This window comes from Python bivittatus, unplaced genomic scaffold (genome assembly GCF_059951505.1).
Source record: "Python bivittatus isolate LINGU-HERP-01145 unplaced genomic scaffold, Pbiv_v1 ctg000480_np1212, whole genome shotgun sequence".
NCBI lineage: Eukaryota > Metazoa > Chordata > Lepidosauria > Squamata > Pythonidae > Python > Python bivittatus.
In genome coordinates this window covers 63,277,001-63,412,278 of record NW_028277075.1, presented here as the reverse complement: position 1 = coordinate 63,412,278, position 135,278 = coordinate 63,277,001, and the positions used below count along the sequence as shown (strand labels likewise).

Here is a 135,278-nt window from a genome sequence, read left to right as displayed (position 1 = left end):
GGTTGCGACCCGATTTTTGATCGCATCCCGAATCAAATTTCCCCATAAGGTTCAATGTAATTACGGTTAATCCGTTATGAACCGTATGTTTTTTTTTTTTTTAAACCGCAAAAATATGACACAAAGTACAGTACGAAGAGAGAGAAAGCTAACCTTGCTCGACGCGACTTCTGGCGTGGAGGACAGGAAGGCGGGTGGGGAGGCGGTTACTGCTTGGAGGGAGAGTCCCCCTCCCTACAGGAAGCCGCGACCACGTATCATGGGAGGGAAAATGGCCGCAGATCCTGTTTGTCACCTGATGCGGAGTTCGCGAACGGAGGCAAAATTTTGCGACTGGAGCTGTTCGTGAACCGAATTGTTCGTGAACAGAAGTGTTCGTGAACCGAGGTACCACTGTATATGTGAACACAGATTAAAAGGGCTTTGCTGGTTGGTTAGTTACAGCTTCACAGATTTCTCTTTGTATTAACAAGAACACAGAATCCAGAACATGGGAAGACATTTTTGCCCTGGTAAGGCTTCATTTGGAGTACTGTGCCCAGTTATGGGCACCACCATTCAAGGACAGTGACAAATTCAGAGGAGGGCTACTAAGACAATGAAGGGTCTGGAAACCAAATCCCACGAGGAACAGTTAAAGGATAAGGTATGTTTACCTTATACAAAAGATGATTGAGGAGAGAGATGATAGCAGTCTTCAATTAGTTGAAGGGCTGTTACACAGAACAGAGAGTAGACTTATTCTGTATTGCCCAGAGAGCAGTACCAGCACTAATCGGTTAAAACCACAAGGAAGGATGTTCAGGCAAGCGATTGTGAAAAATGTCCTGACTGGATGAGCTGTTAGCCAGTGGAACAGGCTGCCATGAAACATGATGAGTTCTGCTTTTCTGGACATCTTCAAACAGTGGTTGGATGGTCATCTCAGAGAGGTTGAACTAGATGTCCTCTATTGACATTCCAACTCTATCATAGTATGATTCTACACATTAGAGAACTTTTCAAGTATGAGTGATAACTACCTGAACCAATTATATGTTCTATTTGGTGGTGTGGCTAATGAAGACATCCAAACTATTGGGTGTTGTCCAACCCTGGAAGTGCCCAGGAAAACAAATGTCGGGATATGGGAGCAAAAATAAATGTTAATTTTCAGATAGCACCTTCTAAAGTCCCTGCCTGAATACTACAAATCCAAAACATAAAAGCTCTGATATATTCTTCTTAGTCATTTTACTATTTTAACAAAAGTTTCAGCACTCTGGATTAATGATAGATAAGACATCCAATCTTGTTATTTTATAGCAATTTATACTACAGGTTCTTTGGTTTTATAAATCTCTAACCTGCATGGGAATTGGAATAATGATTATTTTGAAAACAATTCTTTGAGACAATGGCCTCATGCCTGACTATGTTGGCTCTGTGCCTGTAATATCTTAGTTTTCATAGGTGTGAGATTTCTGAAGTGGGAACTTTATGTGTTAGCCGCACCTTGTGTTCTCCCACACTCTAAGTAAAGGATATTTGTAGAAGTTGAAATTCCATGGATGGAATGAATAAAGTTCACAGGGGTAAAGAGCATTATACACCAAAGCATTTTTAGAAGACAATTGCTGAAATATTTCCTTCAGCCTTAGGAAGAACACTGATAATCATTTTATATATTTTGTCCATTTCCTCTAAGTTTCAGTCTCTACTTATGCGCTTGTTATATTTTTTAAAAAATACTCTTGAACTCTTGGACCACTGATTCATCTATTATATGCTAGTAAGGCATTTCATCTGTGCTTTCTGAACTTCTATCAACTGGCATATAGTAGAAGAAGAAAAGAAGAGTTTTAAAGCCAGAACTGTACTTTACAATAACTGTCAACTGGAGAAAATGAAAACAATGGATTGGCTACAGAGTAATGTGTTGTGTGGCTTTATTAAAATCATTGGAACCCTTGGTTTAATGAGATACAGCCAATTAATCACTTCTGTTGATGGAGTGGCTTCTGTCAGTAGGATAGGGTGAACGCTGATTTCTCATCTGTAATCTTCCTCTATCCTTACCATCTGTTCTGGAAGGCTAAGAGATTGCAGAAGAAGGAAAAGTCTGCTACAGATGCTGAATGTTGTCCACTCTAAACGTGAGAAAAACTGGATCCACCCCCATGGTTTTAATTTCTACAACTCATCTTGCAACATTTAGAATGCCTTTATAGTATCATAATCTTATATTTCCCTTTGTCACCTCCTATCATTGTCTTTTGCTGCTGGTAGAAATAAGTATGGCAATTTGCCATTGCCTGCTTCCTAGGGCTGAGAGAGAGTGACCGGCCCAAGGTCACCCAGCTGGCTTTGTGCCTAAAGCAGGACTGAAACTCAGAGTCTCCTGGTTTCTAGTCTGGTGCCTTAATCACTACACCAAACTGGCTCTTACAGTAGTTAATTAGTTCTACAAAATTTGTAAGAGTAGGTGTGGTGAATGAAAGACAATTTATGAATGCTTTGATTCAATATTTCTCCTCTTCCTCCTGGAGGTGCCAAGACTGGCTCATAAAAGTACAGTAAAGCCATCTTATATGAAACCATCAATGGTAAAATAAAAAATCCTTAAAAATAACAGTATAGTATAAAACTTAAAACAAGGTTTACTTTAAAAAGAAAAGTAATCAGAAAGGCAATCTAAAAGCAAATCTAATCCTGAAGTAGCTGTCATCTTACAAAAGCCTGGGTAAACTGGTATATCTTCACTTGTCTAGAAGAAGACAGTATGGCAGCTGTATGTCCCTTAGGAGAGAGTTCTGTAACTCCTCTGACAAGGAGGAACACCACACCGTGTGGCTGCCAAACTGAGCCAGACCAGCCTGTCAGATCACAAGCAGGGCCCTCCCAGATGCTCTGTATTTTTTGCATTGTACTTTTGTATCTTTTAAAATAAGTTCAGATTGCTTTGGAATGAAAACGTATGTGAATAAAATGTAAATGTTAAACCAAATTCAAACAGTGATAATTGAACACTAATTATGAATTGCAGTAAATCTGTCCAACTATTTCTAGACGCACAGATGAATGACCAAAGGCTTTTTGGAACTTCCAGATGAACAGAGAAAAAGACATATTTTGAGTACATCCTGTCACCCTGCAAACACCACAAGACAATGGTCCTACTTTCCTTGAGTCTGGAACCAACACAGTTCTTATTATAGATCTTGAAACCATGGAAAGAGGGTTTGGGCAGAATGGTCCTTCTTGACATACTCAGGAAATTGGCTATATAGGGTTTAAAAGGTTAAAATCAGCACATAGCGTAATGATATATGGGAATGACCTTGGGAGACATGTGGAAGAGCTGCAGACTAGACAATGGTCAGATAAGCGGCAGCTGAGTCCGTGGAAGGAATGTGGGCATGGCAAGCATCTCAGAAGGGACCCTCCCTAGTTTCTGGGACTGTAAACATGGGGGAGGGGGAGATGTACTTTCAGATTTGCAAGACTGGTATCAACCTTGCAAGGTAGTCGATACAAAAAGTACACCCAGAAGTACTAGTTCTATCTTTATTGTAAGGTTACATTAACAGAACCTTGCAAGTCTGAAAATACATCTCTCTGCACCTCACCTTTACAGTCTAAGAAACTAGAGAAAGTCCCTTCTGAAACCTTTGCCATGCCCACATTCCTTCTGCGGGCTCAGCTGCTCTTGTCTAACTGCTGTCTAGTCTGCGGTTCTTCCACCTGTCTCCCAAGGTCATTCCCGCACACCATTACACATAGTTGCCTTGGCAGCAGTCATACCATTAATATAATTGTGCATATAATGGAACACGCTTCCAGTGAATGATTTATGGTAGTCTAGTCATCTTTGAAGAGTGGAGACAACACCACAGCTTAAAAAGGGTGCCCGGCAACCAAGACTGGATGCTGAACTTTCTCTGGATACTGGAGGAAGCATGAAATCAACCTTTTTGATGTCTGGATGGCTGTTGCCTCTGAATTAACCACAAAGATGGAAGTTTTTGTGGTCAGCTCATGAGTTGAACGGCTGGGAAGCAAGGGATTCCATCTTCTTTTGCAGCTGTTGTATAGCCTTTAAATAGACACTAGGACCTGCCAATTCTCATTTCTTAATCACATTTGGGTTATATTCTTCAGCTTAAGAGAGACTTTCTTTTTGCAGCAGTAAGTATTTCTCTTGGTGCTTTTTCATTCTTCCTGGAATTATAAATTTAAAAGAAGACATAAAGACTTAAAGTACATTGATTATCTCACAAAAAACTGGATAATAAGAATGATATAAGAAAGCTAGTAATGGAAAAAGGGGAAGATTTATTTTTAAAAGTTTAATCTTTCACAAATCTGCATTGCAAAAATCTCGACTGGAGTTTTGTTTTTTGTTTTTTTTTGGAAAGTTTTTGAATGTTAAGGATTTGGATGAAATTGATTTAAAGTAAGACTTTGGAAGTTCATTAGCCTCCAATAGCCTCTCTTGTGGGAAAAAAATTCCATGTTTATTTTTCACCCTGATAACAAAGCTTTGAAGGTTAATCTCCAGAGACCACCAGATGGCTACTTGAAAGGAAATGATGTATAAACTGGCTCAAGAATTCTGGCTCAAACTCCCTGGAAGATAATTGAAATGGATTTTAAGGTGAACTTAAAAATTATAAGAAGAGATGGAAGTATTGGATTTAGAAATGGAAATGGACGATCATTTGAAAATTAAAAAAGGTATACAAATAATAAAGAGGGATGTGGATTACCCATTTAAATTGGAATATAAGAAACTTACAAGCCACAAGAAGTGGCTACATTAAAATTACATATGGACCTTGAATAAAAATGACAAGGATTTTGAGAGAAGAGACAAGGATAATAGAGAAAGCAGATGTTGAAATTTTATGTGTAGGATTTAAGGATTGATGAGAGGCAGAAGAAAAAATACAAAAATGGTTTATTTGATTATGGTTAAGTAATGGGTTGTTTTTGGTGATGTTTAATGGTTACTTTGACCAGATAACTCTTTTTTGGAAATGTCTAGTTGGGTGTAATGGATTAATTGGTAATATCTATGTTACTATTTTTGGTATACAAATAAGGGATTATTATTTCTGATAATGTTTAATAGTTTTCATTTTTCTGTAATGTTTAATTGTTAATTGGGATTAATAACGGATTGCTATCTCTGGTGGTGATTAATGGTTAATTTAAAATTTTTTTTTACAATGCTTAATTGTTAATTGGTATTAGATTTTGATTATTAAGAAGGGGATTAGGGGTTATGTTTAAATGGAAAGGGGGATTAAATGTTTCAGTTGTTAGTTTTGTTTGTTAATCTTTTTGTTGATTAATAAGGAGAGCTGATAATAAGGAAAGATTTAGCAAAAACTTGTGAGATACAAAAGGGAACAAGACAAGGCTGTCCGTTATCCCACCTTTTGTTTATTTTGGTTCTTGAAGTTTTGAATAGAGGTGCAAGGCAAGATGAGAGGATATTGGTAAAAATTACAAGTTCATCCCGAGCAAATATATACAACTTTAACAACTCATCACTGTTTCTTAAAATGCTACCAAGTACATCTTCATTCCATACTTCACCCCATTTTACATAGACCTATGTCTAAATCCTCAGCTCTCCTTATTAATCAACAAAAGGTGTAAAAATTAATAGACTAACAAACATTTAATCCCCCTTTCCATTTTAGGTAAAAATTAAAAAGGAGACTTATAAGTTGAAAGCTTTTGCAGATGACTTGGTGTTGGTGTTGGAAGATCCCTTAAAGTGGATTGAATTATTAATGAGAAAATTAAAAGAATTTGGTGCATTAGCTGGTTTAAGATTAATAGCCAGAAGACAAAGATGTTGACAAAAAATGTGAAGATACAAGATCAAATGGAATTAATGAACAAAACAGGTTTCAAGATTGAAAAAAAAAGGTAAAATACTTGAATGTTATTCTGACAAATATGAATTGTATGTTGTTTCAAAATAATTATATTAAGACTTGGAATGAAATTAAAAAAAGATATGTTAAGATGGGAAAAACTACAATTGTCATTGGGGAGAATTTCTGTGATTAAGATGAATGTTTTACCTAGAATGTTATTTTTGTTTCAGACAATACCTGTTTTGACAGCTAATGTATCATTTATACAATGGCAGAAAGATATATCTAAATTTGTGTGGCAAAGTTAAACACTGCAAGTTAAGTACAGGGTGCTACAAGATGCTAAAGAAAGAGGAGGTTTAGGTTTTTCTGATTTGAAATTGTACTTTGCAGCTTGTTGTTAAGTTCGGATGAAAGATTGAGTGACACTGAGAAACAGAAGGTTATTGGAATTAGAAGGGCATGATTTCAGATTTGGATGGCATGGCTATTTATGGTATGATAAAGCTAAGGTTAATGTAGATTTTAAAAAATTACACTTGCCATACTGAGAATATGGAATAGATATAAATTAAGGTTGTGTCCAAAAAATACCTTTATGACTGTCACCACAAGAAGCATATTATAAAAGAGAAATGATAACTAAACATAAATGGTTAGCTTACAGTGGTATATTGAAACTCCTTCGGGGAGACTTCAAATAAAATCAAGAGAGGATTTGATATCAGAAGGATATATATGTCCTTCTGTTGGTTAATAAGGAGAGCTGAGGATTTAGACATAGGTCTATGTAAAATGGGGTGAAGTATGGAATGAAGATGTACTTGGTAGCATTTTAAGAAACAGTGATGAGTTGTTAAAGTTGTATATATTTGCTCGGGATGAACTTGTAATTTTTACCAATATCCTCTCATCTTGCCTTGCACCTCTATTCAAAACTTCAAGAACCAAAATAAACAAAAGGTGGGATAACGGACAGCCTTGTCTTGTTCCCTTTTGTATCTCACAAGTTTTTGCTAAATCTTTCCTTATTATCATAGGTTTTCCTATGTACAATTACTAGAAAGATTTAAAATAGATAAAAGGACTTTTGGTTTTGAATATGGTAACTCTGAGTTTGAATAAAATTATGTACAAAAGATGAACATGCTATTGCTAATATGTATAAACTTTTACTGAAATTTGAAATAGAAGATGAACAAGTGAAACAATATATGATAAAATGGGCTAAAACCTTCAGGTATAACATACAAATGGAACAATGGGAGACTATGTAGATGAAAGGACTGAAATTTATATTGTGTTATAACCTTAAAGAGAATTTTTGAAAAATGATGTACCATTGGTATTTGTTACCAGAAAAATAGTCCAAAATGTATAAAGGTACTTTGAATGTATGTTGGAAATGTGAACAAGAGAGGACTTTTTATCATGTTTGGTGGACATGTAAAAAAGCTAAAAATTTTTGGACTCAAATACATATATTAATTCAGGAGATCTTAAAGACTAATATACAATTGAAACCAGAGACATTTCTTTTGGGATTGTTGGATAAACAGTTGGAAAAAACTCATGGAACTTTGTTTTTATATATGATAACAGCAGCGAGACTTCTAAATGCACACTGGCGGAAAGATTTGACATTACGTACAATGGAAGAATGGATGGTGAAATTGATGGAGCTGACTGAGATGGCAAAATTGACAGCTTGGATTAAAGAAAAGACATTGATACATTTTAATGCTGATTGGAAATCCCTTTTAGACTTTTTTCATGAAACAAAAAAAATGAAATCATGATATATAGATTTGACGATTAGAAATAATAGTAGACAATAGAAAAATGAAAGTTATGTTGTATACTTAGAGTAAGAAGTTAAAGCAAGCTTATATGTATATCTGTTGTAAAAGAAAGTCAGAAGTCATTTTTCATTTGAATTTTTTTCTTTCTTTTTCTTTGCACTTTTGACCTTGTGTTCTTTTTCATTCTTTACCTTTTTCTCTTTTCTACTTTCTATCTTAATTATTAGTTCTTTTTAGTTTTATCTCTTTATTTTAAAAATCTATTAAAGTGTGTGTGTGTGTGTATAGGAACACATGCAATATAATATATTTTGAATGTGTAAGTACATGAACTACCTTATCTCAAGAGGCAGGCTATTGTTGTGGCTACTGCATTTTGATAAAAACCTCTAAACCAGGGTTCTCCAAAGTGGTCAATATCAACCCCCAACAGTCCATGGGACTATCCATTATTGTTATTATGGTTGGTTGCACAGCCAGCCAGATGTTTAGACTGGATTTGGCATTTTTATCCACCTATCATGTCCTTCCCAAGGACCTGGGATAAGCAGATGTTGTTTGATGGTGTTAAAGGTATTGTCGCAGGATGTAAGCTGCTGCAAGTAAAGCTGCCTTTTGCAATTGATTGATGGTGATTTTGTCAATACCAATGGTGTTCAAATGGTGCTCCAGATGTATTGGATTTGCACCCAAGGCACCTATAACTATTGATACTGTCTTTGGGTTTTTTTGCCATAGTCATTCTACTTCTATTTGCAGGTCTTTATATTTTGTGATTTTTTCCAGTTCTTTCTCTTTTCTTCTGCTGTCTCCAGTCATTTAGCTTCTTCATTTTCTAGTTGTTGTTGTTTTTTATCCACACTGAATCGTTACCGATTGTGCGGCGACTGCCTGGACGAGTCCCTGCAGTTTTCAAGGCAAGGTGTTTCGGAAGTGGTTTGCCACTGACTCCTTCCTAGAGCAGAGCCCAGCTGGCGAGCGCAGGAGGCGGGGTTTCCATTGCTTCGCGCCTTTTTTGGGGGGGCGTGCACGGCTTCCACGTTACCTGCAACTTGGTCCCATCTCCCATGCAAGCAGCGCCAGCATTTTTCCTCCCACTGGGGTGAGAATCCCCATTTATCTACTCACGTAAGTTTTCGAGCTGCTGGGTTGGCAGGAGCTGGGGAGGAAGCAGGAGCTCACTCTGCTGCACGGAGCTGGGCTCGAACCGCTGAAGTGTCGACCATTTTTGGCAGGCAACTTTCAGCGTCATTAAGCCACTGCACCACCATGTCCCCTTTCATTTTCTATTACTTTGTCTGTTTTGTCACCCCACCAGTTGTTGGCAAATGATGTTTCTTGAAGATATTCCAATGCACCATTGTTGCTACTTTGTCATGCTGTTGTTTGTAGTCAGTCTGTGTGATATTCTTGCAGCAGCTAACTAGGTGGTCCACTGTTTCTTCAGCTTCTTTGCAAAGGCAGCATTTGCTCTTAAGAATCTTAAGATCTTAAGAATCTTCTCAATTCTGGCTCTATATGCATTTGTTCTTAAGGCTTGGTCTTGTGCAGCCAGAATGAGCCCCTTTGTCTCTTTCTTCAATTTTCCCACTCTTAGCCATTGCCTGGTCTTGTTGTTATCTGCTTTGCCTGCTAGTGTTTTTGTGTACTGCTCATGTAATACTTTGCCTTGCCATGTCTCTTTTCTATTCTTCATTTGGTCTTTCTTATAGGCCAGTTTGGTTTCTTCGGTATTCAGTACACCTTCATGGTGTACTAGCTTCAGTGCATCTTCTTCATTGTCCTTCAGATATTCTTCTAATCTCCTTTTTTCTTCTTCAACTGTCTGGTGTACTTGTAACATTTCACACCCACCTATGCTCCTTGGTAAGTAGAGTCTGTCAATGTCACTGTGTGGAGGAAGGGCATGATTTATTGTCATTATTTTTCTGGTCTTCCTATCCAGGGCTTTTAGTTCAGCTTGAGTTCAGCCCACTATTCCAGCTGTATATCTAATGACTGGAATTGCCTAGGTGTTATTATTATTACTATTTGTAGTACTATTAGTTAAAGTAGTAGTTATTAAATTATTTTTCATTGAATAAATGTTTGAAGTCGATGAACAATCTGAAACTTCATGAAGAGGTCAATGAGCTGAAGAGTTTGGGGACCCCTGCCCTAGACTAATACTTCTTCTGTCTCCATACTACTCAGTAACTACAATTTTGCTGCCATTTTGGTTTTCTTACAAGGCACCAAATGTATTGGTTTAACACATTGCAGGCAGGCCAAATGGTGGCCAGCAGAAGAAGAGGAAGAAGAGCCCACTGCTTTTCCAGGTAGAAGGTAAGCTCCCCTCACTTTGGGGCATTAAGAGGTTTAGCCTTAGATGAAGAAACCCACCAAGGGCAATTTGCCAGGTGTCCTGTCAAGCGTGAGATCAGTCTTGTTCAGAGGAGCCCATTCCTTCTGCTTTTCTCTGCGTGTCACTAATCCAGGCAGACCAACAAGAATACAAAGCAAATAGTAAAAGCTAAGTAGCTAAGCTAAGCCATTTCCTTGCGCTCCTGTGCAAGGAAATAACACGGATGTTTACACAACACCTGGAAGCAAGAAAAGCTACTGATTAGGTATCTACAGTATACTTTTATTTGGAGGATAAAAAAAAACAAACAAAAGAAACAGCATCCAATTGCCAAACGGCAATTTACGCACAGCATTTCTTCTACTATGGAACTGAAAAAAATCTCTGATGATGTAAAGGGCATTAGCCTATGTATGTCTGAAGAAAGCACTCACACACACACCCATTTCTGTGTCCATGTGGTGGGGCCTACACACAGAGACAGTTCCTGGGTCCTACCAGGAGCCTCTGATAGGTTCAGAACTTGAAGCCAGAGGTTTGGGAAGAGTCTAAAATGAGGTTCAAGAACTCTAGCAGCATCTATTTCAGAACCAATGTAAAAGTTACCTAATCTTTTTTTAAAAATCACAAAAGAAAAGCATGACATGAAAAGAATGCCCCTCCCTTGCTTTTATGGTAACTGGTCTCAAAACCATTCCCCCCCCCCCCCCGTTTGGTTGGCAACCCTACCAGTGGGCTTAAATGCCTGTGAGTAGTTGAAGATCTTGAAACAATTACTAAGAATCTGAGGGATCACAGAGAATCTGTGAATATTATGGTTAAGGTGTTAGATGGACCAGGGAGATCCATCTCAATGGTGTAGCTCTCAAGATTACACTGTCTTGGGCCAACCCACCTCACAGACTTTTGTTGTGGGTCAAAAAAATCAGACTCCCCTAAAAGCTGCCTTTAGCACTGAGAGAAAAAATGGGCTAAATATTCATTCAACGCCCTTCCTCTATGGGGGCATTGTAAGAGGAGAGCCATATTAGTAGCAAAACTCAGAAGGAGTCTGGTAGCCCCTCTTTCAACTAACAATTTTTATTAAAAAGCGGGATCTTTTGTGAGCTGCATCTCACTTCATCAGATCTATAGCATGCTTATGTCTTTGAAGAAAAGGTGTTAGCTGGAAAAGATGCTACCATACTCCTTCTGATTTCTTGCTCTAAGTAGTCATGTACATCTAGGGAACATTGAAATAAGACCATGTGTTGCATCCAGCTCAATTAGCATGTGCTCCTGGACAGCATATTTGGAGAGGCAGACCCTACATGGGTTTGGGACATAACAGAGACCCAAAGAAAACATATATAAATCATTTGTTTTAACAGCCTCACTTTATCAATTTTATGTAATTAAGGGAGTGTTCTCTCCGGCATTGATTTTTAAGTTCTCTGGAGTCCAGAATTTTGAGTAATATGACTTTACAATCAGGAATACTTCAAGCTATTTACTCTTAGACTGAGTTTCCAGGAACTACATTTGTTAGCTCACAGTTTTTTAAAAAAATTACTTCTGGCAAACGACTCTCCTATATTTATTTTAAGTCAGCTTGTTATCAATATCAAATTGTGCGGTCAGAATCACTACAATAGCTAATTGCTGATACAACGTCAAAGGAAATTTGTTGTACTCATTTCTCTAGGGGAAACTTCTACTACTCTGGAATTTGTATTGTATCTACTGATCAGTTTCCCCACAACACCATTATCTGGATTATTTAATTACTAATGATTTATACCATCTTCTAGTGTCAATGTGTTGATATAAAAATAATGAATTCAGACTTTACATTGCCTGAATAATGGCTTGATGATGCTATGAAAATGCTGTAAGTCCCTAGTGAGGAACAGCACTTGGCCTAATTGTTTACATCTTCATCTTACTTTTTTTGGAGCAGGGGGGAATCTTTGGATGTCTTAATTACATAATTGTATTTTTCACAGATGAAAATATTTATGTTGTGCTCAGAAGTCTATAGCCAAATGCAAATAGGCTTGTACAATGTGGTCCTGAACTATGCAGCCTTGGAATGACCTTTCAGTCCTACCTCCTCTTCACCAGGACTTAAGGGTGGGTTTACTAATTGCATGAAATCATCATGTGCTTTGATTTAGCATGATGTATGAACCTAGTCACTGTGGTTTGTAAACCATGATTCAGCCACAAAGTATAGGACTAAAGAGAATCTGTTGGACAAGTCAGATTTTTGTTTTTTCCTCCTGGCTTGTGGCTTGGAGTTGGCAGGCCATATAAACTCTCCTTCTATCTGGTCAGGCATCTGGGATCTGGGGACTGGGATGTCTACGCAATGCAGTCTTGGATGAATGGCTGAAGGAATGTCAGAGAGGGAAAGGTTTGCCATGCCTTGCCTGGGTGAAGGTGGGTTTGCTCATTCACAACACCAGAAATGTCTTTGAATCCTACAAAGCTCCTATAGTCATTCCAAGAAGACAAAAATGGTGAGTGGCTGCAACCTAGTTTTTTGTTTGGAAATGTGTCAAGCTGTACAAAAAAAGAGATAAGGCTGATGTGGCAGAGAGCATCTTGGGAAGAGATGATTAATGGGAAGCAACTTTCAATTTGCCTCCAGGTGCTGACTAGCCATGCCTACTATGACATCATTTTGTGAATTTGCAAATCCATCCATAACAGCCATTTTGTGAGAGCCCCTACAATGTGCCTAGTGGCAGCCCCAAATTGCATGTTCTGGTTGTGATACTCCGCTGGTATTTGGACATCGACTCTCACCCAGAGTGCTGCTCTGGGCCAAAGGTTTGTCATTTCATTTGGGGCAATGTCCTAAATTTGTATGGCTAAATAAACATATTTTTAACTAATCTAAAAAAAGATGTTTGGAACTGAGGAGTTTACTATGATCGATAAGGAAAAATATATACAGGATTCATCTAAGTATTTCTATTTGAAGCATACATTTGTTCGATTACTATGAATTTTATTTAACAGGGTAACCATTCCTATACCAGAGGAATACCACTGAACTTCAGGTATGTCCATACGGAATTACAACAGAAGCATAAACTGTCTGCTAAAAATGTTTTTAGGCTTTTTGGTCTAGAATAAAATGTGATTTGTGTTATTTTTGTTTTTCATCTTTGCTTTATTTTACTTGACTATTCACAGGGGATGGACTTCCCAAATTCATCTAAACATGCTTTATGTTTGATCTGATTGCTTGCATTTGAGAAGCAAGTTAATGATATTTCATTCATTTTAGTTCCTGCTTATTTAAGCATTTATGAAAAACTGCATGAAGCAAACCAGTTGTATTTTATGAGACACTGGCTTCTCAATGCACAGACTTATATGTCATATACACAGCCCTTGCACATGAGAGGAGTGACAGGATTGAACAGGAACAATAACATACTGAATGGCTCAATAACATGAATAGAGTGCCCACTGCATGCTGTGAATGGTGTGCTGTTGCTGAACAATTGCAGAATCTAAACCTTAATCTAAGCCCTAGTTCCCTGCAATGTGGAGTTCCTCAGAGCATTGGACTCTTATCACTCCTCCTTAACATCTACATAAAACTGCTGGGTGAGGTCATTTGATGGCACAGGATGAGGTATCATCAGTATGTTAATGATACCCAACTATAAATCTCCAATCCAAGCCAGGACTGTGATGCTGTTTAGTGCTGACCGTGTGCTTGGAGGTTGGGAGGGTCTGGATAGAGAGGAACCAATTTTGGCAAGAGGGAGAAGCTTTGGGTTTTTGGTCCCCCATGTCATCTTTGACTCTGGATGGGATTGCACTTCCCTGGACTGAGCTGGCATGCAATTTGGGGGTCCTCCTAGACTCACAGCTCTGCTCGAGGACCAGATGGCAACCATGGCCAGGGAGGCCTTTGCCCAGATTCATCTTGTGTGCCAATTGCGCCCTCTTCTGGACTGGAAGACCCTACTCATGGTCACTCATGCCTTGGTCACTTCTCATCTGGACTACTGCAATCTGCTGTACATGGGGCTGCCCTTGAAGACCACGCACAGTGTTGGGCACCCTTAGGTTTGCCCATGTTACATCCCTATTGAATGGGCAGCACTGGCTCCCAGTTTCTTTCTGGGTGCAATTCAAGGACCTGGTTATTACCTTTAAAGCCCTACATGGCCCAAGACCAGGTTATTTGCAAGACTACTCTTCCTGAGAATATCTGCCCATCCCACCAGATTGAATAGGGTAGGCATGGTCTAGGTTCCTTCCCTGAAATGTTGCCATCTAGTGGGACCTAGGAAGCATGCTTTTTCTGTAGCTGCCCCATCTTGTGGAACACCAGCCCCCTGACGATCCGGCATGCCCCACCCTTTTAGCATTCTGGAAGGCCATCAAGACCTGGTTCTTTACCAAGGCACTGGGGTAGAGCAATGGGACCCTGCGGGTGGCTGTTGGGGAATCCTAGGACATGACTGGGGCACTGGGTTTTTTAGTTATTGGTTTTAGTTTTGTTTTATGGTTTTATGGCTGGTAGTTTTATTACTGTTGTGATCCATCAGAGCTGTACTTTAAGATGGGTGGTCATACAAATCTTATAAATAAATGAGTAAATAAAATATTGAACTCTATGGGTCTAGCTTGTCTTCTACATAACCTGCCATCTACTGAAGCTTCTTACATTTATTCACATGCATAAAAATTGTTGTTGTCATTTTTTTTTACTGATGCTTTAATAATATTGAGCAAGAGAAACAATAATCTAAATGAGACATTCTGTAAAGGGAATTACTCAACTCATTACATATATGCAAAAACACACATGGGCAAATACCATCCAGCACATAAGACTACAATTCATTAACCCTACTGTGTGGAGTGGTAAACAGCAGTTGGTATGACACTCTGATCCTTTGTCTCACCTAGGACATTGTTTCTCAGGAAGCTCCTCCTCAGTATGGGACCGGAAATCCGTTTCATCTCATGGCGAATCCGTGTGCCTTGGCAGATCTTTACTTTAAACATGATTGCCCACCTAGAACTCCCCATTGTAATCCTCGAGGAAACTTGTCTACTTCTGTTTCAATATGGTTGTTAATAATTTATTAATGTGGCTTAATTTATTAAAGCACCGTTGACATAGGTGACATTTCTATGGCTTTATTTGAATTAGACTGGCAGTATGGTGGAGCACATAATGGATGCTGAATTTTATGGTAATATTGCTGCTCTGGTGTATATCAACATGGTGTGTAGTGCTGCATTTATCTTGGCAGCATATTATCCTTTTATGCAATTACAAATCAATTAAACAGTTAAGGGAGTAAGCTCCTTCAAAATTTTCAAATGACTGGAAATACATTATTGCGGAGAATGGTATCAATCACATGAAAATCTGGGAGACTATTGTTCTAGAATACTTTTTCAAGCTTGTAATATTGTAGGTGAAAACAGTAATTATTTGTGGATAAATGCTCATGCATTTTCACATGACATGTTTGCTTTTAATAACTGTTCTTAAGTATTTCAGTTATTAGTCTGAACTAAGTGCATAGTTTGAGAATGGGGTTGAGAATCTTTTATAAGCATCTTGGTAGACTCGATAGTCCATACAGCTACCTTGATGAAACTTCTGGATGTTCATGGCAACTTCCTCCAAATGCTTATGCTGAGGACTCATCTTTCATTGCAATCCCCTGAGCTCCTTGAAAAAAGGGATCTTTTAGAATGAAACCATCTGAAGGAGGTACTGATAGACTGTTGCATTATGCGTGAATGTTACAATAGACAGAGTCTTTTTGATAGTCCAGAGGATATGCAAAAATGCTTGAGTATGCTGATGGAGTTTTTCAGATTCTTAGTTGTATTTCCATTCATTTGAGCTTGAACTTCCTGGAGAAAGCTGTCTAAAAACTATCTAGTACTTATGAAGGAAGTAATATGTCTGATCCAGCAATATTCAGATTTATTTTTATCATTCTCCTCTTACAGAAGTTCTAGCCTACTTTTCTTTTTGGGGCATAACAATACAGAATCTGTCTCCATTTTATCAGTATTAAATAAATTTCCCACCTTCATCTCATCCTAATGTCCACCATAGACTTCCAGATGATTCCTCCTAAATATTGCTCCTCCAGATTACTACTCTACAATGTCACTGGAAGAGGTCAGGTATCATCCTTTGAGAAAGTCTAGGATATAATCTCCACCAATTTGGATCTGCTGAATGATAAGAACCTTCTGAACAACTTACTTCTGATTCTGTTCTCTTTCAGACTCCTCAGCATTAATGAATAGATGTATAATGATTTTTCTGTTTCCTTCTTGTTAATTGCACTGGGCTTGAAACTCTATCTGCTCCTACTCCTACTATATGGGAGCCATATTTTCTAGAATATAATATAGCATTGTGTAGGAATGGTCTATAAAGCTGTTTTCTTATATATGTTTCTGTTTGAGGCTACTTTTACAAGCTAGTTAAACAATCGCAATTTCCTGTTATTTATTTCCTACTGTTTATGTTTAAGCTTCAAATTTCAATACTTTTTTTGGACTTTGTTAAGACTGAATATTGAATCTAACACACAAATAAACAAACTTGTATTTCTAGACATACATTCAACATCACCTGCCAGCAAAAATAAATCGGGTTGGATTTGCATTTTGTCACTGCTCTCCTTGCCGCATTCCAGAAAAAAAGTTTTCATTAGGGGATGAAAAGGAGAGCCAGTTTGGTCTAATAGTTAAGGCTCCAGGCTAGAAAACAGGAGACTGTGAGTTCTAGTCCCGCCTTTGGCATGAAAGCTGGCTGGGTGACTTTGGGTCAGTCACTCTCTCTCAGCCCCTGATGTCAGGCTCGGGCAAAAAGCCAGTCGGTCAATTCCTGTCACATCCAATGGATCAACATTTGGTTGATCCAAAAAAAGTGGACCCTGCACATGTGGGGGAAATGCTAGGAAGAAAAAAAAGATCAAAATATATTATAAAAATTTGGAATGTAGAAATGCCAGAGAGTTCTGAAAACAATTGCAGCTTTTAGTAAGAGTTCTGGCATGGACTTTGAGCAAAGTTCAAATATCTTTTTGGTTGCCTTTAGCAACCACGTAATAAATTTCCTTGTCTTTTATCAGTGTTCAGTTATTGGGAAGTTTAATGTTTCATTAAAGAAACTGTAAACTGCATTAAGAATGTCAACAAATTGGTCTGTATAGATTAATTTTAAGGATATGCCTAATGCTTCATATTTGTGATTTATTTTTATCATTTCAGGATCTCCTTAAGAGCAACAACCTTTAAAAACTGATTATCTGACCGTAATTGAACCTGTTTGCCCCCACATTCTACACTCATGCATTATATATTTTGTATGGTATCTAATCACGATCCAACTTGATATGATTGCTGCTTTTTCCTGGTTTATGTGCAAACAACAACAATAAAAAAAGAGACATGGGTGGGAGATTGACTTAATCCTAATATATGGAAATAATGATTTGACTCCTGCAACAGCTTGAGTAAAATAGAGAAAAGAGAATGAGAATAAGTTGCAAAGGCAACGACTGCAGTCCTGCCTGATTACTCATCTGTCAATTGAATAGGTCAGTTGAAAAACTATCATTAGATTTCTGAAGCCAAGTATGGCAGAATTACTGTTCCTGTTACAAAAAAGTGAAAAGTAATAGACTAGAATCTCAGCCTTTATTGACTCAATTCTCTGCAAGTAAATTAGTGAAATTACTGACCCAGGCATGTTGGAGATCCAGTCAGTATCTCATTGTCTCCAATAAGCAGCCTGCCTCTCTCTCTCTCTCTCTCTCTCTCATTTATACAATTTTTTAACATTTCCGTTAAACCAAATCTGATTATGAGCCATTCTTCCTAGAAAGTGTACTCAGGTCCTGTCTCTGCACCTCATCTTTGGGTAAGTACCAACACTTAAACTCTGACAGGATCCTCTATTGATCCCTGCCCTGAACTATCCATCCATTTTATTTTCTGGCCTAGGATGCTAAGCAGTTCTTGCTGGCTGGCTCTTTCTTGGTTTTGGGGCATCATGAGAAATGAAACGTGTAGCTTGGCACAGCCGCCCAGTGGTCCATGGAGCATTGTAGCTACAGCTGGTTAATATTTGCAAGAATCTGACAGAAGAATCTACTGATCATAGGGCTGTTTGCCCAGGATTCCATAGCAAGGCAATACGAGGCTGTTCCATCAATTGGTCTGAAAAGTGTAATTTGGCTGATTGGACAGCGATGAACAGTATTTTGTGACCTCCTTTTTGCCTCTCTCTTTTCTTTCTCCCCATATGTTTCTAACTTTGGTTTCTCAGGCTATAGCCTCAGAACCAAGAACTCAGGATACCAAAAATAGATTCCTCTTTTGTTGTGAACCTGTTTACATCATTTTTAAGTCCTAAATCTAAATATCAGAATGATAAAGTGGTTTATAAATAATGTTATTTTGAAATAATACACTTTGTTAACATAACCTCTGTGTTTTTCCCTTTGGATAATCAGTAAGCTTGCCATATCTTTTACCAGCTCTTCTCCTATCTTGTTGAGAGCAGAGCAAACATGTTTTAACTTGATTTATTAATTTTACAGGGGTTGGGGCAGCATCATGGATGGGTGAAAGCACTTAGTCAAGTCAGGAAAAGAAGAAACAAGGGACAAAGTAGCACCAGCTGCCTTTCATATTATTTCCTTAGGAGGAAGACATCCTGCCCAGGCATCCTTCAATCTGATGTAGGTCACTCTACCATTCCTGATTAGATTCTCCCACAGCTACTCCACACAGTGTCATAAGAAAAGAAATTTTCCACTACTTATCTGCTGTTATGAACACTATCTGGGCACTGTACTGTGTTGTTGCTTAAGAATATGTTAAATGTGGTATCTCATTCTATTTCTGTCATTGTCAAATGTATGCACTAGAGGCTACGTTTTCACTCTTCAGCCTGTAATAGCTAAGCAAATTATATATGTCCTCTATTTGTTTAAGAATGGAATAGTATAATTCATTGCAGTAGAAATGTTTGATTAGCATCTAGTGCAAAAAAAAATAATAATAATGCAGTACTGATAGGCAGTCTGGTGTCTCTCAATTTTTATTTTCAGTGACAATGCCCAGAAATCCCTCCATACACCATGATGATTGGGCTGATGGGACATTTCGTTTAAAAATCTGGACAACAGCAGGTTACCTATCCTTGATATGTAGTGAAATGTTCACTGTAATATAGCAATCCCATCTAGAGGCTGTACGAAAGAATATTAACCACATGGCTGGAAATTCTAGGAATTGCAGTTGTAATTACTTGGAGGGTGCCAGATTGGCAAGGAATGTCCCAACTGTGTGGAGTTCCCTTCCACCGGCTGCCAAGAATGTGCAGAACTGTCAGAGAGATTAGGTAATCCAATTGGAGAGCAGTTTCTAGTTGTGTAATGCTCTAAGCAGAGGACTCCATGTGGCAGCAACTGGGATTTTTAGGATCTTAGATGTAGCTTGTAGAACCAATAGAAGCAATTAACCATTTTTTCTTATATATTTAAGGAAGTGGGTAGAGGATTACATGTTTGGATGTGACTCTCCTCCTCACAAATATCACCTTCCTTCAGAAAGAATGATGTGTCAAGCAGAATATGCTATAAATATCTTGCCAGTCATCACTGTATTCATCATGTAAAATCCAAAATCAGAACAGCACTGTATTGTAGAGTGAAAACACCCAAAGAGTGTGTGGGGGGAGAAAGAGAGAGCAAGAGAGAAAGTGGGGTGGGAGAGAGAGAGAAAAGGAGAAGGAAGGAAGGAAGGAAGGAAGGAAGGAAGGAAGGAAGGAAGGAAGGAAGGAAGGAAGGAAGGAAGGAAGGAAGGAAGGAAGGTAGGTTACTGAAAATACTTCTACATAATCTATAGTATCTTACCATTTTAAGATTTGCAGTTACAGGAAACAGCAATGAGAACAGACGGAAAATAAATAATTGCTAGTAACTGATAGACTAGAAAACAAATGCAAAACAAAAAAAAAGAAGAAAAGGAAAAAAAAGTAGGAAAGGAAATAAAGAAATGATGACATGAAGAAGGCAATATTAATGTTTAAATCTAATTAAGAACTGGAAAACCTGGCCACTAATCTCAGATATATAAAGGCTGTGTACAGTCACAGTGTCAGAATAAACCCTGATCAAGCTGTACAAAGCTGGGGCTTTTAAAACACTAGGTCTAGGCTCCAATTTTGCTTGGTTATATATGGGTAAGAGTCCACAATCTGGACCATAATCAAAACTTTTGCACAATAGAAGTTTAAATTTAAGCAAGGAGGGTTTCCACACATACATACATACATACATACATACATACATACATTCTTATGTAAACATCATGCAGCATGACAAATATAATCATCCATAGTTTGGCTTTTAAGGGGGCCTAAATGTTGATAAATATTGCAGACTAGCAGATGTATCAGAAGGAGGAAGTTAGAAACTCAACAGCTTTTTTCTTTTTCTTTTCCTTTTTGCTTCTGTTTTTTTGGCCTTTTTTCTTTTTTACTTTTTTAGTATATTGATTTTGTTAAACTTGTTTTATTCATCTATTTTTTCCTTACATTAATATGTGTAAATACACACACACACTTGTGGAATTTCAATATCAAGTAATTTAGCTTAAGACCAAAACCTTATTATACAACAAATATCTTGATGTATGCTCTTCCTTTATCTCTTCATTTCCAATGTTATAATTCATTTTGAATGTAAAAGCCAAATAATCATAATGCTTATAACATTAATATCCTAAACTGTAAATAATATTGATAGAATATGCATTTTTTCCCTTTCCTCTTTCTATATTCAGTACTCTGGTACCTAAATAATTGAATGTTAAGAAATTAAGTATATTGTATAAATATCATTGTACTGAAATAACATATGATATCAAGATTTATATTAACACAATAAAAAGGGGGGAAAAAGGGAAAAAAATCTTTCAATTAATAACACCGTATATGTTCCGAAATAAGGTGTTTCCACTTCATTTCCCTCTTATTTCAATCCCTTCAGGTGAGCCCTCAGGCCTGTTTTTCAGAAGCCTGCCCCCTACGAGGGTCTGTGTGTGACAGGCTTGCTGGCCATGGCCACAGAATTGAACAATGCCAGACTGGTTAATAAATTACAGCGCCCTCAGACTAGTTTATTGTACGTGACCCAGTTCAAGGTGCACACTTTACAATGTAGCAGTTTGTTCTGTCTTTATTTTGAATACTTTGGGATGCATAAAGAGGCCTTAAGCCAGAAACACTTGGGCAGGGTATCAAGAAAATAATGCCAGAGTTTCAGAAGCCATAAAGAACTTGAGCTGGCGTGCCCCACCTCATGTGAGAAGCAGCAGTGCTTTCAGTTTGATGTAAGGTAGCCTAGATGGGACTGGCAATTCTAAGAGCAGCCATTTCCCTCTCTCCACACATCGTCCAGTGTTTCTATTTCCTTGCTCCATCCAAAAGAATGGGCTTTCACCACAGTATGAAAAGTGTCACTCCACTGATGCTGAAAGAGGTGGTGATTCTTCTTTTTAAAGCAACAATGTCTCATGGCTCCTCCACGAAAGGATGATGAAGAGTGCTTGGAGTGTCCTCTCTATCTGAAGACTCACCATGACAAAATCTGGAGCACCCCAAATCACACTTATTGTGTAACACTGAAATGATGTATTTACTGGTCCAGATGTCTGGGAAGAATAAAGCAGGGTATTGCATCTCTCCTACATGATCTCTGCAGAGAAATAAATTTCCTGCCCTCTCAATTAGCTGTCTACCCAAATAATTTTGTTCCCAATAACCAGGCAGACTCAAACTTCTTTTACTTATGTTGCAGCAAAATCATTGTCATTTGTGTGTCCTTATGCTTCTCAGGGGAGGGGGGGTTGATGTCATTTTTGTTATGATTAATTTGGTTGATTTTAACTTCACTATGGATGTTTTAACTTTTGCATATAAAGCCTATAAGCTGCAAGAGTCATTGGATTGAGGTGGAGTAGAAGTATAACAAATGAAGGAACAAATAAAATCAATGTTAAATAGTAATTTTACCAAAAAAACAAAAACAAAACCCTTTTGTAAAATCTGGCTTCAGTGAATAAAAAGGTGAGCACCAGATTTGACAGATTCATTTCTGTAAAAGGAAGTATTCCAGAAGGCATTTGGAGATATGGGGTCATTTCTTGTTAAACTATGAGATAATTCGAATTGTATTATATGTTGTAATCATTATGCCCCTCGCAAGATGACCACAGAGAAGCCTTCTCTTATAAACCACTCAGTAATAGGCATGGACAGGTCTGCTACCCTTGCTGCTCTGCAACTGGTACTCCAATGGATGCAAGGCCAGGGAGAAAGTCCCTCCTGCTGCAAGATTTTAAAGCATATTAGATCAAATAATATGTATCAGTATCAGATGGCAACAAAAGAACAGTAATGATGATCCCAGTGAAGTGAGTCCAGAGCAAAAGACAATATGACAGATAAATATATGGAAGGAAGTTCCAAACTCAATTTTTTTTTTCAAAAGTTACTTTGCAAAGATGAGATTTTGAATAGAGGAATGACGGTAAGAGACAAAGGGATTGCTTCTTCTCTTAGCTGCTATACCTTGGTTATAATTTCCTTCAGAAGCCCTTTCCTGCCCCATGGGCTTCCAGATGAAATGGATGAATATTTATCACAGGTATTAATCTAAATCTCAAAGGAAGATTGAGATTTACTGCCCACTGGAAGGCAGAAGCAACTAAGGGGCAATTTTAGAAATAAGAAAATCTGCCAGGTAAAACATGTTCTTTTTGCCTGATGCTCTTTTGCTTCCTCTTCCAACTGTTTTTTTCCCAGTGAAAAGAAGAGTATTGGATTTTCCTCATATATCCTGCAGATTATATGTACTGTAGCTTGCTGCAATCAGCAAACCTTATTTGTGGTTTTAATATATATTAGTGTGCTTAGCCATGACCTTTGGTAGACCAGGTGAGGTCATATATGTAGGTCTGCTTTCATTTCAGTTTTGAACCCTGTTCCTCTCTAATCAGTTCTAGACAGAAAACTCTTCAAATTAAACTTCCTGGGACCGGCAATTTGTTCTGAGGAGCAGAACTCAAAAATCCAGCCATTTCAGTATACTCCAAGCTTTCTTGATTTATGTTTTCAGCTTCTTAATTCTATCTCCTATGCTGATGTAGAGGCTGTTTCCCATTAATAAATTATTACTTTAGTCTTGTTCATGTAATACAGTGTTACATTGTCATTGCCCATATACATATCAAACCTTTCCTGTGATATATTGCCTTGCAATGATCTTTGAGAAATGAAAGGGAAGATTTTTGACTGATGCCCATTATTAAGTAAGACATTCTGGCTGTATAGCAATCCTGCCTAGTGTCCAGGAGATGGTGATGTCTGTCCAAAGGTCTTATATTAATTCACTGTTGTTACCAAATTGAAAGAGGGCTAGAGAGGGAGAGAGCAGTGTAGTCCTGCTTTTTCTTTTTGAGTGAGTATCTACAAACAGTATACTATTGTAAATTCTGGTTGAACCTATGATTACTTCCCATAATTATCACTTCATTTAGAAAATATACACTTTCTATAGATTAAATAATATTGTTATTGTAAGTTTAAAGCAGGTATGACAAACTGTTATCTTTCCACATGTTGCTGAAGTATAATTATGATCAGCCCTGGCAATAATGCTTGAGATAAAGAGAGCTGAAAGTCCAATCATATCTGAAGAATTACTTGTTTCCCCTAAGTAAGGAGTCTGGTAGCACCTTTTCAGACAAATACATTTTATTAAAAGGCATAAACTTTTGTGAACTGTAGCTCACTCAGTCAGATGTGTTACCAAAAACATTTTTTGTAATTTAATACTGAATATATTTAAGAATAGGCTTTGATTCCTCAGAAGATATTCCCTAATTAGAAGAACTTCTATTACTAGAAGAAGTTACATCAGCAGTCCAGTCAGTAAGCTACAGGAACTAATGGAATACCCACAGAAAAATGGCAAGCAACAGAGAAAGAATCAGTAAAGGTTCTATGCAGCAAATCTGGATAATGACCCAGAGGTCAACAGATTGGAAGAAGTCAATCTACATTCTAATGTGCCCCTCCAAAGGAGACTTAACAGAGTGTCCAAACTATTGTACAATACCCTTAATTCCACATGCTAGTAAAATAATGCTTAGGATCATCCAACACAGGTTAGAGCTCTACATGGAAAAAGAGATGCCAGATGTTCAAGCTGGCTTTAGGAAAGGCCGAGGAACATGAAACATTATTTCCAATGGATGAAGGATAATTGAGACAGCCAAAGAATATAAAAAAGAAGTATGTGTTTCATTGATTATAGAAAGGCCTTTGATTGTGTTGATCATGTCAGGCTGTGGAATGTGCTTAGAAAAATGGGAATCCCAGAACATCTCATTGTCCTCATGTGAAACCTATATACCAGTCAGAAAGCCATAGTACTGGACAGAACATGGTGAAACAGGCTGGTTGCAGAAGTGAAACAGATTGATAAAGGAGTGAAACAAAGCTGTATACTCTCCCCTTATTTATTCAACCTATGCTGAATATATATTAAGGGAAAATGGGTTGGAAGAAGATGAGAGTGGTTTTAAAATTAGAGGAAGAAACATTAATAGCTTGCACTATGTTGATGATGCTACTTTAATAGTCAAAAATGCAAAGGATCTAGATCTACGAGCTGTAGTAATAAAAATCATGAAGCACAGTGGAAAAAAAAGGGACTAAAATTAAATATAAGGAAGACCAAACTAATGACAACAGGTACAACAACCAGCCTTAGACAATGAAGATGTTGAAGTGGTAGATAGAGTCTGCCTTTTAGGATCAGCTATCATCAGTAAAGGAACAAATACTCAAGAAATATGGTACTGGCTAGTACTGGATAACAATGAAGTCCTTGGAAAAGATACTCAGATGCTGTTGTGTATCTAAAGATCAGAATAGTCCAGGCAGTGGTATTCCACTTGACAACTCTGTGAAAGTGAAAGTTGGATTTTGAAGAAGCAGAATAGAACTTTGGCATTGGAGAATATTTTTGAGAATACCATGGATAGTCAAGAAAACAAACAAGTGGATCATCAAATAAATCAACCTAATTCTAATTCAGTTCTAATTCAAGGCCCAGGCTCAAACTACCTTACTTCAGGTACATTATGCAAATACCCAGTTCTCTGGAAAAGGCTGTAATCCTGGGAAAGGTAGAAGAAAAGAGAAGAGAACAACCAGCAGCAAGTTGGATAGACTCAGTTACAGTAGCGATGGGTGTACCACTGGAAGATTTGAAGTTCCATGTTAGGGACAGATCAATCTGGATAAAATCTATGTAGTTGCTAAGAATTGATAGCAACTTGATAGCACATAATTAATCAATCAAACAGTTTGAACCATACTATACTCCATCCTAAATTTCTTCCTTCTCATGCACTGGAGGATCCTGTACGTAAGTAAAGGACTGTAAATATTTGAAACAATCTCATCCTAATCATAAAAGTCCCTAGTTCTACATACGTATATACCTTTCTACTATGCCATGCACACCATGCTATGGCATGTGTGTCTGTTGTATGTACTGCTTTAATTGGAAAAGATCCAATTCAAACTGGCTATAAAAGTGAGGAAGCGGAACACTTCTGTTCGCATTCTTGGCTCCAATTCCAAGTGACCAGATGGATGGCCAAAGTTGAGTCCAAGTTGAGGCATTAGCTGTTTCAGACACCAGTGCAAAAGCATGAAGTAAGATTGCCTCAATGGGAACTGCAGAACTTTGGATGTCGTAGTAATTGAACAGCCATCAGTCAGTAAATCCTGTCTAGATCAGAGACTGCAATTCATGCAGCTTGAAGAAAAAAAGGAAGGGAGTCAGCTCCAGTGGGTGGTGAGAGACAGAAATGGGTGAATTGGTCAAAGTTCATTTCACTTACTTTCTCATTTTTTCTAATTTTCTATCCATTAAAAAGAAATATTGCAGAAAAGTGCACTTGGGCATGCATTTCTTGAATGCATCTTTCCTCACATATGTCTGGAAGTTGTTTTTTCTAAGGTAATATGTTTTCAATACTCTGATAGATGCTCTTGAACACTTTTTTGAGCTGTTTATCATATCATAAAATTTGGAAAACTCTAGATATCATCATACAGCTCAATTCTGATACCAATCTGTTTAGGTGTGGGGAGATTAATTTAGTTAAGTTCACAATAAAATGCAAACTAGCAAGTTTCTCATATATCCCTTTGAGATGGTCTTATAAAGGAATGCCCGAGCTGAGTGACATTAACATGATACTAGGAATATGGAAGGGTGAAGCACTGTTTCATATTATTAAAATGTATTTGTAACAATGTATGTATTTATTTATATATTTTTCATTTGCTTCTTTGTTTATGCTCAGCAGTTTTCATGTATTTGCCTCAGTGCTATATCACTGTGCTCTCCATTTGGGCCACATGAGAGTACCTATCAGGTCCTTTGGCAGCTGCCTGAATGGAAAATGATTCTCACAGAATTCTCTTTAGCAAGATTTACTGATATGAATTGGGTAGGGGTTCAAGTATACCAGCAAATGAACTAACTTTCAATTTAAAACCAATATATCTCAACATACACGAGGGCTTTCTACAGCCTTCTGGTATACCAGAAAGGAGATGACTTTCTAGGGAGAGGTCTGGAGGATCTGAAATTGATGGTTTAGATAAGAGTTGCTTGGAGGGAGGGAGGGAGGGAGGGAAGAATAGAGAGAGATCAATGTAAGAACCAACTCCTAGCCCTGATCTACATATCTTCTTTGCTCCAGTGCCAAGATGACCTGCTGTTTGTGGAGGACTTGTCCTCACAATGAAGTCTCTGAGTGTCAATCAGCCACTGAGGCAGGCTAAAGCCAGATCTAACTGATCCAGCTGAATAATGGTGTTTCCCACTGGAAAATGCAATGCCATTTCCTATGAGACCCTGTTTCACCTGGAGAAGGAGCCTGAGGGATGTTGCTGGCCTTCAAAATGGGAGGAAAGCATATCATTTGAGTAGGGGAACAGCTTTTAAGAATACCATTTATGTGAACTTACACTCCCAAAAGGTGATGTATTTCCAGAAGATGATGATGATGATGATGATGATGATGATGATTCCTTACCCTACAGAATATTGGAAAGAAATTATGCAAAGGGGCTTAGGACTCTATCTAGCTGTCAGCAGGATAACTCTCCAAACACTTAACAGAATAGGGTTGAATTTGAAATGATGGGAGAAGCCAGCAAAAACAACATTGCATTTGAAAATGGAGCAGATCTGGCTGATTGCTGCAGAGAAAAGACATCAAGAAAAAATTCCTGCTGTTGGGAGAGGCAATTGGGCAGTTTCTCAGAATGTTGCTGACTGTTCCATCCTAGGGCCCCCTCTTTCTGATCATGTGACCCAGAGCAGAACATACACAGCCCGCTTCACAGTGCACATATACAAAAATGCACACAGAGATGCAACACAAGGTGGGATCAGAAACACACAAACAATATGTTATTTCATTACACACATATACCAAAAATACAAGCATCTCCTATGCTGCTAAATGGGCTAGAAAGAATTCCAGAAAACATGCTCTGCATGCTTTCCCTATGTGTTATAGTTACATAAGCAACACCTCTACTTCCTCCTTCTGGGCAGTCTTGTGCCCCATTCTGTGTCCTCCTAGGCTGACCGCAAAGGGGTATTATATGTATGAATCAGCCCTACGGTGCAGAATAAAAGTAATAAGTAACATGACACCAACTGCGTAAATGTTCTAGAATTTTAACCAGATGTGGACTAGATGTGGTCTAGTCCTAGCTGGTTGAGCAGGAAATGGCCTAGTCACTTAGGGCCCAGACTCCATTTAAAACAAATGAGGTCTGTAATACTAGTTTTTTGAGATTTGGATTGACCAGGCCTAGTGCACTTGATGAGTATCAAGCCTCAGCTTTCTCAACTTCAGGCTTAATTATACGAATAGTTTGCTATCACTATAATGGATTTATTCTTTAAAAAAAAAAATCCTAAGGTTCAAAGGCCATCAATGATAAAAACCCAGAAAAATCCATGACCTAGTTTAATTTTCAAATTGGAGTTGCAAGGTCATCCATTATATTAATAGCAAGCTATTGAAATAATTATGAATTTGGAATCTTATATAGATACAGTGGAAGCTTTCATGCAGAAGAGGAAGATATTGGCCAATATGAAAGAATACAAAGATTTTGAGAAGTACCAAGAAAGAAAAGAAAGAAAGAAAGAAAGAAAGAAAGAAAGAAAGAAAGAAAGAAAGAAAGGAAAGGAAAGGAAAGGAAAGGAAAGGAAAGGAAAGGAAAGGAAAGGAAAGGAAAGGAAACGAAACGAAAGGAAAGGAAAGGAAACATCATGAAAAGAAACAATTAAGGAGCTGATGGTATGTGAGAAATTCCTTTAAAGTACCACAAAATAGAATGCTGGAAATAAAAAAGAGCTTTCTCTATTCCTGCAGCAAAATGGATTTGTTTTATGAAACCAATAAAAAGAATTCAGTGATAGTTTATTTTTTGCAGTTGCTACATGACACAGAGGTCAACATACAGTAACGTTCACAACTGTATTGCTTGTGTTACTACCTTTGACTGTTTCTTTATACTTTTGTATCTTAAGAAACCAATACTACAACCAAAAAACCCAGTATTCAATGTTTGTGAAGTGAGTAGGTGTTTGGAAGAGAGGCCAACTGTCTCCCAGCAGGCAGCACAGGAAAATGCTGATTGTTGTTGTGGAGAAAGTCCTGCAGTAGCACTCCTTGAATTTGAATGTCGATGGCTCCTCATTGGTAGAAACCTTGCCTCATGCCATCTCCCAGCTCCTCACTTCTTCCACCTCCTTTCTGAAGTTCAGGTACAGTGACATCATGCTACCTTCTCTTCACCCATTTTAAAATGATCTAAGTGAGATCACTTAAACTTGCTTAAACCACTGGGAAACTAAGCAAGCAATACACTACCTGCGAGGATGGAGTTGGGGGTGCTGCCTTGAGGCCAAACTTGTGCTCCCCTACTTGCCACCTGGATGGAACACTTGTTAGTTCAACCACGGATCCCTCAATAATGCTGGCTATTCTCTTTTTGTATGTGTGAGTGTGTGTGCCCTTGGGTCAGCGTTGATTCTGGTGATTGCCTGGACTAGTCCCTGCAGTTTTCTTGGCAAGATTTTGCATGTGGTTTGCCATTGCCTTCTTTCTAGGGCTGAGAGAGCGTGACTGGCCCAAGGTCATCTAATTGGCTTCGTGCCTAAGGTGGGACTAGAACTCACTGCACCAAACTGGCTCTCGTGTATCCTCATAGGTTGCTGTAGGTCTGAGAGGGATAGAATTAATAACTGTGTGAAAATTATGCCTGTGCCCAATTCTTTTAGCTCTAGCTATTCAGCTACATAGTCTTATTCCAGTCTGCCAATTTTCAACAGCAGAAAATATAATAAAATCTTTGGAGCCAGCTTCTAAGCATGCAGATGACTGTACAGTACATAAGATAATATAGAAGTGTTATAATGTGGAATATGCACAGTGATCAGTAAGCCAGTGTGTCCAGTCTCATCTCTACTTCAATCCCTCAAGAAGCCCTTTTCTTTAATAAAAAAGGTTACATTTCTTTGTGTGATTCCAGCTTTAACTACATTGGAAGCATCTTAAAAGTTTAATGTTTAATATCAGTTCTCATCTACTTTAACTTTTTTAAAAATCTCCCCCCCAAAAAGATTATACAGAGTTTATTTGCAAACTGAATACAATATATAAACTATGATTTCATAGAGTTTAATTCAAGAACGCCAACAACTTGACATAATGTAGACCATTGTGCTATAAAATGCTAGATAAAATTAAACTATCCATTTTTAATATAACAATCTGGGTTACCCATCATCCTTGAGATAGCATTTCTTATTTATATTTTTACCTATTCCCCAGTTAAGAGCCATCAATTGGAAAGAGTCAACAGTGGATCTTAAGGTCATATAAAATGTAACTCTGTATCTCTAAAATCAGTTCATTTTCCCATGAAAAGTAGGCAGAGAGTTCTGATTCAGTAATGTGAGGGTAGAGATTACTGTCAGCAAAGATACATTTCAAATCTATTTCCTTCTATGCAAAAATTCAGGCAGCTCAGATAAAGGTCTTCCAGCAGGAGGTTTATTCATCACCAACAGGAACTTGTCATAAATTGAGAAGAAAAAAAAGGGCTGTTGTCCACACCCAGGGCATCTCATAAACATGGTGACCTTTTTCTTAGCTTATAGCTAGCAGCTGTTACAGATTTCATCTGAGTCCTGAACATTTATTGTTTGTTCCTTTAAGACGACTACTAGAAATTGACATAGGATTGCATACCTAACTCCACCTGTTTACCTACTGCCATAAAATTCTTGCAATAAAATGACTTTCTTTACTAACTGGTCAGGAAATCCTCTTGCTTGCTATCCTTCTATGCAAACTGGCAAATAGCAAGATGGTCAGAAGGGTTTTTCAGCCCATGTTTCCTTGCCCTTTCAAAATGTGTCACTCACTGGAGTTATCAGGAGATACTATACTATAAGCATCGTCTCCGTATATGTATTTTGTGGTGCATTATGATTTGACCAAATGAAGTGGCAACTGCTGGTGCTGGGCTGAATCCTTTGTTTGTATATTTTGAGCAGAAAGTTGGATAAAGCTGGATTCCATTTATCCCTTTTTGGACTGGAACTTGTTTATAGAAGTGGAATGTTGCCTGCCTGTCATTCTTGGTCTGAGTGACATATACAGTACCACCCACATCAGTAGGGTCTAATTAAACCACCTGCAAATCCCTGTTAGTGGGAGATATAAAAGTGCAATAATATACAAACACAGTACTGTAGAAAGACTGCTTCCATACAGAGATCTTCCAAGTGTTACCAATCATTGCTTTTTTGGTTTAATCCCCACACCTGCAAAATGAACAGTAATCTGAGTCAACTTTTCAACAATTGTGCTCACAAAGAGGTGTGTAAAAGTGTTGGTCTCTGCTTGGAGCTCAGTAATACTCTACCTGTTTCAAATTATACCTTCTCCTTTTACTGCTTTTCTGCACAGACTGGAATTTTTAGTTGCAGAGGAAGCCACCAAAGGCAGCTGGAAAAACCAGGGTCACCAGCAGTATTACCCACAAATTTTGCAAAAGGGCAAAAAAAGGGGGGGGAGTGGCATTCTTCCTCCCCCATATGTTTGAATTGCTATTCTGGGACCTCTAGAAGGGGTTGGTAATCTGCCTGGGACACCCCTTCTTTTAGGGATGCCACCAACTGTATCACCAACTTTCACCAACCTCAAACTGCTGAGAAACAGTAGTGCAATACCAATTTCATTTTTTTTTTTCAGGAACAAAAATAGCATATAGATCAGTGTTTTTCAACCTTAGCAACTTTAAGATGTGTGCACTTCAACTCCCAAAATTCCTCAGCCAGCCATGCTAGAATGGGATGGAGTTTGCTCTCTGTTTATGTACTGTGGCATACCCTGCCAGTGTTGGGGGGGGGGGTGTTTTGTTTTACTCCCCCTAGTAGCTTCTTGATTGTTTACTGCTTGATTGTATGTCTAGTGATAATCTTGGTGTTAATCTCTGTTTATCTGGGCAATGATTGCTGGTGAGGAGATGTTCTAGTCTTTCTCTGGAAACAGACCACCTATACAACATCTTCCAACAAAATGGATATCCACACAACTTTATCCAAAACTGCCTGACCACTCAACCTACTACAACACAAGCAACACAAGCTATGAAAAAGATAACACTGCCATACATCAGAAATGTCTTAGAAACTACCAACAGACTATTACAACCACATGGCATCTCCATAGCAAACAAACCAACTAAAGCCCTCCAAAACATCTTAAGCAAACCAAAAGACCCAGTAGCCCAAGAAGAAAAAACAGGAGTCATCTACAACATACAGTGTAAGGACTGTAACAACCACTATGTAGGATAGACAGGCAGGAGGCTATCAGAGCGCATCCATGAACACCAACTAGCAGTCAGAAGACATGATGAAAACTCCTTAATCTCACAATACATGGACATACTTAACCATAGTTTCAACTGAGAAACTGTCAGCATCTTAGACCAAGCTAAATCCAAAAATGCAAGGGAATTCCTGGAAGCTTGGTACTCAGACAAGTCAGCCATCAACAGGCACATAGAGATAACAACATCTACACACTATTCAAAAGAAAAAATAAAAAGGAAAACAAAAGACCAGAACATCTCCTCACCAGCAGTCATCACCCAGATAAGCAGAGATTAACACCAGGCACACAATCAAGCAGTAAACAATACCTTAATCAAGGAACTACCAGAGGAAAAAATAAAACAAAACAAAACCCACATCCCCACAGTATATAAACAGAGAGCAAACCCCACTCCATTCTAGCACTGAAGATGTTACCTAGCTGGGTGACGAAACATTTGCAAGAAAAGAACCAAGCTCAGAGAACCCCAAGGACTCCACAGTTCAACCCTGAGCTACACATATTCACTTCTATTGGTACTCCTTTTATCCCAGCTTTCTTTTAGCTGATCAGAGTGATATATTCTCTTATAACATCACCTCATTTTGTTTAATAGCTCACAAAATCCATCAGAACCTAGCTAGGAACAATTCAAATTTATTTATTTAAATTTATTAAAATTTACACTATATTCCTTTTAAACAGTTATTTTATTAATAACTATTTAATTATTTCATTAATCTTATTCTGTTGTGTTATTCCAGTCTGGTCAACAACTGAAATAAAATCCTTTGTTTTTCATAATTTTATGTTATGAAGTCATTATCTCACCTCCTGGGGCTCTGGCCTGGCCTCCTCATATTTTTTATAGTCTGATGAGGAGAAGGAGAAAGAAAACTGTACCCACTTATAAGCACATGGGAGAAGTGTGTCTGAAGGCTTTTCTTTTCTTTCAGTCCAAACAACGCAGCACGTTTATTCAAACCGCTAGATCCAACCCAAAGAATTGGAATTGTCTTAATTCTTTCTGCCACAAGGCAAAGATGTTTTTATTGTTTCAGGCATTGTAATGAATTTATGTGTTGATTTTTAAAAATTGCCATTTAGGGAAAAAAAACCCTCCTTCTACTGTTTTATAGTCACAATCTTGGCTGCTCTCAGAAAAATCTAAGCAGGGTTGTATCCAGTTTGAACTTGAATGGAAACTACTGGGAAATTCCAGGGCTTAGGTTAGGGCCCAGAAGGAAGTGGCAAACTATTTTTGTATTATTGCCAAAAACCTGCTATATGGAGGTGCCCATACAGACACCATGAATTCAGCTTGATTCAATGAAGTTTAGCTGATTGTAATTGATGTTTGATTTGATATTTTAATTGTGTCAGGATTTTATTCAGTGACTTTATTTTGTTATGCCCTGGGAAAACCTTCTTTTAAAAGGTGGCATACCAAATTTTAAAATACAAATGAAATAAAAGGATTTGAATTTACTGAATCTTTGAAACATTTTCTACCCCCTTTAGATCTGAAGTACAGAGTGGGGAAGATCATAAAGGGAAGAATTTGGTTTTAACATGAGTGATGATGGGATTGGACTGCTGTGAAGTTAACATTTTTTGATCTAGAGCTGTTAATGTTACATTTTATGTGCACCGATTATGATTTCTCAAAAGTGAGGATAAGTATTCCTTTTTCACAAATTCAAAGAGTGATATGTAACAGACCCCCTCCCACAGCAGCATCTTATACCATCTCACATCAAATTAGCTCAGAAATACTATCAAAGAAATACAAAAAGCATCTTGAGAAGAAAAAAGAAGCTAGGAACTTCTTTCGTGGGGGAAGAACAAAAATGAGAATCTGGCACCGTATTGCTATGAATACAGATAAAAAAATAGAGCAAATGAAGACGCTAATGCTGCATTCCAAGGCAAAAGTTGAGCTTAAAAACCCATTAGATTCAATTTATGTATGGGCACCTAAGCCAACCCTTCTCTGGGAATTTCCCAGGGCTGTAGTGATGATTGACTCTTACTGAAATTTGAGTGTGTATAAAAAGAGTTTTAATTCAATTGTTGAATATGCTGCATTCACAAGAGAAAAATAATACAGCCTCATTCTTCCTTGAATGAGGCAGCCCTTTGGTTGATTCCTTATACAAGTCTGCATTATTACTACTACTACCTAAGATGCTTCCTTCTTCTTTACTCTTAATCAACGTAATAGGTCATCCACTCAGCTCTAAACAATAGTCACCCTAATTACAAAACTATGATGAGCACATTCTCAAGAATTGGAGGGTGCATTTGTAAATGTATTTGCTAAACAAAGTGTGTTTGTTTAGTTGTCACTCCTTCCCCAGCAAATAAAATAGTATTAAATGTTAACTACCACTGAATCATTTATGTAGAAAAAATACAACGGGTAACATTTCTATTCTCATTTGCCGTAGGGTTGATTTCCTTTAACCAGTCAGTCTTAAAGGAAATCAACCCTGATTGCTCATTGGAAGGATCGATAATGAAGCTCAAGCTGAGATACTTTGGTCACCTAATGCGAAGAGAGATCTCTTTGGAGAAGACCCTGATGCTGGGAAAGATTGAAGGCAAAAGGAGAAAAGGACGGCAGAGGATGAGATGGTTAGATAGCATCACTGAAGCAATGAGCATGAAACTGAGCAAACTCAGGGAGGCAGTGAAGGACAGGAAGGCCTGGCGCAATATGGTTCATGGGGTCATGAAGAGTCGGACACGACTTAACGACTAAACAACAACAACAAAAGAAAAACAAAGGTCTGCAATCTGTGAAAAGTGTTTTTTTTTAAAGATACATTTTTAAAAAATATTTGTTCAATTTACAGTTATACAGGTGACCTATAAGAGGAATTACTACAAGACACTGAATCAACCATCTCATATCAGACTGTCAAAATGAGATTGCACCAAAACATCAACCTTGATGCAGTGGGTGGTACAGCTGATGGTCTCAGTACATTCTTTGGCAATGTATCATGACCCCTCAGTCTGAGACATCACTGGGTAATGGGCTGTTTTCCAACCTTTGCTTCCCTCCTCATTTCTGTAGCTCTCTACACCTTAAAGGATTGGGTGTGATTCCCTATACTCCTGAAGCTCCTTCAGCCTCTCATTTTCCTCTTTCTCACTTCCTTCATTTCCTCACAGTGGGATGGAAATATCTATCAGAGCTTGCAGAAACTGAGTGGGATGTCAGTTTCTGCAAGCTCTGATAGACATTTCTTTCATAACTCCAATAAATTTGCTAAGGAAATTGAATTTCTTAAGAAATTCAATCAGTCGGTCATTCTGGATTGCAAACTATTCATATGCTCAACAAAGGGAATAGTTAACTACCGTAATATTAAACCTAGTTCACAGATGCAACAGTCCTACTGGATTACTAAAATGTTGCTTTGGGTAACTAAAATGTTACCTCATACACACCATCTTTCAGTTATGTTGCTCGTGTGTGCCTTGATGTATGTTAAATAACTCTATGATAAGAAATGAAACCATATACATGTTTGTGTAAATAAGAGCAAAGAATGGCATACTAGCAAAAGTACTCATGATGCAAGCCTGTGTCCCCCCCCCCCCCCAGTCACTTAAAAAGTTGGTATCTACTGCCTGGAAATACTGCAAAGAAGATTTATTCAGTTTTTAAAAAGGGATTCAGGGGAGATTCAGGATATTATAAACCACTTAGATTAGTGCCTGTCCTGAGCAAATTGGTGGAAAGAGTATCTTCACCAACCTGCTTGAGTTTTTAGAGCATGTGGATGGAGATGATCTTGTTGACACAGTTTACTTGGACTTTCAAAAAGTCTGTGATGAAGTTCTTCATCAAAGACTCTTAAGATTGTGGCTATGGGATAAAAGGACCTGTTCTTTTAAGAATTGCTGGAAGGCTATGAATAGAAAGCAAAGAATAGGAATAAACTGACAATTTCCTCAATGGGAACAATTAAGAAGTGAAATCCCCTTCTTAGGGGATCTGTGTTGGCATTTTAGCTTGTTTATTAATTCTTCTGATTTATGGATAAGTAGTGAGCTAGTCAAATTTGCATATGATACCAAATACACATACACACATACTTAGTGGATTATCATGGATTGCTCAAAAAAGATGTTCACTCTGTGTGGCAATTGTGCAAAAGGCAAATTCCATGCTAGGGATTGTTAGGAAAGGGACTGAAAATAAAACTACCAACACTACAGGGTCTTATGCTAAACTATATGTCTACATGTGGAATAATGTGTGTGACTCTGATTACCACATTTAAGAAAGGATCCCATAGAATTGGAATAAGTGTAGAAGACAACAAGCAAAATGATTAAAAGGCTGAAACACCTTCCTTAGGAGAAGAGACTAGAACATTTACTACTTTTTCAGTTGGAAAAAAGCTGGTTGAGGGGATGCATCATGCATGACATGAGAAAGTGGACAGGGAAAATTATTTCTTTCCTGTCTCTCAAAACACTATAATAAGGATCATGTATGGGAGAAGATTTAGAATTAACAAAATGAAATACTTCTGCACAATGAGCATAATTAAATTCTAGAATTAATTCCCACAAGATGTGGCAATGAGCAGTACCTTGAATGAATTTAAAAAGGGATTGGATGAATTCATGGAAGACAAGTCTATCATGGCCTATTAGACATGAAATTACAATGTTACCTCCATGCTGGAGAAAGCAGGATTCCAAATACCAGTTGCAGAGGAACAATGATGGCCGAAGAATATCTTCTGCTGCGAAATCCCCCAAAGACATGTAGTTGTCCATTGTGAAAAATAAAATGATGGACTGAGATGGGCCTTAACCTGACCCAACAGGGCTGTTTCATGTTATTATTTATAAATACAAAAATTGGAAAGGTATGTTTGCCTATAAATTGGAAATCAGAAGAAACTTTGATCAACAGTGTGACATTTTGGCACCAGTCTTATTTCAGCAGCTTTGAGGCCACAGAGGATTCAAAACAGATTTGGGGTGATATAAAAAATTAATATATTTGTAAATAATTAAAAAAAAACTTGCATCAAAGGTAATCCCATAAAGATTTTTTTTTCAATCTCTATATCATTTCCAGGACCAAATGTATGTGTTAATATAGGTCAATGGGCTTTGTTCATTAATCTGACTTTTTTGTTTTTGATCTTAAGAGTGGATACAACTCTTAAGGTGAGAGTACCAAGTGTGGGACCAGCAACAAATCAACCCAGCATCAATTTCTAGGATTACCTTGCCAGGATGGGATTCAGTGGGACTGATGGTGCTCACTCTGTCATCTTTCTTTTCATACTTCTTTAAACTTCTTTAAGAGTCCAAGATCAGCAGATCTGACATGAGCAATGTTTTTTAATAAGAGGATGCTCCTTCCCAACTGCCACTTAACATTGACCAAGAAAGCTGCTTCCCCTCCTCTAAAGGTTATTAAGCTCAATCTAAAATGACAGAGCTCTGCCTCTGTAAAAAGGAACAAGAAAACGTGTAATTATGAACTATGGAAATGCATCAGGTGAACCACTGATACTCTGAGTTTTTTCAAAAGCCCATGTAGATACATTAGTAGCCTTATGTAGGTATACCCTATCACAGTGTTTCTCAACCTTGGCAAATTTAAGATGTGTGGACTTCAGCTTGAAGGTTTCCCCAGCCAGCCATGCTGGCTGGGGAATTCTGGGGGTTGAAGTCCACACCTCTTAAAGTTGAAAGGATTGAGAAACACTGCTCTATCACAAACTGTAAAGGAAAGTGGGATACCCTGAGAAGTTCTGCTCCCTTACTGTGGATCCCCTTCCCTTCAACATTTCATTCAGTAAGATGGTGGGCAAACACTCTTTTGAAACAGAGACTTCTCTATTTGTGGAGGCTCGTGTCATTTTGAACCCTGCTTATACCAGATTCCAAATTGTTCGGGAATGCTCCATGAGTAAAACAGGCTCCCAAACATCTTTCTTTATTAAAAGAGAACATTCAGTCATGTGAACCTCATCTCCTTGAGTCTAAAATGATACAGTCCTGACAGAGATCTATGAGCACAGTAACGCTAGACCTAGTAGTGTAATACTGGAAATGTAGGGCCTTATGGAGGCTCTCCTTGCTTTTCAATTGTTCAAAACATCTAGGAGAACTTGAGATGAATCTCCTGTATACCCTAACAAAGAGAAGAAAGATGTTCTTTTCCCAGTATGAAAGTTGAGAATGTTCTTTCTTAATAACTGCTGGCACAATGTACGTGATATCCCATTTAAAATTAAATCCTATTTTTTTCAGCCCTGCTTCAGCATTCATACAAGAGCAAACCAAAAAATCTGAGTGTGTAGATATCATTTCTTTCTTTGAGGAACACTTTCCATTTGGCAGTGCCACTTTCAAAATTTTTGTGGCTCTCAAGCAAGGCTTTCCCCTAAATTGGAAGAAGAGGGTCGTGCAAAGTGAGAATAATAATCCTATTAGCATGGTGTTTTTATAGTAAGTTAACCTCTTTTTAGATGCATGGTACTAGTATATGTTCTTCGGATCTACCATTGTGCTAATATTACTATCAATGAACAATATCAGTATCTTAATTTTCCAATAACAACAATAAATAATTATGAATCTTATTCCAAAGGCTAAATCTTAGGATTTGAGGAACTTTAAATAGTTCTTATTTGGAAAAAAAGAATCATAGGCTATTCTTAAATAAGATATTCCTGCACTGAGCATCTACTTTGTAGAGTTATGAGACACATTAAATTAAGTTTGGGTGTGATGGAAGAAAGTCTAGCATCCTTTTGAGTAATAAAATGTTAACAAGCCATAAAAAGGACAATTGCGTGATAACTGAACCAATATTATTCTATTTCCTGAATGTTGGATTACAGCTATTACAATGAAAAATTCAGCTCTGTTTACTTTCTGAAGTTAATAAACATTGTACAAACATTTGACCCCTCCTTCTCCTCCCTTGTGGTGGGATGGATCGCATCAATGGACATTATATAAAGAAAGGCTGTAGACTGGCTTCTGCCATTCACTCTTAGCTGCTATGGGGCCAAAGGTAGCCAGCCTGTTGTTGCTATGGCTGGTACTTTGCTATGCAAGTGAAATTAAAAAAGGTAAGATGTTTAACAAATATACTATAGAAATGGTCAATGGGGAAGCCTAAAGAGCACTCACTGCTTGTTGTAATGCACATGAGACAAGTTTCCAAGTGCTCAAATAATTACACAGGGCTTTGAAAATATGGAAAGTAATGGGTGCTCTTCATCTCTGCTTGTAACAGAGGATATTCTGGATGATGTGAATGAATATGTTAGCAGTAGTAACGCATGGCATATCTTGGCTTATGGTATCTGTAGCAGAGTCTATTGAACCCATAGTCCTGTTATATTGCATTTTTATAAGGATGGAGGGTCCACCTTATAATTCCTTATTTAACCAAGTATCCAAGCAAATTTGATTTATTCTACGTACAGTGGCTATTATCTGGCTAGTATGGTTCAGCTTCTATGAATGTGGCCAAAGTCTGCTATAGAATTTGTAAAACCAGATGCACTTTGATTGCATTAATGATCTTGCCATAAACTCTACTGTTTTATTTTGTTTTATTTGCTGTTAACTTGTTGAATTCTGGTCAGTGACCATAACAAAGTTATTATGAAAAATACCAGTAGGGAGGGTATTAGTTTGCTGTAACAACCATTTCAGCACTGGGATACAGATTCTGATTTCTTCATTAATCTTCAAGTGCTGAGGACCTGCAAATACAACAAGACTTATCTAAGTATCCCTATCCTTAATGAATATTACATGAATCTGGAACTTCCACTGGAGTGATTTTTATTAAAAATCATATTATATTTGGTATAAGTGGTAGCAATTTTGTTTTAAATGCTTTAGTATAGCACTACCATCCCAGTGCGTAAGTAAGTGGCATTGACGGGCAATGCTCTCCCCCTGCTTCTCACAGTGCATAGCAAAGATCTTGTTATACAAAGAAAAAAATGAGAATATTGGTGTCTGTTTTTCATGGTGTATGTGTGCCTATTTTCTGAGATGATGCAATCAATAATGGTAATATAAAATGCTAACCTTTCAATCAAACATTTGATGCTAGCAAGCTTTCCCCATTCAGAGGCTGTTTGAATTGCTTATTTTGACTTAATTACTTAAGTGGCATTCATCTGCTTTTTTTTCTTTTTCTTGCTTCATAATGGCCCTTAATGGTTACTTGTCATCACATTTTTGTCTTTTCAGTAAGAAAACCTAACCATGGCCAGTATGTCTGCAGTACCTGGGGGAACAACCACTTCAAAACTTTTGATGGAGATTTTTACCAATTTCCTGGTCCCTGTGATTACAACTTTGTCTCACACTGCCAAGAATCCTATAAAGAGTTCTCTGTTCATATCCAACGTGAGCAGAATGGCCAAGGTCACCCTAATATCCAATATGTTCTTGTTACAGTCAAAGATGTTGCTGTTTACCTCTCTCACAGGATGGTTGTGGTGGATGGACAAATGTAAGTTCCTCTGATATGATTATGTTTCCAAGCATGCAACTTCTAAATTCTGAAAATCTTTCACAAAAAGCTCACTGTAGTCATTATTGCAGAAGCTATAGCCCAAAACTTTAGGAAGCTACATTGTATAGAATCTGAAGTTTCAAAAGAAATGTTGCTTTGAGCAAAGTCTGAAGTAATTTTGGAAGTACAAAATAAGTTTGAATAAGAGTTATGAAATGACTTCAGGGAGTCTATACATTCTATACCAGTTTTCAGCTAAAGCAAAATTTGGATTGAATTTGGACATGATTATTTAGGAAAAACCAGAGGGAACAAGAGTTTTGATCACTACTCCTAAGGTTTGCACATCTCCGTTCCTCTTCCACAGTCAGTACCGAGGTTAATAATAACGAAGCAGACTCTTGGACTGTTGAAAAACAATATGCTTCAATATTATTGTCAGTAATTTCCTTCTCAGTCCAGATGATTGTTATCGCTGGTATTTTTCAAATTTTCATCTGGTTACATTTCACCCAATTACATTCCACACGCAGTGACTTCTTGTTTGTATGCTAGCTTCACCTTGTTGACCTTCAGAACAGGGTTTTTTTAAAAAAAATTAAACATTATAATGTCCCCTTATAAAAACACAGCTGAGGCTGAGAGACAGGGATGCACTGAAAGCTGCCAAGTGAATTTATGTCCATGCTGGTCCATGATGTAGGTCCTCTTTAGATCAAACACTGGACTTCACCAGAGCTCCATTTGTGCCTTAGGGGCAACAGAATGATGGCCTTCTTGTCTATATGCAGTCACTACCCCATCTGACAATATCTACTGAGAACATTTTCATGTATTATTAGTGATTTTGACTTAAAACTGAATGATTACTAGAGACCTATCCTATGAAGCAGGAAGATTAGAAGGATTAGAAGAATATACTAGCAGTTTTCCAACTATGCTAATTTTTATGGGGAAATGTCCTTTTTTGGTCAGTACAGGCACTGATTCTATTTGGTATATAAACTCTAGTTGTTTTTCCCCCTTAGCATAGGTGAGATAAATGATGGTAGCTTTTCTTCTTTAATTAGCATTTTACATTGTGGAAGACATTCCTAACCAGATTATTGAATTTTAAAACCATGGTAAATGTTGGGTAATTCACTTAAGAAAACATATTCCTTTTCCTAATGATTGTTAACATTTTCCTTTTCCTGTAATGTGATCCGTTCCATTATTCTAGTGCTGACTAACCTTTTAATCTGCAGCAAACCTCTCAAAATGAGTAGAAAACTTGTATACAAAATCCTGCCCAACGTAGCATAGGAAAAAAAACACCCCACCAAGTCTAAACAATTCATTACTTTGTATCTCAGGAGAGGTTAAACACACACAAAGCCTATAGTGGGCTTATACTATTGCTGCATCCGTTGAAGTTGTGTTCATTCCAGTGTTTCTCAACCTTAGCAACTTTAAGATGAGTGGACTTCAACTCCCAGAATTGAAGTCCTCTCATCTTAAAGTTGCCAAGGTTGAGAAATACTGGTTTATTCAGATCTGTTCTGTAGCTTTGAAATCAAGTGCTTTCCTCCTGCTTTTTTCCTGAAGTCAGGAGGCCTTTTGATGAATGTCCATATGGATAGGATGCTTCCATCTAACCTGTTGAAAGACAGAATTGAGAGTACAATTATTCTGATAAACAAGAAAACATGTCTTGAAATGCGCTAGCTGTAATAATATATAGTGACCTTGCAGAAAGTTATTACTGGAATTAGTCTGACTGAAATCACCATTCACCATTTAAATTTGGTCCCTTTTAATGTCATTTTTATTCCCTGTTACTAGATTTGCAGAGATTTCTGGAAGAAGCTACTGAAAGCAGCACACTTTTCTTTAAACGCACTAGCTATGCTTGCCAGATATCTTCTAGCACATAAGAGTATATGTTTTACTGAAAAAGGGAACTGCTTCTAGCAATCAGTGTCTTTTTACCTGTTGGCTTGACTGCAGTATTACGTTTGCACAAATATGGAGCCAAATGCAGGTATCATTTGGAGGGAAGTGGGTGGGATCAAATCAGGTAACATTTCAAACATATAAAAATTCTGAAAACCTAGCTGTTTGGATATAAAACAGACTAGAGATAGGATGTAATTCCTCATTAGTTATTGAAATATCTTTGACTTCTAATGCTTGAGCTGTTAACTGCAATGGAAATCAACGCATGTACATTTCTATCATCCTTCTCTACAGTGCAAGGACTCCATACTATAGTTCTGGTGTTCTGATTGAGAAGAACGATGTATACACCAAAGTCTATGCAAAAGTGGGCCTGATTGTGATATGGAACGCAGCAGATGCTTTGATGGTATGGTGTCAACTTCTGGCTGAGACATAAATCACATTGGCAACTGATAATTTCTTTATGGTTTTCTTTCTAGTACTTAAGAGAGGCTTTGGAATGACTCTATCCCTCTGGCTACCTTTAGGCTAGGCTGAATACATCTTAAGCGTAGGAAGTCTGCGTACCTTGAAAGGACTTTTTCATAGATAGGATTATTCAGGTAAAGAGTTTTAGCACTAGAAATGTGTCCTGCAACAATGCAAAACATCATCCTGTTCTGTATCACAGAATTGCTCCAGTTTAGGAAATCAGCATCTGCCTCTCTGAGATGTTTCCTGTATTTCAGTTCCACTTTTTATTTTTTTTAATGTGCTCCTCCCAGTACTGCTTATCATCTTAGTCTTGAAACAGTGGTAAAGCACAGGTGCAGCACGTATCAGGTAATCATACTGTCACAAGTAGAATTCCAGCATGTCTTGTTAAAGGATCTCAGGTAGAAGAGAAGACCTGTACTGAGACACTGAAACACCACCATCAACCAAAGTATCCTGATTTTATTTCTTCAATGTAGATTGAGCTTGACACTAAGTTCATCAATAATACTTGTGGCCTTTGTGGAGATTATAATGGACAGCAGATCTACAATGAATTTATCTCAGATGGTAAGTCGAACAATATTATAGAAAGCAGACTACTACAAACTGGAGGATATGAATGCTTCAGATGCAGAACTGACAATCAAACAATAGTTTAAATCACAGTTATAACACATTAATTTTTTTCTTAGCAAATTAGTTCACAAATGAGAATGTGAAATGACTTACATATTCTGAATTTTAAGTGAATTATGAGGTCAGTAAACTAGGTTCGTTGAAAATGATTTACTGTTTTATATAATATTGTCCACAGTATAATTACATCTCTTTCTTTCTTTCTTTCTTTCTTTCTTTCTTTCTTTCTTTCTTTCTTTCTTTCTTTCTTTCTTTCTTTCTTTCTTTCTTTCTTTCTTATATAGTCAGGGTGACTTAAAGGCAGTATATTTAGAATAATAGAATTCACTTTACCAACGGTACATATCACTTCCACTCAATTCAGGTTAAACCTTGAGGTTCATGCGTTGTTCCATGAAAATGGAATGAAAACTATAGAAAACATTCAAACAAATCTTTAACTATATGAATACTAACAACTAGAATAAAACTTTAAAAGATTTAAATAGTCCAGTCCAAGTGAGTGTACTATACAATAAGAAGTTGTGGTTTGTAAGCAAAACAAGATATAAGCAAAACTAGGATGTTTTGTACCCTTAATATACAGCATTTTTCTCAGCATTTCTGTGGATCATCTGCTTTCCTTCCAGTTCTCAAAATATATTGTGTGGTATCCATAACACAATACATGCAGTCCTCCATATCTAGCTGACTTATCATTTATGGCTCTGTACAGTCCTCAAAATGCCAAGAATCATACGTTAAAAAGGTGGCTATGTGTTTAAATACACGTTTTTTGTTTCTAATAGGATTGAGCTACAACCCGATCACATTTGGTAACCTACAAAAAATTAATAACCCCAAAACAGTATGTGAAGACCCTGATGAGACAAAGCCTATTGCACTGTGCAACCAGCATGTAAGTTCTCAAAACCACATGGAATATCAGAAATACAGCCTCTAATGCTTGCTGTTTTTGCTGCAGCCGTTTTTATCGAGAGCAGTGGCCTATGTTTCATAGCCCCAAAACCTGAATGCACAATTTTGGTCTATAGTTTGAATCAGTTCTTTTTATTACTGGAGGGCAATGCAAGGGAGACACCTATTCCCCTCTGCTTTCTTCTCTTTCAAGCGTGAAGAGTGTGAAAATCTCCTAACTGCGCCAGCATTTGCAGACTGCCAGTCTCGCCTGAATCTAGAACTCTATGTTCGAGCGTGCATGCAGGACAGATGTGCTTGTCAGCATGCTGAGGACTCTTTCTGCCTCTGCAGCACCATCTCTGAGTATTCACGTCAGTGTTCCCATGCTGGTGGCAGACCTCAGAATTGGAGGACCCCTCACTTCTGCCGTAAGTAGCTAACTGGCTTGGACCATATTTATTCATTTGATCCAGTTGATTTATCAACTGGATTTATAAGGTTGCCTAACTCGAACAATGTGAGTCTGGGCAGCATACAAGAACAACATGCCATTGAGAAAGTTTAAGCAGATGCAGACGTGGATACTTTACTTCAGATCAAAATGGCCCTGAAGAACCTCCATCTTTCATCCTGAATGTGTTTCTCCTAAATGTCCTCAATTCTGGATTATTTATTTCAGGCCAAGTTCCATGGAGCGTCAGTGTCTTGGGATCTAAGCTGACCCGCAAAAAGTGTCTATTTGTTAAATAAAATAAGGAGGATTAAATCCCACTGAAACTCAGGAGAATTCAGTCAATCAAATGTGAATTAGTCGACTGACTGTAGAAAGTGTTTACAAATACACATACAAAACAGCCATCAGTAGTCTTATGTTAACAACATTTAAAAACTTGGAAACATTCACAAAAAATCCCAATGGACTATTATTTCATCTGTCTGAGTTTGGATTTGGTTATCCATCCATCCATCCATCCATCCATCCATCCGTCCGTCCGTCCGTCCGTCCGTCATGCTATTCCTGTGCAAGCTTTTTCAAAGCTGAGAAAAGGGAACAAAATAGTAAGCCAAAGAAAGTAATGGCATGAGAAAGGAAAGGAAAGGAAAGGAAAGGAAAGGAAAGGAAAGGAAAGGAAAGGAAAGGAAAGGAAAGGAAAGGAAAGGAAAGGAAAGACAAATGTATATTGATCATTTTTTAATTAAATAATTGGAATTATGTGTTTTGCTAGCCAGAGTCCATTTGGATTGGGGCAGGCTATTAGCATTGTTAAATACAGACATGCATGCATCTAGTTTATACCAATGCCATGTACTATACCACTCAAGAGTTAAATTCTTGCAAACCAGTCTTGCTTCCATCACACCCATAAACCATTAAATTCATTTCCTTTTGTTATATAGATCTTTGTCATCTCTCTTTTTTTCAACTATGCATTTCTTAATCTTCTGTCTTTTCACTGTTCTTCCATGCTTTTGTTTTGCGATTTGATCCTTATACATTCTCTCTATGTGATCGACCACCTTAATGAATTTCTTTCCTACTGGTCACTTACTTTGCATTCAACCCACATTTATTTGTCATCCATTCATCCTTGACCCTGTCTCTTCTTATTTTACCATGCACGCTTAAGTCTCTCATTCCCACTTCATTCAATTTACTTTTATATCTTTCCTTATTTACCCAGCAGACTTTCATATAACTAAGTGGGCAGAAACAGGTTCTTATACACAGCCATTTTTGCTTCTGTCATTCCTCACAACAGACCACGTATTACCCACCACTTTTCTGCTAGCATTTCCACATCTTATTTTTAATTTGCTATTTTCCCATCTTTAGTCAACATTTTAGGAAGGTACACAAATTCTTCAACTTGTTTTTTGCCGCTTGTGCATAACTAACAATTGCTTCCTCCATTTCTGTGGGAAACACAACTACCTTGGTCTTTGATATCTTAATTTTTAAATCCACTCTCCTCACTGCAGTCTAAGATTCACTGCAAATCATTTGAATTCACAGACAACAATATGGCATTAGCAGCATACTAAAGTACATATACATTCTTCTCCTAAACAGCACATCCCCAGTGTCACCACAAGCATTCCTTATACAGTTATCCATAACTATAGTTAAACGATGAAGGAAATACCACACACCATTGTTTTATTTTCCTACTCAAGCTTGTACCATTCTCTAAGCATCCTATCGATTCTCGCCCATGCTTTATTTCCATCATATACTACTTTTAGAAGCATTTAGAAGCAAAACTTCAATCTTGTATATATGTGTAAAATGGTTCATAACTCAAGGTACAGGTAGTCCCCAGTTTAAGAATGAGTTCCGTTCCCAAGGACTGCCCTTAAGTTGAATTTGTATGTAAGCTGAAACAGTATTATTGTGTAATACTGTATAAGTAGTATTGTGTGATTAACTTGAACCATTGTGTATTTAATTCAAATTTTGCTACAATAGGCTCTATTCTTAACTATGGGTTGTCCTTAAACCAGATTTTCTTAACCTGAGGACTACCTGTATTCATGCCTGTGAGAATTATGTGAATGTGAATGTGGTTATATATCTGTTAAACATAGTCATTAGAAAGAGATCATAACATTTCCCACACCAAACTCAATCATTTGCACTGTTTCTAAAAATGTTTGTTAGGCTTGTATGCTGCTCCACCGAGACTGACTCTGAGCAGCATACAAATTCCTCAATAGAGTAATCAGATTAAAAACAACCAAATAATATAGATGAACACCCCCCAATACATGCCACCATCATGCTACCACTTCCTCAGAGGAGCATTGCACCCACCATTCCATCCCCAAAGACCCTCTGGAAGAGCCAAGTTATAACAGCTTTGCAATGCTAATAGGGATGGGGTCAACCTTATCTTGTGTGTTTTGTGTGTGTGTGTGTGTGTGTGACAGGTATACCACCAAAAAGGCTCAACCCAGGGTCCATGATGAAGACATTCCCTAGGGGTCAGGAATTGCAGTAAGCCCTCTCTACCAGATTTCAATGGATGGATGGATTCCACTTCATTTGTTGAACTACATTATTTTTCACAAAAAACAGAAGATGGAACTTAAAAAATAACCTATACAAAAACTTTAGAAAAACGATTTTAAAGATTTTAGGCCAAACACTTTGATAGTCCAATTCTATTGTGTGTATTTCATCATATGTAAATGGACTTTTGTCCATTAAATGCAAAATATGTTTCCTAGTCATTGCCCCATTCTTTTATTATTTTAGCTAAGTCATGTCCCAGTAACATGATTTATCTGGAAAATGGCTCTCCCTGTATGGACTCCTGTTCACACCTGGAAGTCAGCAGACTATGTGAAGAGCACTTTGTGGATGGCTGTTTTTGCCCTGAAGGTAACAATTTCAGTGTATAAAGGGTTGGGTGGGAAATCCATGTTTAAATACCTGCTTAGCTGAATGGTTGAGGCCAAGCTGATTGGTCCCTTTTCATGGTTATTTGCACTGAGTGCAGTAGTAATTGCACTATTAGTGCTCAATGCAATAATAAGTATACTTGTAACTAGTAGTCTTCAGTGGATTCTCTGAGATTTATCTCTGAGCAAATGGATATGAAAAAATGTGATTTTCCTTCAAGACATTTTGAGGTAGCAATATTAGAAATGAATAAAAATATTTGCCAGATTTAAGCAGAAGTGATGATCTCACCTTGGAAGAAACATCATTACTATTACAAGCTCAGAAAAGGAGCAGGCAATCTTTTTTATTATTGGTGAGCACATTTTCTTGGGGATAATCAGTCAGAAGCCTGATGCAGAGTCAGAAATGGGTGAGTCTTTTTGACACACCCCTCTTTTCTCTTTGGAACCTCTTTTCCTTTTCTTCCCCCATTAGCAGTCTAATGGGACAGCTTGTTCTTGTCCATGGCCTGAATTGAAAGTTTGCAGAAAGCTTCTGAAATTAGGATCACATGAAATTAGGCTAAGAGCATTACAAGACCCTCTCAAAGCTTCTCCTCCTCTGCCATAGATACATCACCCATACTCTGTACTCTTCAACCAAATTTAGAAATTAGCTAGAAGTTGTTCTTGTATTGGTAATGTGTTGTTCATCTTAGTTGATGGATTTTCCTGTTTAGAGCTTTAGTAGCAATTTTAGTTGCCATGCACTACTAACAACTTCATTTTTTCAGGCACAGTATATGATGACATCACAGGGAAAGGCTGTGTGGCCACAAGCCAATGCAGTTGTAAACTTCACGGAAAAATATTCCCCCCCGGTCAGAAAATTACCAATGAGTGTGAAAAGTGGTAAGAAAACCAACATTTCCCTACTAGCAACTTATAGTACTTTTTAGAGTCATCCAATCATTGTTATGTCAAAACGGGGACAGTGATCACATCAGTGATGACAGGGTGATGCTATGTAGACACTTTACATTACTAGTGGGGAAATGACCTGAGGGTAATGTTAGGCAGAGCACAGTATTTTAGAATTGATGCTTGTTGAAATAACAGCAACAACAACAACGATGGGAATGTCATCAAAATAACTTCCTTGCATCCCCAGAGAACTCCCTTGCTTTCAGTCCAATACCTCAGTATTATTTTACATCAAGTAAACATGCCAACTCAAATTAAGAACTGTGTACTTATACTGTGTAAAGAAAGATAAAAATTGCCCAGCATCGGCAAATAATCCAAAAGAAAAGAGAATTTATTGCCTCTATTATTGCCTTTAATTTGTAACTGCAAAGTCATCATCTAGGCTTTGATGGCTTCTTTAGTCTATAAAGAAAAAAGAGAAAAGAAGCAGGATTGGTTATTTTGTAGGGAAAATACAAATAGACTTACATCCCAAAGGCACCTTCAATGGGATATTCTAAATGCATGTATTTTCAGTACAAGTTCTTAGTTTGTACATCTCTTGATGCCCTCTTTTGTCTATTTGCAGCACTTGTGAATCAGGGAGATGGATATGTCAGGAGTTACCCTGTCCAAGTACATGTGCTTTGGAGGGTGGATCCCACATAACCAGTTTTGATGGGAAGAAATATACTTTCCACGGAGACTGTTACTATGTGTTGACCAAGGTAGGTGTATGAAATCCTATTCTTGGGAAATGCAGCTGGTATTTTGAACATTGCAATTTTACCAAATGCTCAAGACAGATTTCTTGAGTTAGGCTTTGGAGTTGTGCCAAAGATCTTTTTCTGACTGCTTTATATTGTTTGGTAGCAGTGATCTGAATTTTTTAACGTTTGTGTTTATCTTGTGTTTTATTCCAATTTTGTAAACCACTTGGTTATCTCTGTACTAAAATATGATGGCAGCAGCTGTTTCAGCAATGATGATGATGATAATGTTATCAGAGATTTCTGCTCTAGTTGAAGAAAATATGGCAAGTTTATTTGCAGATGTCCTATGTTTTTGAGATAAAAGGCTGGGAGGATTGCTATTTCTACACAATGTGCATTCAAAATTAACACAACTATTTCAGTGGTATTTAAAGGGGTTTAATGATTATAGGGTCCTTTGGTGTATATAACAAACAGTGTAATTCATCCAATTCCCCTGTAGCTATAAAAATAAGTGCATCAGGTAGGGACATTTTTCTCCTCTTAATGGTGAAATAGGTAAATTTCTAGACCATGCCCAATCTGTTCTATTTCTGCATTAATCTTTTTTTTAATCAAGACAAAATTAGGGTCTAAATTCTATTCAAAGACAAATGTTCTAAACATATTCAAAATAGGCACTTCGTATATATTTCCTCTCAAAATATACATTTCCATATTCTATATTTTGATACATTTTGGAACCAAGAACTGAGCTGGAACATTCAGGAAATGTTGATCAATAACTAATTCTAATTTGCAGAGAAACCCAGGAGATGTGAATCAGGTCAGTTGCATGTGAATTCACAAAGATAAAATTCCCCAAGCATTTCTAAATTGTGTTATGCCCTGATTGTGGTATGGATACCCAAAGCTTAATCTATTTCCTTTCCTATCCTTGGATCCGTACACAGACAGTTGACTTATTTATTGAGCAACTGAATGTTATTATTAATTCTATCTGCTAGAATGCCTGCAGAACTATGGCTACAGGGGTATTCTGTGCATTGGCAAATTTGCCCCATTTGTCACCTTCTTGTTGCATATCTGATACTAGCTGTTTTTTTGGCCTGGTGCTGTGGAATTGTCTCCGCCTTAGAGGAGTCACAGGCAGTATGACATCTGCTGAATTTACTGTATAATGTAGGGCATATCCTCCAGTACTGTATAGCACTGATGCCTGCTGCTACTTAATAATAGGGAGAAGCGCCAACACCCAGCACTGGAGCATGAGGTCCAATGTTCCCCATTGGGAAAGCAAGTCCTTTATCCCACCTTATAAATGCAGTGACTTTTAGGATAAGGCTAAAAAGATTGCTATGAATCTGAATGGGTTGTTGAATGTGATTTGGGGCAGGAGCTCATTTTCCTAAAGAAAGACTAATGCACTTCCTGAAGGGAACAGTAAAATCTATAAGCCAGATCATGGAAGCTGGCATCTTTAACAGAAAAAAAAAAAAAAAAAAGCTAGCACTTTTTGTTTAATAGCTGATTTTAATTGTCTTGGCAAACAAACTGGTATATAGAGGCAATGACTGACCACATTAACTGTATTTGTTTTTCCATATGTGCAGACCAGTAAAAATGACTCACATATCCTCTTGGGAGAATTGGGTCCCTGCAGTTCTTCAGACAAGCAGACATGCCTAAAGACAGTAGTGTTACTAACAGACCACAGGAAGAATGTAAGTTTAATGTAGATGATGATGGTATGGCCGTCAGCTTGTTCATCCACATTATAATGCCTTTTATTTTATTTGATATCTGTTTCTCTTTGTCAGTCTAAAATAAAGTCAGATGAAGCTATACTTCTGGCACTTCAAGAAATTTTAATTAGTATTCATATTTATGATTGTTGATCCCAATGTCTCTATTCCCTGGAGAAACAAAATCCTGACTGTATCATGACTGTTTTTGGCTTACATTTGTTTTGCTGTGTGTTCCTATTACATTCCTCAGACGTAATTTTAATTTACATTGATAATATGCTATCTGTACACAATATGTATTACATTATCATTGCCCAACAAAGTTTTCATATCGAAAATATAATGAGAATTATTTTCAAGAATTACTTTCTTCCTGATCCCTTAAACTTTTGTGATTCTGCTAACAGTGGCCAAGTAATATGTAGACTCTTCACTGAGGGATAGCAACCAAATTCCTTCTAGAAATTTTGGACAATAGTGCCCTTTACAATTGGCTGTGCAGTGGAAAGCCACAAATGTTGGAGAAGGGTGATCTAGAGCATTACAAGTTCCCCTTTCTTGCTCTAGAGCAGTGTTTCCTGACCTTTGCAACTTTCAGAGGTATGGACTTCAACTCCCAGAATTCTCAGCAATGGCCATGTTGGCTGGGGAAATCTTGGTACTGAAGGCCACACATCTTGAATTTGCCATGGTTTGGAAACATTGGCCTAGAGCAGTGATGGTGAACCTGTTGGGCTCAGCATGTCAAAAATTCAGAAAATGCCTAACTTGACTCTGGCATGTCACCCTCCCCCACCCCTGAACAAAAGAGAAACAATTATTTACATATTCATTTATTAAAAAAAAATACAGTCCAATCATGTGTGGTTCTATGTATTATATAAAGAAACATCAAATAATTACGAAAATGAAATACGAGTAAAATAAACTCAGTTTCTTTGGTAACTCAAACAGGGAGAATAGATGTTGTCGGGTATTGGTGAATGCTGGCATGTCACCCAAAACGTTGTGGCATGTCACCTTTGACACATGTGTCATAGGTTCATCATCGCTGCCCTAGAAGAAGAGTCTAGAGAATGCGAAACAATCTGGCCAGCCAGGAAAATAAATTGCACAGACTACATGTCTCATTACTCTTTCACTGAAAACACAGAGAAGCAGAAGGCATAAATATAACTGCCAATTATAAAAATGAAATATAGTAATCCAATCATTTTATTTAAATGTGAGGTTTTAACTGGTTTCTTTCACAAGTTAATGAATATGGTATAAAGAAACTGAAACACTAATATGTGGAGTTATTGATAAAACATAGAGCATTTGATGTTGCTCTAATATAATAAATCTGGAATCTTGAATGTATATTGGCAAATAAGCAACCAGAACTATCAGCACTCAGACAAATTCCACTTTATATAATTCATGTAATTTAATTAAAAAGATCCTACTTTTGCTTCAGAAAGCGAACTTGCAGAAATTGCCTTCCAGTCAAAGACTGAATATTCTTGCTCAGGGTCATGTGCTCTGTTGCTCAGGGCTTACAATGTTGATTAAACTATTTTTCAGTTTCTGTAATCCACTGGATTGGATTTCTGTAATCTATCTGAAGAACTCTATGGTTCTACTTCTATGGTTCTGAACATAGAAGAATGATTTCTCTTCAATATTATAAGGATTATTCATGTTAATTTAAGATGATGTTCTATTTTAAGGATCCCACTAAAGTTGTACTGACATAATAGGGTGTATTTTCTCTCACACAGACTGTAGTTTTCAAATCAGATGGTACTGTATTACTGAATGAGATGGAGATTCAGTTGCCCCACAGAGCAGGTAAGGAAGGGAGACATTACTACCACATACCCCAGCATTGTCTAGATTGCTCTGAACATCCTTCTGATTGGGCTTTAAGATATTAAACAAGTTAAGAACAAAGGGATCGCTAACATATGGGATACCATTAAATACAATGGAATAAAAAAAGACACTGGAAAGGGATGTTGAGATGTATTTCCTGATAAATTTAGTAGGCATTGATCCTTGAGAGTAATGTGCTTAACAATGACTTATGACTCATGTCTCCTTCATTTTTCATTGCCTTTTTCCATCTTCTGCCCCATAAGAAATAATATCAATGTACAGTACTAGCTAGCTATTCTTGCTCTCCTGGAAAAAGACAAATAAGTTGACTACTTTTTTTCCCCTTCAGATTAAAGGCAGAGGACAAATGGATTACAGTTGACAGAAGATGACTTGACCTTCCCTTTGTTCTTCTAGGTGACTTCTCAGTTTTTCGGCCATCTTCCTACCACACTATTGTGCGCACATATTTAGGGCTAAAGATGCAGATCCAGCTGTCTCCTGTGATGCAACTGTTTGTCACTGCGGAACAGTCTATCAAGGGAACTGTCCAAGGCAAGTCTGAACTGTTATCTACCATTAGATAAAATGTAAAAATCTTGAATGACTTTTATCTCTTCAGCTATTGAGTAGAATGATGGAATACCAGCCAAGCTATTAACCAGCTAAACTTTCAAAATAAGAACCTCCATCTTACAATGCATATCTCAATGTTTAGGATTTTTGATACTAAGTATGTTGTTCAGTTTAATGTTTATCCATTTAATATCTCTATATCTGAAACAATCTCACAATAATTTATTCTCATGTAAAATAAAGTTTCTTTGGAGTGTCTCATAGTGCTGATTCAAAATGCTGATATTAAGAGGCATAAAAAAATTTCAATGTTCGATACATTTTTTCCCTGCCACCCTGACTCTCCTGTTCTTCAGTTTATCATTTTGACTAAAAAAGGTCACTTCAAAAGATAGCATTGTTGCTATAATACAATCAGGAGCATTGACGTACTTAAGAACTGATGTAAAACAAAACAAAACAAAAAGTTAAGATTACTTAGTAATGTTCATGTCAGTTTGGAGTTACTGTTAGATGTGTTGGGAACTTAATAGCTAGAAGATCTTACCAGAACGACAACAATACATTTCAGTAAAGTACAACACATTAAATTTCTGTTGTTTTTATCAACAGGACTTTGTGGTGATTTCAATGGAATAGAAAGTGATGATTTCAAAACATTGGGTGGAGTGGTTGAAGCAACAGGATCTTCCTTTGCCAACAGCTGGAAAGCACAAGCTAGCTGTAGGAACATGGTGGATAAATTGGAACACCCTTGCACTTTGAGTCTTGAGAACGGTAAGGAATGAGTGGCTTTTGTCAATACATTCCCAGATCTACTAATATCTTCATACAAGATAGTTTTACAGCCATTCTCCAAGTCAGATCCTAATTTGGAAGTGTTAGTTTTGCATGTAATGCATACATCTGTGCTAACCCAAAGACTTTCACTTGAGTATCAGCTGCAACTTTTAATCTCTCTTTTTAGAAGACTCTAGAAAAAAATCATGCTGCTGAAGATAGAGAAAATTTCCATTTTGTCTATTGCTGTTATGAAAATGGACACTAGCTTGGCTTGGTGCTTCCTTATGAATATGCTTTTCTTCTGATGATGCTTTCTACTTCCAAACAATTAAAGACTAGGGAGAGAGACCTATGGAAGCTGTATAGTCCTTTGATGATATGGTATCCAATAATGTCCATTATTCTATGCATTCCAATGCACAGAGTTGCACAGTTGCTTCAAATATCTGAGCTATGTATAGAATGCATAAAGTACCTATTTTGGTTTGCTTTACTGTGTTGTGGTCAAAACAATCTGAACACTAGAATATTGCCATCAACATTATATGAGAAATAGAAAGGCATTAAGTAGGCAGGTAACAATGTGTCATTTCTCCTCTCTGGTACAGAAAAATATGCTGAACACTGGTGCTCTTTATTGAAAAGTACAGAAAGTCCTTTTGCCAGATGTCACTTAGTGATTGATCCAACAGATTATTATAAGGTATGAATTTTGAGATCATGCTGAGTCTTCTCCTTCAATATCTTAGGATTCTTTTGTGTGGTGATTCTTTTTCCATGATTTTGTATATCATGGAAGAATACACACACACACACACACACACAATATGTGTCTGTGTGTGTGTGTGTATATATATATATACACACACACACATGTATACATATACATACATACATACATATGAATATTGTAAACTATACTCAGAAAGTAAGCAACTTCTTCAGTATTTTTTCTGATTAATTTGTAAATATCTGGGGACTAATGTTTTTGACAAAGAATAGTCAAGTTTCAGATAAAGCCCACTTTCTGAACCTTTCAGTAAATATATATATATTTATATATATATATATATATATATGAAGTAAAACAAATCCATAGAAGTGAAAATTGCTGAATAAGAGAAGCAGAAATTATGAAAGGAAAAGCCATGAGCCAGAGATCTCTTTTAGGTAGGCTTCAGCCTTTGAAATCCCTGAAGGATATACTTTATGACTTCCTTGCTGTGACAGAGCAAATTACATTCCACATTCTTTGTAGAATAATTGTGCAGAAAGTATGCTGTCCAAGTAGGAAAAGTACAACATCTCCTGGTGCTGTATATGCATACTCTTTGTCATTTTATTTTTATTTATTTATTAAAAAAATTAAACCACTAATAGCTGAAGCTCTCTGGGTGGTTTACCATAAAGCATTCTTTGGGATCTTGGCTTCAGGCATTCCCAAATGGCAGCAGGTTTGTTTTTAGTGTTTATACATCTGTTTGAACTGCAATACAGCATTATGGCCAACGTCCAATCCGTAGGCAAGGTAGTAGCGTTCCTTTAGGTGGGCTGCCTTGAAGCTGCAATACAGCCTATTTGCAGCTTTTAAAAACACATTTTAAAAAATGGAAGAAGTACACTCCATCATGTGAGAGAAATGGATGGAACTACTTTGATACGGCTTACATTTTGAAAGAAGGAGAAAAAGAATAATTCCTGTATGCCAGACTTCCCTTATCTAGAGTCTCTAGATGTACCTTTAGTCAGGTATTCTGGGAGTTGGAGTCCCAGCTCATATGGGGGTCATCAGATTGGATGGGGTAACAGGCCATTCCTAATATAAGTTTCTCACTCTGTGTTGTACTTCCATCACAGTTTAGACCATTCCTAATATGGGTCTCTTATTGTGTCACTGCATTTCCACTGCAGTTGTGGAACAGATTGCTACATTCTACCCAAAGCTACTCTCAAGCGCCAGTTCTTCATCCACTGACTCTTCTCATTAATTAGGATTATCACCTGATTACTATTTGTTTCAGCGTTGCAAGTACGATACCTGCAATTGTAACTCCAATGAAGAATGTTTGTGTGCTGCCCTGTCATCTTATGCAAGAGCCTGTGCTTTCAAAGGAGTCATGTTGTGGGGCTGGAGAAATGTGATCTGCCGTAAGTATCTCCAATTCCATTCTGACTGGGAGTGACATAAACATTGAAAGTTGTTTTTCTTAATCTCTTGATACCAGCATCTATAATTTTTTGATTAAGATAGGGCAGCCCTGGATTAACAATTAAGCAAAATAAACATGTACTTAGGGGCACCCAGGGAAGGGGGGCCCTACAGAGTGTTTTCCTTTAGCTATCATGCCCTTAACTCTTTCACTGCCATGCTCCACTGTAGCTTTCAGCACTTATTGAATCTTAATGTCTTGTCAGTGAAGCAATGGAAGAGTTGGCCTGAATCTGGCCCTGAATTAGGGCATATTTGGATAAATTGCATTTGAGGAAAAAAACACTGAGATAGTGACAGGGAAATTCATGGGAGTAAGCCTAACACACTCAGAAGAACTGGACCATAAAGCTTTAGACCGTGGAGTCCATTTTTAAACATTCCTTGTCTTTATATGTTTGCATGATATTTTTATTAGTAGCCAGTAACAATGTAATTGGCCTTAACTGCTGCTTCAGAGACACCTGTAATGTCCTCCCAGATATTTCTTGATGGAAAAGCAGCATAAATGAATGCAGAAGCCACACACAATGGACCCTGGATACTTATTTAAGAATGTATTATTTTCTCCCTTAAATTCAGAAAAAGAAGTCCTTTCCTGCCCAGCCAACCAGGTTTTCCGCTACAATCTGACCACGTGCCAACAGTCCTGCCGCTCTCTTTCGGATGGAGATAAGTACTGCTTGAAAGATTTCTCTCCGGTTGACGGCTGTGGCTGCCCTGACAATACCTACACGAATGAGAAAGGCATCTGTGTGCCCATTGCTGACTGCCCCTGTTACTATAAAGGCTTATATGTGCAGCCTGGAGTTACTGTCATGAAGCAAGAGAAGCGCTGGTAACTTGTTAAGGCTGTTTCCTCTGTTCCAGTTAGATGAGAAGATGGGCATTCAGCACAAGAGAGCATTAAGGGCTGAGCTAGACTTGCAGATTAAAAGTGGATTAATTCAGCAGAACACAAGCACATTCCAGGGAACTGAGATAATCATTTGGTACAATTCAGTACTGTTCTTTCTCCAAATCAGCAAAAGATAGAACCGATTACATAGTATATTTTGAGAATCACTACCCTTTGCAGTGCTTTAGAAATCCTTCATTAAGGGCAGTGCTAAGACACATACATTGCAAGCGCAACCTTATACGTGTGGCGTGTCTATTTAAAAGTATGTCCTTTACTACGGTATTTCAGTGGAATATATTCCCAGGGAAGAGGGGATAGAATTGCAGGTTCAGAATGGTTGAATTCTTGAGATAACATTTAGGGTAACATCAGAGGTACAGTATTAATTATGCTGATATCCATCATTTATTTTAAATGGCTGATCCATTAAAATGAAGGAATGTCAGCAGGAATGTTGTTTATTTAAAACATTTAGGATGCATTAGCACAAACATGTGAAAGTATGTGGCAGTCCTTATCAAGACACTGACACTTGTGATTTGGCTGTTTGTATTGTCTATTAGTAGTGTATCATTCAGGGGTTCAAGAAATCACAGAAATAACACACTTTTTTTCATTAAAGGTATTATATAAATTACAATTCATTTGCAAAACCCTTATTGCTACTGTCTTGCAATTTTATTTATTTATTTAATTATCTATTATTTTCTGCTATTTCTAGTGTTTGCAGACATGGAACATTTCAGTGCGTAACAGTGGAAACACCGAGTCATGGTAGGTATAAACCTTCATATTTTAATAATACATGTATTTTATCAATTTGAGCTATCTGTTGTATCATTTATTGTTTTAGAAATCATTTCCTCTTGCGCTGGCATTACCATAAAGCCACTTTCTCCTAAAATTATTAGCTTTTTCATTATTATTATTATTCTAAAAGTTTTCCATTTGTAAGCCTGGAACATACTTTCTTTAACAGGGACATAGAGCATTTTCAAATGAATGTAACAATCCATTCTCAGAATTTGTTCTGACAATACCCAAGTTATCTAACCAGACATTTGTATAGAACTTTCCCTATCAAAGAGAAGTTTTCTTTTTCCCCTGAGCCCTGAACTACCATCATTGTTTTAATATCCAAAACTGGAGTAAGGCTTCTGCAGTCCACAGTGTTGGTTTGTTTTCTGTGAAAGATTTTGTTCAAACATTGCAGGGCAATGTCATCTCAAAGTGATACAAGAATACAAGAGCATTTTCTATGTGTATGGCATTCAATCTGCAAAGCGATGTAGTTTTAAAGGAACAGATTTTGTAGGTGCTATCCCCTCTAATAAATCACCAGATTTCCTGTTTTTCAGGTTTCTGTTTCTCTATTACTATAAAATTAAATTCAAGAGAATTTTTTCAATGTTCTTTATTCACTTTGCAGAATGTTCATCCAATAAGACATATTTCGACTGCAACAACTTTGATTCTTGGCCTTTCCAAACACCAATACAGCTTAGCTGTCAAACACTGGATACCGATCACGTATGTCTTTCTTTTGTTCTGGCTTCTTTATGCCCTTATTCCAAAAGTTATGTAATTTTGATAGTGATTTATGCTGTGATGCTATTATCTTTAGTGAATCCCACACAGAGAGTATTGAGATGAACCAAGTCACTGTTTAAAGTACCAACAGAGTATTTTGTTTGTTTACATTTTGATACAAGAAATAAAGTCACTGGCCATTTTGTATTTAAAAGCAAGACCCCTACCAAACATATATAGAATTCTTCCATTGTTTGCAGGAGATCATTCTCCCTGTGGAGAGAAATTTCTTCCCAGGGATATTTCTAATATTTGAAGGATTCTGAGTCACTTAACCCAAAATCTAACTTTGGCACATACTGATACCAAGTTGGTGGTGAACTTTAAATAATGCACTTGTGTGTGATTTGTCTCTCCAAAAATACATGATCAAAAGTAAGGCATATGGATTTTAATTGGCTTTATCATATTAAAATGCTATTAAATATTCAAGCGGCATTATTCTCATTTCTCATAGTTCCAGACTGAATGTATCTCAGGATGTGTTTGTCCTCATGGCTTGATTGATGACGGCCGAGGAGGATGTGTAGCAGAAGATGACTGCCCATGTATTCATAACCAGGTGTTTTATTCCAATGGAGAAAAAATAAAAGTTGGCTGCAACACATGGTAGGATATGCTATGCACAAAATAGAAATAGTAGATGATACCCATTTCTCATTTCACATCATTAATAGTTTGCTCTGCACTTTAAAAGCATTGCATTGGGAGACAGCTCTGGCCTCAACGTTTCTCTCTCTCTCTCTCTCTCTCCCTCTTTGATACTCTCCAGTACCTGCCAAAAAGGAAGCTGGAAATGCACCAACATTGTGTGTTATGGGACATGTACCATTTATGGAAGTGGCCATTTTATTACCTTTGATGGAAAATTCTATGACTTTGATGGTAACTGTGAATATGTGGCTTCCCAGGTAATATTCAGTTACTATTATGAAATTTTTCAGTAATTCAAAATATATTTGAAATGACTGTCAATTTTGTTCCATGAACGTCCATCAGAGTTTCATTCCATGAAATCCTCTTATCTAGCAGAGAACCAAGAACGTTTTGGCATGGTTGCACCTAATCATTTTACCAGTCTTCAAAAAGTCTGGCATGTATTGAACCCAATGATATTGAATTAAAATAGTGACAATTTAACAACTCTTTGGATGCTTTTTGAAACTTATTTCCTTCAGTGTTGATATCTTTACTGGTAACAGGCATCCTTCCTCAAGTTGCACTTGCAAAGGAAATGGGACTTTTAGCAATCACACTTTTTAAAACAGGAATTTTAAATGTGTAACATATACTAGGCTAGTCCATGTATATCCTGCCAACTCCTGATGTTAGGATAATTTCTTTGAGGTAGTGTCCACTTGACTTCCTGATATGGATCTCATTGCATTTAAGTGAAACTAAATTGCAATTGCAATAATTTGTCTCAAATATTACCACAATTTATTCTGTTGTTGCAACTGAATCATGAAATATTTGGGGGGTTGGAGCTGCAGTGTTGGTGTCTAATAGATGGAAGAGTTCCTTTGTGTCTATTGATTTTATCTCCAGACAATTTCAGATATCATGCCAACAATACATAAAGTGTTTCTCAGGTTACATTTCTTCATGTTTGAATGGCTCATCAATTACCTTGATTCATTGTGTATTGAACTATGGCATGATATTGTATGACCACATTGCTACCAATACAATAATGTTCAGCCAAATAAAATGTGCCACTTTTTAAAAACTAGCTCATTGGTTTGGTTTGGTTTGGTTTGGTTTGGTTTGGTTTGGTTTGGTTTGGTTTGGTTAGTAAATGGTTTGGTTAGTAAATGGTTTGAGGCTTGAATGCTGTCATAACCATAGAGCAGTGTTGTCCAAATTTGGCCACTTTAAGTTGAGTGGACTTCAACTCCCAGAATTCCCCAGCCAGCATGGCTGGCTGGGGAATTCTGGGAGTTGAAGTCCACGCATCTTAAAGTGGCCAAGTTTGGACAACACTGCCATAGAGGAATAGGCAACATTACACTTGCTATGGATATACATATTAAATACAGTTTTGATCTTTTTTTAAAACATGGATGCAGATAGCATTATTTTGTTTGATTCTGCTTAATTCTGATCATCTTTCTTTTCTGTGACCACTAGGACTACTGTGGCAGCCAACAAGGAACATTTAGTGTGATCACTGAGAATGTTCCCTGTGGAACGACAGGAGTTACCTGCTCCAAGGCCATTAAATTGTTTCTAGGGGTATGTATCAAGCACAGAAAAGAATACGCCTGGGAAGGGCTGGTTGGAAATCGTCCTTCGGTAACCAAAGAAATCAGAGAATGCTTTGAAGTCTTGAACAAATTGGACTCAATGGCATTTTTTCAAGACTGACCATAAGTAATGTGCCATGCAGTTTAAATCTGCTCGATTGACACTGGGTGAGCTGACAGTTAAGGAGCAGTCATGTTATGTTATTAATTAAAAACAACAAAGCCTTGTGACAAATAATCAACTTTTGTCTAATATAGCATGTTTGTTCAGCTACATGAAGTATTATTCTGATTTGTCCTTTATAGGGAATGGTCCTTTCTTAGGTTATATTCCACCCATTGGTTGAAATGGGTTGCATTCCAAAAAGCCTACATTTACATTAAAACCATAGTAAATGTGTTAATCCAAAGTGTTACTCCACTGTTCCTTGGGTGTACTGAGTAGAAGGGACTGTTTAAAATATCAACTTCTGTTTTCATCTCACGGCCTCCATTATATTTCTGCCTTTTAGACCACTGAGCTAAAGCTGGAAGAAAAACAGATAGAAAAAATTCAGTGGAATCACAACAGCACTGAAACTTTCTGGATTCATGGGACAGTTGGGTTGTATACAGTAATTGAAGGCAGTAATGGAATTATGCTCATCTGGGATAAGAAGACAACTATTTTCATCAAGCTCTTGCCCCATCATAAAGTCAGTGCTTCTGGAACACTTTCCTTATAACATTTCTTTAATGTTACTAATGGATGAATATATCAAAAATATTTTCTTATAGCATCTATGTCTTGGTACTTCCTATGCATCCTTATGTACATTATGATTCTGCAATGGATGCCCCTATTGATTTCATGGTAAATGTTGATTAATACAATATGAATATCAAATTATTGAACCCATCACGGATGACTCACTGAATAATGTTCAGAAAGGATGTAAATATATAGAATAAATGTTCAGAAAGGATGTAAATATATAGAATAAAATGAGAGGAACGGACAAATATTTTGCTCTCCAGTTTAGCTAAGCCTTGGGAAGTCCTTCCATCAGTCCAAAAGTTTTACTGGATCCAACCCAAGGCAAATATCTTAAATATTTAATGCAGATTTACCTAATGATTTTCATTTATTTATTTATAGTAAACCTCTTTTTCCATGCTAGTGATACACACCTGTTTGTAATTATTTTAGTGTGTGGTGTGAACATATTGCTTTTTACCTGGTAATGATTATTTTACATAGCTATTACAACAGTGAAAGGTAGCAAATAGGTCATGGGCTAAATTGAATCTGGTTTAATTTCAAAAGTAAACAGACCAATTCTTTCCCTCTTTACACACTCATGTTTGTTTGCTTCTTATATATGGAGAGTTATGTACACAAAACTCTGTCATTTGGAATAGTATATGCAAAGGAAGGAGCAGATTGTCTCCCAGTTTTATTAAATATTAACTTTGCTTTTTTTTTTTTTGGAACCCTAGACCTAATAATTTCCATAATTGGTAATGGTAGACAAATGAACTAGGTCAATAAATGATTCCAATTTCTCTTAGCTTTGATGCAATGCATTTCTCACTTGCAGGGAAAGGTCTGTGGTTTATGCGGTAACTTTGATGACAAGGCCAGCAATGACTTTACAGCAAGGAGCATGGCCCAAGAAACCACCAGTGCCTTGTCATTTGGAAATTCATGGAAAAGGGATTCAGCTTGCCCTGATGTAGAGGTAGACATTGAGCCCTGTGAGGAGAAACCACATCGGAGAGCTTGGGCAGAGAAAGAGTGCAGCCTTATCAAAAGTGATGTTTTTAAAAAATGTCATCATAAGGTTAGTGGTTTTTTAAATTATTTTTGTTTTATTAGGGCAGTGTTTTTCAACCTTGGCAACTTTAAGATGTGTGGACTTCAACTCCCAGAATTCCCCATGGCTGGCTGGGGAATTCTGGGAGTTGAAGTCCACACATCTTAAAGTTGCCAAGGTTGAAAAACACTGTATTAGGGAATGTTTTGATGCAGTGGCCTTCACAATAAAATGAGCCACTGTCATATGGGAGCCTCAGACTTTGGCCATAGGTATTGCTGTACATCAGAAAATTAGCTGCTCTATGTCAATTTTAAATCATTCATTTATGAGTCTTCTCCATCCTGCTTCCATATTAATTTGCAATATTTTAAAAAATGTTAGTATTTTAAATGGAAATTTAAATATGCATTTTTGAACATTTTCACAAGATACACATTTAGAGATATAATGACTCTCCAAGTATAAATTTCTTAATATATTGTAATTTTAAATATCCATTTTAAATTATATTGTGGTACCATCTTTGAACTATGACATTCAGGGAAGAGTAAATTATGGTGCTCAGTTTTATTCCAATCCATACATTAGTCCAGAAACTGCGGATCAAATCATTTCATATCAGATTCCACAAAGACTGCTTTACTTAAATACCTCTAATCCAGAATGCAATATTTAGCTATGTGAGGCAAGCAAACTAGTAAATAGAGTTTACTTAAAGTCCATGGGCCACTCCATGGACTAATACTACACTGGATATTGAACAGATTTTCTGGATCAGATCAGCTTCAAAGAAGAACTGATCAAGGAACAACATGTTCTTTAGTCTCTGAGGAGAAAGAAAGTGAGATGTTAATGTGACCCAGGGTGGATCCATGAATTACTTTTTGGAGAAAGCAAAGAATGAAAAACGGGATCTTCATACTTACTTAGCCATACTTCCTAAATTCCAGACATGGGTCATGGTGACATCTTGCTTTCTTTCTCTTCAGTGACCATAATGACCACAAAAAATATTATTTGATTTCTCTTCATTGAAAACCAAATAAGTCGATAATGATATGAACAAACTTACTAGCCCTGAGAACTGAAAGAAATGTTCAACAAAATGAAACATTGGCAATATTTTCAGCGCTTCATTGATGTAAAGCACTCTGCTGCAAGAGGATGAAAGCCAGCACTCTGCTGTGGATATGCTATAAATTTGCACATGAACTTCCAGGAACACTAGCAACTATCAGGAATCGTGATTAAAAATTTGGGCTGATTCCAAGGCACCCCAGATTTGGATAAATCTTCTGTTTTTAGCCATAAAACAGAAAGCATATGAGATCTGGCAGACATTTATGAAATTATACTTGGTATGGAGAAAATGGGGAGAGTGAATTTTTTCTTCTTTTGTAATTGAGGTTCATCTAATTAAGCTGAAAAAATAGGAGATTTGGATCTCATTGCTCAGCATATAAGCGTAGTGATGAAAGTGATGAAAGAAAAATAATGGCGCACACGTGGTAACATCTTGATGAAAGCCCAGCCCAGTGCGTAAATTGCTGAGTTTGCATTGTACTATTGTCACACACATTTTGTCATTTCTCCACATCTCCTGAAGACACCTACACTTACAAGGAAACGACAGAATTTGCTGGCATGACCTCTAATGGTGGCTGTCAACTTGAATGGCCTTAAAAGAGGATTAGAGAATTAGACCAATTTGCAAAGGATAAGACTATCAGTGGTACTAGTCATGAGGACTCTATATTGCCTCAAATGCAGAGACAGTATACCCATTCCTGGGGAACGTGACCAGGGCTACAGTGACCCCATTCATCCACTGCTGGTGGGCTTCTCTTGGAAACCTGAAAGACCACTTTGCTCAACCAGTTTGCTGTGCTCTTCTGGTCTTCAGAGTGAGATGTTACCCATGCAAATATCCACATTCTGTGATTCTGTAATTTCTCAATAGGTGGACCCGCAGCCATACTATGAAGCCTGCGTACATGATGCCTGTGCCTGTGATTCTGGTGGGGACTGCGAATGCTTCTGTACTGCAGTTGCTGCCTATGCACATGAATGCATCAAAACTCAAGCTTGCGTCCACTGGAGAACTCCAGATATATGCCGTAAGCATTCCAGATAAAATATTGTAGTTCCAGGATAATCATACAATATCCAGATACCTCAAAGGAGGAAGATCTAGAAACACTAGATTGTAATCTTTCACATTCTAGATGTGTTTATTTAATCCATCTGAACCTAATCTTGGTAAGGCTTGTTCTCTTAGACATTTCATGCTAAAGTGCTTTAGCTTTGTGATATTTTCTCTTTTTAATATGCCTTCAAAATAAAATTCGGGGGGAAAGAGCATAATTACCGAATCAAAACCTAGTGTCATCATATTGCTTGCCCTTAAACTGGATACCTTAAATCAAAGGAATCCCTGGGGAAACGGTATCACTAGATGTTCCAGACTAATCAGTTTAGACCAAGAATTTGTCATATGGAATTGTCTCTGCATAATTGCCTTAAAAGCAGCCACTCAGCTTCTAGAATTTACAAATATCCATGTGCTTTTTTATTAGTTATTCCCCAAAGAACATAGATCATGTGGGATTAGAATTTGCACCAGATAGACAGCATAGGATACCAGCAGGCACCACCTTATTCATTCGTTCCACATGATGTCACACAGAGATGATTAACTAAATAGGCCTAAAGGATCATATCAGAATGGGTTAATTTCCATAGATGGAAAAATTATCCAGGAGGAGGCGAAATGCAAGTAACAACTATCTTACATAGGAGTTGGAACAACATATTTTTGTTGCTTCTTTTCTAATGAGTAACTTTCTTTTTAAAGCAATCTTTTGTGATTACTACAATCCTAGTGAGGATATATGTGAGTGGCACTATGAGCCTTGCGGACGTGATATTTTAACTTGCAAGATCCTCAATCAAGTCAACACCAACTTCTCAATGCCATTCTTAGAAGGTAAGGACTTTTTAATTTGTGGTGGGTTTTGTTCTTCAAGGGCTATTTCTTAATAGAACATGGAGCGAATGCCTTTCATTCACTGGAGTTGGGTGGCCAATAAATATAAATAAATAAATATCCATTTGGTGAGCTAAAACACCCCACTTCTGTAGAAGAACTGTACAGCTAGTGAAGACCTTCTCACACATATTTTATTTTTGGTCACAGTATGGGATAGTGCCACTGAGGTCCATCCTGGCATGTGGATTGGAATTTAGGAAATGTCCCTGGTTAATGAACCTCAGCTTTTGCTTCATCTGGATGAAGTCTGTTGAATGCCTATGGACATGACTGTTCTTACTTACTGGCCGTTTTACTTCTGTACTTACTCTACTAGACTGGCTCTTGAAAAACAATTTCAAAGATGTAGACCTAAATTTCATCAGAGATAAAGCATGACAATGATGTTTCTTTAGCTGCTAGTCTTACTATCAATCTTCAATGAAAAGGGGATCCCCTTTTGGCCCTTTCCCTATGTTCTTAGTGTTCTTATTCCAGTTGAAGTAGTAGGATAAATATATATAGAAGCAGCACACAGCTGCTTCTGTCCCATAGCAATGGCATCCAGCCAACTGGCACTCAGAATGAATAATTGCCCATTTCCTTCTGATATACAAATTGAAGTTTTTTATCAAGTTCTTTGGAGCATCTCCCTCATGCAATGCTGCTTTGGCTTGAACAGACAATTACTGCCATTTTACAAAATGCATCTTTCTGGGCAATAGGTTGCTATCCACGATGTCCTCCAGAATATCCTGTCTATAATGAGGAGACCAAATTGTGTGGAACAAAGGAAACATGTGGCTGCTACTGTGATGATGTTTACTACCCACCTGGAAGTCTTGTCCACAACTGTAAAGACAATAAACTGTGCCACCTTTGGTATGTGAAAATATAAAGTGAATGGAGTAAGAACTGAAGGAAAGCTTTTGTACAAACAGTGATACTGAAACCACTCAGTTTCAAACTGGTGTGTGTGTGTGTGACAAGAATAGCATTTTAAATTGGAAAGCATTTTTAGGATAGAATTTATTGAAATGGGGGAAAAGATAGAAGTGATGAGAATGCAGAATCACGTACACTCTCTTCCAGCTGCTATTTCCTCCAGAAGTCAGTAATTTAAATTAAACTCATTTGTATGAAATCTTTGATAGAAGAAAATGGGCTTGTCAGATCATCATCACTGTATGGTTTTTTAAAGCTCCATAATGCTTCACACTCATCCTTTATTTCTTATGATGGCCCAGTAAAGTAGGCAAGAATACCATATTACGGATAAAGCAGTGATGGAAAAGGGTCTTTTGGCTATCAGAGGGAACTGGTATCCAGTGAGTTGGAACTAAACCTGCATGGGGAAGAACAAGAACAGTAGCAAGTCATGCCCATTCCTCCTTACCCCCAAACTGGCAAAACCACTTCTTGTGCTATTCTGAATAGTCCTCAACTCTCTAGAAGAGATTTCTAGGAATATTGGGAGCAACAGCAGGAAGAGAAAATGACTGAGACCAGAGCCTTCCCCTACTGAAATCATTCAATTCATGATGCTGTCTTCCACAAACTCGATGTGTGGAGAGAAGTGGTAAAACTGAAACTGAATTTATGGCTTGCCTATGGACATCTGGGGAACCCATGACTAAGGGGACTGGAATGTGCTAGGTGAAAGTTTGTGTTTTTGACTAGTCTCCAGAAGTCATTCAGCTTGCCTTAGAATAAATAAATAAAAAGTCAGGATAGTTTCCTACAATTTCATAATTTCTTTTTCCATATTTAGAACTTCAACTTTCTAATCCATGTTAAAATGTCATTGTTTATGGTACAAATGCTACATAAAGCAAGATACATACAGGGCTTTCTTTTCTATAAAAAGAAAACTTCAGAATGCAATTCCTCCTTCCTCCTTCCTTTTAAAGAAAAAATACTGGTGAAGTCAAGGATCTTAGTTATGAAAGAACTACCCAGATTTTGCCAAAGCTTTTTGTCACTTGGTAAAAAATGGGGTGGGAGTGGGGAGGTGGGAATCCAAACAAGCCCTACACTGCAGTATTTCCAAACTTTGATTTTGACTTCCATAATTCCCTAGCCAGCATAGCCATTGCTGAGATTTCTGGGAGTTGAATTCCACACACCTGAAAATAGCCAAGGTTGGGAAACATTGCTCATACATCTGGAAATGAAATATCACAAATGACTAAGGTATTTTGGATGATAGGCTAGCATCAATTTCTGATCAGGCTAGGCATGGTGTTTCCATTAACTGATGGAATCCAGAGTATTAGCCCCATAGAGCTCATAATAATGTGGAGTTCACCTACAGAGGACTTGACTCTATTCCATTCCTATGTCTATTCCTGCCAGCATAAACTTCCTGCCCTGTGAAATTATGTGAACAAATTATATTTATTATTAGGATTCAGTTATGAATCCAAGGCACTACAAGAGCAATTTCAGGTTGGATGTAATCAGGTTACAATCATGTAATAAATAAAACTAAAAAGATTTTGTTTCTGTTATTTTTTTTTTAACTTTCAGTTACTGTGAATCATCAGGAAATGTGAAGTGTACGCCTAAAAAAGGTATGTTTTTCCTACATACAAAACCCAAGCAGTTTCCTCATGTTCCTCTTGTAGGACCAACTCATGATTTGGACTTTTATATAGTTTTTAAGTTTCAAATATTAAGAATAATATCAGTTTTCTTTTGTAGCTCTTTTCTAAACATGGTACGTTTAAGGGAAGATGAATAAAGTCCCAATAGCTATGCATTTAGGTGTAAGCATTTATTGATTTTTATTTTTTTTAAGTTACCTGCAGACCTACAGTTGCAATCCTTCAGAGTACAATGTATAGTAGAAGCTAACTTACACAGCCATGATGGCTCCTTGAGTTACAGGGAAACATTTGATAATGACATGAGATGCTTGAAGGTTGAATACACAAACTTAGTCCAGTAGGACACATAATAGAGCTTACTGTTAGGTCCACCCTGTGACAATGTTGGCAGCAATGAATTATATTTCTCAATCTGTAAACTGCCCAGAAGAATTTTGTGAAGTAGTGTAGAACCTCTTATGGGCTATCTAGCAGCTGGAATAGATGATTTGGGAGCATTTTGCCAAGATTTTCCAGATAATGTCTCTCATGTCTTCTCCAACATGTGTCCTACCTTTCCAGTGTCGAATGAGGTGATAATAGTTACCTCTCATCCATTATGATGAGATCCTGTTTAGTTTATCATACCAGAGAATGAGGAGGCAGCTTTTGAAAGACCAAAGCCAACAACCTGTGTGCTTGACCTTTGGCTAAACAGCAACAACAGCCAGAGGTGGACTGGCAGAGGATTTTCATCCTGGCTGAAGCAAGCAGTAGCTCATCCCTTGATGAAAAAGCTCTTCTTAAAACTTGATGGGTTGATAATACTTACAGAGGTTCAACAGTGACACCAGCTACCCAGAGAGATGGTCGGCTCTGGTGTACTGGATGCTTAAATAGATTCTAGGCAGCATCTCTTGAGGATACTTTGGAATTAGATTCCTGAACTGAACATTGAGGAAGTTAGACCCTATGATCTTTTCCAGCTCTAGGATTCTGTATTCTATGAATGACCGATCTGTCTCTAATTTCCATTTTGGGCTAGGTGACAGAATGTCTCATAGCATGTGAACTCCTAGAGCTGCTGGAGGAAACATTATCTGGTTTAATTTCAGATGAGATTCAGAGCTTAGTTTGGTTCTGTAACAGCTTTGGCCACTAACATTTTTGTTCAACAACCTAGATAGGTAGAATGTGTACCTGTTGGTTCTCTTTAATCTCTCAGGAGCTTTCACTGTTACTGATTATTGCTATCCTTTTGGGTTGCCCAGCACTGACTTGTGATTATTGAGATCCAACCTCACAGATAAATCCCAGAACATAGAACTGGAAGGTTCTGTTCAATGTCATTGCTGTCCTATGTGGTTTGCTAAAGATTCATGAGGGGGACGCGGTGGCGCAGAGGCTTAATGACGCTGAAAGTTGCTGGCCAGAAATGGTCGACGCTTCAGCGGTTCGAGTCCAGCCTTCGCGTTAAACAGGGTGAGCTCCTGTTTCCTCCCCAGTTCCTGTCAACCCAACAGTTCGAAAACTTACGTGAGTAGATAAATGGGGACTCTCACTCCGGGGGGAGGAAAAATGCTGGCGGCGCCTTGCAAAAAAGGAGTTGGGAGCAGTTGCCGGTAAGCGCAAAAAACCGCGCGCGCCCAAAAAGGGCGTGAAGCAACGAAAACCCCGCCTCCTGCGCTCGCCAGCTGGGCTCTGCCCTAGGAAGGAGGCTCTGGCAAATCACTTCCGAAAAACAGTTGCCTTGAAAACTGCAAGGACTCGTCCAAGCAGTCACTGCAGGGTCAGCAATGACTGAGCGCAGACAAAAAAAAAAAAAAAAGATTAATGAGTTTTCTATACTGTTTAACGTTTACATGAAAATGCTGGGAGAAGTCATCCTGGGGTTTAGGGTGAGATGTTGTCTGTATGCAGATGATGTCCAGCTGGGCATCTCATTCTCAGCCCCAGCCAGTGTGGCTATTCATGTCCTGAAATGATATCTGATAGCTGTAAAGATCTGACGTTATAAGTTGGCATCAGATCTGGATAAGGAGAAGTATTCTTACTGAAGAATAAGGCTCCCCCACTTTTGACAGTTTTCCAACTCTTCATGGGATTACATTTCTCTGAAGGAATGGATATATACTTTAGAGACATGCCTTCATTTAGCTTGATGCTACTTGTTGCTCAGGTCACAGCTGTGCCAAGAAGCCTTTTTCAAAATCTGGCTGGTATATCACTATGAACATTTCTGTAGCATTTTGGTGTTGCTAGAGTAACCGAAATTTTGTCACTTATTGGTTAAATTATTAGAGTGCTCCTCACTTGGTTCTGCCCTTAAGGATCCTTTGGAAACTACAGTTGGTCAAAATATGGCAGCTTAAATAGCGACTGTCCCTAAAAGATCAGACCATATAACACCAGTCTAGCTGGGCTGCTACCAGTTCACTTCCTGATGCAATTACAGGTGTGAATTAGGACATTTAAGGCCTTAAAAGACTTTGGACCAAAATCCCTAAGAATCTGTCTGGCCTCTAAAAAGCTTTGAGAGGTTCCCCCCCCCCCCCCTCAGCTCACTGCTTCTGAAGCAAAGCTAGCATCCCATGGAAACAGGTTTCTCGGCAGTGGCTCTCATTTTGTGAAATTCCTTCCATCTGAACTTTGTTAATTAATATTTTTTTACATAGGGTGTTGTACTTATGATGGCAAAGAGTATGAAGTGGGAGACATCATTTTTGAGCAAAACTGTTCCCGCTGGATATGCACAGAAAATGGCACATGGAATATTGAATATGGATGCACTACAACTTCAACTACGCTTACAACTACTGTTTCAACAACCACTTCCACTACTACCCCCACTACTACCCCCACTACTACCCCCACTACTACAACTATTCCAAGTAAGCTTCCAATGTTAATAATTCTTGTTATCACTCTAGAGGATAATAAACTTATAAAAAGTTTGGTTGACAATGCCATGTTGTAGCTACATTCAATGTGTAAACTTTGCCAATTTTCTCCAAAACTCTTAAGATGACACAGTAAGACTTACTATTCTTTTTTTTTCCATTTCAGCCTCTACTGCAACTACACGTAAGTAATACAAGGAATGTGGAGAAGGTCCGAAGTCTAGCAGCATAAAGCACAAGCCTTTCATTAAAAGGGACTCATGTGCTGGTGGGAGAATCTTTTCCTTTCATGCCAAAGTGCCATTGCCAGTTTATAGACAATAAAGAGCTAGATGAACTAATGGTAGGGTTTGGGAATAGGCAGATTCATGATCAGAAGTAAATTCTCCATTCTGATGACGACAGTAAAGTTGCGAAAATGAAAGGGGAGAACAGTGAAAGAGCCGGGTCATAAGATAATAAGCACTGAAGGCATCTCAGTAAGAAAGAATAAGTATTCACAAATTTGGAATTATTTGGAATCTTCAGTTGTGCAATAGAATCAAAAAGTTTCAAGATTTATTTATTTATTTAAATGTATTGGCCGCCCAACTCTAGTGGACTGGGTGGAATACAAAACTGAAAAAACAAACAAACATTAAATCAACAGGCAGCCCAGACTAAAATACTCTACTAACAAAACCCAAAGAACAAAACAGGGGCCATTAAACAATAACAAACATCAACCCCAGGCCTGGGACCATAGCCAGTTTTTCAAGGCTTTCCAGAACCCTAGGAAAGAGGGTGCCATCCTTATTCCTGGAAAGATACTTTTTCAGAGGGTGGGGGCTGCCACAGAGAAGGCACACTTCCTCGGTCCCACAAGGTGGCAATGTTTAATGGAGGGGGCCTGGAGCACACCCACTCTGCTGGAATGCACCAGGTGGGCAGAAACTATTGAAGATGACTATTCATGTTTCCACTCTGCGTTAGCATAGTCTTTAGCTCTTTATTTTGATTTAGTTGGGTGGAAGGTTCATCATTGCCTCTCGTTATGACATAATGTACTGTTCATCTATGTTTCAAAGGAATAACGTCCAGATTTGTCTTGCAGCTGCATGCTACTGTGAATGGAGTAAATGGTATGATGTCAGTCATCCTGAAGATGTACCAAAAGGTGGTGACTATGAGACCTATGAGAACATAAAAAATAAAGAAGGGAGCATACTTTGTTCAGTCCCACAAGATATAAACTGCAGGGCTCAACATGCACCTAATGTAAGTTTGGATGAATTGGGTCAAAATGTGGACTGCAATGTTACATATGGACTCATCTGTAGAAATGAAGACCAGGATGAAAGTCTCTGGAATCGTTGCTTTAATTATGAAATCAGAATATACTGCTGTTTCCCATTTCCCTGTAACACAACAGTTACCACAATTTCTACCACTACATCGACTCCCACAACGACTTCCACCACTATTACCATGACCTCTACATTACCAACAACATCAACTACAACTGGTAATGAAAAAAAAAACTTTAATTCTTCTTCTTGCAGTTTTAATGCTTAAACCACTCACTGAAGAGAGAAAGTTATTGACTGTTAAACTTGCCTGATACCTCTATAAAATGAAGTTTGTGTCACTACACTTTAAAATCAACTTGAAAGGAGAACTATTGCTATGCAATGTCATATTTCTAGATTTTCTCCTCAATGGTTGCTAATTTCGAGGAACTATGAATTATACAAAAATATGGGTTTGTCCAAGAGTCAGTTCCCATTTTCAATTATTTCAAGTTTTTTCCTGGGAAAACAATGCTATGCCATAATGTGCTGTGTTTGTTTTTGGCATCAGACACCAAACCTGTTCCCACAATAGAAGAGAAATCCCATGGGGGCTAGTTGGCTAGATCAATTATTGCTTTACTGAAGTTCCCACAGGACACTAAATGTCTCCTCGCCCCCCCCCCCACCTTGCTTTAGTTAAGCCTTTTGTGAGAATAGAGCCACACAGATTTCTAAACCCAGGTTTATAGTTGTATACATTGGAGGAGCCAGACACTGAGCACAGTTCAACAAACATTGCTTAAAGTAAAGCAGCCAATGTATGATCTAAGCAATCCTCTGGACAATCATTATATGGCAGGAGATCTTGGGGCTTTCTCTATCTTTTTGCTCCCATCTAGTGAACATCTAGATTGCAGATACAGCCCATACCATGTAGCCTTACAAGTAGCCGTTATCTATGGTTGTCAGAAACTGACATTCCCTGTGTTCTTGCAGACATATAGCAGGAATACTTGTGTGCAGACAAGCTCATACTGCAGAGGTTTAACATTGGCTCTTAGAAAATGATTGCAGCATATTTTACCTTGCTATAGGATGCATGTGACAATTTAATTCACAATAAATAATGCTGTACATTTCATTAGAATGTACAGTGCTATTTATTTATCCATATTTTATATTTTATTAATATTAATTATATTTCCATTTCTCTTTTTCTTTTCTTGCATCAATATTATCATCAGTGGGAACATCACCCACAAGTAAGTATAAAAGTAGAAGATATATTTACTTTAAGGCTTTTTTTTTTTGGTAGAGGAACAGGTCACGAATATTCACGTAATGGTACTGAGAATTTGTGGGGAATGTTAGCAAAAGGAATTAAAGGAAATAAACATCCTGTTTATTTTCCATTTTGAAGTCATGGAGATTTTAAGAAAGGAAACACGTAGAACATTTGCAAATATTTGTACTAGTATACAAGTAGTATATTATACATCTTTGAGCTAAGGTAAAATGCTCCATGTTTACTGTCTATGTTCCTGTCAGATAATCTACCAGATTGGGGAAATTGAGCATCTTGGGTGTGTCTGTGGGGAGGGGGGTGGGTCAGAAAAGTCAAGATGCATGTAAAAAAAAAAAAAGGGATATCAATAATGCAGTGGCAGCTACCGTGTTGACGTCTTTTGACAGCTCTCTCAGTGGATGCCCCAGAAAGCAATTTCATGTTAGAAATCCAGTAAATTAAAGTCTGTTTGGGCAAGGTTTATACTCCTGCTTGATTCAGAGAAGTCAGACATTGCCTACAAAAGCTTTTGCCATAAGAAACTAGTGGTATGATTTTTGCTGCCATTGGAGAAGTAGCAGATAACAAGAACATTTATTAAGCAGCCAGGAAGATTCATTCATCATATATTATCTCTAACTGTAATCATAAAAATGTCCCAGGGGGAGATTCAACATGTAAAAACTGAGGTTAAAAAACTGCAGATTGTTATAGTGACAACTCACAAAAGCCTGGGAGAATGCCCACATTTAAGCCTGGTGTAAGAATATCAATAAAGCTGATATCTAGGACATTTTAGGGAAGGGCCCTTCAAATTTGGAGTACCACCACAGAGATGGTCCTATCTAATTATTAGCATATGTACTTCCTTATGTTCTTTATCTAATGCCGGAACAACAAAATAAGCCTCCTCTCTAAATTTAAGCTTCACTGTTATAAAGCATTTAAGGTTGTTGTAGAATTAATGGAGGCTCTGGAATCAACAGACTGAGCAAAGCCAATGTTGCACACATTGAAGGTTGTTGATGCCACAAGCTGAAACAAGAAAATGATCAGTTATTGTAGAAAATCTGCCCTGATGCTAAATGCTTACCAACATAAATACATTCAGTCAGAGAAAGCTATTATTTATTGGGAGAAACATTTTCTCTACTTTTATGATAATACAAGGCTAATACTTTTTCCATATTAGAAAATGTAAACACAAGTTATCATTTACCACTTCTACAACTTCTACAGCAGCCTTTTCCAATTCTAATTGCTCTTGTATCACCAACCTTTTAGCCATCCTCCAATTCCACTTCCACTAACACAACTACACTAAAGAATATAAGGCTATTACACACTACTCTCTGCTTTCTTCCTATCAATAACACTAAGGTTTTTTTGCAGTGCTCATATAACCAACCAACCTCCCCCCGCATTAAATATTATACAAAAATAATGATAGGTATGAATTAGCAGGACAACTACAGTTTATCTTACTGAGTGAGTGGGTTGGAAGATGGTACATAAAAACAGACTTAAACAAATTCCTGTCAGTTACGTTACCTGTGATTTGGGTTGATATACTACTAAAATTCTGGATTTTTCCTGTATTTTCTATGGGTAGTAATCCTCACTGAAAGGGAATAGACCAAAACTGGATTCAGATGTTGAGAAATTCCTGTCTTAATTTCCAAAAAGGACCAGAGGACCAGAAGAGAAAAAATAGCATGGACAATACAATTCCACATCTGGGACAATAAATAGTGCTAGGACTCACTAGGTCTGAGCTGCAGAAAACCAGACAACCATCAATGCCAGCAAAGGGTTTTCTTGCAGCTGCCATCTACAGGTTGTCTCAATTTTTGAAGCCCAGGACTTGTATCCCTAAGGGATGTTCATACGCAAACATGTTAATGAGCAAAGAAAGTAATCCTGATCCAAACCCAAGCACTTAGTTAATTCCAACTTTACTTGTTTATAATAGCAATTCACAGCTTGAACTATTGTTCTATCACAATATGACCTTCCTTCTGTTTGTGTCATTGTTTCCTGATAGCACCTTGTTTGATCGAAACATGTGAGTGGTCAGAATGGATTAGTGTAAGTACTCCCAAACCGGGCCTTGGAGGTGGTGACGACGAAACCTATGAGAACCTCAGACTGCACAGCAAAGAGATCTGTGAGAAGCCAGAAAACATATCATGCCGAGCCATAAAATTTCCTCAGTGGTCCTTCGAGGACTTGCAACAGAAAGTGACATGTGATGTTTCCGTTGGCCTTATTTGCAAAAACGAAGATCAGGTTCCTGGACCTGCGATTCCTGCAGCTGTCTGTCTCAACTATGAAATCAGCGTCTACTGCTGCAAGTGTGAAACCCCAACTACAACAATACAAACTACCACTACTATTACCACCACTCCATCCACACCCACTCCTATGCCTACCACCACCTCCACACCGACACCCACTACCCCAAGCACTACTACCACAATCACCACCACTCCATCTACGCCTACACCAACCCCTACTGCCACCACCACCTCCACACCACTTACCACTACCCCAAGCACTACTACCACGATCACCACCACTCCATCTACGCCTACACCAACCCCTACTGCTACCACCACCTCCACACCACTTACTACTACCCCAAGCACTACTACCACGATCACCACCACTCCATCTACGCCTACACCAACCCCTACTGCCACCACCACCTCCACACCACTTACCACTACCCCAAGCACTACTACCACAATCACCACCACTCCATCTACGCCTACACCAACCCCTACTGCCACCACCACCTCCACACCACTTACCACTACCCCAAGCACTACTACCACGATCACCACCACTCCATCTACGCCTACACCGACCCCTACTGCCACCACCACCTCCACACCACTTACCACTACCCCAAGCACTACTACCACGATCACCACCACTCCATCTACGCCTACACCGACCCCTACTGCCACCACCACCTCCACACCACTTACTACTACCCCAAGCACTACTACCATGATCACCACCACTCCATCTACACCTACACCAACCCCTACTGCTACCACCACCTCCACACCACTTACTACTACCCCAAGCACTACTACCACGATCACCACCACTCCATCTACGCCTACACCAACCCCTACTGCCACCACCACCTCCACACCACTTACTACTACCCCAAGCACTACTACCACGATCACCACCACTCCATCTACGCCTACACCAACCCCTACAGCTACCACCCCCCCCAGAACCACACCCTGTTTGATCGAAACATGTGAGTGGTCAGAATGGATTAGTGTAAGTACTCCCAAACCGGGCCCTGGAGGTGGTGACAACGAAACCTATGAGAACCTCAGACTGCACAACAAAGAGATCTGTGAGAAGCCAGAAAACATATCATGCCGAGCCATAAAATTTCCTCAGTGGTCTTTCGAGGACTTGCAACAGAAAGTGACATGTGATGTTTCTGTTGGCCTTATTTGCAAAAACGAAGATCAGGTTCCTGGACCTGCGATTCCTGCAGCTGTCTGTCTCAACTATGAAATCAGCGTCTACTGCTGCAAGTGTGAAACCCCAACTACTATTACCACCACTCCATCCACACCCACTCCTACGCCTACCACCACCTCCACACCGACACCCACTACCCCAAGCACTACTACCACAATCACCACCACTCCATCTACGCCTACACCAACCCCTACTGCCACCACCACCTCCACACCACTTACCACTACCCCAAGCACTACTACCACGATCACCACCACTCCATCTACGCCTACACCAACCCCTACTGCTACCACCACCTCCACACCACTTACTACTACCCCAAGCACTACTACCACAATCACCACCACTCCATCTACGCCTACACCAACCCCTACTGCCACCACCACCTCCACACCACTTACCACTACCCCAAGCACTACTACCACGATCACCACCACTCCATCTACGCCTACACCAACCCCTACTGCTACCACCACCTCCACACCACTTACTACTACCCCAAGCACTACTACCACGATCACCACCACTCCATCTACGCCTACACCAACCCCTACTGCTACCACCACCTCCACACCACTTACTACTACCCCAAGCACTACCACAATCACCACCACTCCATCTACACCTACACCAACCCCTACTGCCACCACCACCTCCACACCACTTACTACTACCCCAAGCACTACTACCATGATCACCACCACTCCATCTACACCTACACCAACCCCTACTGCCACCACCACCTCCACACCACTTACCACTACCCCAAGCACTACTACCACGATCACCACCACTCCATCTACGCCTACACCAACCCCTACTGCCACCACCACCTCCACATCACTTACCACTACCCCAAGCACTACCACAGTCACCACCACTCCATCTACGCCTACACCAACCCCTACTGCCACCACCACCTCCACACCACTTACCACTACCCCAAGCACTACCACAATCACCACCACTCCATCTACGCCTACACCAACCCCTACTGCCACCACCACCTCCACACCACTTACCACTACCCCAAGCACTACTACCACAATCACCACCACCCCATCTACGCCTACACCAACCCCTACTGCCACCACCACCTCCACACCACTTACCACTACCCCAAGTACTACTACCACAATCACCACCACTCCATCTACGCCTTCACCAACCCCTACTGCCACCACCACCTCCACACCACTTACCACTACCCCAAGCACTACTACCACGATCACCACCACTCCATCTACGCCTACACGAACCCCTACTGCTACCACCACCTCCACACCACTTACCACTACCCCAAGCACTACTACCACAATTACAACCACTTCCACACCATTTACAACTAGTAACACTATGACAACTACTTTAACCACAACTCTACCCACTGAGAGTTCAACACCTTGCTATTGTGAAGTGAATGGTACAATTTATTTTCCAGGTAAATATATCAATTCTTATTTAATTAAGTTGTTTCTGTATTTTCTTGGCATTACTTACTAGCAGGTTTCTGCCCAGAATGCATCTCTATCATTTACATTGAGTGATAAGTTATTTTTCTCTGTTTCTTTTAATGTCACTGCAGTGCATTGCAACGTCTTCAAGTCAATGCTTACTCTGAAAATTTGATGTTAGGAATGCAAACCCCTTTATTATCTGACTTTAAATTTTCTTCGTAGAATTGAACTCGTTTTCAAAGTTCTAGAAAAAGTGGAAAAATTCCCATTCTGTCCCCTTGGATATTTATTCCATTGCCAATTAGTCTTTCCTCCCCGAGCTTATTACAGTCTTCATCAATGGAAGGCAGCTTCTCAGATGAGGTGCTTCCCCTAGTCACAATGTCCCATCTCACTCTGGCCCCTCCAGTTCATCCCTACAGAAAAAAGCCGCTGGGTTTCAGCAAATCTAGACATTATTTTTTAAAGGAGTAAAATAGGAAAGAGTGAAATATAGATATAGAGAAATGTAAAGTTCCTATACTTCCAGACTTCAGGTCAAGTTTAAAAATTGCTATCATTCCCCTTGTCAGAAAGTGAATGAGTAGCTCAGGACTGTATATGGGTCATCCAGCACTGCTTCTGAAGCCCTAAGAGCATTCTCAGAACAGGAGGGCCCAAGATTTCCAGCCCAATTTTGGGGTGTGTCTGTGAAAGGGGGTTTAGGAAATTAGGGTTTAGGGGCCCTGCTGAACTGAAAGTACCCCTTTTACTCCTTAAATTCCCTCAAGAGATTGGAAGATTTACCACGAGATAAGGAATAGACTGATGGCTGGTGTGGGTCTTCCAGGCTGTGTGGATGTGTTCTGGAAGTTTTGTTTCCTAACGTTTTGCCAGCATCTGTGACCGGCATCTTCAGAGGGCAGGAGGGCATCTTCAGAGGGCAGGAGCACAGACAGGAGCAGTTCTCACAGAGAACTGCTCCTGTCTGTGCTCCTGCTCTCTGAAGATGCCGGTCACAGATGCTGGTGAAACGTTAGGAAACAAACTTCCAGAACACGGCCACACAACCCGGAAGACCCACACCAGCCATCGTATTCTGGCCGTGAAAGCCTTCGACAATACAATAGAGTAATTAATTGATGTAAATAACATTTATGAAATTCTGCTGCCTGACTTAGCTGACTTGGTGCCAAAGTCAACAGTAATTTTATACTTTACCTGGAATCGATAGAATTTCTAGCATTTACATATAAAACATACATTAACTACATAATACAGATAATCCTCATTATTTGAGGGTTCCGTATGTGCAAATTTGCTTATTTGTGAAAATGTCTTTTGTAACCCCAAAATCAGTACCTGTGCTGCTGTTGCACTTATTCACAGACATGCGGAGTGGCAAAATATTGGACTTGCCCAACGCACATGCTCCCAGCTGAGGTTTCAGCATTCACTAATTTGGTATTTGCAGCATTTTCACAGAACGTAACTACCGCAGATAATGAGAATGACCTGTACATATTGATTTCGCCTTATTAGACATTTCATTTATGACCATTTATCAATCAGTAGCATTCTTAAGTATTCCAACGCTGACTGATTTTTGTAGTTGATGATGACACACACATATACACACATACTATGGCTGCTACATCTTGACTGCAAAAATCCAGACAACCATTGGATGGTAGCAGAGAGTCAGAAAAATCTCTTTGCTGCAAACTAATGGTCATCCAGGTATTTCTGGCCCATGCTCTTAACATATATACAAACAAATTACTAAAATCATTTTAATTATATAAGGCATGATTACAACCACCAGTGCAGGATGTTGAATCCAGGACATTATGACTGCATTCTTAATCAAAGAAGTAGAATTCACCCCATGGGTCTCAGAGTGCTTCTGAATTAACTAATTTAGGGGTATAACAAGCCAAGGAAGGAAACCTTCTAAACAGTGTAGCACTCAGTGGAGGAAAGTTGATAATTGCATAGAGTGTCCCCTAAATGATGCTCTTCCTCTCTACTATTACTTGAAGAGGAGAGTTTAGAATGTATTGGGTTGATTCCAAGATGACAGTCACACTTAAATAAGAAGAAATGAAATAGATTTGGTTGTGCATAAAACCTCTGGCCTTTGATTTGCAAGAAAGAAAGAATCCATGTGAACCTTGTAAAAAGGGTTGCATTTGGACATGATGCTCAACTCTGAAACCCATGGGTGAGTCCTTGATATTTTTCAGTTGGATTTTATAGGTTGATCATACCTACATGACTACACCTCATGTTTCTCTCTTACTCTCACTATTTTCAAGTTACGATCACCTGTCTTATACATATATAATCTGAGATGGCTGTTCATTCTTTGTCCTGAAGATGTTAATAACTTGTTCCCAATTGTATTATTTTAATACTAATAATTGCTTTATGCTATGTTCTGTGTTGTTCTGTTAATAATTATAGTATTATTTTAGTAATTAAAATTTTATTCAGTTTAGTATGAAGAAGTAATGGAGTCTGCTAATCCATCAACATTTCTGTAGAAACAGTTGTACAATGTTTTGAACTCAAGGTCTTTTGGAGCATATTGAGGTGTGAATGTAATACCAATCTTCAACTCTTGAAAGATGCAACTGCTTTAAAGAGTTGCAGGCAGGTTGTATGTTCATACCCCTGGTGCACTCTGAAGTACCTTTTTGGAATCAAATCCAAAATGCTATGCATGCAACCCTAGAAGTTAAATCCCAAGAATTTGGGAAGCAGAAAATTCTAAAGAAGTTGCACACAAAAATGTGTTTTGTTTTGTTTTACTTACGTGTCTTTCAAATCCAGGTGATATAATAGCAAATGTCTGTCTTAATGGCGTGTACTATTTTGTCAACTGCTCATTTCACTGCCGAGTGAACACTTACCATTGGCCATGTCCAACCACAACACCCACAACAACAGGATACATATTCACAGGAACTAGTACAAGTGAAACACCATCCCCGAGTACAACAAAACCCTGCATGGATGGAGACACTGTTAGTAATTCTTAATTTTATTTATTTATTTAAAATTAAGTGTGGAACTTGGAATATGTTTATGTTTATCATGCTCAGATGTCAGTCAGACTGCTTGCTAAATATCTTGAGATTCATAAAAGGCAGGGTTTATACAAAAGGTATTGGAAGAGAAATTGTCTCCAAGAGATGCCCCAGGAAGTTTCTTATTCAAAAGTTCTGGATATGTCATCAATCTGCATAATAAGAATTAATTTTGTACATGAATTTCTACTGATACTGGCTCATCTTCAAGATTCAGTAGAAATAAAAAAGGCCCAGCCTTTTCAAGTGAGGGAAAATGTACAAAATTAATCGTGATGAGTTTTTTTTAAAAAATGCTAAACACAGATTTTATCAACATATGATGGCTTGTGTCCATTTTGTAGTATATATTGGAAAAACATAGCTAAAATTACATCACTGGAATTAGATTTCACTTAGATTATCAAGCTTTGGCCTTGCTGGATGGGGATCATGGGAGTTTTAGTCCAACATATCTGGAATTTTTTGTTTAGTAGATTTATATCCCACCATTTCATATAGGAGATCAGAGTGGCATACACAGCACTGTCTCCTGTTATTTTCTCCCATCAACAATTCTGGGAGATTGTGCTAAGAGAATGCAACTGGCCCAAAGTTGTCCAGTGAACTTCCATGCCTGGGTTTCTCTTCTCCTAGTCCAGCACCTGACTTGCACTCCTTCCTCAGATTGGAGAGGCCCAAATTATTTCCCTTGACCAATTCTTACACTAACCAAAAGAACAAAGAAAAAAAGTTGCCTTTGTCATATGAATTGATTCCAATTTCATGTATTATCTCAGTTTGAGCCTATTTAAATCTTAGCTAACATCATATGCAAAGCCATCATGTCTAGTATTGTCATTTGTATTGAACACGTTAAAAAACAACATGAAGATATTAGTGCATAGCTTTGTAGTTTAAAGCAGTACAGGGTACCATGAAATATACTTTTCTATCAATTGATGGCATTATTTCAATTTATAACATCAAAGACAGGTGTTGACTGGGATTAGTTAGATGTTAGTTCTTCTTCAAATCCATTCCTATGCTGTAGGTTTGGTCATGATTATTCTTTTTCCTGTTTAAAGTGTGATACATTTTCTCTCTGTTGTCTAAGGTGATACAGCCAGGAGAAACCCATGCTATATGTAACTGCACCACGTTCAAGTGTATTTCAGATAACATATGGCAGATGATTCCTATAGTGTGTAAACCTCCACCAAAGCCCAAGTGTTCCAATGGGCTTGCTCCTGTGCAAGTATTGGATGATGATGAATGCTGCTGGCACTGGGAATGTGACTGTGAGTTTATCTCTATACTACTAAAACTCTTGTGTCTGTAACCTTCAACTGGGTAAAACGGTGCATCATAGGGCAACAATTTTTGAACCAAGGTAGAGGTAACTTACAGAATGCATCCAAAATCCAGCATCCATTACTCCCATGGGATTGAAATTTGAGAAATTTCTGGCTGCTTCAGCACTGCTATGCTGCTGCATTGCAACAGTCAGCCCAGGTCAAGTGATCATCATGGGTGTATCCCAACCTCTTTTCTGCCTCCCTCTGTCCTCTGTGCCCAACCAGCTGGCAGCAAGGCCTGATGGCTGAGTGGTGATTGGCTGCTTTGGAACCAAGGACAACATTTGAAATCTCTTAATGATGGTGGGTGTTAAGGGAAGGATAAAGAAGTGACTTAGATGCCTGCTGGTTAGGTGGGGCTGGCTGAAGGGTGCCAGTGGTCAACAGGTGAGTCCTCTTCCTCCCTCAAGGGAGGGGGCCAATGGGGACACACCAGAATGGGGAGCAGGGGTGCAGTTTTCCTCACGGTCCGTGGCTCCCTTTGTTCCATCTCCCCCCAGCAATGTGGCAGGCAGTTTTGTGGGTCAGCTAAGGAGGAAGCTTAACCAGGGCTCTTGAGGATTGTGAGAGGAGGGGAAACAGCGCAGGGTGGAAGGAAGGAAGGAAGGAAGGAAGGAAGGAAGGAAGGAAGGAAGGAAGGAAGGAAGGAAGGAAGGAAGGAAGGAAGGAGCAAAGGGCATAGGGAATGGTCTTGAAGGACAGGAGAAATAACTGCTACCAAGGCAGGTTCCCACAAGCAAAGTCAATAAGCAAGTTGTAAGTTGCTCATACTCACACTGCTTTTTTGCCCTTGGTCATTCTGTTTCTCTGTTTAGGTAAGGAAATATCTCTGAAATCATGATCCAACGGGTAATGGGTTGTCTAGTATATTTATATAAATCTATTTGATGCTCTCTTGAAGGATCCCTAAAGTTATTGTACTGGTATTATATTGCAAATATGGTGGCATTACCTGAAAACCTGTTTCACCCTGTAGTCATGTATTCTCACTGAATAGCTGCTTATTCCTGTAAGTTGGAGTGAAGGGATCAATCTCAGGAGATGTTGGAAAGAAAATATTAAGAAAGGCATCCTCTAAAAGGGAGCAAGAAAGTATGTTGATCCATGTTCACAAAGCAAGAAATCAGCACCTTTGGCATTAAGAATGTTTCCAGATTTTCATAGAAAATTAGCATGCAGAAATGCTAGAAGACTGAAATTGCATTTGTTAGACATTTAAAATGAAGGAAACCTAATACTAATGAGAGAACCAGTTTGGTGTAGTGGTTAAGGTACCAGGCTAGAAACCAGGAGACCATGAGTTCTAGTCCTGCCTTAAGCATGAAAGCCAACTGGGTGACCTTGGGTCAGTCACTCTCTCTCAGCTGTAGGAAGGAGGCAATGGCAAATCACTTCCAAAGTCTTGCCAAGAAAACTGCAGGGACTTGTTCAGGCAGTCACCAGGAGTCAATGCTGACTCAAGGGCAAACAAACAAACAAAAAAAAAATAAAAAAATACTAATGATATTTTCAGATACCATTTTAAGCATGCCATTGCTGCTGGGAGCAACTTCTCATGTGATGGAACAGATACAATTACCAAAATAACATATAAGGTAGCTAATTAATGAAGAAGTTCATATGAACCAGCATTAGTCAGCATAATTTCTCTCCCAAAAAGAAAAGGAAAAAAGGTCCGTTATTGACTGCATATATTGGCGCCTATGTGTAAAACAAATGACACAGTCTTTTAAATAATAAATTCGGATAAATAAATACATTTAAATAAATAAATACATTCAAATAAATAATTAGTAATACATTCAATCTAATAAAATCTTAGATTAGAAAATCTAGTAAATTCAAATAAATAAATGTACAGTAAAAACAATGTTGATTGTCATTTCTCCACCGTGTTATTATCTAGCAATTGTTTAAAATACTGAGCAAAATCAAAATTAAAAAGTGAAAGGAAGCAATAATTACAGAACTGCTCCCAGTGGGCTTTTCCCATAGAAGTGCTTCTGTCCATGCTAAGGGAGAATTTTGTACTTGGGAAGCAATGTGAGAATTTCTCTTTATTCTGGAGAAATTTGGAAGAATTGTCCACTAAGTTTTTTCCCCCAAAATTTGGTGGGCAATTTCATTATCCCATTTGTGCTCACCTTTGTAAATGAGATTGACAGTATTTTATTCTAATCGCAGTATCCTTGACAACTCTTTCTAGATTTTCTAGACTAATTTATTCCCAACATCCATTAGGTAGTCTTGCCATTTTTTTTACAAATTAGTTATTTATATGAGCTCCCAACAAACAACTTAATCGATTCTATTGTCTTTCTGAAGGTTATTGCACTGGTTGGGGAGACCCACATTATATGACATTTGATGGCCAGTACTACAGTTATCAAGGCAATTGTACCTATGTCCTAATGGAAGAGATTCATCAAACCATCCACAACTTTGGAGTGTACATCGATAACTACCATTGTGATCCACAGGAAGTTGTCTCTTGTCCCCGCACTCTCATTATAAAACATGAGTCCCTGGAAGTGCACATCAAAACGGTCAGACTGATTCCTATGAAAGTAGAGGTATGTGTAAAATGGCTTCCATTTCAGTACAAAATTGTAAATGATGGGTATGACAATAGCAGAACTTTACTTACCCATGTTCAGCTGAGAATTTACTAAACCAATCCTGCAAATGGCCAGTAGTTTTCTCCTCTGGGGCATATATCACACAGAGTGTATTACAGTACCTCTTACAGTTACTTCACAACAACCCTTTAAGTATATGATTTACAGATTATTCAAGTTAATGTTCCAATTTTAGTATCTCCAGTTTTCACCTCAGGTGAAAAAACTGAGTCCAAAAAGTCCTACCTTTGAAGGCATGTATAGCAAAGCTTTCCTCCATAGACCGTAATGTTAATAATGATAATATACCCTCAGGTAGCTTGAAGTTCCATGTATGTGGTGGAATGTCTGTGTTGTTTTAGGTCAGGTAGCCATGTCCATAGTCTGGAAGGAGGGAAAGTCTTGAAAGTAGCCATACTCTTTTTCATTTCTGAAGAGTAGCTCAGGAGAATCTTCCTTTTGGCTTTTCTCTCCTATCTCTTTCAAGCAGCTCTGTGGCCATTTCCTGTTCCCTTCACTAAAGCCCTACTTGCTGATATAATCCAGGCAATATCTACCAGGTGGCTTCATGGATTTCACTACAACAGATTTTTGAAATGTTCTTTCATTTAAGGTAGAGAAAGGAGGGCTGAGGAAAGGAGAACACAACAAACCTCCAAAATGTCTAATGTGTAGCAAAAACAAAAAACAAACAAACAAACAAAACGATAGAAACCAATGCGATGGCCTACTTCAACTTAAAAAATGGCTTCAAAACTTAATAAATAAGCAAAATGCAGTATTAGCATTAGCAGCACCCAAGCAAATAGCAGCAGTTCTCTCTTTTGGAGATAATAACCACCCATTCACTCAGACACATTTGAGAAAGGCTTCTTGTTAGGCTTTTGGGTCCGATCATAAAGTTTGCGCTGATTTGACATTTAAACCTGCCCCAAGTCTATCCTGGGTAGGCTAGACACCCAGGGATGAGTGGCTTGTGCAGGCTGGTATGGCTCCTTGGGAAGATGCAATTCCCAGGTACACCAAACCAAGCTTTCATAATATATTAGTCCACTGTTTACCTCCTTGGCTGACACACTAACTACTTTTTTTTTTTAATTTGGCAACTATAGCTCTCTTTTGCCCAGTTACAAGTCTCAGTGTAATGAACTTAACAGTTGTAGCTTGCTAGCAATATTCTATTGGTTTCCTTTCTAAGATGACTTATTTCCCAAGTAAAAATACTGCAGAAACTCCCTGACTTTTACAAATAAAGAAAACTTAGAGTTCCCTTATTCCCAGAAAGAATAACAGCAAACTTGTGGGGCTTGGCCTATTACTCCCACAAACTAGTACTACTACAAACTACTCCCTGTGGCTAACAAAAATTAGCCACAGCCTATTACTCCCACAAACTAGTACTACTACAAACTACTCCCTGTGGCTAACAAAAATTAGCCACAGCCTATTACTCCCACAAACAGCTCCTGAACCTTAACCTAATGTTAGTCATGTCACATGGGATCAGTTGGCCTAATGTTAGACATGGTCCATGGTATTGTTTTAAGTTGCTGATGTTATCTCACTAGGCCTTGCACACAGGCACACCTAGTTGTAAGGAAAATCTGCTTGTAGCATATCTGTACTTGACATATCATTGATCTAGTTATGGCTTGCTAGTATCTCCTTGTACTAAAATACCCACGCCACAGTGTTAGAGAAAAAATACTCCCCCCTCCCCCCTGTGCCAGTCCTCCAAAATCCATCAGAAATTTGCTTGGAGTCTGATTGATCAACATTTGAAAGGGTGCTATTTTTTTTTTTCTTTTGATGGGCCTTTGTGAAGCTGGTTTAGGCATGTATTCTTTCTGCAGAATTGTGGGGTTACTTAGATATAGGCTTCAATGATTGTATCAAAGCTTATGGGCCATTCAGGTTACTGAGGTTGTGTGTTTCAGTTATGCTCTTAAATTAGATTGTAGTGAGCCATTTTATTTTTGATATTTTATTTGGATTTCTCCCCCACCCATCTCCCCCACAATAGGGGACAATATAATATTTTATTGTTTTGTACTGTGCTCAGTTATAGTCACATTAAAAATAAAACGACTACTGTTGTTATTACTATGATTTCATTATTCCCAGAAAGAATAAAACTAGTTTATGTTGTGGCCTAATAATAACCAAAGCTACCACCCCCCCATTTCTGTATTTTCCTTCATTACAGCCCTTCATTCCATTTTCCATTATTCATCAATGGAATAAAACAAACCTTAGCCAAACCAAGGCCTCCCATTTCAAAGCAGTAATTTTTGCCTTTTTAAAACACTTTCCTCTGCCCCAATTTTAGCTATTTAAAAGAAAGTATGACCTTAGTCATCACAGTTACAAGCCATTCACAGTTCATACCTTAACAGCAACAATACACCTTTAGCACCAATCCACTCCAACCATTCACTCAGTGTTGAGAATTTTATACCTGTCCAGGCAAAGAAAAGAAACATTTTTCTAATTCTATCATTAACTTTTAAAAAGCACATTGAGCCTCTTCCTGCAATCTCTACTGAAGAAAACCCTAGTTTGATCTGATAGTCTGCCTACCTGCCCCAGTTCCAGAAGGAGTGAACTGATGGGTCAGCCTTCTCCCATTTCATGAATTTCAGTTGGGAAAAAAATCAAGCCTCCATTTTGCATTTGTGCAAACATGCCAGCTGCTAAATTTAACATTTTTTGCATACAGTTGGATTCATACCTTGCAACAAACAGCTGTACCTCCCTGTACTTCCTAAGATCCATGCCAAGTTTACTCAAGGTTGTGTCATAAATTTGCCAGCATTGCTGGAATAATAATTGCAACTGATGGGAACCACTGGTCTAGTTCTGGTTGGGATGATGGCTTTAGACCACAAAGGTCGCAAGTTCATTTTTATTTTGTGCACTATAGAGATAAAGCAAAATCAGACCATGCCAAACCAGAACAAAAAATAGAAACAGAGTGCAGCCTTTGTACTGTAAGCCTGACTTCCAACTAAGGTTGGAAGTCTTGTTTTTTTCATGAACTCATTTGCACAGTATATCACTAGGACACTGTGGACAGCTTTTAAAGTGAGCTTTTGTTCAATCTGCTTTTCTGCAGTGACTCAAGATGGAATGCTGGATTTAAGTTAAGATTTTACCATTAGTAGATAATTCAGCTATTACAACCAATAGATATTGCCTTATTAATTATAGTCCAAATATTATTGATAGTGAGATAGGTTAATATATCTTTCAACTGCTCAAACATATCAATTAGGTTCTTGAAAGGGCAATTACTGGACATAGGATTGCAGTGAATGTAGGACTGTGACTGTAAGCGCCAAATGCCTGATTAAATCAACTTTTCCTCCCCTCCCCTCCATGGCCTACTTTTATTTATTCATTTAATTTACTACATTTATATAGCTGCTCATCTCACATAGTGACTCTGGGTGGCATACACAATAAAACAATTCATATAGATAAAAACCAATTCAAAATATAATCAAAATATGTTAAAAAGATAATAACAAAATGGTGTGTGGGGGGGGGAACATACAGAGAGTGCATTCAGTCAACCATCATGTAACCATCTAGTAGGTTCTGCTCTGTCATGGGATTCCCAGGCCAGTTGACAAAACCATGTTTGGAGGGCCTTCCAGAATCTATATCTATATCTATATCTATATCTATATCTATATCTATATCTATATCTATATCTATATCTATATCTATATCTATATCTATCTATCTATCATCTTATGTCTATCATAGTTAAAATAGATATTTGGGGGAGAAACTGTTTCATTGTTAACAGGCTTACTATTTAATTACATTCTTTCTGGCTTCTTGAACATTAGGTGGCTGTGAATCAAAAGACGGTGGCTTTACCTTACGAAAAATATGACATGAGAATTTACAAGGCTGGTATAAGCCATGTGGTGGAAATGCATAGACTGAGTATGAATATAACATACAGCGGTGTGGGCTTCACAATCCGGATGCCCTATAAGCTTTTTGCCAACAACACCCAGGGACAATGTGGTAAGAATGACTATATTTATACTTGTCCAATGAACATTGAAAAGGAGATGATTGCAAAACAATCTGGAACATAAGAGGTAGACATTCTGACATAATATCCAAACAACCAATTATAACATTGCCAGAGTCACCCATTGGGGTAGATGGGTGGCATACAAATTTAATAAATAAATAAATAAATAAAATAAACAAGCAGGCATGATAACATAATTTTGCATGTCAGCCATTTTTTCCAACAATGAGGATTGTTTACATATGATATAAAAAGCAAGCACACAGATGGAAATTATAAAAGCCCTTGTTATCAGCCGTGTGAATTTGTTCTGTTTTTTCCCTCTCCTCCTTATTCTTGGTACTGCTACTGTCAGTGTTAGGGTTCTCACCAACTGCTGTGTGTTACTGTTATTACAATTTTAGATAGCAAATTATTGCTCGTCAAACAGTATGATGGAAATTTAAGTATGAACTTGTGTGGTTCCTCTGTCATCCCAATTTAGGCAAGTGCAACAATGATATGGCAGATGACTGTATGCTACGTAATGGGACTCTTGCACCTTCTTGTGAAATAATGGCAGATGACTGGATTATTTCTGATCCAGAAAAGCCGCAGTGTAGTCATATTCCTCCAACTGTGAGACCTCCAACTCCTGCTCCCTGCAAACCATCTCAGCTGTGTGAGCTTCTGAGAGGGAGGTAAATAGGCTCTACATTACTTTCACTTTTGATTTTTTTTCCCAGATTTTAAGCCATACCTTATGCATGGTTTGATTTTTCTACAGTAGGCTGCTCTGCTAAGCAACTGTTCTAGAAATTCATAGTGTGTGTATATGTCATTCTGGGACCACTGACTTGTTCCCATATATATGAACTTATCCCACTTGCACTTTTTCACAACACCCTTAAACCCTGTTGACACCTTTCCAGCTTGGCCCTGTAACATTGTCCTTATCACACCCTCAACCCATTCATGAAACAGTCTTGTCCTGAAATAAAAATAATATTTTCTCCCTTAAGCTGATACCATCCTACCTTAGCTTCACGGTGTGGAACATCTAGAGCTTTTTGTCAGCCTTACTTCATATAATGATCAGCTGACCTGTTGTGGGCATCAGCAGAGGTTCATTTGGGGAGTGTTGGGAGGAGTAGGCACCACTGCAGCCTTTTCTCTTCCAGTCTTTGCCCCCTTGTTAATACTTTGTTTCCTGAGCTCCCCCTTTCAGAGCTGTCAGCTCCCCCTCCATCTCTGGTTTTGACTCCAATTTGTTTCCAACACGGGACAGGAGATGAGAAGAGAGAACAGATTTCCCTCTACAGTTTCATTTGTGGAAAAAAAAGGGAGCATTACAGGTGTTGGGGCAAATGCTGAAACAGTCATTGTAATGTCACAACACAAACACAAGCACACTTTGTCTGAAGTTGGGATACAAATACAAAATGTCAGAGTTTGTATTGTGATGTCATGAAGCATGTTTCATCATTGCTGATCATTGTGGCTAGTAGTAGATGCCTGTGGGGATAATATTAATGCTCATTTGCCATTTTTTGTATGTCTCTCAATTTCAATAGCTCCCTTCCCTTCCTGTGAAGTAAGAGATATGGAGTGGTTAATCAATTTCGGTTCTCCCACTTGGCAGGACTTACCTAGTTGCACAATCATGGAAGGGTCATCCTTTCTAGGGTTATTTGATGTCTTCCTTTTTTTAAAGGAAGTTTTAAACTTTGTCAGTGTTTTAAACTTTGAGGAAGACATAAGGAGTAGTGGATGGTATTTACCACATACTGGGGAAAGGCTCTGTAATTTTGTAACTGTCGTTTTCTTCCATTTTTAAGCCAGTTGCAACTTTTGGTTACTGACATACTTACTTTTTGTTTTTTTAAATAAGCATGCTGATTATAGTTTTCCATTTTTATCCTTAAGGTTAAGATTTGAACTTGATTTTCTCCCCAAACAGAGATTTCCATCAACAGTATTGCACAGCTGCAGTTGCTAAGATGTGCTTCAGATTAATCTGAACTTGGCAGTGCTTTTGAAAGATTTAGGTGTCCAAATCAAAGTGAGGTTCCTTACAAGAGGAGTCAATCAACCTGAAAACCTCTCAAAGTTCTATTAATATTACAGGGATTCAGACGCTCATGGAAATTCAATATGTCTGTAACAACTGTTGTATTTTTCCCAGGCTGTCCATATTAAGACATTTACAGCATAAAGAAAGAGCTGATGGAGAAGAAGGGATGTAGTTTTGTGACTGACAGCTCAATTTCTAATCACAATGAATGGTTTTACCGAAAGTCTCCAGTCACAATACTTTTGGAGAGGGATATTGTAGAAATATATTGCAGGTCTATTTTAGCATTTACTGCTCTTTACTAATTCCATTTCTAAGAATAGAATAGGAATAAAAAAAGAGAAAAGTTTGATAAACTCTATGGGACCTAGCAGGATGTAGATTTGGATGGTTGCTGGGAAAATTTGCTACCTTCTTTAACATGAATTTGGTGCCAATTGAGCAGAGCACCTAAAAACCCTCTTAAACAATTTTAATTAATTCATAGCTCCCTAGATCCTGCACATATTCCCTTGAATTCCCACAGGTTTTGTCCCTTAGAATGTGTCTCTGGACTACACCATTTTCATACACAAATTCCACAAAATCAGTTGGGGGAAGGAGGAAGTAAATTAGTCCACCACACAAAAAATTGTAGCCTCCTTCCACAAAGCTATTATTGTCATTTTCTTCTGCAACTGTTTTCTCACACAGATTCACTTTTACTGCATCGCTTTTATAACAATAAATCACAAAAACATGGGGATAAATGCATTCTTTTTAGACACCCCCTCCAAATAGAACATTTGCTCTTACCCAAAACCCACTGAACATATTTAACTGAATATTCCAAGCTTGATCATTTCCCCCCTATATACAAACCAGACCTTCCTTTGCCTGCAGGTTTAATCTAGTTCTGAAAAGAAAGAAAGAAAGAAAGAAAGAAAGAAAGAAAGAAAGAAAGAAAGAAAGAAAGAAAGAAAGAAAGAAAGAAATTTATAGGCAAACACTATAAAGGCAAACTTTATAGGCTACCAGATCTCAGCTGCAAAAGTCTGGACCATTATGAAATGGCAGCAAGGAGATACAGAAAATACTAACTCTTTGCTACATTCTAAGTTGCCCAGAATTTTACAGGTCAGACCAGGTAGCCTTTAAGTTTGGCCAAAAAACATACACTGCTTTCCCTGCTAGCTTAGAGGAATGTTCACTCTCTGTATGTAAAGTATCTAGAAATGTTCATATATCATTGATGACCTAATATTTATCATATATATATATTTTTATCCAGTGTATTTCAGAAGTGTCATGAAGCTATTAATTATATAAGCTACTATCAAGCCTGCATGTTTGATAGCTGCAGGATGCCCAACCAACTCATGGAATGTGCAAGTCTTCAGATATATGCAGCAACCTGTGCAAGTCAAGGCATTTGCATTGATTGGAGAGAACATACCAAAGGATCATGTCGTAAGTCTACATTTCTAAAATTTGTCTGAAATAAAGAATTACAGTGCACACCTTTCCAAATAACCTCTTGCTCTCAAGTACCTTGCCAAATTCCAGAGCATCAGTGAAAGTGTGTACAGTACCTTGATACATCTTGCTCCTTTCCCTGTGTGGATTGCACAGCCAGTGATGGTCTTCTTCTTCTATAGGCCATGAAGAGAACAAGGCTCATAAAATTAAACATTCCTCTGCATTTCTTTCTCTCTCATCCATCCCCACCCACAGGCACATGCAAAATGGCTTGAAATGCCCTAATTCTGCTATTTCTGAAATTCTGAAATAGCAGAAATGCTGTATCCTTCACCTGTCTCCTCCCTCCCTTGTTTTTTATTCCAGCTATTGTCTGCCCACCCAACAAAGTATACAAAGCATGTGGTCCTTCGACAGAAGAAACTTGCAAATCAAGGTAATTCATTTTCTGACATTCCAGACTCAGAATTATTTAAATGTTATTATTTTTACAGCATTGTTGTTTAATATAACATGTATGTATGGCATCTTATATAGTAGGATTCCTATCTTATTAGAAGAAATCCAGATTTCAGTATTTGAAAACTCTTAAAACACTGGATCTGGCCTAGAAATCCCAACTGTATAAGCTATGAATGCATACCATGCAATTCACACATGCAATCCATGCAGTTCACACACTATAGTATATACAGGGAAGGAAGGAACATATATATGGCTGCCTTCTGAATTGTCACAAGATTCTGGGAAACAACACAACTGCTTGAAAGAGTAACTGACTGGTACTATACTCATCCTCCTGCCTGTCCCAAAACACCTTTTCCAAATTATTTACAAAGCACCGCACAGCTCTAATATTCACTCATATATGCATATTTCAGAAATTTTGTTTGGGGGTGGTGTGTATTAATTTTGAAGAATGGCATATTTTTTGTATGTGTTTTTTGTAAGTTCATAGATGGCTTTTTTTTAAAAAAAAGATCTTTAATTAAGGCTGCAAGTTTTTGTCAGTTATGTGAATAATTGTGATTTTTTAAAATGCTTCTTCTGTTGTAGCTTCATAGGGCACAACCAGACACAACAAATTGAAGGCTGTTTCTGCCCTAACGGGACAAAACTTTATGACCCTGGTGTGGATATATGTGTGAAAACCTGTGGTAAGTCTGGGTTCTGGCTCTTCTTTTCCTCAAAGATATTTAGGATGTAACCCAATATACACTTGCAACTGGGAGCAAGTGTCACTGAACTCAGTGGAGTTTATTTCTCAATTGGCATTTTATTTATTTATTTGTTTATCAAATTTATAAGCTGCCCATCTCACCTGTAGAAGTGACTCTAGGCAGCATGCATAAAATTACATTTTTACTGTTCTCAGTAATAAAATATAAATAATAGAAATTATCTTAACAATTAATGGAGATACTTTTGTTTTCAGGATGTGTTGGACCAGACAATATTCCCAGACAGGTAAGCAACATGTCTGCTTCTTTTGTGTGAATTTGACACCGAACTCTAAATGTGCTGGAATACGTTTGCTTTATATTAGAATTCTGCCCTTTATTTCCTATCAGCTTTATTTTACATTATACTTTCACCCATTTTCAGAACTGGTCCATGCTGATAAAGCTATGTGATGAAGAATCTGGGCAGGGTAGCTTGATCAGGGGTGCGCAATGTTTGCTTGACAGAAAGTCACCATCTTATATGAAAGTCACCACATTCTAGGAGGTGGCAAGACTTTGAAACAATCAAACAAAAAAATCCATTGGTGTTGACAGCAGTGATAGTAACGTATGAAGGTTTCTCAGAAAAATTACAGGAATTTCAAGGAATCAACAGATGGGATTATTAGATTACTTACTAAAGATGGCAGTTGCAACTGTATTATATATTATATGCAACTGTATAATACAGTTGCATATAATATTGTATATGTGTATTACAAATAAAAAGGAACTGAGCTTCAGTCATGTGAATGGACCTGCCATATTTAGTTTTTTACTCCCTTTGCCAATGCCCCTATCCAATAAATCGAGTAATCTCTTCTGTAAACTCCTAGAAATTCCTGTAACGTTTATGACAATCCTTCAACGGTGCACGTGGGCAGGATCAGATTCATTCTGCTTAATATAGGTACTGTAGGTACTTACACTATTAAACGGTTACTTTTTCTCAATGACAGTTTGGGGAGAACTTTCAGTTTGACTGCAAAGACTGTATTTGCATGGAAGGTGGAAGTGGCATTATCTGTGAACCCCACAAATGTCCAGTGTCACCTCATGAAGCAACATGTGAAGGAGAAGGATTTCAGAAGATCACCAGAGTTAATCCTAAGGACAAATGCTGTTCAGACATCATGTGTGGTGAGTATGTCCATGTGGGTATCAAAGGTCAATGGCAGTGATACTATGTGACCTATATAATTCTGTACATTTATTTCCTAATGCCATCTCTTTCAGGCAGCCAGATTAGAATCCTTGGAAAGCCACTCTCAGTAGAGGAAATATGATTGTATTTCAAGTGATGTGCATTCACAGTCCAACTCATTTATAAAGTATTATTGACAAGAAAGCTAACTTAATAAGATTTTCTCATTACACTTTTTCAATCTATGAGAAAATCCCTAAACTTAAATAATTTCCAAGACACAGTTGCTTTACTCCGCAATAGTCTATGCTTAGAAGAAAATGGATGATTTGCCAATATGGAAGTTGATTTTTCCTTTTCTCCATCATAGTGTGCAATACCACTGAATGTACAACCAAGCCTCCTCAGTGTGATCCAGGGTTCGTAGCTGTTGCTAACACTAGTGAAGGCCACTGTTGTCCTATTTATCGATGTGGTAAGTCTGTTTTAACTGACTTTGGAAGGATGAATATATGGCTTTGGAAAATTCAGCTTAACACTTTGACCCTAAACTTATTCAGTCAGAATTATGTCCAGTTATTATCAATGGAATGACTTCCACAAAATTTGTATTTAGTTCATTACCTAGCACTTATCAGTTGAATGAAAATCAAATTTACAGTACTGCTACTGTGCAATGAATTGCATAATATCATGTTCACAGATTTTTAAAATTCCTTTCACTTCTATAAATTTGTCCTTTGCAATATTTTTCTTGGCCATTATATGTAATATACTTGATTTATGAAATAATTGTTTCTGTGCATTAATGTTAAACAATACATAATAGAGATCTATAAACCCTATCCATCTTGTGTTCACATGAACTTGAGTGACTGTTAGTCATTCTTAACAGTGACTGATAATTAAGAATGAAGACTTGTGTGGCTCACTTACATCTCCCCAAATCACCGTTGGCCATGTTGGGATAGCTGGTAGTTTTAAATAAAACCACTTGGATAACCATAGATTCCATATCTACATGATATCACACAATTCAGTTCAGAGTTGTTCAGAATTCTGGTTGCATTTATCTATATTCAGCTATAGAAAGATGAGAGATTTTTACTCCAAATAATCACCTGTGAGTTGTGGATGAGTCTGTAGTCTTACATTACTAGGGAAGAACAGAAGATAATGTTGAAAACAAATAAATGGGAGGGAGGTAGAAATTGCTGCAGATATTACTGGAAAAAAGTATACATACCTTTGAAGATTAACCATCACTAAAAAGAGGTTGCTTGCCTGATGAATTTTAACATTAATACCTAAATATGGTGTTTCCCCCTTTTCTTGCCTCATCCCCATCCAGTTTTGTTCTCTTTTGTTTTCCCTTTCTTCCCAGTGCAGCTGCTCTTTCCCTTCCCTATCTTCCTCCTGCTTTCCTCTTCTTTTTCAGAATGGAGGAAGAGAATGTCTGTACATGAGAATGTGTTCTGGGTGAGAGATAATGGTTGGCAGTCCATGGATAGGGAACCAATTTGAGATACTTTATTTTACAGCCAATTAATTTTTATCAGTCGTTATTCATTCAATTCCTATGGGTTTAATTTCTTGTTCGTGTGTCTGTGTGTACGCACCTATTTTTCTTTTGGTGGTGATGGGTTTCTTAAATTCAAGATTAGCTTCCTTTAGGGTAAATGTTGTATAAATAAAGCCCTTCTTTCTGACTTCATTACTTAACCCAGGAAAGTTTAAAATAGGGAGTCTTGTGTTGAATATCTGCATGGCACTTAGGAAAAGAATGTAGTTCTTTTCTTCATCTAGTAGAATCACATCGAGTGTAGGGTATTATATTAACAATGATTATGGAAAAGCTGGTGCTGTGGATGAATCAGTGGTGCTGATCTTAAAGGGTTAGCACATTGATTTATCTTTAAGGAGTAATACCTCCTACCCTGTCTTTTTACAACAGAATAAATTGATTTTAAGATCTGCCAAGTGGCTTTTATGGAAGATACTACCTCCTACATGACAAGATAAAAACAAATGATTTGGTGTTTTTTAAAACATATTGTTTTATTATATGAAATTGGAAAATATTGTAATGGTGACATTTGATAAGGATCCCTTTATTTCATACAGTTGTTTGTATTCTTTTGAAAATAATCAGTTTTAAAGAAGAATTTGCATTCTGCCAAGGAGTCAATGATCGGGAACTTATTTTTTTCCCCACCAAGGATACAGTGTTCTGTGTTTTCCTCCCTTTTGTTGGATTTTATTGGCCAAATATAGTCAACGCAGGAAAAAATGGAGGGATTATTTCACTTTATTTTAAATTCTTTTATATGCAGATTGGCATAGGACTATTTTGACAGCATGCAGTGATGAGTTATGAATTATAATAGGAAAAAAAAGATTAAAGACTGATATTCCATTGTAGCAAAACGCACCTGAGTTTCAGAGTGAGATACTCTTTTTATTTATTTATTTAAAATATTTATAACTTCTGTCTCAGAAATAATTTTCAAAACTGCTCAGAGCATAATGATAACCCAAAATACATTAAAATCACAAAGCAAAACAAGTATTTGGCATAAAAGAAAAGGATAAAAAAAATAGAAATCAAGTGAACAAAAAATCAGATATAGGCTTTAAAATCCCATGAAAAAACCGATATAAATGGCAATATCTTCAGTGGGTATCAGTAAATACAATAATTGGGGAGAAAAGGGAAGAAAATGTGTTGTTACTTCATTTAACATTATCTAGTAGAGAAAGTATATCAAGAAGCTTTATAATATACAGTTACTTTTAAGTAAAGCGCTTAAAGTAATGACAGAGACTTAAACACTTCTTCTTTTCTCTAGACCCTAAAAATGTGTGTGTGAAGGATGGTAATGAATATAAGGTAAAGTTTTCTTTTCTTCCTAAGAGGGAGATGATTTATTTCTTTATTTAATTGAACTTATAGTCTGCCTTTATCGGAATTCCAACTCTCAAAGGCTTATATGTAAATGTAAAGAACAAGAATAAGTTATAACTGAGAGTTACTGAGTATCATGTCAGGGAAAATAGCAAAACCAATGAAAGAATTGTAGAAGACACATCCCAGGGAGCATGCCTGCTGAATCCACCCTGACCCAGGGTCGCTGGGTCTTTTTCTGACACATAGCCAATTAATCTGTTTTTAGAGCCAACTCACATATCCCATTTTGTTACTGAGCTTAAATCTTTCAGGATATCTCAAAAATACACAAAGATGTATACATATCTACTCAGAAGTAAATTCTGTTGAAATTGATACTATAGAACAGGGTTCCTCAACCTTGGCAACTTTAAGACAGGTGGACTTCAACTCCCAGAATTCCCTAGCTAGCCTTGCTGGGTGGGGAATCCTGGGAGTTGAAGTTCACCCATCAACGTTGCTAAGATTGAGGAACCCTGCTATAGAAAATCCTATGCATGTTTATAAGGGAACAAGCCCCACTGGCCACAACAGGATTTATCTCTGCCTAGACCAAGACTTGTGGGTCTGTGGCCTATAGAGTGGGAAGGTCTCCTCAACAGATCATGCTGGAACTATTATGCTGGCCAACTGGGAGAAGCTGCAGTTGTGCAGTGTTATTTTCAAGGATACTGTTTACTAGTTTAGCAATAAGCTGTACCAAACCACCTCTGTCTTTGGGATGTATAGTCCACAGGGTGGGGGAGCAGTGAGAAGACTCATGTCTCCAAGGCAGAAGTTGATTGATAAAGCTCTCTGCTGGGCTAGGAAGCACAGTATACTTCAAAGTGAAACATGTGGTCCTGCAGACTCAACTGGCTGGCCAGAACAATGTTTTCAACCATGCTGGGATGTGCAAGTGAGAAGGAAGAGGAAGAGTAATGAAGAGCCAGGTTAGCAAAGGGGGCATATATGAATCCAATTAGGAAGTTGTAGAAATGAAGTGGCAGATATAGCTGTAGTGGTGCCATGACTGCCATGTGGTCGAAAGTGGGAGAACAGCTGGGGGAATGGGCCTGAGAAGCCTCCAAAGATGATGTTGTTCAGGGGTCTTCAACCCCTGACTTAACATGCGTTATGAAAAAATAAGAGGCAGAAGCACACATAGACTAATAGTAAGGGGGAGTAGTAAAGTAGAAAAGTAGCAACAACTGAAATAATGAGTCAGTTTTAAAAATCCATGTAACAAATTCCAAAATTGCAGCAAATTCTGTCACCCCTAGTGGCCTTTCTCATATCATAGTTACAGTAATTTTGTAAGAAATATGTTGGACCAGATCTGTTTTATCTTGTACTTTGTTAATGAATGAACTCCTGCTCTGTTCCAGCCTGGTTCAGAAGTCCTAGGAAGTCAGTGTCAGCGGTGTGTATGCACAAGTCAACAAAACAACAGGACTCGTCTGAATATTATAGACTGTAAGCCTGTCCCATGTAACGTGCAGTGCCAGCCGGTAAGTAGCTCCACTTATGTAAGCAGACAAAGCAGTATGTGGCAGAACAAACAAGTAGACAAGCAGGATTGTGGAAGAACAGCTTCCTGAACCCTAGTGTGTCTGATTAGTGACACCAACAAGCTTGAGGACAAGACAGTCCCCACCATTAGTCAGAGTGAAGTAACCACTTCGGACAGTAGGAATGGTAGACTGAGAACAGCACTGAACATGTAGCAGAGCAGATCTCTTCACATCCAAGCTAGCATATTATCCCCAGATATATTGGAGGCTGTCTTTCTGCAGCCAATATTCAAGTAAGGTTAAATTTTTCAAAACAATCAGTTTATGTGTGGAACTGGGATGGGGAGGTTTCTCGTCCTTTGCCTCTAGCAGGAAAAGTATCTTGGGTCAACCCTGAAGTATAAAATATAATTAAGGGAGGGAAAAAAACCCAAGATGGAAAGAGAAAGCTAAAACAGTTCACAAAAGAGAATTGAACATCTTTGATAGGCCCCAAATGCTGAGGAGGAAGAAATAGGAATCTTGGGAGTAGGGTGATGGAATGGAGGATGGCAGGCAAGCAGATGTTGTATGAGAACCTCATCAATTGTACTATTGTGGTCACCTGGGATTACAGGAATTGCAGTCCAAAATATCTGGAATTATGGTGCTCAAATTAGGCAATAGCTGGTTCTAATAATAATTTGTCATGCTGGTAGAATCATAAAGGGGTTATTCTAGGCAAAACCTATGGCCACACTGGCTAGGGGTGATGAATAATAGGCTGAACTATCCTGACAATCAGTGCTGTTGCTTCTGAAGTGCCAATGGATGCATTAGGGGACAGACTGGCTCAGGGGTACTGTGCCTTCTTGACTACTTCTTTCACACAAGAACTAAGCAATGGGTTTGTCCTAGCAGAAGCTCCCTGCCATACTCAGCATTGCCTGGGACCTCAAACTGCCTTGCCAGGAACCCAGTCCCTTTGGCCACAATGCCTATCCACATGTATAGAAACTCTGGGCAGAACAGGAGTGTGTCGAAACACTGGGGCCTGCCTATCACTGCCCTGAAACAGAAATATCATCCCCATCATTCCATGCCCATCCTGTTGCCTGGCCTCTCATAGGCTGCCCTCCCCAATCAAGATTAGATAGGTCTTGCTGAAACCACCAGAGGTTCATATTAGCTTGATTACCTCAAAGCTCACTCCCAAGGCTGCAGCATCAAAGACAAGCCCAGCATTTACCTGGGCTTCCTTGGCCCAGATGGAAAGACCCCACACCACGCTAAACACCAGAGAGGTGCCCTTGTTGGAAAGAACCACATGTGGCATGGTATCCTCCTCTTGGAACAGGAGAATGAGTTGGCTGAAAATTTCACCCTTTGGAGAAAAATCTACCTAAGCAGGAGGTGCCTTCTGCTCTCAGAAGACCAGTTGCTGGGTTGCCTCCTTGATTGGCCCTGTATTTCTGCCTTTTATGGCAGCCTCCTTAGACAAAGATACTGAGAAAATGAATCTCTGCCTTCCTTCCAGGCCGGAGGGAGCTTGACCTGCTCTGGTTCTGCCACTCTTGAAGGCCCAGCAGAGCAACTGAACAACCAGTTTGCATTAATTAGATCATTCTAGCTAGATAACAGCCCCATCTGGAAGGACCAGATTGCCTACCCCAGAATAGAGTATTTTAGAAAGGAGTATGGCTGACTGTCTGGCATTCGAATAGGGATACTTGGTTCTGTTAAATATTTTTTAAAATCCTATTCATACATCACAGTTGTGTATCTCTTTCTCTGTAGGGATATTCTGCTATTCCACACCCTGGTGACTGCTGTCCAAAATGCGTGCAGACAAAATGTGTTATAAGAACAAGTGAAAATGACATTATCGTCTTGAGAGTAAGTTTATTTTTGTTGAGTATCTTCAGGTAGTAATGCTTCTCTTGGCATTGAAAATATTTGCTCCAAGGTGGAAAGCAGCTAATGTGAAAACAAAGAATTGGAAACTCATCACTGCACCACCACCCTCTCATGATTTTCCTTAATCCACTATCCTCACAATATCTAGGTGTCTGTGTGAAATTTCTCCAGGGGATGTGCATTCAGTTTAAGCAGAAATGAAAAAGAAAACCAATGCATTCCCATTCAGTTTACAGTTGTTATAATACAAAATGAATGCAAAAGTGATATAAGAAATGAATATGGGCATATTCATTTCCATTTTTTCCAATTTATTTTGTCTAGTCCACTATTATACATCAGGGGAATGATGTCCTGAGTGGGTTGTTCAGTTGTGCCTACAAGCATCAACAGAGTTAGTCTTGATGGAAATTGAAAGAAAAATAACAGGCTCAGGGCACACAAATCTCAATAAAATAAGGGTGAGGGAAAATCAGTAAATGTTAGGATGGAAGTAACACAAAATGAATGTGGTTTATAAAGCAAAAGTTGAAAAACTTCATTCCTTTGCATATTCTTAATTTCTCTAATTTTCTCTTTATTCCATCCTACTGCTACTGACAGGTCACACAAGCTTCCCTGTTTAGTCTCACCACAGAAGACCAGATAATTGCAGTTCACAACACTGCCTTTAATCTCTCTCTTACACAACTCTCTATAGTCTTCCTGGTCTCAACTACACATGGCACAATTGGTGTGGAAGGATTTATCTTTCTCCTCTAGAGTAAAAACATGCCAGATAATTTTCCTTAAGAGGATGCTTCCACTGAATGGCCACTCTGCTCTCTGGGAGAAGGAAGTCTTTTAACAACAGGAAGCTATTTAGTCCTGAACTTGTTTCCTTCTTTTGAACAGCCTGGTGAACAACGGAATGATCCAAAAGACAACTGCACTGTTTACAGCTGTGTGTTGATCAATAGGCAGCTGGTTTCCTCTACCTCTGAGATTACCTGCCCATCATTTAATGAGAAAAGATGCCAACCTGTGAGTTAAAAGCTGAACCTGCACATACAATGTTGTGAAAACACCTTGATTTGATTCGGAGTGGATAGGGTAGAAGCAAGAGCTGAATCAAGTAGATGTTGTGTGGGTTGCTGGAACAATGTAGCACTGAATAGTGAAAAACAAGCAAGCAAGCAAGAATGCTTCAAAACTGGAAAAGTTCATCATATAAGTACAATTGACTGTAAATTATTATTTATTATATTATTAATTCTAAAACTATTAATTATTTTTAAACATGTTTTACTCACACTATAGGTATCGTAGCTCAGCTGAGCCCATAAGGTGAAAGGCCAGAGGTTTCAAAGCTTCATTCCCAGAAGCCCTCTGATTCTCTGCCTTTCATGGAGTGCCTCACCTGGCATATTCCTCCTAGCCCAGTGTGTGAGATAGGGCCCTCACCACCTATATTGCCAGTGAAAAGGGAAAAATGAGGGGAAACAATGAAATAATTCTCCTAGAATTGCAGAATAAAGGTGTGTAATGAGAGGTTTCTGGCCTCCCTTTCCCTTCTGAGCCACAAATCATTCTCACAAGAGATAAGCAACATTGAAACTTTGTGGGGGTTTTTTTAAGAGGGAAACTATAAAAATCCTTTTAAACTTTAAATAGATGTGATGGTATGTGGAGACAGGAGGAAGACGCAGCCTAGTCAGTGGGTCTTCAAGGTCATTCCCACATACCATCACAATATTCAAAATAGTAACTTTCAGTGTTGATGATGTTGAAGGAAACAGATACAATCTGAGGGGGAAAATATCAACTGACAATCTAATATTATTACAAAAAGGATATTATTATTATTACTATTATTGTTTTTAAAAAAGATAATACTAGGACTTCTGGAACATTTCACCCTGATGTCATCTACTTCTGCCCTTCAAAAATGGTTTGTGACCTGTTCTGGTGACAGAGCAACTGGATAATGTGGATATGTTCTTAGACTGCAGGGCAGTCCCAGTAGGATCAATACAGAATAGAGAAATAAAAGGAAACGTTTGAATTTCCACTGCAGGCTTAATTCTTCCTTCAAAGAATTTACAGTATAATAGAATCTGCAGCATGCTCATGTTTGAAATTAGCATCTTTTCCCTGCTTGTTCTTCATCTAAGAAACAAGACAAAGGGAGAGGCTGTTCTCTTCCTCCCTATCTGTCCCTTGCAATATCTTATACTACAAATCCCTTCATTCCTAGGCAGCATGGTAGGTACTAGATTGCAGAACATCAGAGCAATCATTTCAGTACAATTTTGTAGTTCTAGGTGGTTATACATATTGTTGTTGTTATTTTTATTATTATTATTTTGTTTGTAGGGCACCATTACATACTTGCCTAGTGGCTGCTGTAAGACATGTAAGTATTATAAAACCATATATATTTCCATTCCAAAGAATTAGGCTGTACAGGTAGTCCTTGCTTAACGACTGTTCATTTAGCAACCATTCGAAGTTACGATGGCACCAAAAAGTGACCTACGACTGTTGCCCAAAGTTACGACCATTGCAACACCCCCATGGTCAAATGATTGCGATCCGGGTGCTTGGAAACCAGCTTGCACTTATTATGGTTGCAGTGTCCCAGGGTCACATGATTGCCATTTGCAACCTTCCCAGCTGGCTTCTGACAAGCAAAATCAATGGGGAACCATGTGATTCACTTAATGACCATGTGATTCACTTAACCATGTAATTCACTTAATGACTGCAGTGATTCACTTTATGACTGCTGCAGAAAAGGTCATAAAATTGGGTCTGGTCACATAATGATTTGCTTAACAACCATATCACTTAGCTACCTAAATTCCTGTCCCAACTGTGGTAGTTAAGCAAGGAATACTTGTATATGCTGAGGAAGTAGGGGGCAATTAAATTATATAAATTAATATTTATTTGAGATAGGCTCACAAACTTGCACTATATTGAACCACTGCTTTTCTATTGAAATTTGATGCTCAGCTTATATGTATTTGTTTGATTAATGAAACAAGTTTTAAAAAACCAGTTAACAAACATGAAAATATCCCTAGTTAAGGGGCTTGTGTTTGTGTGATTTAAAAAAAGTTTGGCTTTAGATAATAAAGGTTTAGAGCTTTGCTCCTAGGAATATGGTCCCTTCAAACAGACTAAATGTAAAGGTATTTGCAAATGTTGCAATACAGCATTCTCAATTGTTGGTGGGTTTATTAAGTATTTCCCTTAATTTTCCTTGATGTTTTGGGAGGGATGAAAAACCCACTGAAAATGTTGAGGAAACAGAAAGCATACCTGGTTTCTATTTCTGCAGGAACATGCCCGGAACATACCTCTCTTAATCTTAATTCAAGAAGCTATTATCTACCCATTGGATTATAGGATTGCAAAACCTGGCTGAGGAGATGGGATGGGTTCTTGTTTTAACAGAGTCAGACTATTTTTTCAGTGAGCTTGGTGACTTGACAGCAATTTATGGATGCTAGGCAAATGGTGCCCATTAATATAATGTTTATTTTAGTTGTTTTTGCAGCTGTTTTAGCTGTTTTTAGTGATACGGCATTTATGTTCAGATAATGCACAGGAAAATTCTCTCTTACTCTCTTTATATCTTTTTATATCTGCCCAATGTAAAACTAATGGAAACATCCCCATCTATGCTCTATTGACAAATTCTATGCAAAATCTAACTTTTAAAGACTCGCTAATTTCATTAGAAAGGTATTGATATTAGTTTAATTTTCCTGTCTAAATATCTGGTTTTGAGAATTTCACGTGTATGCTTTCCCATTCAGAGACACAACCAAATTATATTTAGCTAGGTATTATCTCGGACACAAATTTCTGAGAAAATTATTGCGTATACTCAGTACTTTATCCAGGAGAACAAAAAGCTTGAAGTTCATGCATGCATTTGAATGACAGCCTTTTTATCCTTCGTTTGATAGGTATAATCGTACCAGGCATCCCATCGTGCTCTCCCACTGAAACAATGGACTTTATCAATTATAATGGTTGTCGTTCAGAGGACCAAGTCCCAGTGACTCAGTGTGAGGGAAGATGTGGCACTTTCTCGCTGTACGTAAAATGCTGAAATCCACTGATATACTTGTGTGCAAGACAACTCCACATTTCTAACTTTGTTCAAAGTTGCTGTATTATCTTTCTTTGCTCCTAGGTGTGAAAGTGCATGCAATGATAGTGTTGCTTATTTGGGCAACAGGAGATTTTTGGAGAAATGAAGTAGAATAATGAATGGTTTCCCCATGGAGGAATGATGGGCAAATGGATTATAAGAGGCTTTATAGACAAATTCCTTTCTTATAAGTTGATTATGTGCAGTTGAAATGCTTGAAAGTATTCAGACTGAATTGCAGGGAATATGCTTTAGGTCTGCTGCCAAAACGGTATGATTTAGTTTTCCTTGGAAAAGCAAATTGGAGATATGGATTGTAGGAAAAGAAAGGAAAGAAAACAAAGATATTAAAAAAAAAAAGATTGGATGAAATTGAAGATGTTTGAACTAAGATCTTCCTCCAGAGAAGCAGTCTTAAGTATCACTGTCAATGTGGTATGTTACCACTACTATTACACCTATTCATCAACAGCTTGAATTATATTAATTATTTAATAATACAGACTATTTAAAGATTCCATCCTCTCATTGGACCTTCCAAGTTAAGGAGGAGAAATTTGGGAAGATTTACTAGAGGGGAATTCACAAGGCTTTGGGGTGAAGATGTCCCTCAGGCAGATGCCTTCTCAGAGAAGATGTTTCTGCTGGAATTTCTCCATTTCCCTTTCCCTTCCTCAGTCTCTTGACCCAGCCTATCTATTCCGCAGAATCGCCTGCTATTTGAAGGGACATTTTCATGATGTCTTATTGTCCTAGGGAAAGAGAACAGATAGGGTAGTAATCTTCTATACACTCACTTCAGCAAGTGAATTTCTGGATCCAACCCTCTGTGGACATGTTTTCTGGTGATTTTTTTCTTTTTTTATGGTGTTGCAATTGATAAGAATATAATAAGGTAATCTTGCTGAGTAGACCAAATAGTGAATAGTGTTATATGTACAGAGGGACACTGTGTGAACCACCCTTTGTAACATTGCAGAAATCCTATATCCAACTTAGTAACATTGGAAAATATCCATAGTGGAGCAAAAGTTGAATCAATACAAATTTAGAATTGCAATTCTTTGTTTGTTTGTTTTTACCCTTGTTTATACAAGATTGGCTGTCTTTGTTAAATCTCCAAGAAATAGAGGTCGATTTTTTGTTGTCTATTTTTGGTCATGGGAAATTTTATAGGAATCTTGGCATGAGTTGTGAACATGCCTGTTACCAGATAATCTGAAGTAAAACTACAATGCATGCTGATGATCACTCAAAATAAGCAAACCTGACAATAAAAACCAAACAGAGCACAGTTAAGGAGGAATCTAAGAAGAACAATCATAACAATAGCCCTTATTAATGCTCAAAATGTTTTATATATTATATCGTCACCACTGAGTATTTATTTCCTTTACTAGGAAACAAACAAAATGCTATATATTAGACTGTGCAAGCTTTAAGGTTTTCTTCAGCTGAAGAGATTTTAGATCATTCTCTCTCTCTCTCTCTCTCTCTCTCTCTCTCTCTCTCTCTCTCTCTCTCTCTCTCTCCCTCCCTCCCTCGGACCAGCATGACTACTTATATTACATATATTCATTTATAATCTTTAGAATATTCCAGGAAGGAATGGCTAATGTTCACCTAGTGAATTCATGGCAGAGGCACAATTCAATCTGTGAACTTTTTTTTAATTAGTAATTCAGTCTTTCAGCTGATTTTCCCCAAGCTCAGCCAGACTTGGATACTTTGATTCTTTTAATTCTCCTAAACAAAAATCCTAGCTTTGCTGTCTTTATTTTAAAAGATTGGGTGCCCATTATTTAAAGGGCATCTTGCCTTGGCTGGATATTATAGGAGGATAGAGCAGTTTAAGTTTCTAGCAAATAAACAGTGGAGATTTTTCTTTTCTTACGGTCGAGTTTCTGTAGTATTACCTCCCCAGTCCATAACAAAAGCACCATCTTTAGAATTACACCTAACATTAGTGCAATGTAACTCTTTCTTCATTTTGCATTATAAAAACAGATACTCTGCTGAAGCTAACTCAATGACACATAAGTGCAGCTGCTGCCGAGAGTCAAAGACAGCCCTGAAAGAAATCACGCTGCTGTGTCCTGGTGGGATCAGGAAGAAACACCAATACCTCCACGTGGAAAGCTGTGAGTGCCTGAACACTGAATGTGATGCTCAGCCAAGCTCATCCGAAGAGTCCAGCAAGAGCAAAGAAGGCAGCACGGAAAAGTCGCAGGAAGAGGAGGCAATGAAACGGGTCAGAAAAGCTCTGAAATCTCTCAGGGAGAGAGCTTAGAAGAAGGAAAACCTTTGAACGTAATGAGATAAACAATATGTTAAACACGGGGAAATACACTGTGACTATACATGCTATTATAATCCAACACTTTGCCTTATTTTCTACAGACCTTTCAATCTGTCCCCTCTTTGACTGTCCTTTGCTCTGCTCACTTATTTATTTGCATTAAAAAGAAAAAGAAAAATATTTTCCCTTATATATATATTAAAAAAATGAAGGATGTATGACTTGAACTTTTGAAGATGCTTCTTTTGCTTTAATTAATTAAAGGCACATTTCAAAAGCGAGGTCTCCATTTCTGGTTTTGTTGGCACATTTTTGAATTCTTAAATCTTGTGCTTCTACTCTTATAAAAATTATGCTTCAGAAGAAATGCTGCTGATCATCCAAGAGAAAGCCACTAACTTGCTGACTTTCCAGAGGAGTTCTGCTGGGTTTTGTTCCTCTGATATTTTCTCTCCTTCATGGTTTTATTAAAGCCCATTGTGTCATGAACACCTACATGCATATGGCACATAATTTTATCCAAGAATGTTTTTCTTCCATCTGATTGACTGCCTCCCAAATATGTGGCTTGTTGCAATCTCAGATGTTATGCCCAAGACTCAACTGCTCATCTTTCCTCCAAAACTAACTTCTTTTTGATTCCTGTATATCTGTTGAGAATTGCATTGACTGTGCTGCCAAAAAGAAAGAGCAATGCTGAAACCTCAGTAGAAAATATTGAAGAGAAAATAGAGAAAATGCACCTACCTTCAAAAGCATATATGTTAGTTCTAATTCCATGCAAATTTTCATCATAGATTTATGTGCAATCTGATTCTCAGAACACAGTTTCCCTCTAATCCCCCAAAAGTCAGGCCCTTCAAGAACATAACATACTGCAAAATATAGCCTTCATTTTACATATATAATGATAAACTGAAGGAGGGTGGGGAGAAGGATATCATATAGGACTTGGCACTTGGAGTACGAATTTAAAATCAGACACTGATGAAGGTAGTAGTAATGGACATTAAAGGAGAATGTTATGGAACTGAAGATGCCCAATATCTCAATGCTAGGCATTTTGTTTAAACATACCCTTTGAAGTAGTTTCTCAAGCTAAGACTATCAAGTTTACATGTACTTTTGTATTGAGGGAGATGAAAATTAATTTTTAAACATTGGATATGTGTGTATGAAACCCCCGAATATACTCAATCTTATAGCCAAGATTGTATGAGACGATTAGATTTAGTTTTTCAAAGTAAGTTTAATAATTATTTTAAACCAAATAAAGATAAAAGGATCTTTAATTATCACAACTAGCTAGATTTTTTTTCATTTTGAAAGCAAAATTATATAGTATATTTGAAATTATAGTCTCAGATTTTTAAAAAAATACTGCATGTTGCAATTTTCATCAATACAGGGAAGTCTATGGATGTACAGATGAAAAGCTCTGTTTCATTTTTAATGGGACATACAGGAGATTGTGTCTTGTGTGTCACATACTTTTTTCAATGTACACCATACATTTAAATGGAATTATATTTTTAGCACTGCATATTTATTATAAACCAGTTTGGTACTGCTGCCAATTTTCTGTGAAAAGATTTGAAACTCACACTTTTCAAGCTGAACTGTATCGTGACTTGATAAAAGTTTGGGTTAATTTAACAAAACTTGCTTATTGATATTAGATGTTCTTGTTTTCTCCCAAGAATTTCATTCCAGTCACTACCTGATCTAAGGTGACCTAACTACTCATGACATCAGAACATCTAAATCAAAAGCCAACTAAGGTCTTTTACTGGTAGGACAGAGCCCATTGGGTGAAATATTGGAGATATTAAACTTCTCTCAGAAATACTTTGGGTTTACACACCCTAGCTCTATCCTGTCTTGATGATCAGCTTGGTAGTTCTCACTGTGCTTATTTTCTAGGAAATGTCTCATCTAGAGTCCTCCCCCTAACTCTAATGTGGAAGAGACATAGGATTCTCACACTTTTGTGTTACTTTCAAGGAATTCATCTATTGAGACCTAGGCAGCGTACCTTCTCTATTGTGATGCCAGCCCTCCCCCCAGTATCCCTGTTCTGGAGTTTGTCAAAAATGTGGCTCTGCTCCCATGCCTGAGGCTAGAATGGATGTTGAGCCTTTGTTAATTTTTGCTGGTTTGGGATATATTTGGTTGTTTTACAGATGTAAATGTTTTGTAAATGTAATGTAATGTAACAGATGTAAATGTTTTGTAGATGTGCATGTTTTTATTTGTTGGCTTTTTTTCTTTGTGTGTATTGTAAGCTGCCCCAAGTCTTTTGGGAGTTGGCCATCTCCCAATTGAATAAATAAATAACAGAGACAGAGAGAGAGAGAAAGAGAAAGAGAAAGAGAGAGGGGGGGAGGGAGGGGGAGAGAGAGAGAGAGAGAGAGAGAGAGGAAAAATAAGCTAAATTTTATAATGCCACCTCCTGGCTCTGTGGTCAAAAGCAAAAATATTCAATGGGAAAGAGTATAAAAATATAAAATTGTTCAAATCAAACATTTGCAAAGAATCTTCTACAGAAAAAACATAGAATATATATTCTATATTCCTACAGAATACAGAACATAAAGGGCTTTGGCAGACCATAACATAATGCTGGCTTACTTCTGTTAAGAAGCTACTCTGTGGTAAAGCAGTTCCAAGTGGCAAAAATATACTATTACTAAGCTTGTGCAGAGACAAGATATTAGACTTAAAAACACACAGTCAAAATAACAGTCTTATGTAATATTCCTAGCTAAATTTGTTACATTTCTTAGGATGGCCAGTTGCCTGGAGCTAAAGCCCCCTACTTGTTTTCTTGGATGATTTTCCCCAGCTACCTGTAGATGATAACCTTTTATCAGAAGCTCAGGAATAATGCTTCCTAGCCCTAGTACCCCTTTCAGGTAAATCACTGAGTTAATGTTTAAACTAAGTATTAATATAAAGTAAATGCTAATCTATGGCAAATGATCCATGAAAAATGTTCTTGTGAAGGCCATAGATCTGGAACATTCACATGTACCTTACTTGGTAGGCCAGGGGTGAAAAGCTTTAAGCCTGATGTATCAGTGTACTAGAAAAATATCTAAATTGCAATAGTGACGGTTTGCTGCCATAACTTCTATCAGATACAGCTATTAGAAATTTCAATCATGGTGTCAATAAATACAGTGCCTTCTCCCCCACCCTCCAATATAATGACATGCAATTTGATGTAAGCTTAAAATCACAGAATCATAAAGAACAGGTTATGTCTTCCTTCTATAAGTCAGCCTCAAATTCCTGAATTTTAAAAGTGCTATTACATCTCCCATCACTTTTCTTTTCAAAGCTAAACATACTCAGTTCAATCCACCTTTCCTCATAGGGCCTAGTTTTCAGTCTTCTGATGAGTTTTGTTGCCCATGATAAACACATTATAATCTCCCTGAGTCTTTCTATGGTGCTCAGGGCAAGACATAGTACTTGAAGAGGGCTTTGATCAGCATGTAATTAGGTAAAATAATAACTTAAGGAATTGAGGGCACTTCATAGAGACATCCGGAACATGACTGATGAAACTTTAGACGGTGATCAGCTTTCCTGACAAATACAGACAAAAGGGAAACGCTATTATTTAAGACAGACTTCCCCAACTTGGAATCCTCTAGAGAGTGTGGCCATCTGAAGGACTGTTGTATAAAAAATGGAGCAGGTATGTTGCTGATACTCCATAAGACATGAGGAGAACAAAAAGGTGAAAAGGCAAAGTCGATTTAGGAAAATTTTCTAAAAGTAAGTGTCAGAGTCTGCACACTCAATCCCAAAGTTCAGTAAATCCTCTGGAGACCAAAAGTTCCATCAGAGATTTCTTTATTCAGGAGAAGCATACAGCATCATAGTTTGTTGAGTCTAATTCTACAAAGCAAAGCCTTGTCCTTTTAAGCCCAAATCCCCCCCCTTCTAGGGTTCCTTTCCCGCTTGCAACTCTTCACGCCTTGCCCCGGTTCTCACACCTCCTGGCCTTGGATGTCTGTTTCAAGATAGAGATAATGGCACCTGGCCTCCTCTCCCCCCTTTTTATGGCAGGTCAAGCAAACGGTTTAAAATAACATTCCCACTATTCTACTAATGATCTATGCTTAGCAATAAAAGTAAAAGCAATAAAAAAACAATTGAAGGTTCTGGTTTGCGTAGATCCTGACAGTAAGAGTTAATTCAATAGGAACCTCAGATGGAAGTTAAGTCCTACATACTCCCAATAGTCTCAAATACTCCCCTTTCATATTGGAAATGGTTCTGCAGGTTTACATCTCTGTAGCAGCATCATAATATCCTAGATCAGGAGGTTCAATATTTTAATACTGGAAAAGGAAGAGTTCTCAAGACCAGTATGGGTGCCAGGCAATTTTCTGGCCACTCTCCCTTCCTAGGAAGGTCTTGAAACTCCTTGCTGAGCCAACATTTCAGTTTCCTTTGCACGAGTGAATAAATATCCAGTAATTCAATAGTTCTATCTATGTGGTCGCTAGGAGTTGAAAACAACTTGATGGTACAGAATCAATCAATCAATCAATCAATCAGTCAATCAATCAATTCAATTCAATTCAATAGTCTGAGAGGCAGTTTGGTGTAGTGCATTGGACTAGAAATCAGGAGACCATGAGTTAGAACTGAAGTCCATACATCTTAAATTTGCCAAGGTTGAGAAACACTGCTCTAGTGTATATAACAGCCCATTGACAACTAGAAAGGGAAGAAAATTCTGATGTCAAGTCACACTGATGGTGATGATGATGATGCACACACACAACCCTTTTTCTCTTCCCTCACAGAAAACTAGATTTTTCTCTGATATTTTTTTTTCAATTACCAAAGATTTCCTTGTTCATTTACATAATATGGAGGGGGTTGGTGTCTTGTGAACCCCAATCGCAGGATATGGTTTACCATCTCATCTGCTGTATTTCAAAACTGGGTTCAAAGTGCAATACACAGATGGAAGAGAAAGGGGGAAAAAATCCACCTTTCAAAGCTATTCATAGCTTTGGAAATTCCTTTCCACCAGGATAAATACTGTATGTTGACATCTTAGTCCACGATAGCTGGTTGCATGGCCCTGTGCATTCAGTAAATCTCTTGAGCATGAGGTCTATTCCAATTTACTAGGACAGGGAACTGGTGGAATGTTTGAAAAAGATCAAGAATCAAGTGTTTCATTTACTTATCTGGGTTTCTTGGCACCTGGCATGGGGGGTGGGGGGGTGGGGGGGTGAAACATTTCCAAGCAAGAAGAAACTTAGCAGAATCAAAAATTAAATTTAAGAGCACAGCAACCAAAAACCAAATGCCTTTGTCATTTTAAATCTTAAAGAAGCATAATCTCTCACCCAACCAGAACAAATCAGTAAGGGGAAATTCTTAAGGTTCCATCTTCCAAATGTTATGTGTTGTTCATTGGCAACGTTACTGAAGTATAAGATGTGTCCATAAGCATTGGAAGAAGGATTTCCTTAAAGAGCATTTTATGTTTACTACCCAATAAACTGATAATGAACACGAAGAACGGAAGTCAGTTATGGATTTTATGCTTACTCGATGTTTGCTGCAAAAGTAAAACATATGTGCAGATAGGTAAGAAAGTTCTTTTAGGGCTCATTTCTCAAATGGTTAGAAATATTACTTTTTAACTATTTATACCTGATCTTAATGTAAGTAAAAACAGATGATGTGCCTGTGAGCACGTTTCATGGATTTCAGTGGAAGAGATTAGCTCTGTGTCTAACTTCCTTTCTGAATGCAATGACATATTAATAGCGTTTTGACCATGCCCTAATATTTTAGTTATCGAAAATACTGCTCCACTTTTTGGCTTGCTTCTCATGCAGTTGCTTGTATGCAGTTCATCCAAGAGAAATGCATAAATTGCACATAGTTCATGAATGTGCTGCTTGGAGCTTTCAAACAGTTTCTTCGTAGCCACTCTTCTATTTTCTAAATTGAGAAAAATATACTCATCTGTCCCCTCTAATGCAAAGTTTTTTTTTTTTTTATCCTGAGATGTTTTTCCCCCCATTGTGCATTAGGAGTACATGGTAGACACAAATGCTTTATATTTTAGTCTGCTTTATTTATAAAACATCTAGTGTTATAACAATGTCTTCTATAATAAATGATCAGCATAGTTGAAAATAAATTTCAATATATTATTATGCTATTACAGAATTATAGTGGACATACTGGGAGCTGAATTGGCCATGATCTTCTGGATCTAAGACTGTTGTCTCACCCCAAGATCCCAGTATCAGCTCCCTTGCCTACATTAATCTTAGATGGAGTAGATATTTCCCAACCAGGGCACACATAGGTGGCGATGTAAACTTACAATATGTCCATTTCCATAGTGCTACTACTACATTCCTCTTCACAATCCAGTTTTAGGGTTGCTTGATTAGTTAGATCTTTATTCCTTAGATCTGCAGGCCAGGGATCTTTCCCAATCCTGCACATTTATTGCTTATGCTTCCTGTGCATGCCCACACCTGCCTTTGGCGGATGGTTCCTTCAATTAGCCATATGGATCATCACAGACATTCTGGGATCAGGTAGTGCATGAGATAGCCCAGCAACAGCTATTTAATCATAATCATATTTGGCCTTATGATGATAAAAGGGAGGGCATTTAAAACGATGAGGGGAAATGCAGAAGATTGTCCATGGATAGAGGCCATGTTATCTCATATGTCAAAACATTATCACACTAATGGTACAAATTATATCATTTGCATCATGTCACATATGACATGATCATGACTTCCACCAATTACCAATGGAATGCAGGCATTTAAAAGAGCATTTTTCAAATGGAATGCTAAAAAGCATAAAAAAAAAGAAAAGGTTCTTTTGTGTTTGCTCTGTAAAGTGTTAATGAAAAATAATGATTAATTTCCACAATTTTATCTAATATTAATTTTGAATCAGATACTGCATGTGGGATTGCTATAATAATAAACTCTGTAAATTATACATTACGTAGTGCATAAACTGTCTCAGTTTCTGGGTATATCTATTACTGAGATTTCTAAGCACTTTAATGAAATTTATAATTCAGTCTTAGGAGAAGAAAATAATCCCTTAACAAAACCTATCTTATTTCTGAATATTTCAGAACCCTTCAGAGTTCACCCAACAGGAAAGAGCTAAGCGATTTAAGCTACGATATCCTTCCTTGCTGACATTTGTTGCAAGTGCCAGATTAGTATATTTGGAAACAATGCTCCCAGTTCCCACCTAAAATCAGAAACTCTAACAAAAAAACCTCTAACATTGTTCAGTCAATGATTTCATGACCCACCGTGACAATCATGGCCGTCATTTTGGAATTGACAAACCTTTTCTACATTTCAATCATTTTGCAAAGGTCCCATAAAATACTCTCAAAATTCCAAATGTGTTCACCAAGCAAAACATCAGGGAACCTCTTTATTACAGTTTAAACTCTCTCTTTATATGTCCCATGAATAAAAGTTTGCAATGCATTTATTATATTTTCTCTGCTTGATTCTGTCTGCAATTCAGCCCTCTGCAGTCACTACAAGAGAATGTTCCACTTGGGGTAATTTCCACTGTCAGACTTTTGACCAGATAAAATTTGATTTTCCTGCAATTTGCCATTATATTTTTGCTTCACACAGCAAAGACGATGATCAGGACTTCAATATCCAGCTCACCAGGAGTGTCAGAAAAGGGAATGCCATCTCTTTCACTGATACCTTAGATGGAGTTCTTCTGGAAGTGAAATAATCAGACATCGCAATTGATGGTAAAGAGTAAGCTGGATCAGCATCTGTTAAGAACATTCTGTTTTATTAAGAGCACCTTTATAAATTAAGAGCAGAAATTTTGCCTTTCCTAAGCTCTGAATTTCAATAAGCAAAACTGCAAAAAAAAAAAAAAAAAAAAGCATAAACTGTGTCTCTAGGTGTGATTGATTTTCCACTTTCACCCCTTCATCTGCAGACAACAAGCAGAGTCATTGCTAGAGACACTCTACTGCTGTTGCCTGTTCCTTGGGTCTCTTTTATGTTCCAAAAGCCCTGATGGTCACCATTAGAATTGCCCACATTGGCCTGGAATCATGCTGCTTATCATAATAATGACAGCCAACTGGTGCTTATCAATGAAGCACCATTCTCTCTGATGCCCATCTTACCAAAAGCCTGCCTCTTCAGCCCAGGTAATGGGAATGGAGAGGAGAGGATGTTTGTTAAAAATAGGGAGGAACCAATACTGGGAAAGGTTTTATATTCAGGACCTCCTCAAACTATGATTTCACTCTACCAACAGGGGTAGGTAATAGTTTGTAGTGAGATGGGATAGTGAGTTGGTTAACTGAACGGGGAAGACTGAGGAAGTCATGGTTGGACAGAGTTGGTGAGATCCTGGAAAAGAGAGAGGAGAAAAGTCTAAATAACAAAAGGCAAGGTATGAAGCAATGCTGGAAAGTGAAAGTGAAAGTGAAAGTGAAAGCAAGGAGGATTTGATAGGATGGCAAAGTATGACAAAGTAGTCTAATGAATTGTATGGATGTAGACTTGATTTAGCTTTGTTTCCTTTCCTTTTTCTTATCTTACGTTTAAGTGCTTTGAAATACTTTTTTTACTCCTTTTCTTCACTCTGTATAACATTGCTTACCAAGAAAGAGAATAATGCAATATATATAAATTTTTGCTCTATTGTGATAACAAGCCTCTTCTTTTTTAAACTTGTACTGTTTTTCTCTGATGGAATCTTCCTTTTCTCCATTTTGCACACACAAAGATGAGCAGCGTCTAAAACTCCAACCGCAACTGCACATGTGCTAGCCTCAATTGTGCACGTGCTAGCCTCACATTAACTGAATTTTGGGTCACATTAAATGTGACCTGGTATCAATTTACAATTCACACTAAATCAAATGCTGCATTATTCAAACTTGCACTAATTGTGACCTACCTGTACATGTTATCACCTGGTAGGATGCTAAGGCATAAAGTTCTGTGATATAAACCGGGGCGGAGGTGGGGGGAACATAGATTTACTCCACTGATCAGTGTAATGTTGTTGTTAAGGTCAGCCTTAAGAAATGCTCTCCAGGTGCAGAGGCCATGCTGGCTGATGATATTGGAACTGAAATCCAACATATCTGGGGAAGCACCAGTTTGGAATAGGCTACAAGACTCCATGTAACTCATTATAGATCTCTGTAGCCAGCTAATATTGGCTATATCATAAGAATTACTTTCAAGGAGCATTTTGGCCATTGCAATTTATCCTTGGAGACGATAGAGATACCCTGATGATGAGGCCACAATTCATAACCAATATAATGGATATTCATATATATAACCCTACCATAAAAACCGTACCATAAAAGACTGTAAGTAGCATTACAGTCTTTTACTTAGTCCTGGCTGCAAAGACCAAGCTGCAATTATTTTCTGGTTTCTAATATAATATATATAAAATATAAATGTCAATAATAATTTTTCTTTTACTCTGAAGCTGCAAATCAAGTTTCAGATAGATTTTTGTATATTTTTCTAAATGGTGCACAGTGTTTTCCCTTCATCTTTCCTTTTGCACAATAAGAGTGTGCAAAAATCCAAAGGAAGATTAATCATTTGGTTCCTATATTTTGTACTGCTAACTGATCTACCTTCTTGCATGTGCTTAAAAATAAGAGTTCTGATTAGCATGTTAGATAAGGACCAGCTAAAACCCAAATGCAAATATTGATGACCCTTCAAAAACTGTTCTTTGAGCTGAACGTTAACAAAAAGGGCATAGTACCACATAGATAAATCCATGTAGTCACCAGGAGTCAAGCTCCACTTGTGGGGACCTTTTTTCTTTTTGTAGTAAATGAAATTGTACATTTCTTGATTCACTGACAGGAAGGGAAATGGGTCTACGTATGTGGCATAAGCATTTGTTTCGATTTTAGCTTATTCATCTTGATATATGAGAAAGCTCAACCCTGATTGCTCATTGGAAGGATCGATAATGAAGCTCAAGCTCAGATACTTTGGTCACCTAATGCGAAGAGAGATCTCTTTGGAGAAGACCCTGATGCTGGGAAAGATTGAAGGCAAAAGGGGAAGAGGACGGCAGAGGATGAGATGTTTAGATAGCATCACTGAAGCAATGAGCATGAAACTGAGCAAACTCAGGGAGGCAGTGAAGGACAGGAAGGCCTGGCGCAATATGGTTCATGGGGTCACGAAGAGTTGGACACGACTTAATGACTAAACAACAACAAATATGAGAAAGCAGCCAGTGTAGCCAAAGTTATTTGTTGATAACCTTTTTGTCTGGTTGGTGCCTTCAAGTCAGTGTTGACTCCTGTTTTCATCAGGGTGTCTCTATTGTCTCCAAGGATAAATTTCAATGGGCAAAATGGGCAGTTTTCTTGGCAAGATTTCAGAAGTGGTTTGCCAGTATCTTCTTCCTAGGGCTGAGAGAGAGGGACTGGCCCAAGGTCACCCAGCTGGCTTTGTGCCTAAAGCAAGACCAGAACTCACAGTCTCTCGGTTTCTAGCCTGTTGCCTTAACCACTACGTCAAACTGGCTCCCACTGATAACCTTGTGGGTAGGATTTTACATATAACTAGGTTATAGGCCAAAAATAATTCTTAGAAGAGCACTACTGGGGGGGGGAGGGGGGAAGGAACATGCAGCAAACCCCATGCTCACTTGCACTGATAATGCTACCCGAGCTCAGAGAGCACCAAGAACTTCGTAGAGACAGGCAGATGAGTGAGCTAGCTAATAGATAGATAGAGTGTGTGGTCTGAAGACTCTGACATTCACAGCCAGCTGGTCTGCAGGCCAGACTGTCAGACCCATATGGGAGGGTCAATCCACATCCACGGGTGAGGAGGCAGATCTAGGTTCCTTTGCTCCGTTCTGCTCTTTCATCTACTCAGCCCCATTCGTGTACCCCAACATATATTTTAGGTAGAGTTGTAACAGGCATTTCTGTCCTGATGTGTCCCTATGGAAGGTGAACAGATGACTGTGAATAGATCCTATATATGTACACATCATCTGCACAGATTCCATACACCAGCAAAAATCTTACATCAGACTGAAATCTACACAAGAACACTGAGATGTCTATATTCTTCTGTTTTGTGGTTGCTGGTGCTTCGTTGTTTGTTTGTGGGTTTTTTTGCAATGGCTGATTTATACAACAGCAAATGAAGGCTGTAGTTATTGAGACGTGTGTGTGTGCACACACACATGCTCCTGTTCTTTCAGCCAACATGGCAAAGTTTATTTATTAACTACAAGTTACCTGCCTTCTGCAGTCTATTCATAGCAACTTATCAGAGTGATCAATGCCCCACAGAAGTCTACAGTGCCATTCTTTTATCTACACTGTATTTTGGTGCAAAAATTGCTGTGAAGAGGAGAAAAAGGAAAAGTACAATTTGCACTAAGCCAAGGACATGGGCAGATGCAATTTAGTTAATGAAGGTTGTGTGTGTGTGTGTGTGTGTGTGTGTACAGTATGTGTGTGTGTGTGTATACTGTATACTGTATGTATGTGTATACACACACACACAAACAGACTCTGTGTGTGTGTGTGTGTGTATTCTGTGCTTAAGGGTATAGGAAATGAAGCTTGGGAAAAATCATTGCAAATACTTCATTTAGGTTTTCCCCTTCCCATTCAGATATTCCTTTGTCACTCATAAAATAAAGCACAGATGCAAATGCTGCCATGCTACAAAATACCATAAGCAGAGAGGGAATCTCATTTGCAACAGAAGAAACAAATCAGACATACATATCTCCATATAGATCAGTGTGGCTGCTTGGATATTCCATGCTCCACATCAAGCTGTGAATCAGAAGTATCATCAAAATATCTTCAGCTTAATATTCATCTGGCAACAAGATCAATGTCTTTGTGCATGCAAGCTGATATACTCCTTCCACAATGGAGTGAGATGTTTGGGGTTTGATTTTAAAAGTCATTCCACACTGCAGTCTTGGGCATTTCCTCATTAGTGATTTACAGTATGTAATAGTATCACCCAGGCACTGGTGCAATAAATCACTAATGAAGGCAAGTTTTATATCACCATAGTGATGGTCGGGTGGCACTATAAGAGATTATGAATGACTAGCCTCGATGGCTCTTAACTCTTATTTTGAATGCTCCAGGAAATGAATGACAAAAACAAATAAACATACAAAAAAAACCCTGTAACTTGATTTTGTCAAATAAACTCTATTTTCAGTTTATCTTACTCTACCTTTAAGTAAGTTTACAAACACACGTTGTTGGTTTTTTTTTATGTTTAAAAGATACTACCTCTCACCAAAAGGGTGGTGGGTGGGGGGCGGGTTAACTGGTTATGCACAACTTTTAAAAAACTGTTTGAAAATGTCTTCCTTTCCAAGATGACTGGCCAAAGAATATTAATTTTAGGATGGCTAAAAGACTGAGGAAATACTTCTAAAATGATTCTGGAAATTTAGAAATGAATTAGAACTGTGCCAGTTTTAATGAAAAAAACATTACTGTGTGCATAACAAAATGTTTTCCCTTTTCCTATTTCTTCTTGAACATCATAGAACTCAGTGCAAAATGGACCATTTTGGGTTCAGAGGGAGTTTGGAAGTTTCCCTGAAGATCTGGTGGGCAATTTGGCTGAAGCTTTGCAGCTGGAATGGGCAAGTGGTGGAAGCCTTACATCATATTGACCCTATGTGGCCTCTCCCCTGGGAAACTACAGCTGGTCCAGAGTGCAGCGATATGCTTTTGGTCTTACGGAATCAATCTTCCAGTCAGTGGTATTTTCTTTTCTTTATGTTTTCTTTTTAATTTTTTTTAATTGTAAGCCTCCCAGAATTGTAGAGTCAGGTAGCCTCAAAATTGAAATATAAAATTAAATTAATTCACTTATCAAAATTTCATTAGGAGGACTTCAGAGTAGGGTTAGCAGATATCTGAACAGGCAAATGAGGACACAGACAACTGGAAAGGAGGATAAATGGGGGAGGGGGAGGACACACTAACTGTTTAACTTGCTTGGCATCCATGACAAAAATTACAGTGAAAAATCACACATTAATAAGTACTTAGACCTACATGTACATGAAATTACTTTTTCCAGTATCAGAAAGACTGATTTTTCAATCGCAGGAATGTGCTAGTAGCAGTTAGGAGGCAAAAGCCTTTAGCGCAGTGTTTCTCAACCTTGGTAACTTTAAAATATCTTGACTTCAACTTCCAGAATTCCCCAGCCAGCATGTTGGCTGGGGAATTCTGGGAGTTGAAGTCCAGACTTCTTAAATTGCCAAGGTTGAGAAACACTGCTTTAGCATGTAACTGATTAAGGTCTTGTCAATTTCAGGCAGCAGTGCAAGCCAGAGGGAGGGTACTAATCAATTAAGGTCACAGAACAGAGCTCTTTAACTTGCAGTTAGCACTTATATGTGTGATTAGCACTTATTAGCGCCAGGGAGAAAAGTTGATAAGAGACAAGCTTGTTAAATACTCAAAAAAAAATGGACAATGTTTGATTTTAAGACTATACCTGTGGGACCGAGGACATGGGGACAAAAAGGAGGACATGTCCTCCTTTTGCCACACGTCTGGTAACCCTAACTAAGAGGATAAGCTTTCCTTATATTAAACATTTCAATAAACATTAATATGAATTTTAGGTTTGCATAGAAATCTTCAGTTTATCTTGGTCAGACAACTGTTTTGTGTGCATGTTTCTTGTAGAATTGTTGGAGTTATTTATCATTTATTAAACATTTTTCTAATAAATTTAAGGTCCTTTTGTATAAATTAGTTTATGTTCACTTGGTAGAGAGTAGTCCTACTTTTGGACTTAAAATAGATTGCCCATTTGTTGTATACAGTAGAGACCCAAAACACAGGCCTTCCCTAGAAGGAAAGGCAAATCCTTTAGTAAATACTCTGAAGGCAGTATTTTGTATTCAGTGACCAGGAAATTGTTATCAGCCACAAATGCATGAGAATTCTTGCTTGTTCTATCCTACTGAAGAAGAAAGAAATATTTCCTATATCCATATAGCACTTTTAAAGTTCCTAAGTAAAAGTGCCACCTACTGGTTATTAGTTTGTTACAACCTCTTGTAAGTGCATGCAATAGCTTGATACTCACTGAGATTCAGGGAACCCTGTAGTTTCTATCTGGCTTTGTACTTCATGCTTATGCAGAATTGAAACCTTGGCTGCGAGAGGCATTTTTCCCCAGAAATAAATGTTCTAACCAGAAGGCCCTGAGCAACTTTACACTACTGATACTCCAAATGAGATTGCAGACTGAGACACAACTGAAGGTAACTGTAAATTTGGATTAAAGTTTACACTTCATATTATCAGTATCCAGGTTGGTGGCCTTCCATTTCAGCTAGCAGTTCATTGTTGTGGACACAAGAATGTAAAAAACAAAACCCTGATCAAAGGTCCAGTACTACACTATTAATAGATACAAGAAGTCCTCACTTCTTGTATCTACAACACATGACAGCAGTATTCTTTGGGACTGTCTTCAAGTATCAAAGTTCTAATTATTTAATTGCCATTATCAATGAACTTGCCAACTCCCTTTCAGAAACTAGAGGATTAAAAGATCAGACCTGATATAAATTGGCACCCTATTTTTCTTCTCTTTCACACAGAAACACAGGTGTCATATGGGCTAGTCTTAACAAGGAAACAGTGGTCAGTTTCTTTATTTAGGGTTAAAAGCATTACTGTCCTGCTTAGGACAACAAAACACTAAGCAGCAAAACCAGAATACAAACAAAGCCCAAGAATCAAATACAGAAGAAATCAGAAACTGACTAAACCAGGCCAAATGCAAAATTAAGAGAAAGTAAATTAATATGTTATAATAATTATTTCAGCAGCTGATCTTAAAGCTGAAGATTTTTAAAGTTGAGTTCTCCAAATCATCCTAAAAGTTCAGCTGCACCCTAACAGAGATGGCTTTGAAGTGTTCCTACCAATAAGAAGGAGGACTTACACATACTCACACATATCATTCAGGAGGACTTCTGATGGTCAAAGCACACTCCCTTCACCTCTTCCTTAACTGAGTTTCTACTTTCTGTATCTCAAGGAGCAGGTCTGAGAAGATCTTAAGAAAGTAGAAGCCTCCATTCTATTTTAGATTCTCAAGAGGGGCTTACTATTTGTAATTTTCCCTTCCAGATAGATATAACAATAAACAAGAGGACACAATTACACAATTGCCACTGAATTTCCTTCAGACAAAATTAGGAGTGTCAGGTCGATGCTGCACAACTTCACATAGCCACCAGGTGGCAGAAAAGAGTCACCTAGATGTTTTCAGCCAAAATAGGTTAGCCCTGCATAAAATGGTGAAATAGGAGGGGCAGTGACTTATTCCACACACCCTGTTTTATGATTATTATCATCTTGATAGCTGCCTTGTTGCCACTTCCTGGAGTCAGAAACAGGTGACTACTACTACTACTACTACTACTACTACTACTACTACTTCTTCTTCTTCTTCTTCTTCTTCTTCTTCTTCTTCTTCTTCTTATTATTATTATTATTATTATTATTATTATTATTATTATTGGTTTGTTTGTCTATTCCTTAGTTGGTACCTAAGTTTAGCCTCCCCTTCCCTACTCAAGGCAACAGCTGCAGAACATGTACGGAAGACTGATGATATGCAAAGCATTATAGAGATACAAGCAGACATAAAGGGTACTGAAGCTATTGTTAAACATACTAGGTTGGACACAGCTAGGAACAAAATATTTCATTTGGAAGATCATGGAAAGTCTGCAGCTACATCCACATGTGAATTATTGAAGGCTAATAAGATCCTTCAGGTTACAGCAACGCCTTTATGTCTGCATCACTAATCCAATTTATACATGGTTGGAATTCCAGAAGAAGCAGACAATGGCCAGCCTGTTCTTTTTAAGAGAGCCCTGATACATGAAGTATTGGCTCTCTCAGAAGATGATCAGCTAAATAACAAAAGGGCTCATCTCATTCAAGGTTCCTCTTTCTGAATGCCTGATAAGCCTCAGCTATTTATTGTGAAGTTTCTCAGATTTCTCATGAAAGACAATCTTTAACAAAGATTATGTTCTGCTGGAGCAATTAATTGGAGGACAAAGAAGTCTCACATTATCTTCTTTCTACAAAAGTCCAAGAACATAGAAAGAGGTTTGCTTCACTTAGAAGTATGGCTCATGAGATGAACCTTCAATATTTTATTAGATTTATCTTTTTTTTTTTCATAGTCCCAAGGAAATCAGAACAAATCCTAATTTAGTCAAGCTTTCTGGAGTAGTTTTGTTTATTGTACAATTTTCCAGGTTCTTTTTTTTTTTTGTTCTTTAATTTCAAGATACAGTCATGTTGGTTATACATATGTGTATGTTTTCTTTTGTTGGTTGATATAATATTTTTAAAAAGACATGCTATAAAAGCAGAGGTCACTTGGCCAGACTCACTTAATCAACTTGACAGCATCAGAATGAAATCTTCATAACCAGTCTCTCTCCTTCAGGCAAGCAATGTCACCATGAGATCATTATGCCCATCATTCTTCATTAAGGAAGCAAGATTAGTAAGCACTGAGAATGGCTAATATTTCTCAAGATAACCAGTAGCTATAATAGCCAGATTATCTTCCTCAGACAGTTGTTATATTGGACAGCTTGTCTCTCTTAGAGAAAAGCAGTAGCATTTGTCAGAAAGTATCTCCCAGATATAATGCTTAAGCAAACAGAATTGTGTGGACCCTATTCTCACTGAGCTGGGCATTTACAAGAATATGTGAACAGAATTATACTACCGTAGAGGTTGGTGGTAATGAACAACATTCTTCTCCCTATAACTATCCTACTCTTGAACTGTGTTGTCAGTTGGGCTGTTGGGGACCATATTTGGTACTACTATCAGAAGGGGCAACTTGATGGACAGCTGGGAATGGGAAAATTTCATGGAATGCTGCTGTTTGTCCACCAGACCAGGTAAGTTTTCCCTGCTCTAGCTTACCACCATGATGTACTGTATGACATTACATCTTCCCTATGCCTCACACAGATCCAAAGTTCATGATACACATTATACAAATAAAGGGTGGTCACGATAACATAATTAGAGCTATTGCTAGGGCCACTACTAGGGTTATAAACAATGGCAATGATCAAACTATGTGCAGTGTTTCTAGCTTGAAGATTTGAGTATGACAGATTCATACTGTTTGTTCCATATAAGCACCACACACATTCATACAGGCCCTTTCTGGGTGGAGGAGGCTGGTTTCTGATGTTAGATTTCAACTCATAAAAGCTTAAGTAGTGCCTTGATGGATTGGACCCCTGGCTCATCTAGTCCAGCAGTCTGTTCTCACAGTGGCTAACCAATTGCACAAGGAAGCCCACTAGTCTCCTAACAGAGGGCCTTCAGAGAAAGTCACACTAGCATCAAGGCTAATAGCCAAGGGGTTAAAGCAAATGATCCTAGTCTTTTGATGTGAAGTGTCAGACATATGATATCCAATCTACACAAAAGATATGGTGGTGCATTATCCATTGAAACAAAAGTGTATTTCAGGAAGGATGAATTAGATATGTCCATCTGCTACAATTCAGGAAGAAGCTGAATAAATGTTCAGGAAGAAGTAGCTTTACATGACCCTGCATCTATTCAAGGTATTGGGGCCCCCTCAACACCTACTGAAGCATATCTATAGAGATCTAGAGTATACATTAGAATGGGATTTACACCTTTAATTTTCTGGTGGTCATATTTTGAGAAGCTGTGGGAAATTATGATTTCCATGAGACTGGTTGAATCTTCAAATTAATTTTTAATTCATAGCCACCTGGTAAAGTCATAAATAATTATCTTGCTGAATTGTTACCATCCTGAAAATCTGTTTGAGAGGGAAGTTTCCTCTAAGGATTATCTGAAAGCTTGGGTTATTTGTACTTTTATTCAAAGTAATTCTTTAAGAGAATTTCTGTTTAGGAGGTGGGATGTAAGACAATGATAAAAGATTTTATGTAGATGCTTGAGAATTAGGACCTTTTTTCAATTGATGGTCTATAAAAGGGCACAATCTCAGTGACCTGTAATAATTGTTCTTGGTAAAGTTATTTAATAACTATAAAAGCTAATGAATGAAATCCACAGTGTTCAAAACACATTACTTCCTCATACTCTGGATATAAGTCACATTCTTTGTAAAGTTAATCAGAAAAATCTTTAAAGTCTTGATTCTACATAATCTCAACACAAAAAGAACTATGTAACCATAAATTGCTTGATTAAATCATTTAACTCACTCCCTGTTCTCTTTTCCCAGTTACTACTATCTATTGTAGTTAATTGAGGATCCACAGATGTCAATTCTGTTCATCGTGAGGAAGAAGAAAAGATGTTTATCCCCTTTGCCATTTCATAATAAATATCAATATTTGGAGGGAAAGAACATGCTGCCAAAAACATCAGCTAATTTTGGATCTCCAGCATTATAATGACTACTATAAAAGAACATGGTGTACAGATAAGAAATTGATTTTGCTGTGGCATGAATACTTGTGGTACGATAAAGCTAAGATTAATGTAGACTTTAAGAATCATTACGTTAGACGTGCCATTCTGAGAATATGAAACATATGCAAATCTAGGTTGTGTCTGAAAACACCTTTGTGGTTCTTAGAACAAGAAGCATTTTATAGAAGAGAAATGATAAGGAAACATAAATGGTTAACTTATCGTGATATACTAGAATTCTTTCAAGAGGAATGTAAAATAAAATCAAGAGAAGATCTGATAACAAAAGGGTATATTTGCCAGTGGTTTTCTTATGTACAATTTTCAGAAAGGTTTAAAGTAGGCAAAAGATTTTATGGTTTTGAACCAAAAGACTGAGTTTGAAATAGAACTGTGTAAGAGTGATGAACATGTAATTGCTAAAATGTATAAACTTCTATTGAAATTTGAGACAGAAGAAGAATAAGTGAAAGAATGTATGATAAAACAGGCTAAAAATTTTGGCTATACAAATGGAACAATGGGAAAATATGTGGTTGAAAGGTTTGAAACATTATGTTCTAGTCTTAAAGATTTTTTTTATAAAATGATGTACCATTGGTATGTAACACCAGAGCAACTGTCTAGAATGTATAAAGGCACTTCGAATTTGTGCTGGAAATGTGAACAACATAAAGGGACATTCTATCATGTTTGGTGGATGTGCAAAAAAGGCAGAAAATTTTGGATTCAAATACATGCACTAATCCAGAAGATTTTAAAGAGTAATGTACAATTGAAACTAGAGACTTTTCTTCTGGGACTAATGGATAAATAGCTGGAAAAAACTTACGGAACTTTGTTTTTATATAAGATAACTGTAGTGAGATTATTATACGCTCAAAAGTGGAAAGGTTCAGCACTACCGACAATGGAGGAATGGTTGGTGAAGATGATGGAACTTGCAGAGATGGCTAAATTGACGTCTTTGATTAGAGAAAAGACAATATCTACCTTTCTTGGTGACTGGAAACTCCTTATAGACTTTTTGCATGAAACAGAAAAAAATGAACTTTTGATTTGTGGTTTTGATGATTAGAAAATATTAGATAATAGAAAAAGAGAGGGGGTTTTTTGGTAACCTTAGAGAAAGAGATAATCTTGTAATCATACTTGTATTTGCTGCAAAGGAAATTGGAAGCTTCTTCTTTCTATTTCTTTTTGCACTTTTGTCCTTTCTTTTCCTTCTCTTTTTTTCTTCCTTTTTCCTCTTTACCTTGTATTAGTTTCTGTTAGTTTTTATCTTCTTTTTAAAACTTTTAATAACATATACATACATACATACATACATACATACATACATACATACATATTTGATGCAGGAGACCGGGGTTCAAATCCTGGCTGGTACCTACCTTACCAGTAGGGGTCCTTGGCCAAAGACCCCCTAATGCTTCACCTGCCCACTTCAAATATGAGAGTGACACGAACTAAGAGAGTCATGCCGGCTCGGACGTCGCCCGGATTAACAAGGTCTGCGTCAGATGTTGGGGAACCAGGACAATCTGATGTTAAGTGGGCTACTGGAACAAACCATACATTGACAAGACAAGAGAACTTGAAATTGATGGAATACTACTACAACAGCAGACCTAATGAGAGGGGATATATAAAACGTATGAGGGAGCTATGGATAGACAGAAGGCCTACATCTATACTAACTGAGAAACAACTAGTTACCCAGCGCTTCAACATAGTGAAGAGGAAGTTGCTCTCACAACATGAGATAGACCAACTCCACATTACAACCCAGACTCAAGCAGACCTAGAAGAACAAGGAGATGTACAGCCAACACCTGAAGCTGGAATGTCACTGCCACCCCTTCCATTACAGAGCACAGCAGCTGATATGAGGCATAAGATCATGGATAAACTAGCTACAGTCAACCCTCGAGTCTAATTACCAAGGCTCAGTGGAGAAGTACCATCAGATAGTAAGCTAGAAGATACCAACAGAGCCCTCCAGACAATCCCTACTACCACCATAACTGAAACCAATGAATTGGTATATGCTACAGCCGCTGTAATCCTGGAAATGCTTGGCTACATGATCAAGAAGAACAGCAGTACATACCCACCCTGGAAAATGAGATTGGAGGCTAAGATCAAGGCAACTCGGAGAGAAGTCAGTCAGCTGGTGGAACTACAGAAGCATGTGGAGATTAGGGATAAGACTTGGCTACTGAAAAAATATATGGGCCTGACTCCATCTGAAGCCCTAGAGACTGCTAAACAAAGGCTCACAGCACTGGCTGCCAGGCTAAGGAGATACACTGGAGAAGCAGAGGCCAAGAAGGTAAATGCCCTGTTCTCCAAAGAACCATCCAAAGTGTACTCCCAACTGCAGTGCAACCACAGAGTAACAGCTGAGCCAACAGCAGCAGAAACTGAACAGTACTGGAAGAACATATGGCAGAAAGAGAAGACGCATAACACCAGTGCAAAGTGGCTGCAGGACCTGAAAGCAGACCACAGCAGTCTCCCAGAACAGGAACCAGTCACCATCACAGTAACAAACACCCAACAGCAGGTCAAGAACATGAAGAGCTGGACAGTACCTGGCCTGGACATAATCCACACCTACTGGCTAAAGAAACTAACAGCAGTGCATGAACGCCTAGCAGCACAGATGAACCAACTGCAAGCAGCAGGCTCCCAGCCAGACTGGCTAACACAAGGAAGGACAGTGCTGATCATGAAAGACCCTCACAAAGGAACAGCACCATCCAACTACCGGCCAATAACCTGCCTCCCCATAACATGGAAAGTTCTATCAGGCATCATAGCTGCCAAGCTACAAGACCATTTGGGCCAGTACATCAGCACAGCTCAGGAGGGCATTGGGAAGAACACCAGAGGCTCAAAACACCAGTTGCTCATAGATAGAGCAGTCTCATGAGACTCAAGGTCTAGGCAGACCAATCTGAGCACAGCCTGGATAGACTACAGGAAAGCCTATGACTCAATGCCACACTCATGGATCTGTGAATGCCTGGCGCTATACAAAGACAACAGGACACTAAGGACCTTCCTCAGGAACTCAGTGGGACTGTGGAAGACAACACTGGAAGTCAACTCAAGACAGCTTGCACAAGTGGCCATCAAGTGCGGCATATACCAAGTTGATGCACTGTCCCCACTGCTGTTCTGCATAGGCTTAAACCCCCTCAGCCAGATAATCACAAGGACTGGATACGGGTACAAGTTCAAGAGTGGAACTACAATCAGCCACCTCCTCTACATGGATGACATCAAGCTGTATGCTAAGAGTGAACGAGACATCGACTCACTGATCCACCTGACACGAATCTACAGCAAGGACATTGGGATGTCATTCGGACTGGAGAAGTGTGGCAGAAAGATAGTAAAGAGAGGGAAGGTAGTTAAGACCGATGGAGTGGAACTACCAGTGGGCCACATAGCAGACATAGAGACCAGCTATAAATACCTTGGTGTCCCACAGTCACACAGGAACCATGAGGAGGAGGCAAGGAAGACAGCAACATCCAAGTACCACCAAAGGATAAGACAGGTCCTGAAGAGCCAGATACCAATGGGAAGAACAAGATCCATGCCACCAACACGTATGCCCTGCCAGTATAGTGAGCTGGCCAAAGGAAGACATGGAGGCTGCCGATGTGAAGACCTGGAAGCTCCTCACAATGTACAGAGGCTTCCACCCCAAGTCCGATGCCCAGAGATTGTATGCCAGCTGCAAAGAGGGCGGGCGGGATCTGGTGAGTGTCAAAGCCACTGTCCTGGACGAGGACCCAGAGCATCAGCTCATCAGTACATCAGTAAGATGGCACCCAAAAATGAGCTGCTGAGAGAATGCCTGAGGCAGCAGCAGACAAGGGAGGAAGTTCAAGTGGAGGAAGTACCATGACAAGACAAGCCCCTGCATGGGATGTACCATCCACAGATAGCTGAGGTGGCTGACATTGGGAAATGCTACTAGTGGCTGGAAAGGGCTGGACTAAAAGACAGCACTGAAGCACTGATCATAGCAGCACAAGAACAGGCACTAAGCACCAGATCCACAGAAGCAGGAGTCTACCACACTAGACAGGACCCAAGGTGCAGATTGTGCAAAGAGGCCTCAGAGACAGTTCAACACATAGTGGCAGGATGTAAGATGCAGGCAGGAACAGCATACACTGAACGGCACAACCAAGTAGCTGGCATTGTGTACAGGAACATCTGCACGGTGTATGGGCTGGATCCCCCCAAGTCCAGATGAGAGATTCCACAGAAGGTTGTGGAGAATAACAGGGCTAAGATCCTGTGGGACTTCCAGATCCAGACAGACAGGCAGGTACTGGCCAATCAACCAGACATTGTGGTAGTAGACAAAGACCAGAAGACAGCGGTAGTGATAGATGTAGCAGTGCCAAGTGACAGCGACATCAGGAAGAAGGAGCATGAGAAGCTGGAGAAGTACCAGGGCCTGATGGAGGAAATAGAGAGGATGTGGAAAGTAAAGGCCAAAATGGTGTCAGTGGTGGTAGGAGCACTCGGGGCCATGACTCCTAAGCTGGGAGAGTGGCTCCAACAGATCCCAGGAACAACATCAGAGCTCTCTGTGCAGAAGAGTGCAGTGCTAGGAACAGCTAAGATACTGCGCAGAACCCCCAAACTCCCAGGCCTCTGGTAGAGGACCCGAGATTGAGGAAGACACGTACCACCCATAGGAGTGAGAGAGGGAATTTATATATATAAAAGAAATTGATTTTGCCTACAATATGTGAAACCATCATAAGCCCATTACTTCAGCATAGGTTCGCCTATAGTCTGTGTGTAGTAGAATAGTAGAATTTCACATATTCCTCCCAAGATATATACAAATGACAAACTGCCTTTGAGCTACTATGGTACCTTCAATTATGATGGCCTGTAATATTTCTAGGCCCATCTCAAATCATGTGCTGGATGTACCCCACCCAATGGCTATTATGGAGTTTGTTCTTTCACAGAATAGCTACCATGACCAGTACAAAACAAGAATTTATCAAATGGCAAACTGATGATGCTACTCCTAGTCACCCCCTTTAACTTGCTATAATTTCTTTTTTTTTTTTAAGCTAAGATATCGAAGAGTCAGTACAGGTAGTCCTCACTTAACAACAATAATTGAGACCAGAATTTCCATTCTTAAGCAATGTGGTCATAAGGTGCAGCATTATGTGACTGCACTGCTTAGTGACAGCAGTTCCAGCACTTCCAGTTGCCATTGTTGAGCGAATCCCGGGCTGTCATTAAGCATGATGTCACCTGGTTGCCATTTGTGACCTCTTGCTGGCTTCCCCATTGACTTTGCTCATCGGAAGCCAGCAGTGAGGGTCAGAAATGGTGATCATGTGACCACAGGATGCTGCAACATCACAATTGTGAGCTGGTCACCAAGCGCCAGGATTGCAATCATGTGACCGCAGGGATGCTGCAATAGCTGCAACTATGAGGACTGATCATAAGTACCAGTTATTCAGCACCATCGTAACTTTAAATGGTCACTGAATGAGTGGTCATTAAACAAGGACTATTCCTCCCTCAGTTACTGATTGTATCTACAAAAGATCAGCCTGCACATGATATCTTCTTTCTACTGGTTTCTATACTTTATAAACATCATACATTTCTTTTTAATGAAAGCAATTAAAAAAATATTTTGCAAAGGTAAGCACATTTAAAAGCACCCATTCTGATCTCTTCTAATGTAATTAATGGGAGTTAAACATACTGCATTTTGACTGGATTCTGGCTATTGTGTTTGAACGCCTTTCACTAAGTGGGTGTCAAAAGAAAATTTCTTGAATATTCAGTCTGTGTATCTTCTAGTGCCAATTCCCATTCCCCATCTCAGTTAGGCATCTGGGAACATATATGAAGTTATCTGAGCAGAACTTTGTATACGCATGGCATGCAGAGACCATCCAATCCAATTCTGAAGTCACAGAAATCTGGACTACCTCCAGATTAGTCAGGAGGTAGTACAGCTGACTCAATGCCAGATCCAGGACAAGATCTGGAAAAACAAGATCTCCAGTCTCTCGTAGTCCATCGTGAGAAAAACACACATCTGCAATGTTTGTAATTTTGAGCACAAAGAGATTAAATGTGCAGGTAGACCAGTACTTTATAAAGGATAAAATTGTCCAATTTTATAGAAATCAATGCAAGAAAATTGCTTTAAAAACATAAAGTGCCTATAACTTTATTTCAAAACAATGTGATAACATTTGCAATGAAGAAAATATCTACAGTGAAGAATACCCATGCCAAAATTCAGACAAGCGGGGTGAAAGGATTTTGTGCAAAGGGAAGGGATAGAAGATTACCCAGATAATTACACAAATATTACAGATAAAAACATTCTCAGTGAACTTGAGATGATCCTCTAATTTTAAAATTAAAATATTTGGGGGGAGGAACTAGTCTGACTTTCAGGAAAATATAGCTTCCTAAAATGATCTGTTTAATTAATTCACCTTGTTTTATTTGTGTATTTATTTATTTGAAAAGTCACCCTCACTATATTACCCCAAAGTGACTAAGATAAAGTTGGTAAAAGCACCACAAAACCAGTACAATATGCTGCGTGTGGCGATGAATGCAGCATTTATGCAATCCTATAAGACTACACCTCGAAAAGTGCATTAAAGGTAGAAAAATGAAGAATGCACCTGCCAATCTGGGAGGTACATTCTAACTTTGTGTTTGGAAAACTATCCTAATCTTATTTGGCTGTAAGAATGTCGCATTGCTGGTGTTGACCCAAATAAAAAGTGTTGTCAACATTGAAATATTTTTCTGAGGAGGCCACCCATCTTTTAATTTTTAATCTCTTGTTGATCATGCATAGCAAAAGTACAAACCACAGTGCCCACATTTGGGAAGGCCATAAATCAATCATTTTAAGAAGGGGGGGGGGGGAATGATGACTTTCATGGAAAGGAAAGCTGTTTTTATTCCTGCATTGCATCCCTCCCCTTTCCTCCAATCTTCTACAAATCTTCTGAAACATACTTCAAAGTAAAGTTTACATTCCCTTCCTTCTACTTTCGCTGTGGTTTATCAAAAAACTTTATCAGTGCTGGGTTATAGTTGTTGAAATATTTCCCCTAATGGGGCCTGTTATGTAGAATGGCTAAAAGATCCATAAATAACCATTTATGTGCAAAGAGGGCTGAATGGGATTCAGCTGGCTTTGACCATGGTAGTGGAACACTTAAAAAACAACTCTAGCTAACTTTGCTTTTAATTAATGCCTTAATGCATCTTCATTCCTCTACTGCAGGGTTCCTCAACCTCAGCAACCTTAAGATGGGTGGACTTCAACTCCCAGAATTCCCCAGCCAGCCATGAGCTGGGAGTTGAAGTCCACCCATCTTAAGGTTGCTGAGGTTGAGGAACCCTGCTCTACTGGGAGGATCTACAACAAAACAATCTAATATGAAGTCCTCCAGTTTATCAGGTATTCCATTCTTTCTCTGTTATTCCTTTTTTTTTTTTTGGTCCTGCTTTCCAATAG

The 135,278-nt window shown here is 38.2% G+C and overlaps 1 protein-coding gene across 1 annotated transcript; it reads left to right on the top strand.

The window, feature by feature from the left end:
* The first annotated feature begins 39,141 nt into the window (after positions 1–39,141).
* MUC2 (mucin 2, oligomeric mucus/gel-forming) lies at positions 39,142–109,397 on the top strand. The gene is made up of 50 exons (XM_088146067.1): positions 39,142–39,211; positions 40,353–40,617; positions 42,853–42,967; positions 43,515–43,605; positions 44,463–44,572; positions 44,786–45,002; positions 47,831–47,956; positions 48,753–48,870; positions 49,514–49,652; positions 51,251–51,361; positions 53,149–53,218; positions 53,663–53,800; positions 54,434–54,598; positions 55,213–55,307; positions 56,626–56,752; positions 57,396–57,651; positions 58,436–58,488; positions 59,144–59,244; positions 59,762–59,913; positions 60,077–60,215; positions 61,435–61,539; positions 62,063–62,245; positions 63,131–63,373; positions 65,310–65,466; positions 66,204–66,335; positions 67,103–67,259; positions 68,907–68,950; positions 71,641–71,856; positions 72,032–72,049; positions 72,959–73,369; positions 74,381–74,398; positions 76,466–79,378; positions 82,209–82,402; positions 83,562–83,745; positions 86,128–86,375; positions 90,278–90,461; positions 90,959–91,154; positions 93,798–93,976; positions 94,352–94,421; positions 95,042–95,142; positions 95,421–95,452; positions 96,168–96,348; positions 96,723–96,827; positions 99,202–99,242; positions 100,667–100,789; positions 102,569–102,667; positions 103,583–103,711; positions 105,044–105,083; positions 106,648–106,777; positions 108,843–109,397. The coding sequence occupies exons 1-50, from the start codon at positions 39,142–39,144 to the stop codon at positions 109,123–109,125; spliced, it is 9,774 nt and encodes a 3,257-aa protein (XP_088002193.1). The 3' UTR covers positions 109,126–109,397.
* Positions 109,398–135,278: the final 25,881 nt, after the last annotated feature.

Coding starts and splice junctions, on each gene's coding strand:
- MUC2 (XM_088146067.1), top strand. CDS start 39,142: ATGGGGCCAAAGGTAGCCAGCCTGTTGTTGCTATGGCTGGTACTTTGC. Junction 43,606..44,462: donor CAATGAATTTATCTCAGATG/GTAAGTCGAACA, acceptor TGTTTCTAATAG/GATTGAGCTACAACCCGATC. Junction 86,376..90,277: donor TGATTCCTATGAAAGTAGAG/GTATGTGTAAAA, acceptor CTTGAACATTAG/GTGGCTGTGAATCAAAAGAC.